Raw genomic sequence first — 108,736 nt, 5'->3', positions numbered from 1 at the left:
TTGTCAATCTATGTGTTAAAAAACCACCTAAAAAAAAATTATAAGCCTTGGTGACCTGACCTAGTGACCTCATAAAGGTAGAGGTCCATGCAAGGTACCTACATGCCAAATATGAAAGAGATCAGTAAAGAATTGAAGGTGCTATGAGAAACTGTTACAAACGTGTGACAGAAGAATCTATATAGCCTCAATGACCTTAACCCCAATGACCTCAAACCTATTCATAAGGTAGAGGTCCATGCAATGTACCTTCATGCCAAATATGAAAGAGATCTGTTAAGAAACTGTAACAAAGAGTGACAGAAAATCTATTATAAGCCTCAGTGACCTTGACCCCAGTAACTTCAAACCTAATCAAAAGGTAGAGGTCCATGCAAGGTACATACGTGCCAAATATGAAGGAGATCGGTTAGTTATTGAAGGTGCTATGACAAACTGTACTGTAAAAAAGTGAGACATTAGAATCTATTATTAGCCTCAGTGACATTGACCCCATTGACCTCAAACCTCATCATAAGGTAGAGGTCCATGCAAGGTATTTACATGCCAAATAAGACAGACACACAGATTGTTTTATTGACGTAAACTTTACAGTTTTTTTGTCATTTACAAAATAGTTATACAAAGCATTAAGTCAATGTGAGAACAAATAAGAATATTTAAACATCATATTGATCGCGTAAAGATCATTTAACACTGTATTATGTGAATTGGGAATAAGACATCATTTGGGAATAAATTGTGTTTTATCAAAAGTGCATAATATGCAGTTTTATATGTTGCATTTTTTTAGTTTTACAAATTATACTTAAAACATATACTTGCATATATAATAGCATCATTAAAATTGATTATACTTCAAAACTGGATTTCTTATTAATAAAAAAAAAGAAACTCATGAAATGATACTGTGTCCATGCCGCGCATGCACACGGTTTCAAAATACACTTTAAATGATACAATTCAATCACTGTTAATGAAAGTCATGGAAAATTGCTATTAAGCTTAAATTATAGATAATGTATTACAAAATATATGTAGATCATGAAATGAAGTAGTTTGTTTGAGAAAATCACCAAAATGATGTCCATTCGCAGTTTGATGGTCTTATTCCAAATTCACATAATACAGTGTTATTCATAACATACATGTACATGAATTAATAAAGAAGTTGAACATAATAAAGATTTTGTTTTACAAGTATTAATAATAAAAAATAAATAAATGTATTCAGTTTCGCCAGATTAACATATACTGATGATGAAAACCAATATTTGTTATTAACTTTCATAGAAATATTGGAAATATAAGAAAGAGATTGGTTAAGTTTTAAAGGTGCTATGAGAAAATGTAACAAAAGTGTGACAGACGGAAGGACAAACTGGCAACTATATGCTCCGCCGAAATTTTATTTCGGAGAGCATAAAACTAATTACTAGAGAACATTATATTTACAAACACAACAACATTAATCTAACAGTATTTACAATTTTACATGCATAATATATTAATAATTAATATCCAATGCTAACACAAACCTTTAAACATCATGTATATTTACATAACAAAACAACTAATTTTACAGTATTTACATGCACAAAAACCCAATGAAACATGTATATATTTACATAAACACACAACATAAACTTTCATGTAACTCATCACCTTCAATCCCATGAAGATGCTTTTCCGTATCCAGCATATATTGAGAGTAAAGTAAGATTGAATCATGGGTCGGAGTGGGCCGACAAGATACAGGTTATTAGTAGTCTATTTATGTTTTGATACAAATTTCCTATGTTTATTCCGACAACCTTTTTATTGGGATTATATTTTTTATGCTTGACATGTTTGTAGATATTTTGTTTTTTGTTTATTTGTTAAATAGATTTGACGATGGTAATTTCAGATTTATGTAAAAATTGTCGATTTTATGTGCCTTTCAACAGATGCAGCCAGAGCAGGGCGAATAGACAAGAAGCCGATGACGCTGCGTCGAGGGACCTGTCATCTATGCCCTGCTCGGCGACACCTCTCGTGGCTATTGTTGACGGGTCAGAGTGGGCTGACAAGATACAGGTTATAAGTAGTCTATTTATATTTTGATACAAATTTCCTATGTTTATTCCGACAACCTTTTTATTGGGATTATATTTTTTATGCTTGACATGTTTGTAGATATTTTGTTTTTTGTTTATTTGTTAAATAGATTTGACGATGGTAATTTCAGATTTATGTAAAAATTGTCGATTTTATGTGCCTTTCAACAGATGCAGCCAGAGCAGGGCGAATAGACAAGAAGCCGATGACGCTGCGTCGAGGGACCTGTCATCTATGCCCTGCTCAGCGACACCTCTCGTGGCTATTGTTGATGGGTCAGAGTGGGCTGACAAGATACAGGTTATAAGTAGTCTATTTATATTTTGATACAAATTTTCTATGTTTATTCCGACAACCTTTTTATTGGGATTATATTTGTTTGACATGTTTGTAGATATTTTGTTTTTTGTTTATATGTTAAATAGATTTGACGAAGATGATTCATCCATTGCGTCGCAGGCTCTCTTTGCATTTAATACGTAAATCTCTGATATGATGGTGAACATGATTTTGTCTGTAATATCAGATTTATGTAAACAAAATTGATTATATGTGCCTAGCAGTTGTATGTTAGGTGCCTACATACATGCATGTACTCATGTTTTCTGAATATAATTTGTTGCATTAGAGACATGGTATTTATTTCCCAGATGTAATTTTAAGTTATAAATGCAATTGTCGTTCATAGATTAAAACAATGGCACATTCTTCAAGTGGTGTTCTCACTGTATTTATGGAAAAATTTTGTTGTTCTGTTTCCTCTAAATTTCCGTGGCACAATTGAACACGCTCATCACTGTAAAAAATATAGTGATTATTATCAACACACCCAACAGTAGTGTAGTGTTGGTGGTGATGATTGACAGACGCTTTGAACTCATAGGTCTCGTTGTTAATAAAAATGTTATTATCAAGAGAGATTCTCTTTTGTGCACTACGATGAATATTTATTATCAGGAGACTGGGCGGTCTGACCAATTCACGTTTGACCTCATGTAACTTTTCACCACAATGTTCACAATTAAGCAATTTCTGTTCCATTAGCCATTTGTTAATGCCCTCTTGTATACGTATTTGTGCTTCTTCTATATCTACAAGATTGATTAAGATTCTTTGGGATCGGAATTGTTCTTTGATTTTTGAGGAACTGCACTTGACATGTTTTTGTAGTTGTGACAGTTCCCTTGTGAAGTTGGCAATCGTATGTTTGATCAAGACGGTCAAAAAAGTTTAACAAGGAACTCATCCGCATCGTGTTCTATTCTAGGCGCCAACCAGGGAGCAGGGACTCTGTTAGTTTTTATATTGGCATTTTAGGGAGATCCCTTAGGGGTAAATTGTGATTGCCGATAGCACGATTTACAACCTCATTCAGTGCACAAAGAGGACAAATCTCATTTTGAAGGTGGTAACCAGAGCATTGCTGGTGCAAGTATTGACACTCCCTTAAGAAGGCATCAAAACTTCTGGTATGGCAAAGAGCTATAATTGGGGCATTCAAAAAGCACCACATTATTTCCACTGTTTTGCAAACCTTTAAATGTTTGTCTGAAATATCAGGTCGAGTTTTTAGGACAGCAAATTTTCATTTAGGTATGGGATCAAGAGGTGACAATTGTTGTTTTGGGTTGGTAATTTCCTTTTCTTAATGTCACATGATGGGCCTCCTAGAGATAACTTATCGTCAAAATTGTCTTTTAAAACCTTTGGGTTAACAGATTTGTTCTTTTGGTAATTAGTCAAGGTTTCATAATCCTCTTGACTTATGTGTGGTGCTGCTTCAGCTACCAGATATTCCTGGGTTCGATCAACTTTTCAAGCACTCTCATAATAACATTTGTATCGGTGTCTATGAACATAAGTTGCACGATGCGAATCAGTTCCTCTTTGTCCTTTTTGATACTTAACCTTTTTGCAAAAGCTTATCTATGAATACTGTCTGCCAAATCATTATAATGAGTAGTCCAAAATGGGTCGCCACAGTTTTTATGTCGGTACATGCGTTCAGACTTAACTTTTACGGGCTTCTTCAAATGCTTGTGCATCAAGAACATTTTCCTTAAGCCTTTGTACTTTAAGGTCCATGTAATTTGGAAAAGTACGTATATGAAGATGGGCGGGACTTCTAACCCTAGAAATGGCAACCAGGAATATGCCAGGCACATGAAACCAGCCATCCAGATCAACTTCAGCCAATGGGAAATTAGCTCCTTGTCCTTTAAAACTTGTTGCTTGCATCTCCTCCTTCGAGTGGCAAGGCGATTCTAATCATGGGTATGTTTGACTTTGTCTTCCCAGCTTTTTGTTTGTAACTTTCAACAGGAGGATTGGGACATAATTTTCGCATCCTGGTAATCTTAAAATATTTGGGCCCGAGTAATTGGAAGCTTGTATTACCATAAAATCAGGCATTTCTGGTGGGTTACTAGGACCCTGAAACTTACAGGTCATGTGTACGCCTGAAGGAAACTCATCAACAGTATCCTTACAATAAGGAACATCATCAACAGAAAGCAATACACTCTTTGGGGAATCTGCTGTACTTTTCCACATGTATCGATTGGTTTTGTAGTAATGCAGTCCTGTAATTCTCCTGTTTTCAAATCTGCACTAGTTAAAGAAGCAACAATGCTGTCCCTGTTATATATTGGTCCCACCAAAGTATGTAATGATCCATTGTAGAGACCTATACTTGGAGCAATGTTACGTAAGAGCATGACTCTCATTCCCCTGCATGCGTGCCAGCTGGGTGGGGCACCTTCAAATTCTTTTGCAGACATTGCTCTCAGCTTGTTTTCTTTTGCTGCTGGACGATGTATTGAGTCTATTCGCATTATCGGATTTCCTGTTATTTTGTGATGTCTGAGAAGAGCTTTTGCGTTTTCAGACTCAACAGTTGACCTATTTTCATGGTTTTTTGAATGAAAATGATACCCATGGATGATATGTGCACTGTTCCACTTCCCGTCCATCTTCATATCACGTTCTGTTGCACAGTTTTTTTCTAAGGAAAAGCATTTCTTTTTCCCTGCATTTTTTACCATACCTCATATTGACAAGCACTTTTCCAGTGAAACATTGACTAATGGGATCAACATCTGTTCTTTTGACTTCAGTCAAAAACACAGCATCAAATTGGCCCAGCATCAGATCTTTCCGACAAGCAGTAATATCTTCTGATAAAAGACGATCTTTAGGCGATGTTAACGATTGCCATTTGTCATAGTTTGGAATTGTTTGTAACGGTGGAAATTTGAAGACCTGTCTAAACCTTATCAAACCATTAATAGAAAGGGAACTGCATTTTTTTGTTTTCATGCGTGTAAGAACGAGCGCTCCAGAGAGGTTCAGCTGCAATCGGAAGAATCTGTGCTGGGTCCCCAATAAGAACAATGCCAATATTGTCGAGATCAATGTTGCACTGAATCAGTCGTTCAGTTACAAAGGCAAACATCTCTCGTGACAGCATGGAAAACTCATCAACAATGAGGAGAAAGAATTTTTTGGGGTCAAAATTGAGCATAAGTCTGGAATATGTGGCAGATGTTTCTTCCAGACGCAAATCTTTTTTCATTTAGATGGACAGGTATACAAAAAAGTCGATGCAAAGTCTCTGACTTGAAGTACATCTGACTTGATGCAGCTCCTGTGGGAGCTGCAAGTTTGATTCTGTCTGTCCAAGTGCTTACCTGTGCATCTGAATCAGGGTTAGATTGTAAGAGGCTTATTACACTGCTTATGATGCATTTTAGTGTCCAGCTTTTTCCAGTACCTGGATTGCCCATTAGAATGAGACGCAAGGGGTTTGGGGGAGGTGCTTGTTTATTTTTTCCCAATTTAATCTAATTTTAACATAATCAACAACAATGTCATGAGCCATCTTTTGTTTATCATTTAATGAAGATGCTTCAAATGAATTACTTGACAAAACTCCTTGTGTGTTTGTGAGATTTGAAATATGAGCATGTATTTCAGCCATAGAAGGTATAACATTCTCTCCTAGCCAGCTCTTCATAAAATCAACACCTTCAGGATTGGCTAAACGTCAGAATCACTGAACATGGCTTGGAATCTATGCCCTGCTGCGGGGCAGACCGCAAGCGATCACGGGGTTTTGATAAAACTGTTCATTTCCGGGGCGTGCTATCGGTTTTGAAGCGGAATCGTAATTACTGCTTTTAATTTTGCTAAGATTAGTGTCATCAGTTGCATCTACTGCACAAGCTTGCTGGTTTTCTTCGACATCTTCGTCTGAGGATGAATCTGAATCAGAGTTGTTGTTTCGAGGAAGATGGTGATGTTTCCAAAATTTGTATGCCCATGGTGGAAGTCCATTACCATCAAGAAATGTTTGATTGAATAGATCAATCCAAGCTTTCTTTAAAGATTCTGCATCTTCAGCAATTGGTGAGAAGTCAGTAGTTTTGTGGCAAGGAATCTTCCAAAGGCAGAGTGTTCTACAATAGTGCCAATATTGTTTTCCACGGGGATTTGCCATTCTTATACCATGGCAAGGTATGAGCTTTAATGCATTCAATCTGCCATTTCTTGCAGTACTTCTTCTTTTAAATTGTAAGAATCTTGCACCATCATTGGGTTTAATTTCTTTAACATCAAACAAGTCACAAAACTGATGTAGACACATGTTGCATTGTATCTCTGCCTTCAGTTTTGGCGACTCTTTGCCACATTCGATGAAAACAGCTGTTGTGCCATGTCGCCCATCAAATTGTTTAATGAGAGGTGGGAGAATGTAATCTTCGCCATCTTTTTTATCATAGTCAGTTCTCAGCAGAGACAAACCAGATACACTGCAACTTTTGATGTTAACATTTGAAAGAACATGTGGGATATTTTGATTGAGGTGAGTTGCCTGAAAGATAGATGTTGTTCCAGCAATGGCATGGCTATTGTACATTTTTTGAACAGCACCTTGATTTATTGGTTCACCATCTTGCAACTTCTCCATTGCAGTTATGAGCACTTCATTAGATGTTTTAGTGGGAATTGCATCTTTAAAGGCATATTTAGTTACATACTCTGTAGCAGAGTCACCAGTATCTGAAAAGAACTCAAGATTTAAGTCCTGCACCCCATTGTCTTTATTTTGGCAACAACTAACCTCTATTACTGGAGGTTTTCTGAGAAACTCTGGCACAACAGCTTTGTCATCAGCATTGCTAAGAACATGCAGAATCTCAAAAGGATCATGACCATTAAACCATTTGTCGTTACATTCAAACTGAAGTTGAAAAATTTTCTTATTGTGTTTGTCAGGCTCAATGGTGGGTACTTATTCATTGGTTGCGGTTTTCGCCTTTTACAGGTAATAACCTCTGTGGACTGTTTATTCCCTGTTTCCTTGCATGTTGATTGCTTTTTCTTAACCACTGCACATTTATCTGTTTTTGAAGGCTGATCGTTTATTCCTGTATGACCTAAGTGGCGACATGTTCCATTGACAACAGTCACATATATTGTGTCCAATGTTGAAAAATCACCGGTTGTGAGGGCATTGTCTATCACACTTGCCATGTTCAGTCTGCAGATGGCGGAGGTCCTTTCATAGATGAAATCAAATGTCTTGTTTTTACCATCTGCTAGTAAACCTGCATTCCAGTTGGTGTAGAATGGTCGCATATATTCAATGTAATCCTTCCTAGCATGATCCCAACAGTCGAGTACCCTAGTACGGATAGTGTCTTGAACAAGAGGATTGTCGAGATCCTGGCCAGTATTTAAACATTCATCTTTGGCACTCTGAAGGCAGTTTTGTATATTAAGTTTCAAGCTGTCCATGTGCTGACTGAATTCACGACTAAAATACAGCCTATGAGCATGTGGATTGGCATTTGCACCCCATTCAAACCGTGTAAAAAGGCATCACCATCATATCTAATTCTTGATAAAAACGTTGTGTCCAGCTCTGCCATCAATGCGCACATAAACGATACGATGCTTGGATACTGTAGTACGTTTCTTCGCCGACCTTCCAAAAATTCTTGGTCACTCTGGATGGAGAGGGTCTCTGTACCTGGACAGACGTTGTGAATTGCCGGGTGATGGTTATACGGTGGAGCACGAGTCTGGAACAGCATAATTGACATTGGCATTTTGTCTTTTCGCCAAGGAACACTTTCTTCCCAATCCCGTTGAACAGCTATTGCATCATCCCTTGACCTTTTCCAGAATGGAGCTGTATCCGGTATTGATGACTTGAACATCATTAGGTTTGATACGGTCCAGTCACGAAGCTCTGCATTTTGCATTAAATCCTCTTTTACAGGTATTCCAGTTGTTTCAAAGGCATCACTTTTCAGAGCGAGCTTGGCCTTTCCCTTGCTATGTTCTCGTTTAATCATGCTATGAACTAGAAATTGAAGCTCAGTATTGACCATCGCTCGTTTTTGTGCGCATACCCAATACAGGTAAGCAAATTTGTAGCTGCCTGATTTATTTTTAATGCTACGAGGACGTTCTTGGTGTGGACATGCATCACCAGTGAGGAAGACATCCGGGAAAGCCATTTGTAGGTATCCTTGTGTATCCTCAGCAACAGGGTTCTGGCGGTCCACATCTGGTGCTGAGATCCTTTGTAACACTGTGTTTTGCATTCCATTCTTGAGAATTTGCTCTGGGTTTTCAGACAAGTTAGAAACTCCACCCTGTGCAACACTACCTGAATCTCCTTCATCATTGCTGCTCTCCCTTAGGAGAAGTTCTACTTCTTCACAACATAGGTAGGTTAGGTTTTTCAATTCATCTTCAGGTAATAATACCTGTTCAATGTTTTTTTGTGATGCATTTGAAACATCTGTGCTAGGATTGAGCCATTTCCTCTGAACACCGTACAAGACAACATCAGTGAGTGTTATTTTTATGGTTTCATTTGGATCTTGATCATGGTTAAGTTTGTCATTAGTTTGACTCTCTAGTATGAACTTTGCTAGATCGTTCCATATTAGATTTGCAATTTGTTCCATGTTAAGGCAGCTGGATGTGGCTTTTTGATTTTCAATTAGAATCGCATCTTTTATGCCACTTCCGATAATAAAACCAGAGTTTATCCATTCAGAGAACAGCTGAATAGTTAATCTTTAGAAGCCCGCTCATGGATTAGCTCAACATTGATTTTTCTCAAAACCATTTGGGTAAACAGCAGTGCTTGTATCTGATAGCTGACTTGCTAGATTCTCCATGGCAGCTACTGTAAAAGGTGTATGAACCTTATCACAGTACCTGTAAAATGGTCTTTTGGTACCATACACAGGACAAGTCACTTCACGCTCCATAAGCTCTTTTGCATGAACAATCTTTGCCATATTAATTTTAGCTTCATTAATGCTTCCATCTTCTTGCTTAGAGACCATGATAACAAATGGCAACTTTTGAAAAGTGTGCCAAGGAAGAGCTTTAGTTTTGACTGGTTCTTTTATCGCAAAAGATATTGATCCATATCTGGAGAATGGGATATTATTAGTTCGAGAACGCAATATAACTATTACAGCATGGATCGGTGATAGAACTAGTTTTTCAGCCTGCGATAAAGTGTCCATGAACATTGAATGCTGATATGAGGCCTCATCTTGAAAAATATCAAGAGCCATCAGATTTTCAGGACCGTAAGGGTTTATATTTGAAATATTGTCATTAATAGATTGCTGACTGTCAACAGTGGTTCCCTGAGAACTCTCTTCAGCAGCAGAATTTTTGTGCAGCAATGTTACAATTCCATCCTCAATTTTACAAAATTTTGAACAATTTGTACAAATCCCTGTTACTGTTTCATCATTATAAACTATAGCACTTGAAAATGCTGAGTCGAGAGTGACACTAGACCCTGCTAAGACCTGAGACTGTTTTAAAGCTTGCAGAAGAAAAGAGTTTGACAGTGGAATCTGTTGGCCAGCTTCAGGGACCTGTATACATTTATCTGCATCTGCTTCAAATCCTGGTGAACACATTCCACATTGAGAGCAATGAATCATTTTCATGGCACCATATGTTGCATGGAGATCACGAATTCCACTTAGATTTAGCACAGTGTGCCGAGCAGATGGGTCTTCAGATGACAGCTCGCTATGATCTAACCATGATTGACAAACAAGAGCTTCGCGTGGTTTTGTTATATTAAGCTTTCCTTTTTTAAAATGGGGGATTTCTTTATAAGACTTAAATCGACCAGTTGTCAAAGATTGAACAAACTTCACACATGCCGAAGGCAGAGACTGAGTGTATACTGCCATGCCTTTGATTATGTCAAATTCTTGACTCGTGCATGCATATTTTGCCATTATCTGAACATGTTCAACACCTGCACTAACTTCGCTTATTGTTTTCAACACAAAAGCAACTGGTGTCAGTTTTGACTCGTGCAGACTGTTGTATGCTACCCATAGTTGTGGACTTTGTTCAGAACATGGAAGAGGAATAATGTCATTTTCCTCATCACATGAAGTGCCATGAAGCAGATTGCAGGAGAAATGTACTTGTTTATGAAGGTTACCATATACATATGAGCCCAAGACAAACTTTTCAGCTGCTCTCTTTCCTAACCATCGGACTTTGCTGCAAAGATTGCATTTTCTAAGGTAAAATTCGCTCGTGTCTGCTTCTGTTGGTTCTAATACTTTTTGTAAAGGCAAGTCCGAGTCTGTCTTAAGTTCCTGTTTTGCCTTAGAAGAGGAAGATGTAAATTTGACATCAAAGTTGATCCTTTCATTATTAGGACGATCCTCATTACATTGAGGCCCAGCAAAGTTCTTTAACAACTTTTCGTGTCTTGAATAATTGTGGATAATTTCTGAATGAACGTCCCTTAATATTTCCTCATAGTCTGTGCAACTTATGAGTCGTGTAGTTGGGTTTACCAAATATTCAGCCTTTACATTTTCTCCATATCTTTTTGCAACTAGCTGCAAGAAAGTTGTTTTTCTGTAGTATTTTATTGTGCCCTTTCCATAATAATGAAGGCGCTCTAAATTGCAAGCATCTTCATGGGATTGTGGTCCACGATTTGGCTCTAAGCCTTCATCTCTACAAGCTTTTGAACATTTAGTGTAATAAAGATTTACTTCGTGTAGAAGTGAAAGAAATTGACCCTCATTTGTCAGCACTGAGTTTATTGGTAAGTTTTTTTGATTTGCAATGGCCTTCAAACGAATCCATGAATACCAACGGAAAGCGAGGGATGATCTTTCAGTAGTTGGTATTCCTCTTGTTAACATGTTATCAAGGCGAATTGAATGACTGATGTCTGAGCCTTGAATGGTATACTTTACGATGCAGTTATGATCATTTTTATACTCCCAGGGTCCAAAAACAGAATCCTGTAGACCAAAGTCAGTTGTGACGGACAAAACATTAATTGGGCCAAGAGTAAGCAAATTTTGTAAAGTTAAAATTTTTGTTGTTGTTTTATTTACATTTGTATTAGCATTGGATTTTTCTATACTTTCCTGTGTGGTAGACTGAGCAACCATATACTTATCCTTTTTAACAACATCATCTGGTCTTCCTTCCTGCAATATTAATTTTCAACGGATAATTTTCATTGTTTGAAACAGTGAAATTATCAGATTTAATTCACTGATATTTCTCTATAAACCATCGGAAAGCATAAAATAAACATGAATAATTCCAATTGCACTCTGTGAGATAAGATTTTAGCAGCATTTAATACTAAGTCTCTTTCATTTTGATAATCCACAAAGCAACCATGCACATCAACACAGTAATCTTCATTCAAAATGTCAACTCAAGACTTGGAAAGCTTTCATGTGCATCATTGTCTACTCTCACAGCGCTTCCGTTAGTGGACGTCCTGGCGTAAATTACGCCCGAAATTGGCAGTCGTACGTCAATTATGCAAATGGTGGAAGTCCCTTGGACGTCCGATAATCCGCATGAATGTACGCTATTTTCTAATACACAACACGTTCAAATGTCAACAGTAAATGGGGTTATTCAGACCGTTTACTCCGCACAAGAGCTACTGTTTTCAATGATTTTCTCAGCGAGTGGCCAATATTGATTTTTCCAGCTCTCAATCAAAGTCTTCTTGGTAAGCGCATCAGCCAATCAGTTCTCAGGCAACCGAATACACGCCGACCCCACGTGAAGCTGTATACAATAATATTAGCAATATAAGCGACCTCTGCATTACGAAGTTTTTATTCAGCAATCAAATATTAGAGTCCACGCTTTCCCCGCGGGAAGAATGACGTTACGTTGTGCATGAAGTCTAATTTTTGCATGATTTTCATCTGTACACGAAATACACGAGAAATGTTTATTTGTTGCTAGAATTTTCGTAACTTTCCGTGAATAGTAAAATCCTGATTTTTTTGGATAATACTTTGATTATACGCATTTGAAAATAAGCAGTCTGCATAATAAACCCATCCCCTGATCGCCAATGCGATGAAATCTCGGCTCTGGAGATAGCAAATAAACCGACAAATTATCAATTTACGAAAATTTGTTCGCGTGCGCGATCATTTGAGAACGAATTCGGCATTTCGGAAATGTTCATTTGGTACCGATTTTCTCCGGTATTTTATTTATTTATTTCTGATTTGTTAGCAGATGGTAATGACATGGACTGCAATTGACGAAATATCTTCGCTAGTTTCTCTCAAATCGCGTCACGTGATTAACGCATGTTCAATGGGAATTCCCCCATCCCATAATTCAACTTGTGTATAATGGCGGATGGTAGCAGACGTCAATATTGTCCGTATTTTGGTTTTGAAAATAGAAATCGTAATACTACTGGATTATCGGGTAATGGATAGAGTTGGAACATGTACGTGTATTAAAATTCTAAAATAAAAGTGGGACTTTGAAATTTATGTCTGGGACGTCCAAAATTTTAGGCTTGGAATTCAGGACTTCCAACTTTTAAAAGCTAACGGAAGCGCTGCTCTCATCTCAACTGTATTATCGACTGCGACTTTCATGGTAGACGAAGCACCTTCATGGACATGTTTGTCGACATAATTGAAACACCCATGTCAGTGTTTTCTTTCCTTAAAAATTTGGGCCTTTTTTCCGATTTCCAATGGTCATTACATAAAAAATCAAAAGAGGCGACTTAAGGGGTGTATTGAAGCTTCGGAAGCAAAAAAAAGCCTTTATGTGTAAAAAATTCACACCACATGAATTCATTCAACCAGATTCTCAAGAACCAAATAACCAAAGCATGGTTTTGTCAATAATTCATGAACCTATAAGCTCATGCGTAAATGACTGTGAATCTGAATCGGTTAAAAACCTTCAGGTTCATTGTCCGGGAGAACAGCTGAGCCATGGACACAGCAATAGCCCTGGCTTGAAATAATTAATTTAACAAATAAGGAGTTATGTAAGATAAAATTTTAGAAATAGGGGATAAATAATAATTAATTTTTAAAATAGGGGGCAAAATAAGAATTTGACCAAAATGTTATCTGGAGCTCTGGGTACAAGTGCGTAGCATGTCAGACTCAGGACTCCAATAATTTACTTTTTTATCAACTTGCAAAAAAATTGCAAGTTGTTAAAATTTTAACTCGCATTTTTTTCTTTCCTGGCTTGCAATACAAGTTGGTTACAATCAAAGCGCAAGCCACGAGACTGATACAAGCACTTGTAACAATTGACTTGCGTAACATTCCTTTTATTATATACAAAATTGAATCATTTAATTTAAAAACAAGAGCCGTCTCCATCGGAAGACATATCATCTACTGAATGTCATAACTAGGGTAACTGACATTTTGTGAATTGTTCAAGAATATATATTTTCCGATATTTTCTGACATACAGTAAGAGCACTTACGTTATTTGTTGAATTCAAAATATTTCAGTGTTGAAATTATGATATAATTACTGCTCCTTGTTTAATTTTTTAATTAAAAATAAAGACATCAATTTGGAGTTTTTTTTCGTTTTTCAAGTGTTATAATAATACTTATTACAAAATTTGAATACGAAAAAATTTATTATTTTAATTGAACAGTTTTTTGCTTCTCTTCAAAATATAACAAAATGTCAGTAACGCTACTTTTTACATTCAGAAAATGACACGTGTTTGTAATGTCAATTTCGAAAATTTGGTAAAAAACATTATTTCCACCTTATGGAAAACAGCCCCAGCGAATATTTGATCTGAACACCCATCGCGGGGGTCGTTTGGTAAGCGAACACCGTAAAATGAACACCGCAACGAGTGGCGTTTGTCAAAGTACACGTTGCCTGTACTGTACGTCATTCTAAATGCAACAAATGAAAAAAATGTTTTACATGATTGGAGTATTCATAAATAACTCGGTATATTGCCTCTTTTGCCTAGAAACTTTTCTGGAAATAGCTTGTGGAATTCCAAATTTCGCCATAATTTTACTACCGGACACCAGGTCTGTCAATATTAGAATCATTTCCGGATTTTCCAAATTATTACCAGAACAATCCGAGGACCGACGGTATTTCGGAAAGACTGCACTGGGGGCCATGATTTTTCACTGATCTGGACCATTTCGAACTCGTCCGAGATATCAATAAAACCAATGTTTTCACCAACTTTCATGATAATTGGGCAAAAATTGTGACTTCTAGTCTGTTTACAAGGTTTTTCTTGTTTTTGACCTACTTTTTGACCCAGCATGACCCAGTTTCAATCTCAATCAGGACATCATTGGAACAAATGTTCTGACCAAGTTTCATGAAGATCGGACAAAAAATGTGGCCTCTAGACTGTTTACAATCAAATGTGGACGGACGACGGACGGACAGACGACGGATCAAGACCAATCACAAAAGCTCACCTGAGCAATCAAGTGAGCTTAAAAGTGAAAATGTATAAAAATGTCGGTTACATTACTTATAACATTCAACACTTTTTCGAAACCTAAACCAAGATTTTAAAAGCTAAACACGGACCCTAAGTTCAAGGTCAAGGTCAAAGGGGTCAAAATTTGTGTGTGTATGGAAAGGCCTTGTCCATATACACATGCATACCAACTGTGAAGGTTAAATGTGAAGTTACATACAAATTATAAGAAATTTTAAATCTAAACGTAAAAGTGTGACGGAAGGACAGACGGACAGACAGTGCACTATAATTATGCACTCCTTCGGGGGAATAAAAAATGAGTTTAAGCATTCATAATTAACGAAGAATGAATGCTCTTATAATTTTCTTTTTTCAAAGTTACTTCATTAAAAGTAGTCCGGCTAGTATGGTTATATGGAATTGGAAAACTTGTTAGTAGTGTAATACGGGAATTATTTCTGTGCACAGGGCCCTCAATCTATCAAATCTGCCGCCGAATTTCGGCGGCAGTCCCCCACCTGAAAAGTATACTTTTTTCCCCTTTTGGGGAAAAAATTCCCCTTAAAAAAAAAAAATGTTTTTTTTTTAATAGAAAGATGTGTCTCCTGATTATTATATCTCAAATCTATTTCAATTTAATTTTTTCAAACATACTAAATTATGAAATATGCAATGAATATAGTGCAAACATGTACAAATGAAATAATGAGAGAGTAAGTAAAAAAATCCCCCAAAAAGGGAAACGCCGCGAAAATTCCACCTCCTAAGGGCTGCGGACCCCTTCCCCAAAAGTAATGTGAGGGCCCTGGTGCAGATAAATTTTACTGATTGATACAACTTGTATGTTTTGGGAACATAAAGCAGGTATATTACTAGTGACCTGAAAATTAACAGGGGTCATCTGCCAGTCATCATCAATGTACCTATGAAGTTTCATGATCTTAGGCGTAAGCATTGATGAGTAATCATCCCAAAACCATTTTACTATTAAGAGTCACTGTGACCTTGACTTTTGACCTAGTGACCTGAAAATGATTAGGGTTCATCTGCTAGTCATGATCAATGTTCCTGTTCCCAAGTTTCATGATCCTGGGCATAAGAATTCTTGAGTTATCATCTGGATACCATTTTACTGTGTCCAGTCACTGTGACCTTGACCTAGAGACCTGGAAATCAATGGGGGTCATCGGCCAGTCATGATCAATGTACCTATGAAGTTTGATGATCCTAGGCGTAAGCATTCTTGAGTTATCAACCAGAAACCATTTTACTATTTAGAGTCACTCACTCACTGTGGCCTTTACCTTTGACCAAGTGACCTGAAAATCAATAGGGGTCATCTGCCAGTAATGATCAATGTACCTATGAAGTTTCATGATCCAAGGCCTAAGCATTGTAGAGTTATCGTCCGGAAACCATCTGGTGGACGAACCGACGGACGGACCCACCGACATGTGCAAAACAATATACCCCCTCTTCTTCGACGGGGTGCATAATAAATGTAAATAGTTTAATTTTCTATTATCATTAAAAAAAAATCAATCAACACATATTTCAAGTATTCAGAAAAAAGTCTACATATTAAGTGAAGACAATCATATCGTGTACAGAATGTAATAACTTCTGTAACTAACATTTTGTATATTTTTCAGGAGAGCATATTTTCCGAAATACATTAAGAGCACTTATGCTACTTTTTGCATTCAAAATATTTCAGTGATAAAATTATGGTAAATGCTTCTTTCTTAACTTCGTATTGTTTTTAATGATATCTCAATTTGTAGTTGTGTTTTGTTTTACAAATTTTACTATAACACTGATAATAAAATTGAAATACTCAAAAGTATTTATTATGTTAATAAAACAGATTTTAGCTTCTCCTGAAAATTTAACAAAATGTCATTTACACTACTTATAACATTCAGAAAACAACACGTGTTTGCTTATTTCAATAAGGAAAATTTGGTTAATTTTTTTTTAAATGAGCAACTAATTTATTCCAGAGTGAGGGGGCCAGGGCCGCTACACTAAACAGATAAAAGCGCTGTTGTCAAGTAAGTAAGTATTAAGGTAAGTATTCATACCTTTTTCTGTTGAAACTGTCGTTTCTTTGGTCTCCCACGCCCGCGGGTATTTCCAGTTCTGTTGTTATTCATAATTGTTTTGAATCTATTGAGAAAAAAAATATGGGTTTATATCTACATGTACAACTGTTTAGGAAGTGACTACAGGTATGGATCCGTACCTCTAGAATCTCGTTCTAGGGGTATGGATCCGTACTTCTAGCCAAAACCACTAGGGTTTTGCTACAGGTACGGACCTCCCGTTTTCACATATTATATGCCCTTTTTCATAGTTAAATTGTTCCACACGTATGTTAGATCAATAACAACAAAGTATTTACATTAATTTAAATCAAATGCAATTTATCCGGTCGAGAGGACTTGTTTGTTTACATTGTTCAGGTCAGCAATAATAACCGAGTAACACCGGTTATGGTATAATCTATAACTGCTTCTGTACATAGTGAAAGCGTTGTCGTCTCGCGGATGGGAGCATTTTAATTTAATAATTGTTAAAAAAATAAATAATCTTATGATAAGACAAAAAATATTACCTTTCTGTATTTCAATACTGAATGTATTATACTTACGTTGTTAAATAAAATGCTCTGCCTCGAAATGTATCATTTTAAATTAAATTGAAGTATTTGGAGGAATTGCTGATTTGAAGAACTTTTATATAATAACTTTAATTATTTGTATTAATTGCTGATTCGATTGAACTTTAAGATATTAAAATGAACAAAGGCAAACTTTACACACGGTAAGGCTTTACAACTTCGGTAGTTTGCATGTGCGTGTACTCAGCGTGTCAAACTTTGAAACATCTACCGAACTGAAACAACGTCTGTTTTCCACGTGTACAGTTAGTAATTGCCTTTATGGAAGTTACTTTCTGCAAACAATTTAAGGTAAGTGTGAACATTTAAATTGTCTTCAATAGGACCAACAGTGTCTTTAATGTGCTTTCTGACGTGCTTTAGCGCATTTTTGGAAATGGTTATTACCTTTAATTACAAATTGAGTGCAATATGAGCACATACCAGCATACAGTATGGTGGCCGTCTCTTTTCGAGTTGGGGAACAATTTCCCTCTTTTCTAAGTCTCCAGAGTAAAATAGAACAATATCAAAGTGCTAACAAAATTCAAATGTACAGACGCAGTTCGCGTTGTCTTGCAGCTGCTAAAAGTAGGTGTCCAAATAGAGTGTTCAAGGAAGAAATAAAATATTGGGAATTATACAGTTGCATAAATGGCAAGAAGCAGTTTAAAGCACGTGGAACCGGTGCTCGCAACCAAAGTTGTCAAGTGATATATATATATATATATACTGGCATGACATGTGATATGATACTGCGATGTGACAAAATCCACCTTATGGTAAAATATTTGGATTTTGAGTTTTATACTTTTTCGAGTAGTTCAATGATTTCTGATTACAACGGTATGTCTACTTTGTTAATGTGTTCAATATTGATATTGATATGAACTTTTATAAAATATGTTGTTACCGTTTTTGCAAAGCGACGCCGCAAAATTACTGAGGTTATTCATAAAATATTTTAAAATATCAACCGACAGCAGGGGTTTTTCAGCACTGTCTGCGCCTCCGGGAAACGGAGGCATTCCCAAAGCAAACAGACCCGTTCCCAATCGAATATTGATTGCGTTTTTCCTAATTCCAAAATAGATAATCTTCCAAAACCTTAAAAAGTAAACATAATTTATATCGAAAGAGTGACTTCCCTTCCTTCGCAACGTAATAAAACCTTTAGTGACACAGAATTTTTGGTGTATTTGCCGGATGCATTTACACTCAGCGATGACGTTCGAACTGTTCCGCATTATACAAAAGAGTATTTAGAGCCGCACAATACACATTCTATACCATATCTGTAGACACTTATTTTCAATCATGGCTTCGCACATTAGTAAATATAATATTAAAAAACACGAAAAATAAACGCTAAAGGATGTGTAACGACATCATCGATGTTTTCGAAACGCTCAGAATCTTCCGAAATTACTGCCGCGAGTAACCCTGAACATACAGGCTCGTACTACGCAGCAAAATGTAACAGCAACAGAAGTAATGCCAGGGCTGTCAATCACAAAATCTGCAACTGAATGCTCAGAGCCTTGTAAGAAAGTTGTAGTTCAATCGTCATTTAATACAATTAAAGAATTAAATGAAATACCCATGGCTCTATTTTAGCTCGGCCAAAAATGTTGCTGTAACTTGTGTTTGGGCAGTGTTTGTTTTGCATGGGTTTATATAAAGAAAAATGTTATACCACAGACTTATTTAACCCTTTCCCCGATAGATGCGTGTAATCCCGAGTCTATCGATTCCCCGATACATGCATTTATTACCGTCTCTATCGATTACCGCATACATGCGAATTTGTCCTTGTCTATCCATTACCCGATAACAGGGCTCAACATTAACAGTTGTCCTATTGCCCCTGGCAAGTAAAAGTTGGGTCCGGGCAAGTTATTTTATAATCTAGTTGTCCGCCCGGGCAAGTGCAAAAAAGAACAAAGAGCATTTAATTTAGACTTTAATTGCAGTAATCATTTTGTTAAATGTTCAAAAGAAAAAAGGTTTTGTGGTGTATCATTTTGATCTTTATTAAAAATTATGAGATTTACAGTTAATGTGATATTTCATGTTTGGGCAAGCAGCTTTACGTTCAGGGCAAGTAGATTTTGTAAGTACTGGTAATGGTTTTTCAGTTAATGTTGAGCCCTGCGATAATCCCGTATATTCCCAATGTCCATTTTCAAATGCAAATTCTGATTGATATTGACGACAAAGTGCTTAAAAAACTCATTAACACAAACATCGGACATTTTTCTAAAGTATCACATGAATTTCGGCATATGTTTATATTTAAAGATCTGATCAAATAGGTGTCCAATCGGTACAAGGGTAGTCCAACACGCGTAAATAAATTAATGTGGTGTGCGCGCATCGTGTACAGTTAATGTTCTGTTACAAATTGTAGCCAGAAATAAATACATGTATATGCCCATGATATTTTCGTGCCAAGTCTTTGTTTGGACAAAAAGCGTGCGAAAATAGGCGTGAGTGTATTTATTTAAACACAAAAACTGCTTAGCGCAGCTAACGATGTAAAAGCTTCGTATTGAATTTCAATTTAAGTATCGGGGTATCTTGCAAATGATTTATACATTTCCTTGAATAAAATAAACGCTGTATCATTATCATTTTTTAGTTCGTTAAATATTGCAACAATTATTGTACTGTATCTGATTGCACACAAAGTGCCGTGTGCAGTTCATGAATATTCTTTTACAACGACCAATTAACAGCGTCATCTATATTTAGATTTTATGCAATATGTACAAGTCATTTTCTGGAAATTTGGGAGAAAGTAAAAGTGATTTTTCGAAAATAAACCGCTTTTTTTCCATTTAATTTGTCATAATTATTTATATTTTATGTTGTCTGTGTATGTTTGTTTGATTCTCATTTATCTTATGAAAATTAATATCGTAATAATAAAGTTTAAAGCAAGTCCCATTTCCGAGATCATTTACGAGAATTACTTCGATATATTTACTGACATATAAAATAATGGTTTTGACAGACGACACGTGCTTATCTAAAGATATTATCGCTGCTTGATTGAGCAATAAAACAAAGACGCCGTCGGCGGTTTTCAGTAGGCCTTTTGTACTGACCAACATAATAATTAATCATGCATTACATTTAGGGATAAAACACACTGGATACTAGACACTGGGCAATAAAACGCAACATAAATGCAATAAATAGAGGCATTTTGACAGCAGACTGTTGAAACTCAGTACGAATTTCCACACGACCAATCTGAATGAAATTTGATCGTCTGTCTTGTAATGAATAAAGGGAAATCAACATACAAAATAACATAATTAAAATAAAAAATAACTTACAATTTGATTGCTATCGTTTTTCTAGGTTTATATAAAGTAATTGTTGAAGAAATCACGGTTATCGATCACGCTACCAGCTTAATCGAATTTTCCAATATGGCGCCGCTATTTCGACCTCTGGCCTAGTTGAAAATTCCCAAACACGTGCTTTTTAATGTTAAATGCAACGTACTTTATATCGTTTCCAATTTATAATTCTGGTACCAAAAGAAACATCAGAGCTAATATTTTGTGATTTTCTATGCAAAATAATAAAAAAACATTATATTTTGAAGAAACTTTCATAGACTTTTGGACTACTTTTCGTCGCGTAGAATTAACATAGCACAATTTCGCGAATATCATCGGAAACGTTTTTCATTGGTGAACATAAATATATCATTCATTAATATTCAAATGACCTTGTCAGGTCGCAAATGTGTTGTAAACAACCGGGTGTCAGCGCAGGTACTCGAAAATGCAGTAAACAAAGGAAATGGGACACAGACCAAAGACCTATCAATATACAATATATGTATATTGATAGGTCTTTGCACAGACGTTGTACTTGAATCCAATATAGATTGTTAAGCAGCGAATATAAACTAAATATTATTAAAATTTATATCATATTAAAGAGAATTTATTTTTCTTTCAATCTGCATTTATATTATTTTGATTTTATTTAAGATACTTTATAAAAATAACTTGCAATGGAACCACTATGCAGATTAGCTGATTTTCTTAGATCTTTCACTGATAAGATAAGATCTGCTGGGGTTGCTAATATTAATAATATATAGGTTTCATTCAATCGTAATACACATACATATAATTAAATTTTGTTTAATCACAGAGGTTTGTGATATTAAAAATAGTACGACGTTGTGTCAGAAATAAAAGTATTGACGGTTGAGTGTTGATTTTCCATTAAAATGTAAACAAACTTATGAGTGTTATTATACTGTCCCAGTATAATATATTAATAAATGTGATATAAAAATACATATTCACTCGTGTATTTATTAACTTTGAAGTAAACACCCCCAGTGTGCTAATGTTTGTATCCCTACCGAGATGCATGCAAAATGCAAGTTCAAATAAGCCAAGCTTTAAAAAAGTTTGTAGCTTTTAATTACAACTTCGCTGAAATGGTATATGAAATAAATTTTAACCTTTTAAATCTGCACGTAAAGCCAATAAATCTGCGCAGATTTTTGTTAATATTGACAATAAACTGCATGTTTTCTTACCGTTAGTATCTGACAGTCCGTTGGTCACTTTGTGGAAGATCTTGCAATTAGTCCGTTTAAGTTATTATTGCCTTACACTTTTCAATATAAATTTATGAACTTTAAACAAAATGAGTAACTATCTAACTATTTAACTGACTAACACGCGCGTTTTTTTTCCCAATATCCGAGACATATTACTTTCGCGCTTTGCCCTGAATGTCTGGCTTTTAAAGTTTACCGCTTTTTTTGCGAATACAATGACGTTTACATATGAATTGGCCAATGAAAATTTCGGAGGGATGACGTAAGGCGCCAAAACTGGCGCGTGGTTTTTCCCGGTATAGACCCAATGTGTCAACGCTGTAAATGCGCGCTTAGCATTGTGGGAAACGGACTATTTCCAGCATGGCGCCCGTAAACATTATGAACACGGAAGTAAAAATAGTAATTAATTATTATCAAAAACAGGCCTCATCAAACCGGGTCAGCCATGATATATTCTTGGATGCAGTTTGTGCTTCAAAAGGAGCTACTATTCATGCCAGCCTATCGATGTAATATTCACTAATCACGTTGCAATGACGGTTATCTTCGAAATAATAAATACATATTTACAATTTAATACCTGCAGTCCTGTTGAATTTTGAGGACGTCATCGATTCAAAATAAACGGATGTGAACATTGCAAGGAATCTAACATACATGTTATTTGTGAGAGGATTATTTAGGGATGAAATCAAATGGAAGTTAATGGATTAAACATTTGAAGGAGGTCGTCATGGTATCATCATGTCTCATCATGAACATTTGGCACTTTCATATATTTATTGATCAGTAGATACTGAAAATGCTAAATGTGCTAATCGCAATATCAAACTCAAAGTAAAACAGGTAGGATTTTTACAGCTTTGTTTTTCTTAACATAATATTGTATGTTTTCCATTCAATGTTTATGCTCATTTTTATATAATTTACTAAATGTATTCATAACCAGAATAGTTTATGAATGTATAAACAAAAAGATACATTAACAGCATGTTTAACTATTTAATAAATATGCTTAGCTTAGTCTTTTGGTACTCTTCTTTCATGTTTATTTTTTTTTCCAAATTACTAAAACTTTTTTGATAGCAAGAACAAATTGATTCAGTACAATGAATTGCATTTGCAATGTTATAGTGGGAACAATATTTGATTAACTCAAATTTGACTAAATCAACATTCGAGTCAAATTAATCAAAGTTGTTTGCACAGATAATTATTGCCCATTCATACTGCTATGAATTAATGGACTATAACACCTATATAATATATAGGTGGTACATAAAGCTTCAAAGTGGTACATAAAAGGCTTGGTACATAAAAGGACTGGTACATAAGGTGTCACATTGAGCTAAAGAAACTTCAGCGTACAGTTTATATAGTATTGACAGACATGTACTACTACTAGTCGCCTTGAAAGTCGCACCAGTCAAAAATCATAAAAAGCGACATTTAAAGTTTTGGTAGCCAGAACTAGGTATCAGTGTTTCAATAATGTAGTGTTTCCTAATTATGTATTGCTTAGGTTGTTTTGTTTCGAATTTGCATTTTTTTTAGAGCATCTTCAGTCATTTTGCAAAGTCCATGTTTTTTTTGTAATAAGGTAAATTATGTTGCACAAGGAAATGCGTGGTAAGTAATAGTAGTAGTAGTAGTAATAGTAGTATTAGTAGTAGTAGTAGTAGTTATTGTTGTTCTTGTTGTAGTAGTTAATTAATTAGTAGTATTAGCAGTAGTAGTAGTTGTAATCGTTGTGTTTTTATTTGTATTGAATTCTGCTCATACAACACAATGATGCAGCTGCTAATGATGATGATAATGAATATGATAATGCTGCTGATGATTGTGATGATGATTATATGATGGGACTTAGGTCTCAGAAAATTTGTGAGGTTTAAACACAAAACCTGCTGGATAATAAAACCATTTTATGACAAAAGAGCTAGATTATAGAGTATATAATAAGTATAAAATTGGAAAAGTTACCATTCAATGATCACGTGGGCTTCATCAACAGCAATGCATGAAACAGTTATATGATATCTTTTTGAAATGTACTCAATATTGCTCTTCCAATTGTTGTGCTCAGAAATGCTTCTGGTTGGGCATACACCAATGAGTACTTTCCTTCAATTATTTCTTTTATATTTCTAAAGGCCCATTAACAATACTGTCACCCTTAGCAGGATTAACGCACGATCTCCCCCCCACCCAAGATGTTTCCTCACCAGACATTTTCCCCCATGACGTTTTTTCCACAAGCATTTCCCTCCCCCATTTTAGTTTTAGTGCTGATGCTTCCCCCCCCAATAAATGTATAATTGTTTGGTTGAAGTATAATCTTGATTTATTATCAAAATGATTATATTCCTTATGAAATCTTTAATTAACTTTATCTATGAAGCAGCTTGTTTGTTGTTTTCTTTGGATTTAGAGTTCATATTTTTTTGTTAAACTGTTTAAGGAATGCATTTAAATCATTTGTAAATGCATCTTGGTGTACTATTGGAATAAATGGAATATTCTCAAAATCTTACTGAGTATCTTATACATGTTGTTGTTTTAAATCCAATAAAATAGGATCAATTGATGAATTATTTCAGTTTAAGTAAACTTGGGCTGGGTTGTGGAACTGTAGTTATTTGTTGTTTTTTAATCCAATAAAATAGGGTCATTTGGTGGAATTCATGCATTAATATGTATATAATCCAATTATTGGATGTCACTGAAATTTTCATTTTTACTTATAGCTAATATAGACTAATTTAAACAGAATTGCACTGTCCTTGCACATTATTTCATTATAAATAATATAATTAGCAAATGTAATCACATATTGATATTTTAATAATTTAACTAAATGATATTAATAATATTTAAATTTGCACCAAAAAAACTAGGGTAGGTAGGTAGGTAGCCTAGGGAATTTTATTTTATTTTGAAATTATCAGTGCTGACAGTGAAACATATTTTTATAGCTTCTTCAACATCAGTTTTTCATTTTATGACCTGCAACAGATTCTATGCTTCTTTATATTACTATGGTAAGTCATAGAAGTGTTATATATTTTTCAATGATAGAATGTGCTTATCTCATCTAATGAATGACTATCCACCTTTTAAGATGTCACCTAATCTAAATGCATTAATACAATAGTTGTAATTAATATAAATTGTTATATTTGTAACATACTATTCCACTAAAAATTACCATTAAAGAACATCAATGCTGTGCTTTTACTAAATTTTTCAATGATCTCAATTATTGAAAGAATTTTTTTTATCAGGCACTTATAAAAAAAATGTGTGTACTAAAACAATTGGTTATGAACAAAAATTGGGTACAAACTATTTTGGGTACCATTTTTTTTTATAAGGAAATATCGGGTACCTGAAAGTATACCGGGGTACCAAAAAGTATCATTTGAAAAGAGGGCCATGATGGCCCTGTATCGCTCCACTGTTTTTTCTTTGCCAAAAAACGTTCAATGCGCATGGGTTGAAATGTACTCAAGCATGTGACTTTCTCTTTCTATCCATAAATCAGTGAGTAATACTCAATTAAAGCTAGGCACGGCGTATAAAATCAAAACCACTGGGCCAAATCTGCTGAAACTTGGCTGCATTATAGATTATGGTTGAAACAAGCTACAGAATGAGCACTTTTGAACCTGAAAGCGTAAAACATTAACCGATAATGGACAGCACAAAATGGGTCATTTTGTACAAAAATTTAAACTTTAAGTGGCATTTACTTTTAGACATGAGAAAGTTGCAAATTTTTAATATTCTGCAAACTTCAACTTGTTTGTTTTTTTTACAAATTCAGAAGCATTTATGCTTGGAATGTATATAAACCCTGTTATTCAATGTCAAAGTTGGCCAAAAATCACAATACAATTACAAAAATGGCTAAGCAACAATGCCCCTTTAACATTATTGCTTATATTTAATTGTATTATTTAAAGAAATAACTGTGTATATTTAATCATAATGGCTCTGTATTTCACACTTGATAGGCCACTGCTGGGGCTTGAACCCAGAACTCATCTCACATTGTAAGATGCGTTTTTCAATTAAACTACAATGACTGTATCGTGTGAAGTTTTTTTTTTACATATGATAATTCATTAATCTCTTATTACATGGTAATTAGTTTAATCCTCATTGTAGACATTATATTTGAATAGTTTAATAATAATGGGAATAATACAATTATTTATAACATATAAATTAACATGCAATAGAAAGCATTCCAGAAACACCCGCGCGCTCGAACGTGCCCTTTTCACAAAAAACTGCGCGTTGAAAGTGCCCTTTTCACAAAATACTGCGCGATGAAAGTGCCCTTTTGACAAAAAAGCCCCCCTGCCCTTTTCAAATCCTAGCTGGAGCACTGGCATCGGTGTAGAGATAAAGAAATTATAGTAAAAGGCAATTTTGGGTGGGCGTGGCCTATGTGGGCGGGGCGCCCCAGGGTTGGTAATGGGGCTATGCATAGTTGAGATTAACCGTATTGTCATAAGAGAGGTTCAGTATCAATTTGAAGTGAATTGGTGTAGAAATGAAGAAATTATAGTGAAAGTAATTTTTGGGTGGGCGTGGCCTATGTGGGTGGGTTGCCCCAGGGTTGGTAATGGGGCCATGCATAGCTGAGGTTGACAGTATTGTTATAAGAAAGGTTCAGTATCAATTTGAAGTGAATCGGTGTAGAAATGAAGAAATTATAGTAAAACTGCAATTTTGGGTGGACGTGGCCTATGTGGGCGGGGCCCCCCAGGGTTGGTAATGGGGCCATGCATAGTTGAGATTGACAGCATTGTCATAAGAGAGGTTCGGTATCAATTTGAAGACAACCAGTGTAGAAATGAAGAAATTATAGTAAAATAACCTAAAAAAATGAGTGAAAATCTCTGACCCGGCCCCGCCCCAACCCCATAACTTTTGACCCAGGGGTCAGATCAAAATTCCAAATAGTGCAGGGTCGCACATATGCTCATAGCTACCATGTGTGTAAGTTTCAAGGTTCTAGTGCATATAGTGTAGGAGGAGATAGTGGCCAGGATGGACAGATGGACGGCGGAGATAACCACAATATCCCCACGCTTTTCAAAAAGTGTGGGGATAAAAATTAGCATGATGCAGATATTTTAAAATAAAAGTTTGTTTAAGGTAAACAATATTGTTTAACGGTAATCAGTAGCGTGTTTTACGACATCGGATTTTGGGAGGATATACAACTCAGGTACAGTCTCATATCACCGGGTACGTTTAAGTATATTTTCCGTACCCGGGGTACATGTAAGTATACTTTAGAGTACCCAGGGTACATGTAAGTAGTACCCGAGCCGACAATGACCAATCTAGCCTTAGTAAGTGAGTGATGGTGTATGAGATATACACCCTCAGTAATTTCATACCATACGAGAATGAGCTTCGCTGTTTGATCAGTTTCATATTTTCTTTAATATCACGGATTAGAGAAAAAAAAACCTCTGTCATGATAAAAAACAATGTAAATAGAGGGACAAATGTTTACTTTCCATTCATGGTAGATTTAATGATTAATTTTTCCAGTGTGAGTCTTTGCATATAGTATACTGTTAATTTGTTTAACAGTTTAAACACAAAAGTTGTCCTTAAATTAGGACCTGTGTCACACAATATCATTATAAAAAAAAAGAAATATAGGCATATGAAATGGCCGTAAACAACTTTAAATAAAAAATAATTACGAATTTCATTAAACTGAAAACTTTTTTATAATAGACTTGTTTTTTTCCCTCAATTATTGAGTATTATAGATAATTTTTTACCCATGGGGGTAAATACCCCCACTTTTCAAATCATGGGGGTAAATGGTCAAATTTTGCCTTGGTTGAAGAGTAATTTGCTAAAAGTAAAACCAGAATATAGCCGGGGTACAGACACTCTACTTTAATAATGTTAAACACAATTAACCACTAACTATATTTGTATTCCTTCATATTAGTAGGTTTCTTAATTTCGTGTTATTTTAACTTGTTGGCAGATTACATTTAAGAAGATCTTCGTCCTTATTGTCCACCACCGTGGCCAACGGAAAACTTTTTTGCCAACTTTCAACAGTTGTTATCCCCACGCTTGTTGAAAAAAAGGTGGGGATATTGTGGTTATCTCCGCCGTCCGTCCGTCCGTCTGTCCGTCCGTCCGTCCTGGCCACTATCTCCTCCTACACTAAAAGCACTAGAACCTTGAAACTTACAAACATGGTAGCTATGAGCATATGTGCGACCCTGCACTATTTGGAATTTTGATCTGACCCCTGGGTCAAAAGTTATAGCAGTTGGGGTGGGGCCGCGTCAGAAATTATCACTCATTTTTTTAGGTTATTTTACATTTACTTCTTTATTTCTACACCGATTCACTTCAAATTGATACTGGACCTCTCTTATAACAATACGGTCAATCTCAACCATGCATGGCCCCATTCCCAACCCTGGGGCGCCCCGCCCACATAGGCCACACCCACCAAAAATTTCCATTTACTATAATTTTTTCATTTCTACACGGATTCACTTCAAATTGATACTGAACTTTTGTTATGACATTAGGGTCAATCTCAACTATGCATGGCCCCAATCCCAACCCTGGGGCGCCCGCCCACATAGGCCACACCCAGCAAAAAATTCCATTTACTATAATTTTTTCATTTCTACACGGATTCACTTCAAATTGATACTGAACTTCTCTTATGACATTAGGGTCAATCTCAACTATGCATGGCCCCATAACCAACCCTGGGGCCCCGCCCACATAGACCACACCCACCAAAAATTGCCTTTACTATAATTTCTTCATTTCTACACCGATTCACTTCAAATTGATATTGAACTTCTCTTATGACAATACAGTCAATCTCAACTATGCATGGCCCCATTACCAACCCTGGGGCGCCCCGCCCACATAGACCACACCCACCCAAAATTGCCTTTTACTATAATTTCTTCATTTCTACACCGATTCACTTCAAATTGATACTGAACCTCTCTTATGACAATACGGTCAATCTCAACTATGCATGGCACAATTACCAACCCTGGGGCGCCCTACCCACATATGTCACACCCACCCAAAATTGCCTTTTACTATAACTTCTTCATTTCTACACCAATTCACTTTTAATTGATGATGAACTTCTCTTATGACAATACGGTCAATCTCAGCTATGCATGGCCCCATTACCAACCCTGGGGCACACCTAGGTCAAACATTCGGCGTGGGGATACGCGTCGGCCTCTGCCGCGCCATTTCTAGTTTTATTAGCATTTTAGTGGTTCCTTTTTGATTTGAAAACAGAGGAAATTAAATCATTCAGTATTGGCAGTACAAGTTTATTACTCAATACAATTTTTGCCATACACAAAGGATCCATTGTACTTTGATAAGTAATTTGTGTTGGCTTGGAAGAAGCCATGCTGACCACTTCATGTAATTTAATAAACACATAAGCGCTTGACTGTCTGTAAAAAAATCAATACTAAATTTACCATGCATCTAGATAAAACAGAGTATACATACCGACTGGCTAACTATTTCTACAATCCAGCTCTAATTTTTACGATAACCAGTCTCATTTTTTGGCTAAAGACAATCAGCTGTTTCTATTTTTTGTTTACCATGTACGCAAAGAATTTACAGCATTAGCGTAAGTCCAGATTGGCTTGCTTAAATGTACGCACGGAAATGATAAATTGAGCGTATCTTGATATTTCGAATGCGTATATTACGCTGATACGCAGCTTATCTAGAACGCTGATTATTATTAAATTAATAAATAGCAATTGCTGTTTTTGCAAAAATTTGAGGAATTTGCAATGCAAATGGTCAGTATTTTAATTAGAGGAATTTGCAATGCAAATTGTCAGTATTTTAAAAAGTGTGCAACTCATTTTTTCACATGTTTTGACAGTTAGCGACTTTTTTTCTATCACAAATTTGAACAGTTTGAGACTCATATTTTCACAAATTTGAACAATGCTCAATTAATTATTTTCACAATTTCCAACAGTCACAAGTCATTTGTTCACAATTTTGAACAGTGTGCAACTTACAGGAAACAAAAATATTTCTAAACTGCAGGACGAGTGCACTTAAATTTGCACTCGTCCTGCAAACACATGCACTCGTCCTTCAATATGTGTGAAATAAAGTTTGCTAATATGACTAATAAAATTTACTATATCACTGCTAAAATGCTGCTTACTCAGTTATTCATGCCAGCTGATCAAAAAAGAAATGTTAAGCAGTGAAATAAGTTATTTATGAGGAACACAAAATAAACAAATGAAGACTGCTGTTTTACTTTCTTCTAATGCTTGCGTGCTTTCAGTTTGGGATGTTTGAACATCAACCCCCCCCTCCCATCCCTTTAAAGAACGCTCAAATGTAAGACATTTTTTTGACGAAATTCAGACTAGTTATAAACTGTACTTTGCAGTTAAATAATTCTTTAAAAATCAATACTTACAGTGAATGCAGTCGGATGTTTCCCTGTCAACATTGACACCAATATTTACTAACTAACGCTGCCAACAAAGCACAAGCTTTACGTGTCAGGATGTGGCACTATCTATACAAACTGCATAAGAAATAACAAGACGCTTAGGGTTTGAGGGACACCAAACCTGATTATCAGTCTTCCACACCTTAAGCATCTTAACCCTTTGCATGCTGGGAAATTTGTCGTCTGCTAAAATGTCGTCTGCTGAATTTCTAAAATTAGCATTTTCTTCGATTTTTTTTCAAAGAATACTATCAGAATAGCAAACAGTTTGGATCCTGATGAGACGCCACGTTGTGTGGCGTCTCATCTGGATCCAAACTGTTTTCAAAGGCCTTTAAAATTCGGTTACCGCACTGAAAGGGTTAAATATACTTATTTGCTTGTGTACATGTACCTGATAATAAATTATTATTATTACCTGTTTTGGCATCAACAAGCTTTATCAATTGGCCCTTAAATTTTGCACATAAACGCTACACGATCAACCAATATGCCTTTTCATTTCAAGTTGGAAAGCAATTTAGCCCTTATTCGGCCATAATAGGGTGGAGGATCGATTTAAAATACAACTATTCCAGATACAAAAATATTAATTCATTTATTTAATGCACTTATTTTCTTCATTTTTGCTACGAAATGACCAGTCATATTTTGCACTAGCAGATAATATTTCTTTTTTTACATATGAAAGGTAAAAAGAAATTCAAGCAGCATTTTATAATATAAATTTAAAAATGCACTAAATCATGCACTTAAAAACAATATTATTGTGATTCTGTTATTTATAATCACATTAATAATGCCTCATTTTTCTCCATTTTATGGTTTACTATCTATTTTTCCCAATTTTATGGTTTATCTTGCTTATTTTCTGAATTGAAAAGGCACTGGCTTAAAAAAACTGTCTATGCATGTAACTGTATATTGAAATCTCATTATGAGTGATTATAAATGCATGATAAAATTCTAACATGTTATGTTATAGATAAATCTATATTGTTTGTAATTTTTCCTAAACATTATTAGCCACCGTTGTGGTCAAACATATTTTTTTGTTTTATTAATGACGTTGTTTCACAGATTACTGTAACAGAGCTACAAATTAGGTGCGCATTTGTGTAAATACCCAATGTAAAATTGCCGATTACGCATAGAAAAATAAAACCATGCGTTCCGAAACCCAATTGAAATTGTCGATTAGGCATATCATATTTTTCCTTTGCATATTGAGTAAATCTGTCCCGGAAATACCCTGGTCCGAAATACCCGGATTCTTTCCGCTTTGTCCAAGCGCTTTCAGTATACGTGTTATTGTTGTGAAAATGTAGATGTTAATGTTATACTTGTTATGTACAAACTGACTTAAAATAAAATTTGTATTTGTATATTTGTATACCATGTGCTCAAGTGTTTTCAAATTCAGAATGACATTTCCCGGTATTTTAGAATATTCTGGCTTGTGTTGTTAACAAATTGTAGTGTAAATACAAACTCAAAGTAAATATTTAAAACTACCTGATTCACACTGAAATCAGTTTTATAATCCACCAGACGTATGTTGTTAATCACAAATAATAGATTTCAGAAAACAAAGGTAATGTTTACAATATCAGCAAAAGATGTCTAGGATGATCCAACAGTATCCAAATGAAAACTAGTCTTGGACAAAGCGACAATGGCTTCAAAATTGTGAATTTCAGACTGATGAGAGTTATTTTCATCTATTGTTAAATGCATTTGAAACATTTAAACCTTAAAATATTCCTCGATGCAGTAATTTATATTCATTCACCAATATATGTAGAAATGTATCCAAGAAAATGAGTATTCTTTGATTTATAGCGTGACATAAATATGTTACGACTCTGGTTGACTTTCGATACAGAGTTGGCTTCAGAGTACAGGTATGTCAATACCATATAAATTGTACGCTTAAGTTTCTTTAGCTAATATTTTTCTAATGTTGACAGACCATTGACATTGCTGGGGTTTGTTGATTTAAAGACTTATTATCATCACGGGCAGAACAACATTATAGACATTAAACAGCGCGTCATTAAGTAGACAACAGCTGCACAACTGTATGGTAAAAGGTAAATATGTATCTTAATAATTATGTTGACAACTAGCTTACGTAGCAACGTCCGAAAATATGAAATATCCGACATGTATTTCAATATTTAAAATTCAAGATATAATGACGACTGAACTGTTTTACTTTTAGGAAAAAACGGTAAAACTATGTTGAAAATGAAACACAACAAACTAAATACTTATCTGTTACGGCTAAACGACTAATTATCCCAATATAACACTGTCATTGAATCGCACATTTCAATTATAATTATTCCCCTTGAAAGTTAATGCATATTGATATAACGAATTCATCAAACGTTATCAAACATTAGTAATTTGAATTGCATCGGATTCGCACAATATTATGTGGATGTAAATCCGATCCGGTTGTTGTTTATGTGTCAAGCTCATTTTGTCAGTGACTGAGTAAGATATAATAAATTTCTTCCGTAGTAAAATCTACTGTAAAGTACACAATGATACTTACGTAATTCTGTCGTATCCGTCTGAATAAACATCCGCTGCACAAAATATAGACATTTGTATTAATGATAATTAAACACAATCATATTTTCTGTGTTTATTGAATTAATAACACTGAGTTTCTTTGTCGCGTTACAAGATGGCGGATGTCTAACGCTGTTTGTGAAGTGACGTCACAATGTTTATCTGTGCGCGTGCCCTTTCCCATAAAAGTATTTAAACACAAAATACTCGAAAACTTGATTTTTGCCAGGTATAACGCCTATGCCAACAGGTAGATCGCATTCTTGTCCATATACATGTCAAATTTCAGCAAACGTGTTCGGCCAGTTTTCAAGGCGCTCAAATCGCGGCTATATGCCTCAACTTAACGAAACTTAGCCCCCTTTATCATTCGTTCGAATGAACGTCATCAATGATGACGTCCAATACATCACTCATTCCATATAAAAATAATATACAACAATAACTTACAACAATAATCGTATTCATGAAGAAAAGACGTTTTCAAAGTCGGTATAGTCTTCGTTACTTCATATACATATGAGCTTATATTATAAATTCTTACACAAAAATGATTAAATACTGATACGGTTTTCATTTACTTATATTATAAAATTCAAATACACATGGAGTGTAAACGCTAATAGAAATTTGAACATGAGTTTTAAAATGTTTTAATGTAATTTACGTATGTATGTTACCAAATTTACTAATTTCATTAACTTATCATAAAATTCAAATAAACAAGAAGTGTAAAACGCTTATAGAATCTTAAACACAAGTTGTAAGGAAAATGTTTAAATGTTATTTACGTTACCATTTGTGTACGTTTCCAAATATACAAATTTCAAAACCAAACACTGTAAACAAAAGAATGTTGCAACATTTTACTGCTTGATACCACAGTCCTATTGCAAACGGCATGTATAGTTTAGTTTGTTGTCAGATGTCTCAGTGTCATCACTTGCATCGTCAAGGAGAGGACTATTTGATCATCCTTTACCATGACAACCACCACATGCTGGTGAACAAACCAGTCCGCATTTCCTACAAGAGCACCGTTTAGTATCACAGTTCTTACAGTTGCACTTTATAATATCTAAAAGTCTCTCTGGTGCAGCTGACAGATCTGTTTTAGAGGTACAAGTCTGTGTCCACTTTGAGTCCATCTCCATTGAAGAGGATCAATGTCATTACCAATCCATGCTTGGATTTGATGGTCTCCAAAGTACTCCAATATTTGTTCCATTATATAAACAGAGCTGTACGAGTCATTTCCACATTTTTCACTCATATTATTCACCAGTTCGACAACACTTAAATGTTCATTTTCATGACTTTCTAAGTATTTCATTGTATCTAAAATGTCTCTTAACTTGCATTATTAGATGGCCTGCCTCTACCCTTCTTTTTGACTTCACTATTCTTTCTCTATTTTCAGGAATGATCTTAAGTGTTCTAAAGTTACTGTTACAAGCTTACAGCTTTGGTGATAGCGTGCTTCTGCAGCCGGAAGATCATTAACGACTTTGATTCTACCAAGAATATCACTTGCCCAATCATCATTTCTTTTTTTTGGCATATTGCCTTAATTGATGCTTGAAAGTCAAATGTTTCTACTCTGTGTACAATATCACATTCTTCATCAAGTTTATCTTGATTTTGATTTTCTATTTTTGTACCACAAAGTACGCAATTATGTTTGTAAATAAATCTACTTCCAGCTATCTTTCTTGTTTTAGGGCTTCTTACTGTTTCGTCGTTGGCATCTTCTTGTTTCCTCTTCCTGTTGTGATCATTACAGTAATCTTCGGGCACGTGCTGTTTAGGTCTAACATCAAGGCCATCAACTAAATAAGAAGGTTAAGAGAGAATGAAAATGCCATGTGCTGCGTTTTGAAAAAGAACAACATGTGATAATATGGAGCATTAAGTGAAAATACCATCGATATCCACTTTTCTATCTTAAATGAATTGAATTATTTGATCAAAATCTGTATAAATGCATATTTTCATGAAATAGTTCTCAGCGTATTTTTTTCTTTTTGAAAAAGGCCGTCAATTTAATAGAAAGAAACACTGTTTGGGACATACTTTTGGTTTTACGGTGTTCAATTAAAGTGTTACATCCCTTCTGCGAAAGCTTGGCTAATGGACGACCATCATTCTTCTTATACAGTACACATACACATTTATCATCGTGTTCACTATCACCACTGAAATTGTTGTTTGATTCAATTAGTTAAACTACTTGAAAAAATATCAATACATGAATTTCACAAAACGTGTACGTAACCAAAAGTGACCAACGACTAACCATTTTTGATTACATCTGGCACTTGTAAAATAGTTGACAAATACCACTATGAGATTGTCTTTCCAGCCAGCTTGTGGTAGGCCATTTGTTCTCTAAACATGTCCATGTCCTCCTGCACTTAAGGGTGACATATTGAATCTTCATTCACATTGAGAGTTAAATTTGTCAATAGCTAAACTGACCTTTATTTGTACCAGTTGTTTTATCAAACATTACTGACAAATATCTTAGAACGGCCCAGAGATGTTGATATTGTTTCAATTTTTTTCTATTATTTTCATAAACGTAAAGAATACCTCATATCTGCGTTTCTATTCTTGTACATATCTTACTGCTCTTTTTCTTAAGTTAGCTAAAATAAAACGGAAACATTTGGTCTACATTTTGTATATCGGTTTTGTTCAAATAACAGGACATTACAATGCAAAATGTTGGCCATGTATGTCAGATTAATAAAGGCCACAATTCGGTCTTTTCGAAACTAAAGGCCAACGAGAGTTGTCTCCCATTCGGGTAGGTATCGGGTAAAATGAAAACAAACCAAACGAAAACACGATCTGCATCTCAGATCTCTGAACTCGTAATATTTACTGTTCATTTCAATTAGAATTAACGTATACAGTTATTTTTTCATTGAATGATATACTGATAATAGCTTTCTGCTTTTAAAACTTTGCCTGTGGCATTATGCAATTGATACCCAACATTTATTACGTTTGTGTAAGGTATTTAATTGATTCATACACCTCATTAATGTGAGTTTATTTTAAATATTGATTGATAAACTATTCTTCTGTCACTGTCACACTTGACTATCAGTTTCTAGAAACATTTGTTTCAACAGCAATTTCATACCAGTTAAGAGTAAAATTATTGATTTTACGATTAATAAATTATGATGTTTTTGAACTTTTTTTTTATATAAATATTTTCTTTAAAACACTGTGTGAGAGTAAGTAAGTAAGTAAGTTCCGGTTTGATAAATATAGGATCTGGTACGAGTTGTCATATCATACCATATTTTATTAAACGAGTTCAGGAATTTTGTTAGTAAGCGAGCCTTTGGCGAGCTTACTAACGAATTTCCTGGACGAGTTTAATAAAATATGGTATGATATGACAACGAGTGTCAGATCTTTAATATCACATGCTTTTAAATGAGCAAATTAAATAAATATTTACGCAAACATAATGATAAATCTCGAATATTGTTTACATTTCCTGTTGTCATTTGGAATGCCTCGGCTTTTACAAAACAAAATAGCAAAATGCGATTGGCCAATAAACGAAAACTAAGCCTATGAAAACGCTTAAAAATGTTGTATTACACATGTGTAATATAAAAAATATGAAATGGTTGTATTACATTGGAAACAGGGTATAGCATGTGACAAAACGTATTTCAAATCTGAGTTATTATTTTGGTGTTTATGAAGTGTTTTGTGAGGAATAAACGGATATTGTTTGGATAAATGTGATAACTGTGAGTTGACAAATAGTTTTACAAAGTTTCATAACTTTTAGTCAAAGAAATATTTACTTAGTAGATACCTCTTTGTCTTCATTGTGAAATAGCAATTATATTTGTGAGGTCAAAGTTCAACATTATATGGCGAGCGATATTAACGCTCCGTTCGGAAAATTCTCGTCACGCTTGACTAGCCGCTTGATTGGACTGACGATATAATGAAGCGACCATTTAACGGAATCTAGATAAATCTGTCCATCAACAAATGATCCCATAAAATTGACAGTGAAAAGCACCAATCATTGGGCAAACGCAAACATTTCCTAAGACGGACAAGTAGGTCCTCTAACAAGGAGGATACCGTAAAAAGAGACGAATCCGAGTGTGACGCTAACCTAAGTGTGAGCAGCTCCATATCCGCTGCACACGGTGTGTTGTTCGAGGACGTTCTAGCAACGGACGCGCACGTTGCAACAATAACCATGGCAACCAGATTTCAGTCGGACGACATTGCGACTATCAAGGACTCATTGAAAGAAGTATCTTCTTCCATTCACAAAATAGTAAGCAATCAAGAAGGACTGATACATATGCTTGATAGCAAGCTAGATAAATTAAAGCTTGATCTAACTGCTTCGATTGACGGGAAAATAAACTCCCCTTCGAGATGACCTAGTTATGAGTATTAATAGAGATGGCAAAAGAATTGATCAAGTATTTCAACAATCCAGTCCCTACAGTCACGCATGAAGACCTTAGAATCTGGCTCGGGGAGGCAGCCGGCAAGTGATAGAGACACCGAAAGGACCGACACCCCTCCATCTCGGTACCGGCGATCGATGCATTTTTTAAAGTGAAAGGAGGGACGTAGCACGAACACGAGGCTGAGAGTCAAATATATACTAGCGAGAAATAACTTCGATAAGTTGCTTAAACAAAGTGAACGCTCATATAAACGTGCATTTGCATTTGAAATAGAAGATATGTCAACATCAAACCCGAATGAATTTTGGCGGAAAAAAAAGTTAGGACCGCGGAATTCAAAGACGATTCCTATTGAAATTGTAAATGAGAGTGGGTCAACTGTGCGAGACGAAAACTTGGTCTTTGAAAAGTGGCAAAGGGACTTTCATCATTTGTATAACTGTGATGACACTTCTGATTTCGATGATATTGTGTATGACCGTGCAAAAGCACATAAACTGTTAATTGAAAATAATATGGAGGACCCTTTATACGAGCCAAACCCTGTATTGAACTCCAATATTACGCTTGAGGAAATAACCGTTATCGTTAAAAAAGCAAAAACCGGATCGGCGGTGGGATTTTACAAAATACCGTAAGATGTGATGAAAAATCCACTCGTTCACTTGGCCCTTCAAAATCTATTTCAATTGATTTTTGATACAAGTATTATACCGAGCGTGTGGCGGAAAGCTATTATATGCCCATATCTTGAAAGACTCTACTACAGACCCTCGAATCCCAATGAACTATCGTGGAATAAGCTTGCTATCGTGTGTTAGTAAACTGTATACGTCGTTTATGAACACGAGACTGACATCATACCTTGAACAAAATGACATGCTTGCTAATAAGCAAAACGGCTTCCGTTAAAAACGGTCATGTGAGGATCATGTGTTTACGTTAAACAGCATAATAAAGAACAATAAACAAGTTTTCACAGCCGATATAGATCTCCGCCGTTGTTTTGATTACATAGATCGGGATATGTTACTTTATAAACTTCTTGTACACAATCCTTCTTTCATATTCATATTCGTTATACATTATTCATATGCACCAGTGTATGTGGTGCTATTGTACATATTTTGAAATATTCTTACTTACTATTCTGTTTTGGTGACTTATAGGCCCATCGGGTCGGGTGCAAAGCATTTTTGTATATACATTAATTTGATGTTTTGTTATATTGCACATGTCACGATAATAAACAACTTACTTACTTACTTACTTATTAAGGCATTTTACTGTTAATGATTTAAAGGGGCATTTTCACAGATTTTGGCATGTTTTGAAGTTTGTCATTAAATGCTTTATATTGATAAATTTTAACATTGTAAATAAAAAGCTCCAGTAAAAAATCAATAATAAAATTTAAAAAAGAAAAAAAAAAGGTAACCCTCCAGCAGGGCTCGAACCACCTACCCCTGGAGTCATGAAGTAAAAAGTCTCCCACTTAGACCACTCGAGCTTTTGTTAGTATTGTAAACATTGTAACAAAAGAAGTAATTGCTTTTTATGATTATTTTTTTTCATTCAGCAATATGGTTCAAATCATGTCTGCACAAACATTAACATAGTTAACAGATGTCTAGAAAATGTTCTCAAACTATTTACTAAAAATATAAAAACTATCTTAAATATTGTATGAATAATTGTGGTAAAAGGGTTAAAAGGATTTTTTTTTTCAAAATGAGCAATATCTCTTTATCCCATAAGTTTTAGAATTGTCTGCAAAGTTATGTAATTAGACATGTGTACATACATAATGAACGAAAAAGGTGTTTGTCAGTTTTTGACAGTTACCTGAAAAGTGTTTCATTTTGACATTAAAGATATACACTTATAAATACATCTGAGAACAATAACAATGAAAAATATTTGCATGTTATTCTACAAGTCTTTTTGGCTCTGTATACACATTTCTAATTGTTTAGTTTTTATCAATTGGGAAATGAAGATGGACTGTTGTGGTACATATATCAATCTATACTTATATCATTATGGCCTGTGAAATATGTGATTTGAAAGTATATTTTACTGTAACATGTGACAGAACATAGCACTCAAGTAACAAAAACACAATGAAAAGATACAACTCATACAACCCCGTACCCGGGATATATGTAAGTATATTTAAGTGTACCCGGGGTACATGTGAGTAGTACCCGAGACGACAATGACCAATCGAGCGTGAGTAAACAAATTGTATACTAGTACCTTAAACTGTTTTGAAACAAAAACTTGAGTGTGCTCCCCTTTCGAGCGGCTGGTGAGGCAGTTGTTGTTTACGTCGACAAAAGCATATACATGAGGCTAAGCTGAAAGAAACAACACAACCTTAGCACTTTTGACGATACACAGAAATCATCTTAGACATCCTTTAAATGATACTAAAATTTTACAGAAAATGTTCAAACAAGTAAAATAGTATAAGTCACAAATCAATAACATTGCATATTATTTTATTAACAATAGTTCATTTTTGTTGTTGCAGAATTTATATATGTCGTGCATTATATGACATCAATTTTAACTTGTTATATCTAATTTAAATCTAAATTAACATAAATTATATTGTTTCACATGTTTTTCAGTAAATTAAACGCTTGCATTTATTCGTCGACTGCCGTTTGCATATTTTTGCTACTGACGTTTGCCATTCCTAAACGTACTACTGACGTTTGCCATATTTGTTTTCACTCTTTAAACATTTATTTATTATCCGGTAGATATTTGTGTTTGTTTATGCATAGACATATGTAATATATGTTCGTCCGGTAAAGCATAGAGAGTTCTGTGTTCGTTAATTTTCGAGAACACTGACTCTTTGTAATGTTACTACTGACGTTTGCTTCTTAAATGGAAATTTGTGTCGAAGTGTTCTCGAAAACCAGAGCAACACACAAAACGCGTGATATACCGATCGAAATCTATATGCATGCCATATTGCCTACACTAGGTCGTATGAAAGTCAGAGGATGATCAGCAAAGATATTGGAAAAAACCTACCTTGCGCGGCTGTTTGTTGTCAAAAATGACTACTGACGTTGACTTTTGTGGTCACGTGACAGTTTTTTTTCATTCGCATTGTAAAAAGGAATAAACTACTGCATTACTGATGTACATATATTAACCATATTAGAAGTGTGCCCCTTCACTTGCAATATTTTTCAAGGGAAATAACTTTTGCGATCTTATTTTACACAAAATGTATTACGATACATAACATTGTCATTCCTTATCATGTAAACGATTCCAGTCCTGTTAATAAGATATTCCGTTACATGTTTAAATACAATTACAGTAATTTGATATAACGAATGTTTAGTACGTTTATAACAAATGTTCGTAAGAGAAAAAAGTACTCGATATTAGCAGTCATTTAACACATTAAACTATGTAAACGTTTGTTTTTTCAATAAACGTATTTTTCCTCTTTATAATGTGACTCAAAAAGCAAATGTATTATTGTTGCTTTCATCACATATTCTCAAGATACAAGTTTTTCAGTATTGCAAATCAGATTCTATGATCAGGAAATAAAACACACGTGTTATTATTGTCTGATTTGGTTATATGTGTTACCTTGATTAAAAAATATTTGAATAAATTAGAAAACGGTCGGGTCAAATATTAAGCACTTTTTGATATTCAGCAGCAAATGTGTCAATAATATCATCGAACTATAATAATTTATTATACTACAACTATAATTTAACTGTATTATGTATACATGTATTGGAAACTAACGGAAGAAAAAAATCACTAGTTGAATACTTGTGCCCGTCATATTTAAAATAGCGTATTTAACTTATTGATTTATCTTTTTTATTGATCTATATAACTATATTATATTATTTGTCCGTGATGGGCACATGATCCAAAGCAAAAACATTGAAGAACTTGGATTATCATATCATGAAAAACTCGAACATCTCATTTCCGCTGCGAATAATAGTGCTTTGTTATCGTGGTTGCACTATTGTGTCGGTTGTTGAAAGCCGTCTTTATGTGTTCTATTGTACACATATTGTCTAATATCGCAAACACGATATATGTAGAATGTAAAGAATTTCAATGAATTGTTTTATTGTATGTAACCAGATCCGGCTTAAAAAACTTTTGTAAGCCATGAATTGACAAAAAAATTGCGTGACTACTCAATAAGAACATCTGCATCTGTCTTGCGTTTGGTATTTTAAACTATTTTAAAGCAGATTTTTTATTGTCCTAGATCAGCAAACCCTTTAACTCGTTTACCTAGCGTTAAAGAAAGAACCTGTCAAGCATCTTCCAGTGTAAGTTAAGTACAGTTTTCTTTTAATAGTTTGTTATTATTTATTTCCCTTCGTTTAGAAAAAAAAACACAATTATTAGTCCCCTATCGGTGAAACCGGCAAGGACTATAGGTTCACCCCCGGTCCGTCAAAGTGCCCGTAAAATTGTCGTTGCTATAGTTACATAAATAATTGAAAGCTAAACTCTGCTTCCTGGCATATTACTTAAAAGTACTTAATATAGGTTAATAACGTAAATAATGTTCTTACTAAAACAACATTAACCAGTTTGGGGACTGCTGTTTTATCCGAGCTCTTGTATTCAATGTTTTAAACGTAAATGGTTATTACGTAACGTTTCGTGGGAAAGCGCGTAAATAAATGTTTTATCAATTTCGAGAATCAGATTAGCTTCATATGTGGAATCAAACCTCAGATAAACCATTCACACTACGGGCACACTACAGCAAATGTATTCATTGCATCCTCGTATTATGTATTATCAAAGGTATTCGGCAAGTCGCCACTTAAAGATCCGTAAACACTGTCCAGTGCTATTATGCTGTATACAAACTTCAATAGTAAGACCCTAAAACAAGTAACATTGGTGTAAAAATGTTACTATACAAACATTCTGCAACATTTTAGAATCTAAAAATCGTTTCATGATGTACTATTATTTCGTTTTACAAATGAATTCGAGTCAGGATCGGATTCATTCGGTGTGTGTTAATTTGCATAATTTATGCAAGCTATTACAGAATATATTATCACGGTACTATAAGAATTATATTGCGCAGTTCTTTAAGAGTCAGTTCACGCGATTGCATACGCACCATTTTAATTACACCTACAAAGCAATACAGTACGCTGTTTGAAATAATACACTTATTAAAGATAATCTTATAATTGAAATCGAAAGAATGACCTTTTTAATGTAAACAAGTTAATAATATACTATGAAGACTTTGTAATGCTTCCGACGCTATCCGAAGCCAATCTCGCGTTCGCCCTTAAATGTTCGGATATCGTGGCGGGAAATTCAAATGTAATATATGTCCCACAAAAAACATATAAACGAGCATTTTGTATCTCGTTTAATCAATATAACCAGACATAATATAGCGTTGAAATTTTGGCTATTGCTAAAATGAACACTGATTGTTTATGTGTTCTCTTTTATTACCTTTTTACGTTTTTGTACGAAGTATTCGTTGATTTAGATCATTTACGGATCTTTTACTGATTTGTTGACAAAAACGCTACATCGACATTATAAACGTAACACGCTGTGGTCATCCCATTTATTTTGTCATGTTTTATTAAATTTTAAAACAAGTTTAACAAAGTGAAACTGTTAATTAACATGAATTGCTTGAATTTACGACATTCTACAAATTCAATGACACTTACATGTTACAGTTAATATGATATTACATATATGCGGTTTCTTTCTATAAAAGATGATGACCTTGTTCTCATTGTATGACAACTGCAATATCCAAACTTGCTATTACATATTATAGAGTTGTTTGTTTGGCATTCTACATTGATGTATCATGTGGTGGTTTGTTGTTTCCCTCTACATAGATCTTGGATGTTTTTCAGCCAACGTCTCATCCTTTGCATTCTGAAAAGGGAATTGACAAACAATATAGCTTGTGTACGGAAACTGAAAGGAATTGGAGTGTGTATGTGGGAGGAGGACTGGATGGGGAGGGGTGGGGTAGAGAACGGTATTCTCAAGTTTGTCGGTAACTCGGTTACGAAGCCATAGACACATAATTGTAATAAGTCGCCTATCCAAATCGACGATATAGGAAACAACTATGCACGCACGTCATCGAATCAAGTCGGTATATAATACACAGAGCAATGATATTGATAGATATTTCGGATCATTTTCCGTTATGCGAAGTCTCTTTCGTTTTTGTGTCGAACATTTTGACAAAATTGACAATATGAAAATAAGCCAATTAGTATGGTAATACGGAATCGGAAAAATAGCCAATATTATAATTAGGAATTTTAAGTCTTCTGACATGCATTTCAGACATTGTTAAATCACGCATTTTTCTTGTGTTTAACATGTAAATAATAAAACGAATATTAGTGTTGTTTATGTTGGCCTCGATTGATTTGACAAGACCGCCGCAACACAGACCTAATAAATGTATACTCTTAACACGTGTAGGCAACACGCCGATCATACACATACATTACCTGGAACATGTTGTCTAAAGTGGGTGAACTATGTGGTATGTTATGTTAAATTTGCCGTTAGAATGTTATAACAAATTTATATTGTCTTTTTTTTAGCATATACCTTTAGAATGAGCTGGAGCACAAAACACAAGCTTTGCAGACAACAATTACTTACCAATGGATCAGCATTTGTTCTAACCTGAAACAATGACATCGTCACGTATTAAATCAACATTGTCCAATACTCACAGATTTTACAATTTAACTTATTTCTATCACAAATTTCGAAACGGCACCAGCAGTGTTTCCGATCACCCTGATAGAATGAATGACAAAAGCATATAATAAACATATCGATTTTCAAATAATTCATCGTGAGTTGAAATTGGGTCATAATAATTGATTTTCAAGGTTAAATGATGACATAGCGCAGTTTTCGTTCACATTCTTTGAATTAGATAAAGTAAAACTACAACATTCCAGCATAGTAAAGTGGTTCGCGCGTATAATATTTTGGGCCAGTTTTACAATGATTATTTCCAGTACAGCAGTAATTGTGTTTGGGGAGTTTTGCAACTATAACAATATTGCAGGCATCCCATAGTTATGCCATGCGTAACAGAGTATGCTTAAGTCCATTCTAAAAGGCAAAATTACAAAATAAAATACGTGGATCCACACACCATGAATGCCATGTTTTTAAGAGACATTCAGTTATAAAGATATGTTGGACCACAGATAATTAGGCAATACTAAATGTCATTATTTAAACTAATAAAGAATTGAAATATGGAATATTTACTTCGTTGGATTGACGCTGCATTGCCAGATCATGTAGATAACGCATACCAAACCCACCAATCCCATCAATCCCAATATCATTCCCAAGGCTATAGTTGCCTTTTTAAAGCTTGAGCAGTCGCAATTCGGATCTGAAATGTAATTGGACTGATTACACTAAAATTATGTTGCTAACCTGTTCTTAGCATAAGCAGATATAAAAAGCTTATAAAATAATAGAATTTAATAAATCGAAATATAAATCATTTATCTGTCATACAATCAATATTAACACATTAGGCAAATGTCGATACATTGTATAAACAAATACCTGGTTGTCGTTCCGGTAGTTGCAGTAGATGTTGTCGTGGTAACTTTACTCAGGTCCACATCTGAAATCAGACATCCAATATATTAGGGCAATTTGTCCGACTATAGAAGGTATTTGTAGTTTAATGCGTTATCAAAAAGGGTGATTAACCTCATATGCAAAAAAACAATAATCGTGTTTGTACACATTAAACATGGTATCAAGGTTCTATTATATGTTAAATCGGTATACATCTGATAATATACATATGCATGTGAATTAAAGTAATGAGATCAACATGTCAATGTATGTTATTTACCATGTTTAAAGGCAAACATTACATATTTATGTTTTTCATATAAAACAAGAAAGGGCATTTTATTTACAGTGGTATATGTTTTAAAATATGTCATGTATATATTTTATTAGAAAGTAACTTCATTGCAAAAACAGAAGAACTCCGAATATAAAACGTATACATCACTTTTTAAGAAACATAATCCCTCCCGAACGTATGCCCACTCGGACTTATGTTAGTATTCTGATTTATCACCTCGCAAACTGGCCCTCTAGAACGGGCATTAATAATATATTTATTATGTAGGTCCTGATATACATAACATCATTCTTTAACATGTTTTGTTGTTTTTGTTTTACTTCAAAATGCTTATATATATCAAATGATTAATTATGTTATATATGTCGGCGCGGTAATGGCTAAATACAGAATTAAATTGTTATTGGTTATCTTACTAAAACTTTGAAAGTATGATACGAGCAAATTTTACATATCCCTGTTACCGGTAAAATGGTCTCCTTGAAATACCGGGCATGGACACAGGTCACCCGATCATAATGATTGGAACGGGGGAATACTCACAGGATGTTTACCCTTTGTAACCAGGAGTGTGGTACATCTCGGACTTTCCGTCTACCTCATTGTTTGTGGAAAATGGCGATTGTGGAACCAAGTTTCCCATTTGGGTGAATGGTTGGTTCTTTATGTACGTATAAACACTGTCACTATTCTGAGCTATATAATTAGTCAGTTCATTTGATTTGTAAACTTTATACATTATTTTCATTAACCCATGTGTTGATCTAAATGAACGGTAACTGCAGCGTTTTCAGTATTTCATACATTATTCAGGATCCACACCAACCCCAGGCGAGGGTTATGCCAACCTCATTGCATGTGTGAAAGACTACAACGACGCATGCGCGGACACGTGCACCGTGCTGGCCTAGAACTGTGGTTATTATAACGTCTAATGCTTCTGGAATTTGACGTACGCGGACCAAAGATTCTTTTTGGTAAGACCATGTTGATATATTATATATTAAGGACACAGGGAACTATCGGAAATACATTTACATGTAAACACGTCGCAGGGCGCCAGTACTCGTTTGCAGTGGACTATGAGTATTGTTGCATTACATAGACAAACAATTGCCAGTTTACATTCTCATCCGCAAAACGGAAAATGCAGTAATTGTGTATTATCAAAGTCTTTCGTTATTAAAATAATTACATTGACCATTGTCTAAGAATTTTAGATGTACATGTCATGACCAACTTTGTCTGGGATACATTTGTTTCACGACCCAAATATCCGAACAAAAGACGATCATTAATGAAAGCTCAATAATATTTTGAATGGGAAAAGTACCTTAACGTCCTTTTAATTCGAAAATTTAGAAATGCATATTTCCGCTTCAGAAAAACATCCCATCAACTTACGATTGAACGTGGGCGATACACAAATCTAGATTGAAACGAAAGGTTATGTCACTTGTGCAAGACTTATATTTAAAACGAATATCGTTTCTTACTTGTATGTTCTTTCTATGAAGATCTGCGAGAAAAGTATAGTCCTTCCATGTTTTACAATCAGCCAACAATCAACAAATTTAATAACGCTATTGCCGCGCGTAATGAAAATATTGTACGAAATATTGCCATGTATATGTACTATGCCGTCGAAAGATGTACAATAATGTAAACTTGCACAATTGCTGTACCACTATTAAATCACATTGATATTATAACTATATGCATTGTGTATGTGTTTAAGTATATGCAAGGGCCGATGGCCGTATAGCAAGTTAACTATCATCAAAGTATTTGAATAATCAATAAGAACATGTGCATCGTTCTTACGCTGTGCGTTTGGTTAAATAAACTATATTGAAGGTCGAATTGGCATTGTCCATACAGCGTATGTAAAGTTCAGTTTTCTTTAAATAGTTTGTTATTATTAATTCTAACACGGCACGTGCCAAATTTCATCTAAACAAAGAAGAAAATCGTCTGTGGGTTATTCTGCAATAATTATGGGCGGAGCTTATACACTGAAAGCACGCGCTGTAACTGAGCAAAACATGCCGATACATTTTCCACCAGCGTAATAATCCGGTGTTTTATGAATGAAAGTCACGTGAAAAATACTACGCTTTGAAAACAAATGCGTAAAATTGACCCAACTTCCCACGGTGTTTATCTGCTGCTCCGATACTAAAATGTCTGAAGTTCGAATCGGGGCAGTGTGCTTTTATCGCGGATCGAATGATAACTGGAAAGTTATCGATACAAGCCATGATGGACTTGTCAAAAAGTTCTAGATTCAATCCGTGACAAGTGGAGAAATTAAATGCGTTTTCAATTTTGAAATCTTTGAGAAATACACAAGTACATGCAAGGAACTGGACGATTTTCTTCGTGAAACAACAGGATTTGGACTTGACGATGACAAGTTTTTTGGACGAGGAATTTGATGATATTGGCGAAGTGCCACAGCCAAAACGTATCAAGGATATTTCAAGCATTGTCATAACAAACATTAAGCAACAAAACACAGAGGAAACAACTAATAAACGAATCAAATGGGCAGTGAATATGCTGAAAGGTAGTGAAACAAGACTATTGCCAAGCAATGAAGTCTCCTACCGGTTAAATTTCACCATTTTAAGCAATATTTCTAGTATATTTGTTGACATAGCAACCAGAATTCTTGAGGAAGGAACAAAATAAAATGACGTGCATAATCTCCATATTGTCATCTGGCCATGTTTCAAGTTTCATGAAAAAATATGAAGAAGTTTTTAAGTTATCACAGGATCCACTATTTTCAGCAATATTTCTAGTCTATTTGTTGCCATAGCAATCAGAATTCTTGACGTAGGAACAACACAAAATCACGGGAATTATCTCCATACTGCCATTTGTCCATACTTAAAGTTTCATGAAAAAATATGAAGTTATCGCAGGATCGGGAAAAGTGTGACGGACTGACAGACTGACAGACTGACAGACAGAGCGCAAACCATAAGTCTCCTCCGGTTTCACCAGTAAGGGACAATAAATACACGACATGTAGTCTGTTTTCTTAGTTTTAATATGGTCAATAAAAACATTGTCAAGTAAATTATAACATCTAAACAACATAAATAAAAATAATAACATTAGAATACTTTGTTAACATTACGTAAAACAGTTAAACGTCCAAGGCTTACATTATAGCAACAATAAATGAGCCTTGTCAAGCAATTATGATGTCTGTTAAGAGAAAAATAATTTTTCTCTCAACATTGTTGCTAGAACCAGTATTCTATTCATCAAACAATCAATCACACCATAATAATCAATATGATTTCCAATTTGTTAAAATAAAAAGTACATGTATTTTATGTTGCATGCATAAACAAAATAGCATAATTTTTCTGCACATGTTAGATGTTTTCAATAGTGGATTGAAGCTAAATAATTACCACATTTGCATCAATAATATTGTGAAAACAATGCCATTTAGGGAATTGCAGGCATATTTTGTTTCAATAAAATCTTAAATTGGTTATAAAAGAGATATGAACTGTGAAAAGGCTGTGAAATATTTTATGCCAGTAATAACCATTCAAAAAAAAATTCTTGTTGAAAAATGATTATTTATTTCGCTTGAACAAATATTATTTTCATCATTTATTCATGAAACAATTTTCATCTTATCACATTCTAAGCGAATTGAGGTTTAAATGAACAACTAAATGTTTATGGAAAACAATAAGATCTAACTAAAATAAGCCTTATTCAAAGAGGGGATCAAATCAAATATTACTATTTTGTTTCATGGTTTAAAATCCATCCTGGCATAAAAAGTTTAAGATGCTTTTGACTTAAAATCTAACAGAGCACAGGTCCAGATAAGATGCGCATTTGCGTAAAATACTTATGGAAAATTTCCAAATACGCATGAATTATACTTTTGATGAGTGAAAAAAAATCATCATACAAATTGGCATACGCATTTTGTGCAATTATCAGTTGGACCAACAATGCACCAATTCGGATTATTTGATCAGCCATTTCAAAATGCAAATGTTTATGTAAACAAGAGTAGTTGTTCTTTATTAATAATACATGTTTTTTGCATGTTCATGTATATTTTTTTATAAAATACAAAATCAAAGATTTAAGAAAAGTATTTCATTTTGTATTTTTCTCATCAGCTAAAAAAGTCATGAGTGAAAAACTCTATATGTTAAAAAATATATCCGGAGCTCTGATTAATAATGAGTATTGTGTATGTCTTTGTACGTCTTTGTGTGTCTTTGCGCGTCTTAGCAGCATTTAGTAGGACCGGAAATTTCCACTTGCAATGACAGTCTTCTGACAGTAACAGCCATGCCTGGACTGAATCTGACCAATAAACATCATTAACTGCATCTAATCTCAACCAGCTGAACAGTAATAACAATTGTACAGGGTTAACTCTCTACTAAAAGCCGGGATCGACCATTAATATTAGTTTAATTTGCTAATTGAATTGCGTAACAAATATTGTCAAAACACTTCTAATCTAAATAAAGTCTCTATCTTCCTCTAAATGGATTTATTAATCGTCTAAAGGATGGAATAACTTTTCCATAATGACAACAAATTAAAATTATTTAAAATTGATAAATAACTATTAATTTTATAGTTACTTTGTGTTCATGTCGAGTTTAATACCTTCATCATTCCGGACGATCCTGGGCGATCCCGGCTTTTAGTTTCAAACGTATTTTCATTGAGAAAACACGTCACTTCGAGGAAACCAATCAAAAACTGTGTGTAGCGGCATTCCGTTTAAAAATAGGTACATGACGTGTTTTACCAGGAAAACCGCCAGGGATTTTCTGAATTGTCGGCCTCTTTTTGATTGCAATCAGGGGGTTCCGAATCTATTTCGAGATACGATCCGTTTGTTGTCTCCGAACTCACTCTGGGATTTAATTGTCATCTGATCGTACTGTATTAAGATTTTTGCATCTCTGAAAAGCTTATTTAAAACGCAGTTTATTGATATAGAACATATAATCCCGCCCAAAATACACACGACCGGTCCGGCATGTTCCTGGGACAATTGGCTAGCCCGGACCAAGGTACAGGCAGTGAATGTCGTTCGGACGTGCCTTAGTGTTAAGCCCTGCACATTTATGTCCATTTTCTGTAGAATGGCCTCTATATTATCGGAACACATACTCAAAAAGCATGTTGATGCAGTGTTTTTTGAAGAGAAGTGTGTTTAAGATAATCGGTTGCGCGCTTGAAGACATCGGATTTTGGGCGCGAATACAACTCGGGTACAGTCTAATATGGACCGAGTACAATTACGTTTATTTACCGTACCTGGGGTACATGTAAGTATACTTAGAGTACCCAGGGTACATGTAAGTATACTTAGAGTACCCAGGGTACATGTAAGTATACTTAAGAGTACCCGGGGTACATGTAAGTAGTACCAGAGCCGACAATGACGAATCGAGCTCCATTATCCCTCATGAACCGACTCAAAAAACTGAATCGGCAATATTTGACTAAATTTTTGGTTTGGTTGCTCTCGAGGGATCGAAAATTTTAGGATCTTCCTAAAAGCCCTACGGGTTTGATCCCCAGAAGCGACATTGAAAACTAGCAAACTTTGTTATCTAAAAGGCTGCTAAACCTGATATACAATGATAATGTGAATTTTCTCTCACATGATGTTCATTAGTCATATTATATAAAAACTTACAGCAGTAGTAAACAACTGGACAATAATTAATGAACGCATCTTTCCTTTATCTTTGACACTTTGATTTTGACATGGCCTAGATTTAAATATGTGACTGGACTTTACCAGCACTCTTGTAACAGAGCTAAAGTTTAAATGTACCATTGAAGATCACCTAAATCCAGATTTGCTATTATAGACGTGTGGAAAGTTTTAAGGGTGTGACAAGTAAGCAAAAATTGGTCATTACTTAGAGGCCACAACTGATCTATGACTGTATTAAAACAAGAAAAATCAGTGCCTGATTTAGATTTCCTTAGATAGTTCAATAAAAACTAACTTCATAAGCTTGGTAACAGTTTAACGGTAATGCTACCAATGTGTCACACCAGGGCCTTGAATTTGAAATCTAGGACATGCATGGTCATTTCTTCATGAAATCAGGACACAAAATTGTATTTTAAGTCCTTAATTGACCTGGCTATAGTTCTCAGATTATTATAAGCTCAATCAGTATATTTATATCATTATTTATGCTTTGAGTATTGTTAACATATACACAATCATGCAGTTACATGATAGCAGTAAATAATATCAAAGCTACCCATACTATAAAGGTCATTGACAAAGCCTATGGTAAAAATGTGAACACATTGAGTGTAATCGCCCTCTCGTGCCAGCAAAAACAACACGTTGACAGGTTGTCATTTTTGACAGTTCTACTTTCATTTTCATTTTGTGATATCAAACTATTAACAAGTATGTGGCTGAGAAAAATATCGCCATTGCTTTTTATGCCCCCGGTAGGGTGGCCTATATCAGTTGAACTGTCAGTCAGTCAGTGTGTCAGTCCGTCCGTCCGTCCGAAAACTTTAATGGCCATAACTTTTTTAATATTGAACATAGCAACTTGATATTTGGCATATATGTGCATCTCATGGAGCTGACCATTTTCAGTTGTGAGAGGTGAAGGTGAAGGTCATCCTTCAAGGTCAAATTTCAAATATAAAGCGTCTGTCTGTCTGTCCGAAAACTTTAACATTGGCCATAATTGTTTCAATATTGGCGTGCATGCGTATCTCATAGAGCTGCACATATTGATTGGTGAAAGGTTAAGGTCATCCTTCAAGGTCAAGGTCAAAGGTCAAATTTTGCAATATTGAAGATAGCAATTCCATATTCGGCATGCATGTGTATGTCATGGAGCTACACATTTTGAGTGGTGAAAGGTCAAGGTCATCCTTCAAGGTCAAAGGTAAAATATATGGCTTCAAAGCTGCGCAGCAGGGGGCATTGTGTTTCACAAACACAGCTCTTGTTTAATTTATTTTCTGCACATTTCTTAAAAAAACTTACATCAATACACGATTTTCTTCGTTAATTCAATCATTCCTGACAGACTCGTGTCCATATTTCGCTTACATTTTGACGCGCGTAGGTAGGACCGCATTACCGCTTCCGAAATGTGTATTCATACTATTGCCTTCGAGGAACTTATCTGATGTTTGACGGAAAGGGCCGAAAATGTGCGAGTGTGGGTCAAGTTCCGCACAGGTACTACTTTCCCGTTCCCCCAATTTTTTTCCGTACCTAAAATTTTTCGTACCCATTTTTTTCGTACTCAATTTTTTTTTTCATCCCCAATATTTTGTTCGTATCCAAATTTTTTTCGGTCCCAATTTTTTTCGGTCCCAATTTTTTTTTCCCAAATATTTTTTCGTACCCAAATTTGTTTTCATACCCAAATTTTTTTCGCAAATTTTTTGTACCAAATTTTTTTTTCGTACCAACATACACAATTGTGGTGATTGTGGTGATGTAGATAAACTTAACTTGATGCTTTTATATCCATCCTCTCAAAAGCATCGTCACACCAGTACTGTCAGTACTTTGATTCCTGTACAGTATCGTTAATTTATTCCAATTTATTGTAACATATACAGTGTTGTTATTATTGTAGCTGTAACACTCTTAAAAGTGTACAATGTAAACATGTATGTTTACACAAGTTGTTGTTGTTCTTGTTTACGTTTTTTTTCCATCCAGTTTGGCTGGTATTGAGGGCAGAGATCTGATCGACAGAACAGCCGAAAGTTATTTTTATGGGCGGAACTTCACATACAAGCGTACACAAGAAAATAAGATACATTGTATTAATCTTTAGTAAACGTGTTAGAATCGAAATAATTCGTGTACGTTATAGTTTGTTGTCGAATAACCCACGACCGGAAGTTTAGATGCGTGGTTTTAAATCACTCGTGCTTCGCACTCGTAATTTAATCCCTACTCCTATTCATGTAGCGAAAACAAATGTAATATTCTTAAACAATACATGGTAAAGGTAAGTGAACTTTGTAAAAATGGCGTACAGTATATTTGAATTATTTAGAATACGAGTAAAATGAATTTTGGATTGCATCATTATCCTATTATTAACACTTTTGATGTAAAAACTCATGACGTAGAAAATATTATTAATACGCCTTTGTTTTATAATGGACATTTTAAAATTGGCAATAATCCATTCTTTAAAAAAATGTATGACAGATGACGTTGAAATTATGGCGACATATTCTTCTTTCCGTGATGTAAAAGTAGACGAATAATGCTTAGGTCAAAATAGGTAAACATTATAAAAAGACGTTATAAAAGGAAAAGCACATAATCGAAAGTTTATTCACATGCAGACTCGTTTTTGAATATACAATGTTTTCATGTGCAGCATGGTGACACGAACGCATCTAGACCCACACAGTCTTCATGTGTCAATAATAGTCCTCGTCAGAAGAGTACGTTGTCGGAAGCAGTAAGTGCTATCTCCTGATGTGGCTTGTTTCGACGCCTAGATGTAATTATAAAGAAGAACATTAATTTTGTATGTAATTCTCCCACAAGTGAGATGCAAAATAGCATACGTTTCCGTTTATGGGTTAATATAATATTATAATTCCTAATTAAGTGATACTAAACAAGACTATTTGAATGCAAATTACCTTTAAAGTAACAGTCCATCGTTATATATATATATATATATATATGGACAGAATCGTAAGAAAACGTGTTTTTATTGAGGACATAACTGAAAATCGGTTGAAAACAAACAATAAAGCGATTTTTATTTTTTGGGTCGAGTACGATAAAGTACGCAAACGACCTAAACATTTTCATGATTGGACACGTTAATTCAAACCTAAACAAACAAAATTGCGGATACGGGCGAATTTAGCGGAGAGAATGTAAGAAAAAATGCAAATACATCTGTTACAGACGGAAACTGAGTTGCAACGCTACGTTTTTGCTAAATCTATGTATTTATCTTCCATATGCTAATAATGTTTAACGAAAGCTGAATATACATATAATTTGCATAACTCGGGCCCTTTAATAACAAGTTCCGGTATAAAGTAATTATTTAATGCTAATCTAACGACGTTTCTATTCGTAAATTAATCGAAATAATGTCATAGTTTGGTGCGAAAAACAATGTGTTCTTCGACTAAGATCAAACCGTACCTAACGCAAACGAGATTCATACACCAGTACGTCGAAATGCTTTGTAGTATTTTGACTACTAAAATTGCATCTATTATTGTTTTGTTGTCATGAAAAGGATCGAATAATGTTTTGTCTGCATGTAATCTGAAAGTTAAATGTCTGGAAAATTAACGCCTAATTAATGCATAAACGACATCGGCGTTCGATGCTTAAATAGTATTTTACAATAATGACATATAAGTTTATGTCCGCGTTTCTTGTCTTTTTCAACTTTAATTCACATTTTAATAAAACACTTAAGGCACAGTTATATAATTATGTTTCATACCTGCCCTCATTTCGGAGAATGTTGTCTGGTACGAAAATGTCTCTTGGAGTATCTGGTGGAACATATGGCAGGACGATGTGTTCATATTGCATTGCTTTAAGTCTGAAGTAAACGTAACTTTACATATATTCACGAGTTAGAAGTAAGCAAACGGGCATGTGTGCTTTGTGAAAATAAAGTTGCTAATGCCCTGGTTAATATTATCCATTGAGTAATTTAATCGATATAATATTATATAAAATTTCTTTGCCTTTCGAAAGGTATAATCCACACATGCTATTGATTGACCATTCTGTGTGGTGACCCCTGCTTCAATGATTTCTAACCTGAATGGCAATTGTGTGTATTGTCCTGAAATCGGTCACGTGCCTTAAATACTTAAGACTAGGGACCGTATTCACCAACCGATTCTTAGACTTAAAAATAAAGAATAGACTTAGAACCAAGAAAAATGTGTTCAGTGTTTGAATATATACAGGCCTCCACTGGTGATTATGTCATTAACAAAATGTTCTTTATGAAGAATAATATAGATAGAAATGTTTACCGCAGAGTTTGACTCAAAATTAAAGAAATTATTGAATATTCTAATTTAAAGAATTTTCTTTATTCTTAGACTTAAGTCTAAGAATTGTTTGGTGAATACGGGCCCAGGTTTAGAACAAGACTTTATGTAATGAACACATTTATGGAGTTTTTAATATTCCTAGTGTTTCTCATGTTGACATCATGATCCGTCACAAATAGTGACCTTTGACCATGGCTGTTATGTTATCTTAGTAAATAAATGTTTAAAAAAGGCAAACTGTGTGCAAATGAATTGGATTTGACGTGACAGCTTAAATGGACGTGTAAGTAACATGTTTCGATAACAAATAAGCACAAATATTTGTACAAAAAGAAAAGAAACAGACAAATATAATATAAACGCGCTGTATATTAACAGTTTTCCAAATGATGATAAAGCAATCCGATGCGTACTGCAATGCGTTAGAAATATACACGTTTAGCCAAATCTTAATTAAAGTAGCCAAAATACCTGCGACGATTTCGAGCTGTATACCTTTTGATCGCGCAACAAGTTAATGCGACAATAAAAGGAATGAATACCAGGGCTGCTACAACAACTGTTACAATAATCGTCACATCATTCGTTTGAGTTTCAACCTCGGTATTTGAATCTCCACAACCTAAATAATTATGATACAGTTTATAAAACAGCTGTATGAGTAATGAAAAATAATAATTAAAGTTTATAATAAAAATTTTCAACTGGCAGAAAATGGTGAACAAATCACACGTTGAAAAACAAAATATATATAATTATACCGTTTTCTTAATCGCACATGTGACAGGAAATGCAAAACGTACGTACTGTTCGTCCAATTGTATTGGTTAGTCTGTGGTTTGCACGTGTGACATCCATCGTTTGTCATCGATGTATTTTCCGCTACACATTCGGAGTTGATGTAACAGAAATGTGACTAAAATACAAATGCAATGAGGCATCGTAAATATGTATGTTAATATTTAGTATGCCTTGTTAGTTTTCAATGATAAAACCCCTTCAATAGTAATTAGACATTTTCGACAACTGACTGACACATGATAAAGATTGCGAAAGCATCTGGTATCCTAAGTATTTTTTAAGTTTTAAATATCGAATAGTTAAGTATGCATATTGACGGCTTATTCGGTATTGTACATGCGAACTTTTCCTTAACGGCACTTTTATGTTTTAAATTCCCGTTTAAAAACGCAGTTTTATGTATGCATTCGTTCGGATCCTACTAGGATCTTGTATTAGAAAAAATATGCTGTTGTGTGTTTTTCGTCAGAAACATAATCAGTATATATGTTGTTCTTGTTTCAATATAATAATAACGTTTTCAAGTAAGCAATATCGTATAATTTTAAAGCATTTTTCACCGGGTAAATAGAGCCGGATGGCGATATCGGTTCGGCAGATCAATATCGACACAAGAACGCTCGCTCGTAGACATGTTGCAACGTAAGGTCGATATGTCCTCCCGAAACTACTTGCTTTATGTATAAACTTTGCATGTGAATTTAAATATTTTATCCATTATATTTTCAAGCGCCTCCCGTGGAGATCACATAGTTTAGTAATATTCAACGAACAAAATGTTGCCATAAAAGTTTGCGCAGCGTTGTTTGCACATTAGATTTGCATTTGCAATCAAAGCATGAACAATGACTTCATTTTTGTATCAAACGACGCTACAAAATAGCGAAAATACAGTAAAAAAGAACAATGCGCTCGCGTTGCTTCGTGATGTCGATTGTGAGATCGCGTTTGTAAATTCTGGATATGGATTTTTTGTCTGTTATATGGCACTTTTGTCCCGGACCATATACGGTCATGTAACTAGGCATGTTTTCGTTTTTGGTGCTTCGTATATTGACACATGCAATATATAGACATTATTCAAAGGGGGAGTTGGGCCAAAAGGTCATATCAGCCCCGCACGGAAATAGCGGCTCGAGAACTTGAGCTCATGGGCCTCAGAAAAGTGCCATCGCAGCTTTGTGACATCGATTGTTTCCGTTACGATCACGTGCGTTAATTGAACAAGGAGTTTTGGTCCGGGATATGGAGTTTCGTTCTGCGATATCACACTTTTGGCCCTCCTCATATCAGGCCATGTAAAAATTCATTTTCGCCTGCATTTGTTTCTATTAATATATTTTTATATCAATATCTTAGACAAAATAGTAAATATGTTTATAAAAAATATATTTATCCATTGAAATGAAAGTAAATCATTGGTTCCACATTTTAATACACCGACAATGGTTAGTTTAACTTCCGCACTTCCAATAAAGCAGAAATATTCTGTATATAAATTTGAATATGTTGAATATCTACCTTTAAACGAAATTGAATTTGTTGTGTGTTGAGTACCCGGTCTTGACACCGCGGAGTATAGACGACTATGTTTCGTTCTAGACTGTATGATTCTCCGTTGTTGCTGATGGACAGAGAAAAGGTCCATGTGAAAACGTTGTCGTTGTTTGCTGATCTCTTGCTTCGTTCGTCAGGAATGCAACAGTATGCAGTGAATGCATCCTCGTAAACACCGGGCACTACCTGTCGTTCCATTGCTTTATTCGTGCCATCCGAAAATGTCTGAATAAAACAATCGTTGTGTGCTAGAATATGTGCAGACAATATATCTTATTAAATTGATTTAAATCAATTATACGACGCAAGAATCGCTACTCGTCAGTTTGAACATGAAGTAATTATTATTATTATTACTATATTACTATCATTATTTGTATCATTATTATTATTAGTAGTAGTAGTAGTAATAGTAGTTGTAGTAGTAGTAGTAGTAGTAGTAGTAGTAGTAGTAGTAGTAGTAGTAGTAGTAGTAGTAGTAGTAGTAGTAGTAGTAGTAGTAGTAGTAGTAGAAGTAATAGTAGTAGTAGTAGTAGTAGTAGTAGTAATAGTAGTAGTGGTAGTATTACTAGTATAATTAGTGTTATTTTTTGTATTATTATAAGTGTTATTATTATTATTAGTATTATTATTATTATAATTATTATTTTATTAAACTAGAAGTTGAAGAAGGCTTAAAAGGAATAGAAGTTATTCTAATTATACCATGTTTCCTGTGATCCGGCAATTATAGTTCCGTAATACTTTTGAAGTGTACAGATAGAAGCATGTACAATCCTCATCGACTTCCAAAGCACAGAAACCATCTCCTTCTACATCTGTTATGACGAGCCGTGTACGTTCGTCTATGCTACAGTCCCCGTCATGGAAATTATCGTAGCATTCACAGACCCCTGAATTGCGTATCACACACACGCGTGTAGACATTATAGACGGTTATGTGAATATAATGCATGAAACACGAATAATGTACCTTAATGATTACGTTGGTTTAGTATAATCGATCAGTAGACGATCTCCTTTTGTTTCGGTTAGAGTTGCAATTTAAATATGAATCTCACAACGGTCACACTATGAATGTGATTTCTGCCATTTAGATTGAGGACTTTTCAAATGGAATATAATTTCAGCATATACAAATTCGCAGTTTGCAACAATAATCACGAGTGCTATTCAGCGAAAATCTAAACATCTGGTCAATAACATTATAATAACAAGCAGAAATCGTATGCAATATTGATATTCATAATTGTATATGTATAATATATGTATAGTTATGATTTATATAGTACATGGAAATTGTTTCATAAGACTACAGAAATATAGCATCTACTTTTACATTTCATACGTTTTTGACGATTTATCATACCATGAAAAAATTCTTCACAATGGCGACCTATGTAAAAGACCGAGCCAGTCCGATAGAGATAGCTCGATTTTTCTAATCGGCATACCTCGCTGATTATCATTGATAAAGGTATAGGAAGTTCAGCTATAAATAGGACAGCATATTCTTGGAAAAAGATTTAATAAAAGTTTAAAAACGTTAATTTCAAATCAGTTATAATCAATCCATTATATGTTTATAGATCAATGAAACAACTATGCATTTTCTGTATTGTATTTGATATTTGTCGTGATTCAGTAAATAAATTGCGAATTAAAACGTGTATAATTAACTTTCAATGCGATCATGAGTGTAAAAAAAACGAACTATTTCGAACCTGCCATTTGTAAACTTTGTAGCGACTATGGTATATAAACAGCATAATAGCCGTATGACATCTGTGAAACTCGCTCGTATGCGTGCTTTCTCATTTGCATATTTAATAAAATTTTCAAATAGCAATTACAGAGCCACATCAGTGCACATATAATGCATTCGTTTGTTGGATATTGTTTGCTGTTTTAAACACATATTAGGTCATATCGCGGAGATTTAGTTAACCTTACCATGTGTTCATGGGCGAACTGACGTATTCAAGCACAGGGAAAAGTCTCGATTTTTACTATATACTATATATACTAACAAGGGATACAACTAGCCACAAATTCAGTCGACACAGGTTTGCAACAATTATTTTTCTTAATTTCACCCGTGAAAAAGCATTAAGACATACGATTGCGTGCGATTTCCGATGGTATTTGAAAAAAACATTGAATTATTTCGCAGGCGTATTACTTTATCTGACCATTAACTATGATTTCGTCTGGTTTTAAAACATATTGTTTTCTCGTTTATTTTGCACAGCTACAATCGCCATTGTTGTAAAAGAACGCCACCGAACGATATTGCTTCACGGCTTAACGTATGACAACTACATACAAGCCGGGTATAGGAGATCATTGTAAACAACAGCAACAAGTATGGCCAACTTTTGAAAAGTTTACTGAAGTTGATGGTAAACTATTAAAAATAAATAGTTTAAATCAATAAGTCATGAATAACACGCGCACGATCTGTTCACAAGGTTGCTACTTTGTAAGTGCATATGGTATAAATGATACAAAATAGCTGCCTATCGATGTTTTACAGGGGTATTACGTGTTTATCTTGTGTTGCAAACCCGTGTCGATTTTGATAGCTTTTGCCTTTTTCGCAAAATGTCAGTCTGTTTATGAAAAAACATCAACTATTACGTTACAGTTCGTATTTTTTCGGTGATTGAGCTTACATTAACAAAGAAAATAAATCGTTTTTGTTATTTAAATTGCTTTCACTGGAAAGTTGAAAAAACTAGTGGTATCTCTTGTTAGTATATATAGTATATAGTTAACAAAAATCGAGACATTTCCCTGTGTATTCAAGTGCTTTTACGACTATGTGCTCATACCTACTTTCGGGAATCATCATGAAATTATTGCCGTACTTAACGAACAAACATGCCTTAGCTTATTGAATAAGAGAAAAAAACAATAATCAAAAGAGAAAAATTATAGGTTCATCCGCATGGGCATGTGAAATCACGTCCGTACACATAGCATCATTAACTTAGGAAAGGAAACAACGAAATATAAAGTTTGGTATGATATACATGTGAAATTAAAGAGCATGGTGTAATTAAAAAGCATGTCAAGTTTTGAATTTATATGAGCCATGGGAGATGGGCCAAAAGGTCATATCAGCCCCGCACGAAAATAGCGGCTCGAGAACTTGAGCTCATGGGCCTCAGAAAAGTGCCATCGCTGCTTTGTGACATCGATTGTTTCCTTTACGATCACGTGAGTTAATTGAACATGGAGTTTTGGTCCGGGATATGGAGTTTCGTTCCGCGATATCACACTTTTTTTATTTCCATACCTTGATCATTGCAAATTCCATTGTTGCTGCAGTTGTTGAAACATGAAGCTTTCAAATACTCTGTGACAAGAGCAGTATTGTTGTGTACATATACAGGGTCTTTTTCTAGCATATAACGAACCACGATGTTTACGGATTCAACGTGAGGTCTCGATAAAGTGTAATCATTGCCCATCTAGAAACAGATGAAAAAAGAACCATACAATATTGTGATCATGTTTTGTTGAAAATCGCTTTAAGTTAATCATAAGAAAACAGTTAAGGAATTCCGAAACCTGGAGGGTGCAACGCCATTATTCTTAAAGTTAAAGATGAAGTTGAACTAGACACATACATGAACATCAAATGTGCAGTCAGAAATTACGGCTGTCATATTTTCACTTGCAAATTCAAATAATCCCAGTGTTGCTGCTGACGTTTCCTCTATAACTGAGGTGCAATAATGTCTCGCTTCGTCTTCGCTGATGGTGACATCCAAACTTGAACGCTGCTACAAAATAACAACTCGTATATGAAACTTGTTATTGCTGCTTAACGAATAATCTGACACGAATCACAACCAAATCAGCATATAGATCACTTATGAAATACATCCATATGTTAAGGTATTATTGATAGTACCAAAACACGCCGTCAATTCCATTTATTCTATATTTTTAACTAACACACTTAAATTAATATCATTAAAAATTTGTCTAACATTGCACATGTGCACACTCCTATTTTTAGTTTAAACCTATTTATTTACGCTCGATTGCATCGAAAGCCTAAGGCTTATTTGAAGCGCTCTCGAGTCCGTTTCCTGGGACTGGAACCAGTACTCGGTGTCTTTGGGGGAGATTTAAAGAACTGTGGAGATCGAATTCGTGACCTCCCGAACGCTAGGCGGACACCATATCCACTACGCCACGGCGACCTATCCTCGGCGACTCCTATTTGTGATGTATCTTAGAATTCTCACGGTCTTGCTAATCTCATGATTGAACAAATATCAGTTGCTGTTCTTAGGTCCACATTGAAACTTGATGTGACATGTAATAGTCCGATTTTAATGAGGAATTATATATTTTGTATGTACGCTGTCCTAGAGAAAGGATATTTGCAGATTTTTTTAAATATTTGTAAAGTTTCATCACTGATGCAGCAAGACTTTGAGCCACGCGTGGCACAACATCCGATGGTCAAACGAAAGGACGGAACGACGTAAAGGCAGACGGAAGGACAGACTATGACAAATGTACATGACCTTCCCCTTTACACGTGGGGAAGTAAAAGATATATCAATATTGGAATAATACTTTTGAGAAATATTTGAAAGTGCGCAATGTAATTAGGCATTGTGTAATCTCACCTTTAAAATGCGTGGCTCTTGTTGAACGATTGGTAAGGTGTTGCTTATCCGGTCAATTTCTCGTATACGCTTTGAGCTGTGTACATCCCTTCGTTTTATTATAACGCATTTATTATATTTAGTTTCTAAATATTTCCTACAACCCATATCCGTGAATAGCGAACAATTGGGACTATATGGCCCTCCTTGATCATTCGGGTCTCGACCTTGTGGACAATCGCAATACGACGTTTCCTCAACATTCCAATCGTCTAAGGCTTTCACAACTGACGGTTCAAACAGGCTCTTGCCAGTTGTGTTACTTTAGAACATACGAATATAAATAAAATCATTCGATTAAGGGAACTAGAATGACTTCTTTTAATAAAATCCGAATGTAATGTGCATTGTTAACAACATAAAAACAGTGCTGAATCCGAATATGAAATTATGACAATTTAGTATTAATAGTGTGTGTTTGACTAATACGGGTGACAGCGTAGGTCAATCAAAAGGTACTTACCAATGGTTGTTTTTGTGCAGTTCTGCGTTGCCAAAATCGTTGTTAGAGTTCCCGTCGTAGTCCCCGCATAAACCGTCAGTAGCATTGAAGTCTCTAGGAGACATGAACAGCTGAACATTCATGAACCAGCGGTAAGTTTCTGAATATGGATTAATCATCACCTCAATTGTCGTTCCGATTGGGGTTATTATCTAACCAAAAAACGAAAACAACTTGAGCAAACGAATATTGTTTTTACAACGTGCACTAAAATGAAAAAGTTAATTTCAATCTGTTTATATATTCATAATAAAATACAAATGCAAACTTCATAAATAACAAATAAAAACACATAAAATTGATTAAAAATGAGGTCACTGCTTAACAAATTTCAAGGGATGCCGAACATCACAATTATCCAAGAATAAATCACAAAACGCACAAATGTAAATACATTTTTTGTAAGTTTAAATTAATAAGAATATGAATATATTCTCTATAAGAATATTCATGTGATTTGGACGTTTAACATTAACCTTATGATGTTTCTTTATTAAGAATCGATGCAGAATTTATAGATTATTAGAACGTGTGTATATAAACAAAAACCACCAGTATAACCAAGACAACCTCATGCTACACAAGCTTAATGCCGTATTAAAGAAGTTGAAATGTACGTATCGTGGAAGGAATTACTTTGACATTTATCATTTTAATATAATCTGCCTCATTTTTAAACTTAAACATAAGCTACACATAGGCATCAAATGCTAATGTGAAGAATAAATGGTATTTATGAAGCACAAGAAACTTGCTAAGTTATTTTCATTTTGATTTCAACTCTATCAGAGTCAAAAACAAATACGACATACCTCCCAAACTGAGCTAGTCTTCGCATTGACCCGCAAAGTGTTTATACCTTCGCATTGTACATAGTCAATCAGCCAAGCCTTTCGAGAACACCCATCAATGGCAAATACGTTTCTTCCGGCCTGGATTCGCAGCCCACATGTACATCGTGCCAGATTGTTGTTACAAAGGCCATATTTTTCTTCTACCTGGGAACATTAATAGATCATAATTTATACATTAATGAGACGCAAAACTCACTTTTGTATATAATCAACGGATAATATTAGGGTTTTCTTTATTTGCTTACCTTGATGTTGTACCTCTTATGTCTGTATAGAAGGCATATGTCTTTATTTTGATTTTCGAAAGGACTGCAAAGTAAAAAAAGTTTTCATTAATATACAATTACATGACAAAGATCGGATCTACGACTGTTTGCTTGTAAGCTATTAACGAGAATTCTCGAACATCAGATTGGTCAGACACAATATCCTATAACTGGTTCCAGATTAAATTCTTCGTTATTAATAAATGTCGTGTAAATAATGCGACCATATATCACCTCATCATTTCTTTAGTGAAAACGAGAACAGTCTTACAACACCAGTACGGTACAGTGATTTATGAATTGTATGGAACATTTAACTAGAAATGGCGCGGCCGCGGCCGACGCGTATCCCCACGACGCATGTTTGACCCAGGGGTCAGATCAAATTTCCTAATAGTGCACTGTCGCACATATGCTCATAGCAACCATGTGCGTAAGTTTGAAGGTTCTAGTGCTAATAGTGTAGGAGGAGATAGTGGCCAGGACGGACGGCAAGCATGTTGTTAGTAAAATGAGTGAAAATCTCTGACCCGGCCCCACGCCAACCCTCATTACTTTTGACCCAGGGATCAGATCGAAATTCCAAACAGTGTACTGTCGCACATATGCTCATAGCTACCATGTGTGTAAGTTTCAAGGCTATAGTGCTAATAGTGTAGGAGGGGATAGTGGCCAGGACGGACGGACAGACGGCGAAGATAACCACATAATCCCCACGCTTTTCGAAGCGTGGGGATAACAACATTTTTAAATAATATTGTCCGAAGAAATAGCAAGATTACATGCACATGTTTAATACCTCTCTTTGTACTTAGTTTTAGCTATGTTACACAATATAGTGTACGCTAATTCGTTTGCAAATAGTTGCATAAAATAGCATGAACATGGTACTTTTTTATTATAAGGAAATATTTGCAAAATAGTACTGCAAATCACCACAGCACGAGACTCAATACACATACACGCAATAAACACAAAAACTTCCCCAGTACATATTTGAGGATGAACCTTTGCTACGGAGTATATATTGGGGATTTAGTTTATAAAGGGAAATTGTAGGAAACAGACATTATATCTTTACATTTCATTATCTAGTACTTATTTCTCGCTCAAATGCATATCAAATCAAGCATATAGTTTCCTGAACAAAACAAATAAAACGGCTAAACAATAGTGTCTGTCTAAGGCTACACAATGTACCATTTGAGCTGTTAAGAACAATTGAAATATACAGATTGTTTGATTGCAGAAGAAAGTGTTGGTATTTTCAATGCATGTAAAATGTTGACGAATTTCTACGTTACCATTGGACGAAATGATAACCAAGCACATCACATACAATTACTTGGGCAGTGGCATTCTAAGTGGGCTAAATAGAACAGTTATTTGTTTCTGTGAGTAACGATATCATTCTGAATATCAGCTTTAATCATTAAAATCGTTCTTAAATGAATTCAGCGGATGTTGTTAATTTGCCTTCCCTCAAACATTTGTGAAATTATTTTGGCAATACGTGTTTTGATGCATATAAATATCGCATAAAATTTAGTTCATTTGAGAGAAACAACGAAACAAATAAATATTAAATTAAAGAAACATTTTCAAAGAATGTGTTAAATACCGCATTTACTAAAGAACTGGTCATTGTACTTCATTGCACATGTATCAGATGTGTTCTATTGTATGTTTCACTTCCAGCACTAACAAATGCACAATGGTATATAAAATAAATAAAAATACATCCTTTACCGCCCATCAGCTGTCATCATGTGCGGATCAACTCGGCTATGACATTTTCCTGTTGGGATTTGCGATTGAATAATTACCTGAATAAAACAGACCTAGTGGTTATGTATCGTATTTTCCTGGCGAATATTGTGCTTATATATTTATAAATTATTATACTCAATTTTACTTCAAAGTTTAATAAAAGTAATGCAATTAAATGGTGGATTGATTTTATTAACCGTATCATGATGGTATTAATTCAATATAACCGAAGTGAAAGCAGATAACTCCTAATATATAGCAAGAGTTCCAATTGTCAAAAACACACAAAAAAGACAAAGAAAATGAATACGATTGGGGTCATAACATTGGGTCGATAAATGCCACCGAGATTTATTCGCGAAATATTGAAATGTATAACACAATCTAACTTAATTATTTTAAGGAAACTAGTCAATGGTTTAATGCACAACAAAGAAACATAATTGATACTTGTGGATTCATGATGAAACTAACAAAGACGTGTATCTACGTTTTTTAACGAAAAACAATCCTCCCATGCACCAACTTACACATACTAATTTTACAAAATTTATCACAATTAACGTGAGTATGATTCTACGCACAAATATACGCAGAAATGAAAACAAGGTACTCTACATTTTGATTCACCACGCAAGCACATCTCAGAAAGTAAATGAACTCGATTATGAAGTATTCCGATCCCAGGACGAGGTCATAGTTTTAAACGCTATGGAGAGAACGCTACTTGCGCAACCATATTATTTAAACACATGTATAGATAAAGTCAGTACTGGAAAATGGGAAAACACTTTAACATATAGAGAAAACTTAAGGATTTCGGTAACAAAGCTCAATTGTATTAGTATATTTAATAAGTATATGCTTAGTAGTCCTCGTAATATTATTCCATTTCATTTTGCGAAGTCTTCCAGACTATCAGTTTAACCGTAAACTTGTGGGGGATGTTGTTGTAGTTAATCATTATTTTGAAAGAACATTTTTTTCCGAAACTAATGGCGCTGAGGTGATGTAAAATTACGTCATTCACATGATTAAACTCGGCAACATCTCATATCGTAACGTTCTAGTTGTAAACTATATACATTCCTTATGATGGGCGCCCTTATAAAAGGAAATTAAATCTAATTTTTTACTCCCTTAATAAACAATGCATGTTAACAAGTGATTCCTACGTGTTCTATTAAAACACTGAATGAAGTCCACTATTTTATATTTTGATAAATCAAGCATACAAACCCTATCAAAGCAATATTAGGTTTGTCAGCTATAGTTGGTTCAGTAAGTAACCAAAAGCTTACCGATATGTATATGTTTCCAATTGCTTTTGACAATATTTAAATAGAAACCTAGGGAGCTGAATAAAAATCCAGTTATGTCATACATTTTCTAAAATACTATTCGATAAAGCTGTTAAAATATTTAATGCAAGGCATCGTGCTTTCTCTCTTGCATGTTTTTTGTTAAATCAGAAAAACACATTCATCAAGGCTGTGACCCCCAACATCGATATTGTTTACGTAATAGCGTATGTTTTCTCATATAGGTGTTTTCATTCATTTTAGATTATTAACGCTTGGCTGAGTGTGGAATATGATATCATTTTTTAGTTGGAAAAATTGTGTATACTGTCCGTTTTTTTAATTTATGTATCCTTTAATGAAAATACAATTTGTCACTTGATGTTTATTAACAACAATCAGATGCTAATGTTGGTATCTCTTTGGGTAATTTAAAATTGCAATTAAACGTACATATTTAAGGCCATTAATTTTCAGCGGAGGCTTAAATTTTAAATATCTTAGTGTAATACTAGATATACGTGTGACGATGCGAGTAATTTGATACTACTTACTGTGATTGGAGAAAGTTCGTAGCCGCTCCAAAGAGCATGATCGGTTCTGACTGGCAGCATTAAAAGTAACGTAAACGTGGTCGGATCACTGGTAAACTTCTCTATATTGTTAATGGACATCGAGTAATTTTTATTTTTGTCCCAACTGTTAACGGATCTGTTATCGTACATCTGTAGAGAAACATAAAAAGAAACACAATCATTTCAGGTTTCAACTGTTATCCTAATTTGATCTTATCGATAATAAACCATCTGTCAGTCATATGCCGGCCAAAAAAGGTGGTTTTGATAGTAATAATATAAGGAAAACTTCTCCGCTCCCTACCGTAACTGTTTTATCAAAGAACCTGGACAAATGCAAATGCATTATTATAAAAGATGTTTTTCTTAAATATGACCTTGTTTTTGACCTCATATGACGCAGTATCGCGCTCGATAGAGATATCATTAGGACAGATACACATGTTTTCACCAAGTGTAATTAACATTTTGCAATCCACGTGGGTCTTTGCGTATTCACAAGCTAAATATTGACGATGGACAAATAATAGGTAATCTCAAACGATCGCCATAAGTACCTTGTGTTTAGGTAAGGTGAATGTAGGAACTGTATCAATATATTGCCATTTTATTCATAAAAAGTACTAAGATGACATGGATGGAACCCTCTAGATAGAATACAATTTAAAAATCCCTTCGTTGTATGAATGTTTTTTTTTTAAATGGAAATATCGAAGTATCTACTGATTGGATTGGGTTCCTTTATTTATTTAATTTGGCAAAGTGTTATCCTACACATGAAAACCAAATAATCAAGAAATAACATTTCCACAGAGCCACATATAGTTCGATTCCTGGAATGTATATGCGTACATATAATATTTTCATATATCAAAAGGATATTTTGAAATGATTAATCATTTGAATGTTTGTCGTTTTGCCAATAATACATGAAAATCTGGTGAAAAATCTATGCCGTCAAGTTTTGACACACCTTCAAAATGTGTCCAAAATTATTTGTAATACCTCTATCAACAGCCAAGTTACAGTCAGTTAGTTGAAAAATGTTAAGAACATTAATACAATTTGCCGAAAGTATGAGTCAGTTATGTCGACTTCAGGTCATTGTCGTGTTTAAAGGGCAGACGGCTCGATCCTCTATTGACGTTTCTGCTCTTTATCCCATCCATCCTTTATAGTATTGTCGTGAGACTTGCCTCAAATGGGGATTGCATGGCGACGATATGCAGAATGCATGGGTAAATCCTCGATCAAGGTCAAGGTCATAATTAAAGGTAAAAGGTTTTGCCCCCAAAAGTCGTGTACGCCCCATATATCCTACCTACATTGACCGAGTGTCATGAATTTCAATAAAATAATATGCTTATTGAGACGATGTGCAGAAAGCATGATTCAGTCACGCTGGCCTAGAGGAAACGTCTTACTTACTTCAACGTCAACTGTTTGATAATCCGTTTTCATTTCTAGGCTAAATATCCTTCACCCTTTCACGGAATTTGGTATAACTTTTATCTATATATGTAAACAGCATTAAGTTAATGTAAGGAAGACATGAAGAAGAAGTAAAAATGTACCAACGTCAATGTCGTACTTCATTGTCAAATGTTTGAGTTTCATTGTTTTGTTTTGTCGATATCTCCTATCTCTGGGACGGATTTTTTCATAAAATTCCGCTAAAATGAAAACGCTGTTCTAATGTCAAGGCCTTAATTACTTTGAGCAATGTTCATTCAAGGTATACCATATACCTTGACGCATTTTAATTAAACTATTCAGTTCATTTTTTAAATGTGTAGAAGGTATGAGAGTTTTGTAAATCGTGCCTTAAATATTTTGATTTTTGAGGAGGTATGAGTCATTAACGCCAGCTAAATGTCAAAGTCAAACCGGTTCAAAGTTTAAACCTCCATTTTGGTGTCCGCTTAATATCCACTTATAACTTTGAATGGTTTAACACGAAACTTGTTTACACTATTAAAACATTAAAATATTGAAACGATAGTGCACAATGCATGAGTCAATCACGCCATCTCAAGGTCATGACATCCTAAAAGGTCAACAGAAAATTCTTTATTTGTATAAAATATTTTTATTGAAGGTTAATATCAGTCAAAAGACTATCAGATGTCCTGAATAAATCACACTGTCTTAAAGTCTATGCCACTACTTCAAGGTAACACATATCTCGGCGGGGGATAATGCTATCGCTTAGACTGCCTCGTTTGTAAAATGTATCACTGTCTGTATAAGGGAAGCATTGTTGTTGTATACCAGCCCTTTGTAGCAAAATATTTGTGTAGAAAGTAAGCGCCTTCTGTTTTTAGATACAACTTATAAATGAACTGGTTGCAGCTACATATCTTTGTGAAATTACACACTTTCTAATCAAATCTTTAACCCTTATCTTAGAATACGGGTGTGCGGATGAAACAGATATTTCAATTTAACTTGTATTATAAAGCGAAAGACATTTGCAAATAATAATTGTGCGTGATATGGATATTATACCTGTGATTAACGACTGGATTTTATACCGATATCAAATGTTATAAAGTTCGATAAAAAGAAGCAATATTTTATTAGGATTTTACCAAACATAAAGGTTCTAAATCATCTGGGGCTGAGTCACATGCATGACCTATAATCCTAGAGGCAAGGTCAAGTTAACACGATTAAGTCATAGATCACAAAATTGATGAATTATTAAAAATGTTGACTACTATTTAAGGGATTTTGTAATTACTTTCTTAACTTGTTCTCCTTACTCTGGCTGTGTGTCACAGGTAAGATTCAGGTCTCTAGGATCAAGCTCACACACTGAAGTCAAAGGTTACAATTTTTCATTCAATACGCTTTAGTTTGTTTGGATTTAACCAAACATCAAAGGAATTTCAACCATCTTTAAACATAATTTATTTGGCGCGGATATCATTTCAACGAATTTGCTTCTTTTATTAGATTTTATCTTACTTTTTCATAACGGGTCTTATATCACTCAGAAACTTAAAAAAAAAGAAATTACTGAGCCTTGTATAGCTTAATAAATTTGAATTTAAATCATATTTAATTTAATAAAGCCTTTTCATTTATGTCCATCACTTGAAGGTGCAAAATCTAAACGATACTGTAGGGTTGTAAAACTGTTTTCTATTTATTAAATTATATTGATCCACGAATAAGAGACTAACATTTAAATTTGTAGTTCCGGTATGTTCTGGGGTGATGCTCAATTAGTATAAAGACTAAATCGAAATCACGAAGAGAAATGCATTACGTGTATGCCTTTGATTCAACTCAACACACATTTTGAAACGAGATAGAGCACTTCTCTTAAGACAGTCATTGTCAAATGGGAATTGTACTTTCAGTTTCATTATGTCTTAGGATTCTATTAATGCTGTTTCCGCCATAAGAAACAGTCCTAAAAAAGTATTTGCAAAAGCAGTGTAAAAGGCAAAACCATTATTTCGATATGTCTCGGTTTATTATTTTCAGCATACCGACTATTACACGCTCCAGTAGTGAAAATAATTGTTCATGTTATGTTATCTGCGTTTGTGTTTTGTATTGTGTATCTTAACAATAAAATTCATAATTTCATCCAAATTGTTATACCAAAAACATAAATGGTTTCCTGAACTTAAAATTAGTTTCAAAAAGTGTACATGTATAATTTATCATCAATGATTTTGAACCATTTCTCAATTTTAAAGGGATCTTTTCACGCTTTGGTAAATTGACAAAATTGAAAAAAGTTGTTTCAGATTCGCAAATTTTCGTTTTAGTTATGATATTTGTGAGGAAACAGTAATACTGAACATTTACCATGGTCTAATATAGCCATTAAATGCATCTTATGACGATTTTAAAACCTAAAAATTATAAAGCGTTGCAACGCGAAACGATTGAATAATTTGGAGAGTTCTGTTTTTGTCGTTAAATTTTGTGAAACTACGAAGATTGCTTATATAAGGTATAAAATACTTCCAGTATATGTACTCGACGGAATAGCTCAGTAGGCTAAAGCGTTTTTACTTCAGGACTCTGGCAGGACTCCAGGGGTCACTGGTTCGAAACCTGGTCCGGGCAATGTTCTTTTCCTTTTTTTAATTTTATTCTTGATTTTTTACTGGAGCTTTTACGATCCAATATTGACATTTATCGATATAAAGCATTTAATGAATAAGTTAAAAAATGCCAAAATCTGTGAAAAGGCCCCTTTAAGACAAAATATTATAGGAGAATGTCAAAAAAAATAATCATCTCTATACTGGTTTTAGCTATAATCACCATACTTTTTTTTATGGAATAACGAATGTTTTCCAGTTTGTTAGAGTACCGCACACTGTACTATCAAAACATTTAGCATCCTCCTTCTTAAGACTTTTACATTTTGACAATTCTGCGATTAATTATAATGAGATATCCGTCATTTTTCGATCAAATAACTATAAATACTTAACTAAACATTGTTTAAAATACAAAAACTTACAGTAATATTGTCCAGTCCACATTTCTGCATAGCAACGCCACTGGAACAACCGATAGGATTTCGCATGTGTACGTTTAGATAACACAGGTTTTCTATGCTGTATTTGCATCCGACGGGAACTGTAAACTGAAACACTATTGTACCCGATCCGCCTTTTGGGATTTTTATAGCAGGAGTGAGAATCTACAAAATATATATCATAATCCATCAATATTAGTTTTAGTCTGGATGTATTCGTGAAGTAATACAATAAATTAAATAACCTATAACTCGCTAAAAAAACTCATCCGTTTTAAATGATAACCATCTGTAACATGTAGCAAAACGTAAATATCGTATCATACTGATAGTATTTTAAACGTTGGTGTGATAATCACCTTAAAACTTGATATCCGTCTCTCGTGATATCCTGTCCATCTGTATCATTACGCGCCGGATATTAAAGTTTTATAAATTGATCTTTACATTAATTCACAGATCTACTACACTAACTAAAGGCAGTGCTGCCCATTTAATTAATGTTCAAATACCACACCAGTCATACAACATATTGTTTTATATGCGAGAATTTCAAAATATATACAGTTGTATATCGTGTTTGGTTTATTTCAGTTATAAACAATAAATTAATAGAAAACACTTCATACACCAAAATTTTTATATTTTGTCGATACTAAGTGTTATATAATTTTCATCGTTTGAGTTTACGAATTAGAAGACAATTATTTTCCCATAATACAATCTAATGAATGCTTGGGAACACTGAAAGTGTGCACTAGGAAATCGAGTGAGTTTGGCGTGTTTCAGTCAAGTCAAGTACATTTTATTTACAAAGTCGAATACACAAACAAGTAACATAAGCTCTAATGAGCTTTTTAAACCGACTTACAAGTACATATAAATTCAAAAACATAAAGAAGGTTAAGATCATTGTAAAGATAATGTTAAGACAAACAAACTAAATAATGCATATATCATCACATATAATGTTATATATATGTTATTATAATGCTAGTGTAGTACATCTAAGCGGAAAGGTACTAGGTATGATATAGACACAATGAACATATAAAAGCTAGCATACAAACATTATACAAATATTACAGAGTTAAAACTTGTGCAGTAGCTGCTGATATTGACTATATGTCTAAAAACTGCCTTAAAAGAAAGAGAGTAAAACACTGAAAGACGAATATTGACACCGCAGTGCGACAAGTAAAAAATGTTGTAAGAAATCGAATGTCTCCTTAAATTAGGTTTGTGAAGAACTGAGCAGCAGCTTCCTCACACGACAGAGTATACATATAATTAAATGTATGCACGTTAAGCAAGGATAGCACATTCTTAAAGCCGGACATTCCAAATAGACATAGAGCAGTACAAATATGACTAAGGAAATATGATTAAGAGTATTTAACACATATAATATAATCAAGCACATGTGAAGCATTTAGAACATTGCAGGCTAATAAAGCTATTGTGCGCATTCCGATTTGGACAGTCGAACTGTATAGACGTAGTTAAATTTTGAGTTTATATATTTTTGTACTTATTTACTAAAGAAGTTATGGTTAACTTAGAGATGAAAAAGAAAATTTAAAGATATTCTATATGTGTATGAATGAAATGATTTTCATGTACATAACATTAATTTTGATACTATGTATTTGATGAATTATCATATCATTTTGATGTTTGTCATGGTAAGTGCAGACAGTAGACTGTTCAGATGCTTTACCAAATACACAAAATGTATTGAAAACTATATTAGTCTTGTTGTGTTTATTCGCGATCAATAAGAAAAAAAACATGGTATTTTATGTGCGATTCGTATATATCAGAAGTGAATGAAGTGGTATTTGAGAAATATATTGAGTAATTGTAACAAACAACGCGAATTTTGAAAACAAAGTCAACAGTGTCGATGCATCACAGGCACGTGAGTAATAACTTGACAAGTTAAAGCTTGTATTTGTCCTAAATCAAACATGTGTATGCGAAACATTCCAAAAAATCACATCAATAAAGATATCCTTTTCACTTCTATTAATTTACACTAGTACGAGTGAAAATTCATATTTTGTTAACATGTGATTCTTTGGAATTTAACGCATAACTATATAAGATTTAGTGAAAAAAAATATTAACCTTTACATTGTAAAATTATTGTTCAAGTGCTAGTGCGATACATTTGCACTGGATTTGCATCGTTAAACATTATTGTCATTGTGTTGTAAAATTTGGTCGTTTAGATGTACAATTGTTGTATTAACCCTTCGAACCCATTTGCAGCAGATGTGTTTTGGAAAACAACTGATATTCGAGTTAAATAACTGGAAATTGCAGATAAAATTCGAAGTTCGTCCCAATATGGAAATTAGGTACGAGTGCTGGGACAGACTCCGGGTCCTCACATAATGCAACATCAAGCGCTAAATAACACCATGCACTTCTAAATAAACACACAAACACTACTAATGGGATACATTAAAAAAAACAAGCTGACCAGTCATGAATATTTCGAAAACAATAATGTTTCTTGTTATTACGGTTTGCATCAAATAATAACCTATAATCCCATAGATTTCCGAATAAGATGTTGAATAGAAAATGCTTCTAGCTGTATTATCATTTGAACTTTTAAACAAACGAACCACTTAATTATCATCAGACGTTTAAGTTAACTTTTCGAATGTCACATTCGTTCATGTTTTGGATTTCCATTGATCTGAAGAACTGCACAGAGGTCAACGAGTTCGAACTTTTCATATATAACATGTTTTTATGACATATGATTGCATATATTCGTGATTAATTAACAATAAAATAATTAAGTTTTCTAATTTGGATTGATTTGTTATGATTACTTATTTCGTATATTGTAAAGGGACTTGTTCAATGTGTAACAATATGACATTTAAAAAATGACAGGTATTTGAAAAATTTGTCTGCGAAAAAACTAGCAAAATAACACTGACTCCTTACTATGAAAATGTAAAACAATCATTCCGACCTTAATTGATACTATTGCTCGTTTTAATCCAAGCTTAATTGCAAATGCCTTATAGGTGCAGTGGTAACGAATTCGTGTTTGCTCATAGAATACCCGGGTTCTATTCTCGTGGGTAGAAAACTTTCATTTAACATGTTCTCTACGCAGATTCTAATTTTAAACTATTACCAATATTATATTTGTCTAAGTAAATATTAAAATCTATGACACAGTAACTAAAAAGCCCACAGTTAAAGAATAAATAAGTGTGCTACTATACAGAGTAACACATAGACGTCTCGGAACAAACCATGTTAGGGAGCGATCCACTGCTAGTTTATTTTATACAAACCAATTCGCAAGACGGATGGGGTAAAGCTCTACTATTTCTTTCAACAGTTGGAAGACGAATGAAATATGTTTAAATTATTTAATACAAATGATTATGTGACAAAGGAATGCACAGTGCATGTATTGCTTACACTTTCACTTAATGATTAGTTTTAATTACACCATCAATCGATTACTTCCACTACATTAGATTATACGACATAATGAAAAGATATTCAATGTACATGTAGGTTATACGTAACGGGCGTACAATCGTTAATAATGTCATGAAGAACATTCAATTTCATACAGGGACAAAGTGAAACGCTCTTATAACAATGCGAATGCTGTAACCAACCTTTATTCCGGCAAAATATTCCTCACTGTTGTTCATGGGTGTGTTCTGGCCATTTGGAGCTGCTGATACCTGTACGCCACAAATAATCTAAAAAACAAACATATGACGAGTAGGTATCCAAGATCCAACATCGTTTAATAATATGAACAGTTTAAATTTTTATTAAAACGTGTAACCAACATCAACACAAAATATTTTAATGTTAATTATATTACAGAAAATAATAAAAATAAATACATTAAAACCCATGATTATTTTGTTGTCTTTCAAATCCGATTCTGTTAGACGGAATGTGGCATTGCCTGCAATTGCCTTTTGTCGTATTGTAACAGTTTTGTCTTGTTTAATTATCCTGTAAACCAAAATTTATTTTGCGTGTAAGCCATATAAGATGGTAAAATATTTTAATTACGAACATGATTAACATTATTACATGAGCGTGTTTAACATGGTATCTTTGCAATGTGAGAGACTTCTTAGGAAAAAAGAAATTAGTGAACAAAACTTATTAATAAAGGGCATTTTACAATAAACAAACAAAATGAAAACAATTTCTGCCACACATAGTTTTACATCATACTCGCATGATAATAGGCTTACCATGTAATCGTGTAGTACATATGGGGCTTTGTCGTAAAGTTGCAAATGAAAACAGAATACGGTGTTGTGCCGTTAAAATCCAAGGACGGTTTCACAGTTATCACGCCTAAGTCACCGTCCTCAGGTGCTGGTATAATATCTGTGAAATCATGACATGGCATATATTGATGTCAAATTAACGACAGTTATTCCTGAATTTATTTATAATAAAACAAATAAAGAAAACATGCTACACACTTATGACTTACGTAACTCTACAAGAAAATAATGTCTATTGGAATTGTTCACGTTAAAATATCCAGTAAAATGCGATATTTAACACAACATACACATTTTTAAAGGATATAATTTACCTTTTCCTTGTAAATATGGCGGATCTGAAAAAACACACAAGATTATTAAAAAGCTCAAGAACGGTACTTATATCACGCAATTCTGAAAATTTAATATGAACGATGCAAATGTGTAACTTATTTAATAAAACATTTACAGGCATACACTTGTACTGAGCTACTTAAATAATTACCAAAGCAATATGCTTCATATGCTTTTGTGGGTTCAAGATAGTACTGGATTCCAGTACCACATTTGCGGACCTTTATGTTCTGGCCCTGTTCACATATTGAATGATGAGTCCGTACGCACACTTGTATACTTGTTTCAGTTCCGTTTTGATCCAAGTTGTCGAAGTCAGTTGTGTTGGCTAACATAAATTATTGCATTATCGATTGATCGCATTATATACAAGCTAATACTTAGTTTACAAATCGAGAAATGTTATTTATAAAATAGATGAGTGATTAATAATTGATTTTGTTTTCGTTCTTTTTTGTTTCAGTTTTCTGTTTTCTTTCCTACCATTGTTGTATGATAGTATTTTTCGAATTATCTTATTATCTTGTTGAATTTGCGAACAATTCTTGAATGTAGTTATACTTTATTGATTTATGAAAAGCCATCTTTAAAGTTATAAATGTATAAAAAAAAACACATGCGATATACCTACCATGCAGGTAGATTGGTTCAACTGTGCCACAGGCAAAGAGGTCTGGTACATGATCTGACCCAGGCATGTGGTATTGAAGTCCATTGAAACTTACGTTGTACCAATCCGACGAAAGATAAAAATCAGATATCCACCGTGTTACGTTTTTGTCCACCCTTGATCTACCCATCATGCTATGGAGTGCAATCGTGTTGTTGCATCCTAAAATATGCAGTTCTTATAGAATGTGGGGAAAACAACGGAAACCATTTTTTACATCGCCTTTATATAGGTTTATCTTAAACGATAGACTCGACAGTAGGATAATGAAACAGTGAAATACATATACACTACTTCTCATTTTAATATGTAGCTTATGAAAAGAAATAAAACTTTTCTATAAATAGAATGAGTTTTATCTACTTTTATACGATATGACGTCGCATATTGAGTGTCAACATGAAAAATGCATTAACATTAAATATTCATTTACTTGATAAAAAAGAAGGACAATTATACTATTTGTTAGTAACAAAGTGAAAGTATCAAAATCGTTTGTTATCATACTGAAATAATAATTAAATGGAACACATGTTTCATGTGTGTGCTTCCGTTTTCTCCGAAAATCACATAAAAAGAGCATTGCAACAAACTGTCCATTATCAATATGTTGTAAATTGTTCAATGTATGAAACTACGTTTACAATTATACCCTAATTACAAATAGTGTTTGTTCATATAGCACACTACCTACAAAAGTACGTACCGATAACATTTCTCCAACACACGATAATCACTACAAATGTCCAAACTGACATCTGGGTTTTATTTCTGGACATCTTCTCCTCCAAGAGTTCCGTTAATTGTGATTGCTTATGTATATGTCTTCTTTTACAACTAGAATTTGAGCTCAAGCTTTCAGTGCTGCCATTATGTGGTCGAAATCGAACATGGACTGGGATTTTTGATAACTGCTTGGTTTTGAATTGTGAAGTATTATTTTGTTGTCAACCTCGAATTATTGATTCAGTTTCAATCTACAAATTTCATAATTCTCTATTATATCGATACACACTGGTTAAACACATGATTTGACAAACAGCATTTGTGTCAGCTATCTTTTCTAATCCTTTCTTTTTGTTTTTTCAATGCACCACCATGCTTCACAAAGCCATGTTTCCGTTAAATCTTGCCTCGTTAATGATTAAAATATATACTCGTCAAAACTTCTTACACATTATATAATCCAAGCTCCTATAAAATGCAAAACAAATATACAAATGCAGTAATATACAGCAACAGGTAATCAAAACACGCGCTTAGTAAGATACAAGTATTATTTGCAAAGGACATTTTCACATGGGGTTTTGTACATGTAAATCTTAGTTAGTACCGATAATTGTTATAGTTACTGTACAAGTAGTTCGGCCGTAGATATTATTTCAAAATAGCGCAACAGGCTGGAGTTTCACTTTGTTATTTATTTAACTCGCCTAACCGATTTGGGAATTTTTTGCTTACACAAAATAATTACATACCCATACAATTTCAAATGTTGATGTTTTAACCTTTACGATTATCAAGCGTAATTTCGACCAATTAAATATAAATGGCAAAACACGTTAGACAGATTCAATGAGTTCAATGTTTTTCGAAGTAAAATACTAGTTAGTTAAAACCAGAAATGATTATGCTTTTAATAAATAAGTGACACTACAGTTGAAATAACGTGAGATTTTTATCATTGCAGTTCTTTATTTATGGCAAGTGATCAAATGCCAAACAATGTGAAACTAAAGAGAGTAAATGCATACATATATGATAAATATATCAAACACCAAAAGTTACAAATATAGCACGACTAAAATATAGTTTAACGTGTTATGGTAGTCTTATGTTTTTCATGGGGATCAATTGCGTCGTTGTCCAATAACCTGTCACACCAGAACACGTAATTAATTTGAGTTATTTGTAAATGGTATTATAACACAAACATAGTGCGTCAATTACTTACGTTTTTTGCACTCAACCGATCGGCTGTGCTCACACGTTTATATTATGGTAGCTTGTAAATAAAACAAATATAAAAGCTATCAAGCACGACAAAATTGTTGACAGTGTTTAAACATCGTAACTTGTAAAGTATTTTGTTTTGAAGAGTGACAAAACAAATAAATCGTACATATAGAAAATGTGCATTAAAACAAAGTAACAACAAACAATCTTAGATAAAATAACGTAACAAAGTGGAGTGGAGGCATTTGGCTTAATAAAAGCATTATTTATTACACTAAATGTTATGGGCTGTATCACTTACGGAGCTATTTTAATGGTAAAACTACGTGTTTACTATGGTGTATAAGTTGACAACTTCTGAATTCAAAATGTGAATAAGAACAAGGTCAACACATCTAGACCAAATTAGTATACGTGTTTAACTGGTATAGGTATTCTTATCTGCAAGATGAAAGAGATAAATCTTTTTTTTCCAGTCGTAAGTTAAAAACCTTGGGAACCGTTTCATCAATATTAACGATTTACTGCGATCGTAAATTCTGTAGAGTTTAATGTAGTTGTTAATGACTATTCATACATTCCGGTTCATCAAGAAAATCGTAAAGACACCCCATATGTTGCATAATATGTTGTCGGGTATTAACTCTCTGTTCGTTACGGAAAAAAGCATATTAAAACAAAGCGGTTAAAGTGTGAGCTGAAAACGTATTTATTTATTGATCATCGCGTATTTTTCTATTCTAAAGAAAAATATTATTTCTTAATCGAAGTGGTATTTGAAGATCAGCGTTATTATTTTCATTATAACACCAAGATGATTTATTAAAGATATGTGTGACTGATATAATAGGGCGATTGAATAAACAACAATATGGTATAGATCCTATATAGGAGAGGTTGCCTGGAACAAATAGATAGGCACATGTGGGCAATACTGCAAAATGCCTACTGCAAGGAAATACTATTTAGCACCCACAATGGAGAACGCCATAATCAAATAGACTACATAATGGTTCAAAGGCGCTTCCCCGCAGTGTAAAAACAGCCCAGACATGGAGCTTTCCAGGGAGGTGGCCGACCTCTAGCTCGTTCGAGTTACCTTCTGGCTTCACCTGAAGACAATCAAGACAATCGGACACACAATAATCGAATTCAACCTCAAAAGGCTCAGAGACCCGAAAGTTGCAAAAGCCTTCCAAGCAATAATAGGAGGACAATGTTCAGCTCTCAACATTCTAGAACCTACCGACAGAGACATAGACACGTTGAATGCCAACTTCAATACAGCAGTAATTGAAACAGCAAAGTATCGCCCAGTCTATAGGCGATGTTGAACAGCCGATGTACTTGAACTGTGCGACAAACGTAGAGCCTTAAAGAAGAAGAACGACACAGAATGTGCCGAGCAGTTCATAGCATTAAATGAATAATTCAAACGCATGGCAAAGGGAAACTGGACTGACGATCAGTGCAAGGACACCGATGAAGAAAAACAGCAGCAATAAAGCATACCAGCTGGTAAACGATCTGACTAGCATACAGCAAGGGCGAACAACCACAATCAAGGACACAGATGGAAAATTTATAAATAAAATGGACAGAATACTGCTCAGAGCTGTACAACTACAGAACCACACGAGACCCAGAAGTCCCGAATATCCCTGCTGAAACCAACAATGACGACCATCCCACCCGTTGTGAAGAAGTGAAAGCAGCAGATATCGCTGAATACAGGGAAGTCAGCAGGAGTGGACAGCATTCCAGGAGAGCTGGTGCAAGCAGGGGGCGATAAGGCCAGCGCATTACTTCTATCTGATCTTGCATACAGGTAATGGTTCGCACCGTTGACGCAATCCCTCATCATCACCCTCCACAAGAAAGGCCAATTACAGCTATTCCAGAATTATAGAGCTATCAGCCTCAGCAGTCACGTGAGCAAAGTCATGATAATGATTTTGCTGTACATATTGAAGCCGTCAGCGTAGAGATCATCGCTGAAGGGCAGTCAGATTATAGACAAGGCCGCAATACAACAGAGCAGGTCTTCAACATCAGAGTTCTGTGCGAGAGGTAAATAAAAACCCCAACAGAACCTCTACCACGTCTTCATTGAATTTAAGAAGGCATTTGACAGGGTATGGCATGCATCATTGTGGGCTCCCATGAGGCTGTAGAATATCAACGCCAATCTGAGTAATCGAGCACTTCTTTTACAATGTCACCAATGCTGTCAACATTAACAGCATCATAGAGGACTTGTTTAAAACAAAATTCAGAGTGAGACAAGGCTGTTTGCTGTCTCCCACCCTCTTCAACATCTTCTTGGAGAAAAGCATGACTGTCGCCCTGGAAGACCACCAGGAGACAGTTAGCATTGACGGCAGAACAATTACAAACATACGTTTCGCCTATGACCTAGATGGGATGGCCTGAATTGAAAAGGAGTTAAAGAACGCAGAGAAGTGCAGAGTAGACAAAACTGATTACCAAAAACACGGCATCAGCACTGAGCGCAATTGTCACAGATGCAGGATCCAAGCCTGAAATACTCGCCACAATCAACAACAATCAACAACAACGCTCACAAAACTCAATACCATCTTGAAGGAAAGAAGCATAACCCTCAGCTCAAAGATCAGAATGATGCGCGCCCTCGCCATGTCCATATAGTGTATACCTTCGTGTCATGGACACTAACACTTGACTTGGAGAGAAAGATACAGGCCGTGAAAATGAGATGCTTACGAAGAATCCTCGGCATTTCCTACACAGACCGAATCACTAACGTAGAGGTCCGAAACATAGTCAAGAAAGCCAACGGATCCCTCAAAGATATACTGAAGCAAAAGAAGGAAACCTTAATGGTATGGGCATTTCTCTAGATCATCGGGGCCTACCAATATAGCGCTGTAAGGCGCAGTATAGGGAGGAAGGAAGAGAGGAGATAAAGGAAACGACGGAAAGATAACATCTCAGAAAAGACAGAGTTGAGGCTAAACGAAGCCGTGAGACTTTCTGAAAGACGAGAGGAATGGGGATGGCAGTGATCTTTAGTGCCCCAAAGGTGAAAGCCTACGGGTTAGGTGACAGTAAAGGTGGTGATGTAGATAGTGTATATTATAGAATTATACTAGTACAATGTGTATATGTTCGACAAGTCTTGTAAGCCAATGCTTGGCTTTCCTTTCTTTTTGCTTTGGTAGACATTTAAAAAAATCATCATAATTGCAGTTGAATGTATCAGTACAACATATTGTGTGAGGGTCATAGTAATAATTTATTTTCTGAAATTATCTTATTATTATTATGTTAATGCAAGATCAATGCAGTTTAAAGGATGTTGATTGAGGTGAAACTAAAATAGATAAACCTGAGAGTAATAGTGTATTTTATGTCAATTATTTTTGTTTTAAGTTACATTTTCCAGATTTTTAATATTTGCACAAATGAGGAACACCCATTTAATTTTGGTGAGTCTAAATAACTTGTTTATTGTTTATATGATTGTAACAAGTATGTTAAGTATTGATACAAATAATATTAATAAACGTTTACAAATGGTTAGAAAGGCAAACTACAAGAAAAACCAGAGAGAGTCAGGGCACACCGGTTGCCGACCTGCATCAGATCAAATGACAGTTCTGGGAGAAAAGGTAGATCTGAACGTTTTACAAATCATTTCATTTGATGCTAGTATTCCAAATAATAAATGTGCATACCATATATAAATAATGTGAACTTCAAATATACAATCAATATTTTATTTGCATGTATATCGTTCGCCTATGTTTAAGAAAATGTTTACAGAGCCCACATGGGTAGTATATTATAACATATAAGGGTTAACTTATATTGTTAATTGCTACTATAAAATATGTATGGCTTTATTACGATTTATGTTCACAAAATTAAAACTTAACAATATTTTGTAAACCTCTTCTCTTTCCACCTCTTACTTTTTTTACTGAATATATCGTGTAAAAGAGAAATTCTTATGTCAGTTTTCTAAATATCAGGTGCTGACTGTCATTTATGTAGTACCAATATTCGACATTAACTTTGTAATCCACTTTCCAGTCGAACTAGTGCCATAAATGTCCACTTGTTCTTACCAAAATGTCACTTGTCCTGACCTTAACACTAACGGAAATATACTATTTAAAATTTCAATACTTTTACAACGTATATATATATAGTAGCATTACAGGCCTGGAAAATTGAATCCTTGTGGTGCCTCTAAAACGTTCAGTATATTTAAAATAAACCAACGATGTAAACTGACTAATATTGTAAACTGCCAGTATACTCACATATAGAGTCACAATAATGATTCAAGAGCCGTGTGACTATTAACATTTTTACAGCAAATTAAAAAAATATACGGGCACTAACCGCAACAGTGTTGTGAATTGAAGTATGCGCCTTTACTCCCTTGTTTACAGCACAAAGCAGTGTGTATCTGAATACTTGTCGATTTTTCGTTGTAATGTCAACATCAATTTTCGTGTGTGAATACCAGCCAAATAACTGGATGTTTCGCTTGTTTATTAGAGAAAAAGAAAACCTTAAATGTTTTTACTTGTTCCGTCGGACCAACAGATTATATTTACTTGTCCGGACCTTTATTTTAGGTTTCCCTGACAATCGGACTACGGTTAATGTCAAACCTCGTCTATTAATTCTAAAAAAGGCGCTTACTTTCTCAGATGACATTGTCGTACTGTAGCAAGATTGCCATAAATCTTACAGCTAAATGATATTAAAGAAGGAATCTCTATGTCATGTTTACTTGTGCTTTACATACCTACCTTCCTTGACACTTCTACTTCATGTAAATAGCGGACTACGTTTTGGCTTTTCACTTTCGGTTAAAGGTAAAAGTCAATTAAGACTTATAGAATATTTAACTCGATACACGTAGCATTGTCCTAATGTATTTGTTTTAAAAGTTTAATATATACATGCATTGAATACTTTGAATGAATACATTTCAAATAAATGTGCCGTATAAGAATAATAGCCGTAGGTTATTTATCTAAAACATCGTTTCTATTGTATTTTACTGAATACAAAACAAATCGCCAAAATGCAAGCGTTTGCCTGCTCACATGACGTCACGGGATTCATTCACTCAGTACAAGGAGGCGAGTGTCTAGGCATTTTGAAACGCAGTTAAAATTACAACGTAATTTGTGTGTGTAGATGGTTTATTTAAACATAATGTGAATACATGCTCTACTAACATCTGCTTTACGAAGCCGTTTATTCCCACAATTCTAAGGCCCATCTTAGTAAATGCAAAGGGTACAAAACCTATAAATGATATAATCTCCAAACACAATTCCTCGCCAGTATGTATTAATAAATGGTATAATATGTTTAACTTAATTAAAACAAAAAAATGGCGGCATATTTTGATATGCCTTTTAATATTTCACGGGTAAGGCGAATCTGTAAATGAAGTGTTTTTGATGAACAATTTACCGATTGAAAATAGTGTCAGTGAATTAAAAGAGTGTGACATCATCTAATTGTGATACATTGTTCTTTTACTTTTCGCCGGATATTGACTTAGAATGTTAAGTATAACTTCTTTGATGCATAGACTGTTCCTTTGTTAGTTAATCAAATATTTATCTACAAAGAATGCCCTGCTTACATCAACTGTTTTAAAATGAAGCACGAAGTTGGCCAATGAACAAATGTTTCGTGTATGCCACGTTCAGATTTTTAATTCATCGTGGAAGAAAACAAAAATTGAAGACAATAAACATGGTGATTTTTATAAGTAAACACACTTTGGTGAGATGAGCATTAGCCAGTAGTGGATTGATTTCTACACGCCACTTAGTATAATGTAAGTAAAAATAAGAGTTGTTTATTAAATAAAATGAACAATCTCGGCGGGGTTGAATGCTTAAAGAAGTCTTACATTTTTTAAAAAGAGAACGTAATAGTATATTCCACGGATAGAAGTAAGATAATTAGAATGCCTTACTAACATTAAAATAATTTGGTAACACTTACCTCTAGTTTCAATGCTAATACATTTTCAGACGTCTTCAGAGAGAATCCGAAACTTTATAGTTGATTCAATAATAAAACGAACCAATTACAAAATGAAAAGCAGTAATTCACGCGATTTCAGCAATATTAACCAATTAAATCAGTTTGCCAAGAATATTTTAATTAGAAATGCTTTTTTTTATTCAATCGAAATACACAATTGAATGAACAGCAACTTTATAGTCTAATAGTTTAAACGATTTGTATTGACATGTTCGGTAGTTGAATGCTCATGAATGAACATAAAGAAGAAAGGATTATTAAACAATGGTTTCGAATTTCAACAACCTGAATACAGATATTTTTTGTCAAAAATAAATCAGTGTAGGTATATTATCGATTTTGCACAATTTCTTGTATGTATTAAGTACGCGGAATAATCACTCATGGTGCGCCATACTGTGAATGAGTTTTAAGCGAGCGTCAGGTGTGGGTTTTTTTGAAACGCAGACGATAAAAGCAGGCGATATAGATAAAGTTGGAAAATGCAGACGATATGAACATAATTGGAAAACGCTATTTATTTTAATTTAAATTTTATCTTGTATTTTTATTCTTATTTATGTATTTTTTTAAAAATAATTAATCATTTATTTATATTTTCGAATTCGCGGCAGAAATATCTATTTAAATGCTTTATAACACCAGTGTTGTTTGTGGTGTTTGGCGTAGAGTTAGTACTTTATCGCTTGGCAGTAGTGACCTCGGGAAGTCAGGCACAACTGGTTCTCACCTGACACTCAACTCTCACTTCTGGTTCGAGACATATTACCCAACCACGCCCTGGTACCCGATTCTGTTGGCGGGAAAAACGAAGTGAGGGGACTGACACGTTTCTAACGACCAGTTGCACATTCTTGGAGAGGAGACGGGCGTCGTCAAGATTGCCTAAAGCCCAATGAAAGGAAATGACAATGACAAAACAACAGAATACAACGCCGGATTGATCGGGGCCCGGAAAACAACGACCGCGCACTCCACCGCCAGTCTCCAGGGTGGCTTCTCGAGCTAATCCATCGATCAAGTTGGCGACAAATGGAACAACCATATGAACATTGAACGTAAGAACACGCAATGCGTGTGGCAAGGTTCAAGAACTGACGCATGAGCTGAGGCGCTACCGCTGGGACATCATCAGACTAGCCGAGATTAGGTTGGTAGGATTCGGAGAAACAGCAACAGACGAAGGACATAAGATATGGTTAAGCGGTGAGAATTCTATACATCTCCACGGGGTTGCTTTCATCGTTAGAAAGGAGGTAGTCAATAGCGTCATCAGTTGCCTCCCAGTCTGAAGCAGACTCTTTAACATTCGTATATCAGCGAAACTTCACAATATCACACTCATCCAGGTCTACGCACCAACAGTTAACTACAAAGACGAGGATTTTAAACGGTTCTATCAAGAATTAGAGCGCATCACAGTCAAGGTCTCAAAGAAAGAACTCCTCATTGTCCAAGGCGACTGGAACGCCAAGGTTGGACCAAACGCTTACTTAGACTGGTCAGGGACAGTAGGTAGATATAGCTAAGAAGAGACCAACGACAGGGGTTTGAGACTTCTTAGGTTCGCCAGAAGCGACCAACTCACATTGGCCAACACGCTGCACCCACACAAACCGTCCAGAACATTGACCTGGCATGCTCAAAACTGGCAAGTGCACAAACGGATCGATTTCATACTGGCGCCACAACGGCTTAAGTCCAGCACCAACAAGGCGAACACAAGAATGTTTCCTGGTGCAGACATCGGCAGTGACCATGACTTAGTTCTCACCACCATCAAGCTGAAGTTAAAGACAAGGGCCTCACAAAGAACCCTCGCGTTAGATTTGACTTGCAGGTATTGAAAGATCCAGTTATAGCAGAGGAATTTCAAGCACAGATAGATGGCAAGTTTGCAGCCCTGAACATCATTGATGTCCTACTGTCATCGGCAGGAGAATTGCTTGGGAAACAGAGAAGGAAAAACAAGTCATGGGTGACGACCGAAATCATAAGAAGAGAGCTGAGGCATGATAAGTATACCAGCCTGGATTTTAGAGCAAATTACCAGAAAGAGAACAGGGAGGTTAGGGAGAAGATGGACGAGGCCAAGGAGGAATGGATGTAGGTAAAATGTACTATCATCGACACAGAGATGACCGCAGGCAGCAGTAAGAAGGCCTACAGCACCCTCAATACCCACACGAAGACCAGTCAGCCCATGGCCAGTCTTATATCAGACGCTGTCGGTAATCTCCTTACCGAGAGTGCCACAGTCCTAAACAGGTGGACTGAAAACGGCAGTGACCTGTACAATTACCCGCTTCAAACATACTCTGGTCTCCTTCAGAACGATCCCAGACCAGAAGCGGACGATGAAAGTCCTTCTATACTTAAAGAAGAGGTGGAGGAGGCAGTGTGAAGTCTTAAGGCAGGAAAATCTCCTTGAGCGGACAATGTCCCTTCCGAGCTGATAAAGCACGGAGGAGAGGCAACTACTGCAGCAATTACGGTACTATGTCAACAGATCTGTGAGGAGAAAAAGTGGCCCAAGGAGTGAAACCAGTAACTTGTCATACCCCTACCGAAAAGGGCAATCTCAAGTTATGCAAGAATTACAGCACAATTAGCCTCATCAGTCAACCCAGCAAAGACATGTTACGCATCATTCTTAATCGATTGAAAAGTAAGGCCGAGCAATTGCTAGCCGAAGAGCAGGCTGGATTCAAAGCTGGGCGGAGCTCAGTGGAACAGATCTTCAATGCAGAGTTATCATTGAGAAACACCTGCAACACCAACAAGAGCTCTTCCATAACTTGCTTGACTTCAAGAAAGCTTTCGAACACGTGTGGCATGATGGCCTAGGGCATGTTATGAGAGGATTCAACATTGAAGAAGGGCCGGTGAAAGTCATTCAAGACCTCTACGGAAACGACAGCAGCGGGGAACTTCTTTAGGACATCAGTGGGCGTCGGTCAAGGATGTCTGCTCTCTCCCGTCCTCTTCAACATTTTCTTTGAGAAGATAATACAGGAGACTCTATGTGACCACCACACCTCTAACTCCATCGGTGGAAGACCTATCCCCAACTTGAGATTAGCTGATGCCATTGACCTCATGGGTGGCACCAGTAGTGAACTTCAAGATCTAACCAACAGACTCTATGAAAGAACAGGAGCATACGGGAATGAGGTCAGCACGTAGAAGTCCAAGATCATGGTGAACAGCACGACCAACACCAGTGTAGACATCACCATGAACGGCGAGAAGCTAGAAGAAGTTTCCAGCTTCAAGTGCTTGGGAGAAACCATGTCCAAGGATGGTACAAGTACCGCAGAGGTCCGAATAAGAATTGCCATGTCGAACGCAGCGATGGCCAGACTGTGAAGATTGTGGACAAGCAGTTCCATCAGCTTCCCCACCAGTTATAGGCTCTACTAGTCCCTCGTAGTCTCCATCCCACTCTACGGCTGCGAGACCTGGACGCTTCACGCGGGCACAGAGCGCAGGAAACAGGCATTTGGACATAAATGTTTCCGAAAACTGCTCCGCATCTCCTACACGGAGCACAAGACCAACGAGTACGTCCGGAACATGACTGCAACACCTGTTGGTCCACAAGAGCCCCTACTGGCGACCGTCAAACGACGAAATCTGGCTTGGTTTGGAAACTTCACCAGGCACGACTCTCTATGCAATATTGTTCTTCAGGGCACGCTAGAGGGAGATAGACGTAGAGGCCGTCAGAGAAAAAATTGGATGGACAATGTTGAAGAGTGGAAACCCTTCCCATGGATGAAATACCTCAGCAGCACACAATAGACCTGACTGGAAGATGATTTCTGTACCGTCGTCCCTCATTTCCAACCAACGGCCAAACCGGTCAATGGATATGTGTTGATGATTCTAAATATTCACTTATTCATTAGATGGTCTGTAAAATGGGTTTCGTAACCCAAATGTACTTATAGATATATCGTATTAGTCAATGTATTTCCGATATACATGACACTAAATGAGATGAAAATTGGTTTGTTTGATGTTTGTTTTTTAAATTAAAGAATAATATACACATGATTGTTGGAGTATCTGTAGCTCGTGATGTTTTTGCTGATATTCTTAAATGTAATCTGAATAATTGTTATACATAAGAAACCAACATATGGTAAACATTATTTCCTCGAGCACACATACACATGTTTCCCAGACACTTCAAAAACCTGTCTGCAATATCAACATCGTGTTTATGCTTAACATTATTTACAGGACAGTATTACACGCCTATTTGTCAGAGTATAATTTGCATAAAAGATTAAGTGCAATTACCAACCAATCAATGCTTCTGTTTGGCACAAACATATGCTAATCATTTCCAAATGATTGGAGTTCTTTTTAGCGTTATTAATTTTTCAATTTAACTCACATGAAAACATATTTTAATCAAAACAACTGTCATCATGGTTCTATGAAACTCTTGATATATTTGCCAAAAAACAAACCTTTTGTTTCAGAAACAATTTCCATATCTTTACTGGAATTTATGTTGTCTCATATTGATCAAAATAAGTGTTATAATACTAAACTAAAACTACAGGCAGAACTTTGGAGTATAAACAAGCGCACAGGAACGTTAAATTTAATCGAAATTAAAAGAAACTTTGTGGGAACCATAAAGCTGCTACGTCACAGTTGTCACGGCAAATATAGATAACGCTAAAACACTGGTTTGCTATCTGAGAAGTACGATAATCCTCCAATGCAGTCAAATAAGCGCTTATCAATGTCTTCTAATAATACAAATACTATTGAGCTAAACGACTTTTTGTAGAAAGTCCTCCTCAAATTGGCATTGACTTTAAATAACTGTTTTGGATATTATGCCAAATAGTATTTCTACAGTTTTTTTAAAAGTAAGGTTATTATTATTATTATTATTATAATTATTGTTATTATAATAATTATTATAGTATTATTATTATTATTATATTATTAGTAGTATGTAGTAGTAGTAGTAGGTAGTAGTAGTAGTAGTAATAGTAGAAGTAGTAGTAGTAGTAGTAGTAGTAGTCGTCTTCGCCGTCGTCGTACGTCGGGTGTCTCGTCCGTCCGTCGTAGTCGTCTGATCGTCGTCGTCTCGTCGTCGTCGTCGTCGTCGTCGTTGTCGTCGCCGTCGATCGTTTTCGTCGTCGTCGTCGTCGTCGTCGTCTGTCGCCGTTGGCCTCGTCTTTCGTCTTGTCGTCGTCGTCCTCGTAAGTCGTCGTCGTCGTCGTCGTCGTCGTCGTCGTCGTCGTAGTCGTATAGTTGTAGTCGTGTTACTCGTCGGTAGTCGTAGTAGTCGTAGCTAGCGTAGTAGTAGTAGTAGAAGAAGAAGAAGTAGTCGTAGTAGTAGTAGTAGTAGTAGTAGTAGTAGTAGTAGTAGTAGTAGTAGTAGTAGTAGAAGTAAAATTGTAATTTAATTTCGCTATTTAAATTTATTTCAGATCGGGGTTATAACAAGCTTTAATCAGTCTAAACTTGAGTGTTGTTGTTTTGTATATATTAATTATTATTAGTTTACTTTGAATCCGGCCACACATACAATATGCAATCATGTGCGCCCACTTTGTTACGTGACAACAACACCCTAAGAGTTATAAATAACTAAAAACGCATTGAGTCGCTTTTGAAATTTATTTAAAAGTATACGACAAAATGAATATACCATGCTATTTAAAAATTTGAGAAATGGGTCAAACATGTAATTTGGGTCAGTTCTATTGTATAAATCTTGTTTTCTGGAATTAAAATTCATTTTGCTTTTTTCCCAATCAATAACGTAGCAACTTCAAAGATATAAATGGAACAGCTATATGAACAATCTTTCAAGTTGGCTGAATAGCTCATTCAATGAACGCATGTCGGGTAACGGGGAAATCGGTTCATCCAAGACCACGCATAACACGCAAAATAACTGTTTTTGAATTGAAACCAAATAGCTATCGATCGGTAACAAGAACATGTATTATTTTAAGTCAATAGACGACTGCAGACGCGTTTTATACTGAAAACATTATTTGTTGTCAAACTACCGGAGAGGTTTATTTATATTTAACCTAAATATACTGGTTTTTCATTACTCAGTGCAATATTTTAAATTGTATACAATATAATTCTCAATGTGAAGGGATAACAATGCTTTGGATAGCAATTGTATTGAAAGTTACAGGTAATTGTATTACTAGATATGTATATAACTTAAGTACCAGTGTATAACAGTATGTTCTTTTTTAGTAGTGCGTATAGATACCTATAATACATATATGCGCAAACGTTCATAAAATTGTACTAATGCACTTTTGATAACAATATGTTATTATATGATACCTACCAATAACGAAGTGTGTTACATGAAAACTGGAATAACAGTACCAGTGATTGTTAAAGCACGTTTATGCTATAGTTTATACTTTTCTTATAGTTGCAGCGGCATACAGCGTACTTTGTCCGACAATAGAAGGTATTTGTAGTTTTCAAATTGTTATATTCATTAAACATTTAATAACAGATATAAACATGTGAAGTATAGTCATTTGATCAACATCTAAATGTGGCATATACACGGTTTTAAAAGGCACATATTTATCTATCTGTCTGTCTGTCTGTCTGTCTGTCTGTCTGTCTGTCTGTCTGTCTGTCTGTCTGTCTGTCTGTCTGTCTGTCTGTCTGTCTGTCTGTCTGGTCTGTCTGTCTGTCTGTCTGTCTGTCTGTCTGTCTGTCTGTCTGGTCTGTCTGTCTGTCTGTCTGTCTGTCTGTCTGTCTGTCTGTCTGTCTGTCTGTCTGTCTGTCTGTCTGTCTGTCTGTCTGTCTGTCTGTCTGTCTGTCTGTCTGTCTGTCTGTCTGTCTCTGTCTGTCTGTCTGTCTGTCTGTCTGTCTGTCTGTCTGTCTGTCTGTCTGTCTGTCTGTCTGTCTGTCTGTCTGTCTGTCTGTCTGTCTGTCTGTCTGTCTGTCTGTCTGTCTGTCTGTCTGTCTGTCTGTCTGTCTGTCTGTCTGTCTGTCTGTCTGTCTGTCTGTCTGTCTGTCTGTCTGTCTGTCTGTCTGTCTGTCTGTCTGTCTGTCTGTCTGTCTGTCTGTCTGTCTGTCTGTCTGTCTGTCTGTCTGTCTGTCTGTCTGTCTGTCTGTCTGTCTGTCTGTCTGTCTGTCTGTCTGTCTGGTCTGTCTGTCTGTCTGTCTGTCTGTCTGTCTGTCTGTCTGTCTGTCTGTCTGTCTGTCTGTCTGTCTGTCTGTCTGTCTGTCTGTCTGTCTGTCTGTTCTGTCTGTCTGTCTGTCTGTCTGTCTGTCTGTCTGTCTGTCTGTCTGTCTGTCTGTCTGTCTGTCTGTCTATCTATATATATATATATATAGATACCCATATATATATATATATATATATAATTTACAAACGTATTCAAACTTTGGAAACATAATACAATGTTCGATGAATTTCTACAGATCCCTGTTACCGCTACAATGGTCCCCTTGAGATACCGGATATGGACACACGTCACCCGAGCATAAAGATTGAAACTGGGGCATACTCGCAAGATGTTTACAAACTGAGGTTCGGGCTGTGGTACATCTCGGACTTTCCGTTGACCTCAGCGGTTGTGGAAAACGGCAATTGTGGAACCAAGTTTCCCAGTTGGATTAATGGTCGGTATTTCTTGTTTACACTCATAAAAGTCACAACGTGATTCTTCTTTTGTTCATGAATCTTTGCGTCTGTGTTAACCGAACAAATCCATGCGATGTGTGATCTAGTTCACATCTTCAAAACATGCAGCGGTATCATAAAACATTGAAACATCCGCCACAGAACCCTACGCCCTTCCTGACCCCAACCAATGACCATTAAGTTCCTTTGTGGATTTGGTTTGTGTAGATATATGTTTAGACCAATATTCTTTTATGATATCGACAAGAAATGCCACTTCGCAAGAATCCCGGTTTATATTCATGATAGATATGTCAGGTTTGTTACGTACTATTTGTATATCGATGAATCTTAAAATATTGTTGAACACCGATATCGCCTGTTTTCTTATGTTCAATACACACAATTTAAGGTGTCAGCACTTAATCGTGCCATGTCTTACCAACGTGCATTTAAAAACCCTGTAACAACAAAATACCCGCTTCATTTGGTCAAATACATGTATTAAAAACTGCCACTGCTTTTCATATTTCTCTCATAAAATGTAAATGAAATAAAATCATTCTCATTTCGAACAGCCTGCATCGAAATGCACACGTTTCCGTTGGTTATGGCAGTATAATACACACACTCCATTTAAACAGGATTATCAGAATAAGCATTTCAAAATTCTATAAATATGAATACGGTAGACGACAAAACTTAATTCGAACAAACAATTTTAAAATAATTTAATTTTGATTGAGAGTCAGTTGGTTCTTTGTGCATAGTTCCTTTTTTTCTAATTCGATTCAGGAATAAGGAACAGTTCATTATTTAAAATTAACATGTTTGAGATAACGTTTTAAAAATAAGTAAAACAGATAATTCTTAAGCAAATAAAAACTAAATGTTTCCTATTCCTCATTCTAATCGAATGAGCAACTCGTGCTGACAACTAACGAAAATTCGACTATTCGACCAAATAAAGTGTATGTCAAGCAAAGAAAACGATTTTTTCTTATCCAGCAAAGAAAGGGGAACTAAAGGTTAAATAAAAAAAATAAGAAGGCCTGTGCTAGAATGCATTTGTAAAATTATTGTATAGCTCGTAAGTTTCGCTGATGTTAAGTTAAGATTCAAAGTAGAAAATGCCAGTTCGGTATAACAACTAGTAGCTGGATTTACAATTTATATTGTCGACTAAATGTATTTTTCGTATTAATTAGTCACTTTTATGTAGTAAACGTTACAAAGCAACATATGCTTATTCGGTTTGAATAAGGAATAGGTAACTTCTATGCGTGGATTGATTTTTGATTTAAATCACATTTAGATTTGTTTCGATTTACTTGAGAATTATATGTATTTGATTTCTAAAATAGTTTATATAAGATATGTTTCACGTAGATAAAGAACAAGTAATCACAGTGTATAAACCAATTGTATCATCCCCGGATGTTGCGATGTGATTGCCATGGCGTAACGGCAATATTTACATACGGTTTTTAATTTTGATACAAATCAATGGAGTAATACTGCAACAAAGTAAGTAAACTTTGTTCTTTAGATGTCGTTGATAATTAAGTTTCCCTTGAGAACGTATAAATCCGCTTCGAAGAAGTTGTTGTTTATATAAACATTGAAAATCACAGAAGAAAACTGGAAAACACATGTTTCTCTATGCCAAAATATCATTTTTTTTGTCTAAAATCTGTTCCGAATTATACATATTTGTGTATGTAATATATTGCAATTGAAGTCAAATAACTGTTATGATACATATAATCTATCGGCATTTTGAATATACTAAGATATTGATTAAAATTTACAAGATGGTTTTTAAAATGACTGTATCATATATTGCAGTGATGCTGTATCATTTATTGCGATTACACTATATGCATTCTGTATCAGTTATTGCGATAAATCTATGCCGATTTTGCCGATTTTGTATCATTTATTGTTATTAACAATAATTGATTAAGTCTTGTATTTTATCTGTTTTATGCACAATGGCTAAACAGTGGCTATATCATGAATGCATATTAATATAGAACGAAGTTTCAGCTGAAATAAATTTGAAATAAATAACGGACATAAATACCTGCAAATTATATTCGTTAAACCGAAAAGAGTATTACAAAATCTCCACAGTCTCTTCACTTTTATTAACCAACACTTGTGAATGCATGTGTGTGCCAGCTATCTATCATTCTAACGTTGTTTCTTACCAAGACTAACAGCCAATGTTAAGCATAGGTAATCAATGAAGTGAATGAAACTGGTTCGTAGGTGTTTAAAACAATTAGGAGGACGAAATGATGACAAGTTAACTTCAATCACATATTGAAAATCCCAATAATTGATACATAATAATCCCTATAATCATACACATGATTGATTCAGTTTATGCAATAATTGATACAGAAGTCGAAGCACACGTGTTAGTATAAAATGCATATATCTGATGTAAGAAAGAATCCATAAAGACATTGTAATGATCGAAAGTGCACATTCTTAATCTTAAATCTAATGCATAAATAGTTCTTGTTATTTGTTAAAACGCCAGTACAAAAAAGATTTCAAAATTAGATCATGACAATTTGACGAGATGTTCGGTGATTAGTAACGCATTTCATCCTTATTTCAATATATACAATGCATATCAGCATGTCCGAAAAATTTGTATTCAAATTTGATAATTAATCACTGTTTGAAGACCATCATAATAACAAAAAAGGAAACAAATTTACCTTTCTAGCAACGCACGTATGCCAAAATATTCATTTCGCCATGGCAATCACATCGCAACATCTGGGGATGATAAAATTGGTTTATACACTGTGAGTAATGTTCCTTATTCCGTATTCGAATAAGTAACTGGGAAGAAGGAACACATTTATTTCCATTTAAAAGTGTCATTTTTTGTCATAAATGATGCGTGGAAATGTTTCAAATCTTGTTTTAATGCGTTTTTGCGAGAGGCGTGAAGTTTTGTTGGTGACACCAATTTTGAGACTTAATCTTAAAACACGGGTGATCTCGTTGTTACATAAACTTTCAAAGTTTCTATACAATGAATATGAACGGATATTTTTTGTCAATTTGTATTTTCTTGACAATGCCATTATAGACATTTGGTCTTAACATTATTAACACAAAGCAAACCACCCAAAAGACCTGGGGTCATGTACTCATGAGTGAGGTCGGGGTGGCGGTGGCGGGGAGGCGGGGGTGTAATAAAACGTGTTAATGCTACCGGTACCTGTTATCTTCAATCGATACTTTTTACTTTATCTGTATTATCGTCATGCCACACCAATATTGTGCACATGTAACACAATTATAGCCCGGATAAATATAATCAGGATCAACGCTAAAGTTAGGTGATGGCTATGTCAACCAAACTGCATGTGTGAAAGACTTCTTCGACGCATGCGCGAACACCTACACCGTGCTGGCCAAGAACTGGGGTTATTACTACGTCTACTGCTTCTGGGCTTTGCCGTACGCGGACCAGAGGTTCTGTGTAGGTAAAGTCGCAGTATTTCGAGAGCATCGGCATGTTAAATATACCATTCGGAAATAAAAATAACTGCAAATATTGCAGTTACCGTATGCCTGGGATATTTGTGTTTGTTCAATACACGGACCAATTACTAACTTATCGCATTGGTCCATAAATATCATTGGCAATACATGGAATGAGTTTATTTTAGTACACACAAAATGTATTACAAAGACAATTTATAGGTACGATTAAGTTGTCAGGTTAACATTGCAACCCTGGACAAATATGCATACACAACGTATCTGAATAATAGAGGACCATCAATTAAAATTCTCAAATATATTTCTCATCAAATATCTGCTTTCAGATGTTGACTTGAGTAAAGTTACAACAACAACAACTACACCAGCTGCGACAACAACAACCAAACAAACTGCTACAAAAGTCAAAACAGCGGAATATTATCATGAGACTTCAAAGCAATCCGGAGGTAAAGTTCTTCAATTTGTATCTACCGGTATCAACGTTTTGCTAATTTGTACAAAGAATATTTTTTTTATTCGTTATACATGGACTTTTTTATATTGTATCATATTTTGTTCTTATTCATTGTATTACAAATATGCTTAGCGCAGTTTATAAAAAATATAAAAACGTTTTTTATGACAGCAGTACTTTTACATTTCAAATTCAAATTGTCACTGTTCCAAAAGTGAAGGGGTAGCTATAGGCTTGGGTGTGACCTTGGCATCACCATTTTTCATTATCGTTATTATTTGCGCATGTAGATACACGCCTAAGAAGTAAGTATGCATTATTTCTAAACAAATATTTTATTAAATGTGTGCATTAAGAATTCACGTGTCTTCTGTGGTCCAGAAGATTGTAATTAAAACTACGTGTATTTTTATTACACACAAAAACAATTTCAGTGTATACGCATTTACAAGTACAGTATACGTCTCAATATTGATTAACTTGCATATGCAGTCCCGTAAGTTTTTATCAAGTAATTGAACAATTAGTTAAATACATGTAATAACACATGTGCCAGGGTTTTTTCTTCAGTAGCATAGCTATATGTTATTACATATAACATTATTTCAGAAACATTGTGTGCGGAGATGTTTCTTCCCCCAAGTCTGAGTCAGTATCTTACTTCTTCTATTTATCGTGTTGGAATTATATATGCAGATTAAAGCAAATGTAGTAAACAAAGCAAAAGGACAATTAGCTGGCAAAGGGTTATAAAGAGACCGGAATTTCGAATCCATGGCCTCTATGACTTAAATCAGTTCGATTGATGAGTATCAATACACGAATGTATATTTTAACAGTTTATCAGTAGTATTATATTTCTTGATTAAATATAATGCATGCATTGCTTTTAATGACAATTGCCAAACTGTCAGCAAGTCAATTTAGTACGTGACGATTTCATTGTTTCAGACCGGCACAATTCACTGCGAATGAAAAATGGAAAGTTCCCTCAGGCTTTCCTTCAAATCTCACTGAAACGTACGTAATGTACCGCACATGCCTATGCTTTAAAAACAGTTACCTAATACGCATACTCAAATATAACATGTCTCCTCGGTTTTAACAAAAAATAACGTTTAAACATACAAACAACTTAGAATGTCAATATTCAAACGATTTTTGTTGTTGTTTTAATATAAATTTGGATATCATGCAAGTATAATTGAATGTTTTAAAAATTTGAAGAAAGAAACACCAACATATAGTACGATGTGAGACCGTGTTCTGCTACAAAAAAAAATCTTATTTTATATTTCTTTTGAATAACTTGCGTATTTATATTAAATATACATAAACATATTATTGGAAAAACGTTATCCATTAAAGACACTTTGTTGTAATGTGTATGTCAAATATAAACTATTAATGATTGATTATACGTACACGGTAGGTTTCGCTTTGTCAGTCCCATGTAACCATTAATATTTTTGCTTGTAAGATGTCGCTGAACCATTTTCATCAATTCCAATGAATAAATGCGTAATATTTTAATAAAAAGTAAAACTGTTTTTATCAAAATGCGTTTTTTATTTGCATGTACATGTTTAGCTTCAAAAAAAAATAAATTGTTGACGGTTTGAAATGGCTACTGTACTCTTGATCTTGTTTTGGTAAAGCTGAAGCCTAATTCGATTCAGGTCGTTTTCATAACTATATTTTTTCTGTTGACCAATCCGGATAAAACTTTAGAGATAGCTAGATAGCATGAAAACATAGTAAGGGATTTTATTTGGTTGTAATAGGGTCACGGTAACGGTCAAGGTAAATGCTAATTAAAAAATAAAAATGTTTTCCAGTCAATATTACTTCAGTTTAAATGGAAGTATTGCACCAAACGTTTGTACATGCAGAGATAGCATAAGGGTTGCATTTGAGGCAAATCGGGTAAAGATCAAAAACTTAGAATACGGTAAAACGTTCGTCCGGGGTTCGCATATACTTTTTATAAGTTCGAAGCGGTTTATCATGTACTTCGGGCCTTTAAATAAGACTTTCCAAAGAAATTATTTGTGGAATTATATTGGATAAGATAATTGAAATAAAAAACGAGGTGGTTCCTCAAAACAAAACTTTTTTCGAGGTAGATTCGGGAGATTCTATAGATTGAGTTGTTTGTATTATTGGCTTAAATTTATTTGCATTACTATGTTTGAGAAGCTTAAACAAAAACTAGAAATGGCGCGGCAGAGGCCGACGCGTATCCCCACGCCGCATGTTTGACCCAGGGGCGCCCCAGGGTTGGTAATGAGGCCATGCATAGTTGAGATTGACCGTATTGTCATAAGAAATGTTCAGTATCAATTTGAAGTAAATGGGCGAAGAAATAAAGAAGTTTATGTAAAATAACCTAAACAAATGAGTGAAAATCTCTGACCCGGCCCCACCCCAACCCACATAACTTTTGACCCAAGGGTTAGATCAAAATTTAAAATAGTGCACTGTGGCACATACGGTATGCTCATAGCTACCATGCGTTTAAGTTTCAAGGTTCTTGTGCTAATAGTGTAGGAGGAGATAGTGGCCAGGACGGACGGACAGACAGACGGCGGAGATAACCACATAATAGATTTCAAAATCTAAACGCGGACCCTAAGTTCAAGGTCAAGGTCACAGTGGTAAAAAATTTCATGCGCATGGAAAGGTCTTGTCCAGATACACATGCATACCAAATATGAAAGCAATATCTAAAGGGACACTGTAGTAATGAACCTTTTTCGAATCGCGGTCGCAGATTTCGTAACCTGAAAACTGACCCCAAGTTCAAGGTCAAGGTCATAATGGAATTTTTTTTATGCGCATGGATAGGTGTTGTCTAGATACACATGCATACCAAATATGATTGCAATATCTGAAGGGACACAGTAGTTATGAGCCTTTTTCGAATCGCGGTCGCAGATTTCAAAACCTTATATCTGACCCTCAAGTTCAAGGTCAAGGTCACAGGGGTAAAACATTGTATGCACAGGGATAGGTGTTGTCTAGATACACATGCATACCAAATATGAAAGCAATATCTGATGGGACACAGTAGTTATGAGCCTTTTTCGATTCGCGGTCGCAGGAAAATCTCTGATCCGGCCCCACTCCAACCCCAATAAATTTTGCCCCAAGGCTCAGATCAAAATTCCAAATAGTGCAGGGTCGCACATATGCTCATAGCTACCATGTGTGTGAGTTTCAATGTTCTAGTGCTTATAGTGAAGGAGGAGATAGTGGCCAAGACGGACGGACAGACAGACGGACAGACGCCGGAGATAACCACAATATATCCACGCTTTTCAAAAAGCGTGGGGATAATCAGTTGTTGTTAAGCCATATCTTGCATTTCTTCAGTCCGGGCTAGGAGTTGGGTGGACTAATTGTATTGATAAATAAATTAAACCTTTATTCAAATACCGTTATTTCCCGTTGAAAACAACATGGCACATACCTTTTTTGTTCAATAATAGTATTTGTATATAGATTCGATCCGATGCCATTTCTTTTATCAGCCAAGACCGCGCATTTATTTCATGTAGTGTCGTTTTGTTTGGTTTTACTGTGTCAAATCTACATAACACGAAATAGTTGAGTCATGTAGGACTATACTCTCTTAATAAATCAACATGTTTTACTCAAATGCAAGTTTTATCATTTAGACGATTGGTATAGATTTGAGATATTGATAGGGTAAGCATTGGTATTCACTACATAATCACTGAAATATGTAAACACTGTAGACAATAGTTGCGCCATATTGCGCTGAGGCTGATTAATTTCATTTGAAAACAGCGGAAAAAAGATGAACAGTTGATTTTCTTTTGTTTTGTGTCGAGTTCCTTATTGTATACTAGATGACATATATATTGTATTATTAAAATCAATTCAGCTTTGAATTGCCTTTATTAACAAGTAATCTGGGTCTCTACGTTCAAAATGTTGAATTCATTATTGGTAAAAGTTGTGGATTTTACATTTAATTACACAGAGATGGAAATAAGTATAATGTCACCTATATGCTCTTTCCATCAGCTTCAGTTAACCCAATTGTTGTTATAGCTCAATGTCCATTATGTGTCGATTCCATTCAGAATGCGAAGTGTGCAAGCCCCAAACGTCCCCGAATAATCTACAGACAGCAAGAACAGCCCACCAGATGGAACAGGAAAGCATAATACAACACAGCCACATATTGTTTAATGGGATGGTTTGGATATTTTGTTTGTGTTATGACTTTAACAGTACTAGAAATATATGGACTTTATTTGGTATTGCTTAACCATTTTGCTTTACTGTTGTTTTGATAATTGCTGCTTATCTTTGTATAGTGGATATCGCGTTGTTAAAGAAAAAACCAAGTGAAACTTCCCATACACCCGTGGTAAGACATCTTACTATATAGCACGATGTCGTTTATGTATGAAAAGCAACAGATCGGCAAGCAGTTTGACAACGCGCAAAGCACAAGACACAATGCAAAGTCGCACAACAAACGCAAACAATGAATAAATCTTGCACAACCAGCTTTGAGCGGTTATAGCATAGCCTTGGAGGCAACCGCTTGTATCACGGTGCCTAACCAATACGGATAATATCGGAAACATTTGAACGTTTCCGGATAATACCCGAAACGGCACCAGATCATAGCAGAAATATTTTGACTGTTTTGAGGTATGTTTTTTTATTTAAATATTCTATTTTTTACGTAAACATTATTCACCAAACCAATATTCCACGGAACAACTAAGACATTCATTCAGTAAATTGCATACTCGTGCTCAGTAACAAAAACGTCATTATGCAGTGGGGACCTATATCGTCCAACAGTTTATGCACAAAACCTGTGGAAACGGAAGTAAAATGCAGATATTGGTCCATATTAACAACGAAATTTAAATTTAGGAGCTAGTTTCCTGATGAAAACGGCAGAATAATTATTGATAAATCATTGCCATGATGAGTGACGGTTTCGTTTGTAGAAAAAAACATCTATTTTATGTGCCCATTGCTGGCATCGGATAATGCATGAAATAGGCACCGGATAATAGCCGAGACTAATGCATTTAAGTACATGTATAGCACGTATTGGATTCTGCTGATATGGTAATCATTTTAAGAATTTCTTGATTTTATATTGTTTAATGAAATGGGTTTGTTACTTCTCGTCCCTCAGCCCTGACCACTGTCTTAACGCATGAAAGATGTCTTGACCCTACACTGAAAATGTTATTAAAACTAGGCATTTAAGGTTACACATGTTATTGGTTCTTAAAAATCTGATGTAGAACGCGTGCTATTGTTGAACGTCCGATTCAGCAATAATATTTATCAGATATAAGAACCCGTAGATTGTTTAAATATAAAATGTATATACACGATGCGATAACAATTTGAAACAGAAAGTTTTAAGACCAGTTCAGCAGTGTTAATTGTAAAATATGATTGTTGTATAATTAGTCTTTTTTAACCATTTTTGTTTACTTTTGTGGGATTATAATTATAATTGATTATTATATTTAATATAAGGGGTAATAAGTTGTGTGTAATCTACGGTTTAGATTTAGAGATACTTCCCCAATCGTGATACTTCCCTTGTTTACAATTGCGCTCTTCAAATGCACACAAAGTTAGGTACTTGTCGTTTTTGGACTTATTCATTATCAAAATTTATAGCAAGTATCGCTTTTATTTGTACATGATGTATGTTTAACATACAAAAGTTTTCATTTCATAATTCACTCATTACTGTATTTTTTTTTGTTTCAAACTTCAGTGCCCTAACATCTTACTTTGAAGTTCGAGATAGAATATGGTAAGTTTAGTCTCAGTTGATAAGTTTATTTAATGGACTTATGGTTACTGTTCGATATTTCTTGGAATGGATATAGCAGTGTACTGAGTAATTGTACAATTATCATTAACTTTAAACTTTACTTGAACAAGTTATCCTGCTTTGATTAACTGCTATGCCCATGGCAAGTGTAAAGTAACCACGGAGGAAAAGTGTGCCAGTTGATAGGCTCAAACCCATGACGTTGGAACACTAGTTCATGTCAATTGCTATAACTATGATAATTTATAACAGAATGTCACGACAGACCGATGTTTTTTCGGGTTTGAAACTGCAGAGACTGAAGAGAAGCAGGAGAGTTGTGTGTTTTTATCTGTAACTGTTCCCCCTAGTAATGAAGACAGATACAATGTTGAGTCTGGAGTGGATAATTTATTGTTTGAGGTGGACTGCAACAATCATGAAGATGAAAAAGCCACTGAGCAACCATAAGATAGCTGTTTACATGTAGAATGTTCAGTTGAAATTGTTGTCGACAACAATAATTATATGAGTGAAAAATATGTGACAACAAATATAGGACAAAAACTGGCTACAAACGGTATTTAGTAAGCCACATATTTGGAAGATATTTGTTTTAGCTTGTAAAAACATTGTTTGCATTAAAATTTAAGGTTTGTTGTAGATACCAAAAACATAATTATAATTTGTGTTGTATATTGTTATTGTCTATAGATTTTGTTGAAGTCTGTCAAGGCCAATGTTACTGAAAGTATAGAGATTTACCGGTAGTTCAATAATGTTTGAAAATATGTAATTTATTATGTGCATGTGGGTAGACCGAATCATTTATCACTCTTATGAAAATAGTGAGGCTGTGCCAACAGTGGTTTACAGTGTACTACTTATTGGAATCCTGTATTTGTCGAGTTCCATAATTATTTGCTTAATACTGTCAGTAGACAGTGTTCACATCAATTAAAACTATATCAACATAAATAGATGATATCCCTTATCTTGTCATGTTTACAATGTTCATAATTGCAACCATTTCAGACATCTGTTAATGTTAAATGACATAATTTTAAAATTAACGTTATGAACTCTGAAATATTTCAATAAAGCGTAGTCATTTCTCTATAGATTTAATTAATTTTAGAAACTATTTGAAACAAAGATTTGATTTGATTAAAAAAAAGAGTTTCACTTCGTGGCAAAAGTCTATGATTTGCGGTACAGTTTAACATTATGGAATTTGATTTGTACAAAATATATTGCAATTTTTGTAGATATACGTTTCAAACGTGTCTGTCTATTACTTTAAAAGACACATTCTTGAAGTGTTTGTAAAGTAATGAACTTTTGATATAAACCATGCAAGCATGAATGAACCAAAAACACTGTACTTAATAAAATTGTTTATTACAGTGTCAAACATAGTTGTTCTATTCCGTGTTGAACAGTTTGGTCTCCTAATGTGGTAGTTGCAGGTTCGAACACTGACTCAACCTAATTAAGTTAGCTTCAATGTCTCTTTTTAGGTTGACAGAATAAAATTTTCACTATCCTATTGCCCTGCAATGTTATGACTAGACGAGTGGTTGGTGGCAGAATCTTCGATTCATCACATTTGTGATGGCAGCGTATTGGCAAACAGCCCCTTGCGACTTCATTGGGTTTACTTATATCGGACCGTTTAGATTTTCGTTGCCGTTTTCCGCACTTCGATGGTGAATCAAGTGCATGATTTCTGTAAACAAAGAAATACACACCCAAACAAATTACATTAATGCAGCCATCTCCTAAAAATCAACGTAAAATGTAAATAAATCTAGCGGTTAATTGGAAATTAAATATACGACAGGTGGTACTAGCGAAATGACATCTCATGGGTGCTTTAATGTCTATTGCGCATAACCTGGAAGTTAAGATCATAAGTTTTTCTTACAAGAAATAATACGCGTAACAAATATCTGCATTTATTGATTACGGTACGATTTTTGTCTCTCACAATCTAGAAACCTATATACGCATATCGTTATGAATATATTTCAGTTACAAGCACATGGCTGGAAATTGCAGCCATACCGGTAATTCAAAATTCGTCACCAACTTCAAGTACTATATTAAACGTTGAACATAAGATGTGAACATGTTGTTTATAAAACATGCTGAAAAGCACGTAATAATCTGTACATGTATCAATCGATTTCGTGTATTATACAGTGTTGTGTTTCCGGACTTTATCCGGTGCCAGTATTTTGTGGTTTCGTGTGTTATCCGGTGCCCGTGAAATCAATATGAGATCCATTTAAAACGCAAATACTCACATTTTTGAAGTTGCCAGTAATTTCCTAAAATTTCATTATAATTATGAAAGCTTATAACAACAATGTAAAGTAGAAGTATTATATGTTTTTTCTCTCCAGTTACAAAAAGCAAGTATTTTAAACTATTTCATGACTATGAGGTAGGTATGGTTCATTTGTTTTCGTTCGTTTTGATAAAATGTTTGATTTACATAACGAATTTTGAAGAAAACCATTCGCTGAAATACCATTGTGCTTCGTGGGCAATAGTATTTGGCATTTTAACGCGGTTTTGTGGCCAATTTCGCTTCCAATACTAGGTGCATCCTGCATTTTACCTTGTTTATTTTCCGATATGATCCGTTGCCGTTTCGCGTATTATCCGGAATAGTACAAATGTTGCCAGTATTATCCGTATTGGTTAGGCACCGTGTGTATGGTTATTCATTTAAAACAATTGTATAATTATTCATTTTTATTTGTGAGCGTTAGCAAATCAGTATGGGCTTAACTACGCTAGGAACCGTAACCACTGCCTGTATGGATAACTGCAGTACAATTAAGCAGACGACGAATGCTCTAGCCTCCGCATCTGCCTGTTTAAATGTATAGTATGTATGTATTCAAAAGTATTAAACAGCATGTAAGACAACGTTGGCCAGTCTAGTGTTTATAATTGTTATCTGTACATATTGGCTGCTTTCAGGGGAAACAGGGCTTCACGCATGTCAAATAAGATTAGCCTGTGTACACTGATTAGCCTGTGCAATGCGCACAGGCTAATCAAGGACAACACTTTCTGATATTGTGATGTTTTTCGTTTAAAGAGAGTTTCTGGTACTGGGATGACAATGAAGGCATATGCATTAAGCCCTGTTTTCCTAAAATGAAGCTTAATTTATCTTTTTTTTATTAATGATTTGAAAAAACACATCTCGACCTGTACTTTAAGACACACTCTTTATAAATTTGAATGGGTTGTGGTCATTTCAAACTTGCGATATAAAAAGCTTTAACATAATTTTGAAAACTGAGTCGCGTCTAAGATTATACAACAGCGAACAAATTGAGTACCTTCAGCGCTTTGATTCTAAAAGGCAGTTAGCCTAGTTACATTTTGCAACACTTAATACATGTACCAATTTTGATTGATTGTATTACACAATTCATGTGTACGTATTTCGAAGAAATTATACTTTTAAACAGCTCTCGTGAAAAAAAGGTTTTTTCCCAATATTCGATCATGATTTCGGGCATAATCATTCCGAAAGTATTTTGAGCAATGTGTCTAACGTAAGACTGAAAGTAATTGAGTTCGATGTCAGCCACGGAGAGACCTTGAGACAAGACATAATATTGCATACATACTAACCTACATGATTGAGCTGATTTACTCCTTGTTTTATCCAAACAAGTTTACGTTTTAATTTATTTAATAATATTAATATGTTATTTGTTAGAGTTGAGGATAAAGTTCAAAGCCATTTACAAAAAAAAAATTGTTCACAAGCTCGGTTTTTTGGTGCTCATTACTGTGTAACCTAGGTAACACGAATGACTATGCAGACAATAACTGAATATAAATTTTACGAAATTGATTTCAATACAGAGTACTGAAAAGGTTCGAAAACGGATCTTTTTATTGTAATTTCATGTACATGTGTTCTTTTTTGTTATTGATGTTACCTTTCTAATTTTTTATTCTGTGTGTTGTTGTGTTTTTGTCTCCGCAATAACATAATGTTAATGATATGTTACTTATTTCAGTGCAAATTACTAAAATAGTTCGAAAACGTACGTTCTTTTTTACAATATTTTCAAAGACCTTTATTAATTATTTTTTTGTATCTAAAATTTGATATTTTTGTATTTCTTGTTATAATAAAACTGTTTAGTCGTTTCAGAGAAATATTGATTCTTTGCTAAGTCTAGTTTTTTTCTGTATTTGCTCAAATATAACCTTCAAACTCGTTAATTACAACATGATATTTAAGTTCAAATCATCTCAGTAGCTGATTTAACTCCTAAGATCACCTTCCCCCAAATATTTTAATATTTTTCTCCGACTGATGTTTCATGAGAATGAGTAATGATATATTTATATTTGCCAACCTGTTGTCGCCATACGTATTTGCGATCTCTTACACTGCGTTTCATTACATTCACGTATGTTGAGGCACGAACGACAGCTCTGCTAGGAGAATGACGTGTTTATTCATTGCATTATGTGATATGCGAAACATAAATAAGATTTGTTCTTTTCTGTTCTGCTAAAAATAAACAAGTATGTCTAAAAACGTTTTACGCATGGTTTGGCAAAATGCTGAGTATTGAATCAAAGTCATAAATAATCAAGTATTACTTACACAGTGTACATGGTCTAAAAACGAGCAACGTCTAAAAAACGAGAAATTGATACGTCGAAATGCTCAGAATTGATACAATGCTTTTCGTTGTTACTTGGGAAGTATAACAATATTTATGTAATTTGTCTTAAAGGAAATAAGCGATAATCGTCTTCAAATATAAAATAGGTAACATACTATTTCACAACATGATAATCGTTATTCGTAAATGCAATCATTCAATTAATTGTTAACTGTAAACGAGATGCATTTTAGTGAATACAATGTACACTTCTTAAAAAGACACTTAACCCTTTGAATTGAAACAACATAAAATATATGATAAACTTGTATTATAGTTTACAAGAGACACTGCCCAAATAGTATTTGCCATCAAATATGTTTTTGATGTATTTGTGTGCGCCTGTAAAAACTTCTTCAAGGTCTACAAAATTGCCTTGAAAACATCACACGTCAATTGAACGTGTTATAATGCAATACTTATAATGAAAGCAGTGAGTGGTTTGCTTTGTTTTGGGAATACAATGCAATCCATGTGTAAATCTTCTTAAATATACTTGTCTTTTTCCGTAATAAAACTGCATATCTTTCGTTCAGAGCTTTTGCAACAAAATATTCATTTCACGCCCCTTCTCGATTTA

The 108,736-nt window shown here is 34.8% G+C and overlaps 5 protein-coding genes and 3 long non-coding RNA genes across 8 annotated transcripts; 2 read left to right on the top strand and 6 right to left on the bottom strand.

Moving 5' to 3' along the window:
• The first annotated feature begins 1,951 nt into the window (after nt 1-1,951).
• LOC127878781 (uncharacterized) lies at nt 1,952-4,368 on the top strand. The gene is made up of 3 exons (XM_052425309.1): nt 1,952-2,079; nt 2,271-2,400; nt 4,180-4,368. Exons 1-3 carry the CDS (start codon nt 1,985-1,987, stop codon nt 4,366-4,368), a joined length of 414 nt encoding a protein of 137 aa, XP_052281269.1. The 5' UTR covers nt 1,952-1,984.
• A 4,853-nt stretch (nt 4,369-9,221) lies between these two features.
• On the bottom strand, nt 9,222-21,995 carry LOC127878780 (uncharacterized). Its single transcript, XM_052425308.1, has 3 exons — nt 20,921-21,995; nt 16,999-17,083; nt 9,222-11,621 (listed from the first exon to the last, which is right to left on the bottom strand). Exons 2-3 carry the CDS (start codon nt 17,068-17,070, stop codon nt 9,222-9,224), a joined length of 2,472 nt encoding a protein of 823 aa, XP_052281268.1. The 5' UTR covers nt 17,071-17,083; nt 20,921-21,995.
• A 31,639-nt stretch (nt 21,996-53,634) lies between these two features.
• On the bottom strand, nt 53,635-61,561 carry LOC127876473 (uncharacterized). Its single transcript, XM_052421785.1, has 7 exons — nt 61,467-61,561; nt 58,871-59,058; nt 58,130-58,390; nt 56,615-56,723; nt 56,279-56,429; nt 55,240-55,341; nt 53,635-54,258 (listed from the first exon to the last, which is right to left on the bottom strand). The coding sequence occupies exons 2-7, from the start codon at nt 58,871-58,873 to the stop codon at nt 54,198-54,200; spliced, it is 687 nt and encodes a 228-aa protein (XP_052277745.1). The 5' UTR covers nt 58,874-59,058; nt 61,467-61,561; the 3' UTR covers nt 53,635-54,197.
• On the bottom strand, nt 61,562-63,110 carry LOC127876498 (uncharacterized). Its single transcript, XR_008047897.1, has 3 exons — nt 62,818-63,110; nt 61,801-61,956; nt 61,562-61,641 (listed from the first exon to the last, which is right to left on the bottom strand). It is a non-coding gene; the product is annotated as an uncharacterized LOC127876498 (long non-coding RNA).
• A 205-nt stretch (nt 63,111-63,315) lies between these two features.
• Nucleotides 63,316-66,292, bottom strand: LOC127878778 (von Willebrand factor D and EGF domain-containing protein-like). Its single transcript, XM_052425307.1, has 4 exons — nt 66,228-66,292; nt 64,458-64,521; nt 64,171-64,356; nt 63,316-63,510 (listed from the first exon to the last, which is right to left on the bottom strand). The coding sequence occupies exons 1-4, from the start codon at nt 66,245-66,247 to the stop codon at nt 63,316-63,318; spliced, it is 465 nt and encodes a 154-aa protein (XP_052281267.1). The 5' UTR covers nt 66,248-66,292.
• Nucleotides 66,293-76,336: 10,044 nt separating this feature from the next.
• Nucleotides 76,337-76,925, bottom strand: LOC127876496 (uncharacterized). The gene is made up of 3 exons (XR_008047895.1): nt 76,897-76,925; nt 76,534-76,648; nt 76,337-76,383 (listed from the first exon to the last, which is right to left on the bottom strand). It is a non-coding gene; the product is annotated as an uncharacterized LOC127876496 (long non-coding RNA).
• LOC127876499 (uncharacterized) lies at nt 76,924-77,456 on the bottom strand. Its single transcript, XR_008047898.1, has 3 exons — nt 77,423-77,456; nt 77,250-77,273; nt 76,924-77,035 (listed from the first exon to the last, which is right to left on the bottom strand). It is a non-coding gene; the product is annotated as an uncharacterized LOC127876499 (long non-coding RNA).
• Nucleotides 77,457-92,017: 14,561 nt separating this feature from the next.
• Nucleotides 92,018-102,957, top strand: LOC127876463 (uncharacterized). The gene is made up of 8 exons (XM_052421769.1): nt 92,018-92,153; nt 92,406-92,444; nt 93,416-93,616; nt 96,968-97,132; nt 97,478-97,600; nt 98,218-98,256; nt 98,560-98,628; nt 101,721-102,957. Exons 1-8 carry the CDS (start codon nt 92,120-92,122, stop codon nt 101,906-101,908), a joined length of 858 nt encoding a protein of 285 aa, XP_052277729.1. The 5' UTR covers nt 92,018-92,119; the 3' UTR covers nt 101,909-102,957.
• Nucleotides 102,958-108,736: the final 5,779 nt, after the last annotated feature.

Source organism: Dreissena polymorpha, chromosome 4, assembly GCF_020536995.1.
Source record: "Dreissena polymorpha isolate Duluth1 chromosome 4, UMN_Dpol_1.0, whole genome shotgun sequence".
NCBI lineage: Eukaryota > Metazoa > Mollusca > Bivalvia > Myida > Dreissenidae > Dreissena > Dreissena polymorpha.
The sequence above is the reverse complement of the archived record's forward strand: the minus strand, read 5'-3'. Positions and strand labels throughout refer to the sequence as shown.

Excerpts from the sequence above, each read along its gene's own strand:
- LOC127878781 (XM_052425309.1), top strand. The coding sequence starts at position 1,985 with ATGACGCTGCGTCGAGGGACCTGTCATCTATGCCCTGCTCGGCGACAC. Across the intron at positions 2,080-2,270 it reads AGTGGGCTGACAAGATACAG|ATGCAGCCAGAGCAGGGCGA; the intron begins GTTATAAGTAGT and ends GCCTTTCAACAG. Across the intron at positions 2,401-4,179 it reads AGTGGGCTGACAAGATACAG|GTCCATGTAATTTGGAAAAG; the intron begins GTTATAAGTAGT and ends TTGTACTTTAAG.
- LOC127878780 (XM_052425308.1), bottom strand. The coding sequence starts at position 17,070 with ATGAATAACAACAGAACTGGAAATACCCGCGGGCGTGGGAGACCAAAG. Across the intron at positions 11,622-16,998 it reads GACAGTTTCAACAGAAAAAG|GAAGGAAGACCAGATGATGT; the intron begins GTATGAATACTT and ends TTAATATTGCAG.
- LOC127876473 (XM_052421785.1), bottom strand. Across the intron at positions 56,724-58,129 it reads AAATTCAATTTCGTTTAAAG|TCACATTTCTGTTACATCAA; the intron begins GTAGATATTCAA and ends TTTGTATTTTAG. Across the intron at positions 54,259-55,239 it reads ATTCTCCGAAATGAGGGCAG|GCGTCGAAACAAGCCACATC; the intron begins GTATGAAACATA and ends AATTACATCTAG.
- LOC127878778 (XM_052425307.1), bottom strand. The coding sequence starts at position 66,247 with ATGATGACAGCTGATGGGCG. Across the intron at positions 64,522-66,227 it reads ATGATGACAGCTGATGGGCG|TCCTTTCGAAAATCAAAATA; the intron begins GTAAAGGATGTA and ends TTTACTTTGCAG. Across the intron at positions 63,511-64,170 it reads AGACTAGCTCAGTTTGGGAG|ATAATAACCCCAATCGGAAC; the intron begins GTATGTCGTATT and ends TTTTTTGGTTAG.
- LOC127876463 (XM_052421769.1), top strand. The coding sequence starts at position 92,120 with ATGCTTTGGATAGCAATTGTATTGAAAGTTACAG. Across the intron at positions 98,257-98,559 it reads GTTTCTTCCCCCAAGTCTGA|ACCGGCACAATTCACTGCGA; the intron begins GTCAGTATCTTA and ends TCATTGTTTCAG. Across the intron at positions 98,629-101,720 it reads CCTTCAAATCTCACTGAAAC|AATGCGAAGTGTGCAAGCCC; the intron begins GTACGTAATGTA and ends GATTCCATTCAG.